The following is a 144,179-nucleotide window of genomic DNA, read 5'->3' on the forward strand; positions in this document are numbered from 1 at the left end:
TCTTAATACCTCTCTTCCCTGTCTTCCTTCCTTGTATTAGTAAATGGTACTGCTGTCCTTCATATGTCCAAGCTGGAAACCTAAGAGTCATCATAGTCTTTTCCCTTTTGTTTTTTTACTATTGCACCCATTAATCATTAAGCCTAAGAAGTAAGCTTTTAAAATGTCTCCTCCAACCCTTCTCTGCTGCCTCTGATCTGAACATGGCTCTCCTGTGTTATTATAATAGTCTCCTTGCACTCCAGCTACAGCTACACAAGTCGTTGTGTGGTCCCCTGAATATTTCATGCTCACTCAAGGCTCTGAGTCCAGGACGATGCCTATGTCTGTCTGGAATGGCTCCTTCCCATTAGTTTGAAAAACAGTGTTAAAATCTCCTCTAGCCTTCCCTGATGGCCCCAGCACGTTTAGTAGCTGCTCCAAATGCTACCCATGGGCCTTGAATGTATTTCCAGTGTGGTAATATCTAATTTTACTATAACTATTCATTTGGCCGTCCATCTGTCCATTACTATGAGCATCTTGAAAGGGAAGGCAATGCCTTTTCATTTTTGTCATCTTAGTGCCAGGCACACCAAAAACTTTCCGTCTGGATGTCCCACAAACATCTCCAATATGACATGCTTGCTGAATGACTGGATGAATGAATTTGTTGAACAAATCTTTTCTATCTTCTGTGTCTTGAGTGTGGGACACAACTGTCTTCCTCACTTTTGGTGACACATTTCATCACCTCTTTGTTGATAGAGATGTTAACTAACACTGAAACGTGTCAGTTCTCATCGGCCATTTATAACTTGTCTTTTTCTCAAGCCCCAGCTCCTATCAGAAGTGATAAATGAAACTTTATCCAAGGTAGTTCCATTGTTCCATAGAAAGAGCGTCCTTTGAATTAAAGCACAGCATTGATAGGAGTGCTTCCTGGGTGCACAGTTGGATTTGAACAGGACGTTGGTATTTCAGAGTATAGTTTTCTTTTTACTTGGTATATATTTTGAAGGATTAATCAAAACAAATTGGAGAATTATTTGCAGGTCACTTTTTTAAAGTTCTGTATACAAACACAAATACACACACACATATTTCATTTGCAAATCTAAAAACATTTACTGAGCTACTATACGATCCATCAATCCTACTTCTGGGTATACATCCAGAAGAACTAAAATCAGAATCTCAAAGAGATATCTGCACTTCTATGTTCATTGCAGCATTTTCCCCAATACCCAAGATATGGAAACAGCCTAAATATTCATTGTCTTGACAGATGAATGCGGGTAAAGAAAATATGATGTACGCAAACAATGAAATACTATCCAGTTTTAAAAAAGAAGAACATTTTGCAATAGGTGACAACATGGATGAACTTTGAGGACATTAAACCAGACACAGAAAGATAAATACAACATGATTCCACTTTTAATGAGGGATATAAAATAGTCAAATTCATAGATTCAGGGTGGGATGGTGGTTTCCAGGGACTTGGGGAAAGGAAAAATGGGGAGTTACTAATTAACAGGCACAAAGTCTCAGTAAGGCAAGATGAATAGTCTCTAGATATATGCTGTACAACCTTATACCTATCATCAGCAATAACGCATTACACACTTACAATTTGTAAGAAAATAGATTTCATGTTAAGTGTTCTTGCTACAATAAAGTAAAATAAAATACTTACTAAATATCAAAGGAAAGCATTTCACATCTTAGTGCAGTAGACGGTTTTTAGCAATTTCTACGATCTGTTGGGTCACACTTAACATAAAGAATGCTCTTTCATTGTGTCTTGTGAAATTCATTCTAGCTCTACACTTTATATAACTTTGTTATTCTCTGAGAAAAGGCAGAGTCCACTTTTTAATTCTTTTTTATGACTCAGTAATGAGATACAATTTTTATTTTAATGAAATTCTTTGGGATTTAGTAAAATGAAGTAGTTTCAAATTGGAAATCTGAACTCTCTGGTACATGGACCACCAGCTCACTTCTTAAGCCAAAGAACCAATCAGTTAATAACAATGAAACATGGAGCTATGAAGGGTAGAATATAGTTATCATTTCTCAGCTACCTGAAAAATGCCACCATGCCAACTTTCATCATCTTTCCCATTATCATCTAAATGTATATTTGTAATACAGCATCACAAATTAAATGGATGTTTTTAAGCTGTCACGTTAGATTTTCACTGGTCATAAAGCTGGCTTATATTGTTTTCTATTATCTTAGCAACCAATCAGGGCTTTTTAAATACAAGTCATATACAACGCTCCAAAATCAATGTTATGTAACTAAATGTACCTGGTATGGTTAACCGTTAACTTTTCCTATCCTTTATTACTCAATGAGTAATGAATCAATTATGATAGAGATAGTTATCAATTTCAAATATTAAGAATAAATAGAGGACAACATACTTTTTCTAAAGCCCAACTTTTTCACTTGTTGTCAGACTGCTGAATTTAGTAAATGAAATGTATTACCCTAAATAATCAGGATTAAAATAAGCCCATGATGTGGCTTTTTTTTTTTTTTTTTTTTTTTTTTTTTTTTTTAAGATGAAGTGTTATTACACAAAGAAAAAGAAGCAATTCTAAATTATGTATGGAATTAACCTGGGTTGGACTTGGGTAAGCCACAAGCTGGGAAACTAGGCTACAGTTAATCTTCTGATAAATACATCTGGATTTAGAGTACACAATTGTTTAGAAGTTATTTGGTAACTTAGAGGACAATTCCTGCAGGTAAATTATTTCCCCTAAGTTCCTAGCAATAGGGTGATTCTGAGGTTGAAACAAATAAAACCCACCAACCCCCCCCAAAATTGTCTTACCCACAACAAAAGAGAAGCACAAAGGCCCTATAATTTTAAAGAATAAAGTTAGATTTGCTTAGATGCAAATTTTAAAAAATCAGATTATATAGATACAATATGATCAAATATACAATTAGCAGAGATAAGCCTCTGAATTACAATAAGCCAACTCAAAAAAAACCAAAAACAAAAACAAAAAAACATGTTGACCCAGACAGAGACAAAAGAGTCAGCCCAGTATTTTCTCTCCATATTTTTAATAGCAGCAATTATAGTGACAGAATCTACCACAGGGTGATCTATGCTCTCCACCCTGATGACAGAAGTGAGATTCACTGCATTGCACAACAAATTGTTTTCAACTTACTTGTTTTTGGACATGCTCCTGCAGTCGGAGGGAAATTGGAATTATTGTACATACCTTATAAGGAGTAACATATGACACTGCATTTTTCAGAAAATCAGAGTTGGACCTCAGATTTGGTCAAAGTACTTCTAGTTGATTTTCCAGAGGGTATAGATCCCATCGAAGTGGTGATACTGTGATCCTGAGAATCTGCTCTGACCACTTGTTTGGTAGATATTGGGGCAGTAAACCATATGGAAGTTAGATTCTGTCACTCTAAAGATTTTCTCCACCTTTTCATCCAGAGTTATATGACTATTCTTCTTACTACAAGAATGGCAAAATTATAGTGGAAGAAACTAATCGTTAATTTTTTTTTTTTTTTTTGACCACAGAGCTCTTTGATCATCTGGTAAGAGCTAACAACCTCTTATAGAAATCTACAAATGCCCGGAAAATTTTGCACAAAACTTCAAGAGGTTACTCAGCTCCTGAAATCTATCCATGGACCACCCCCCCACCGCCCCAAACTCCTTAATTAAGATGTTTACTGTGACAACTGGAGGATCAGGTTCATACCTTACTCATCTCTGTCTGTGACATGACTTTTACCCGTGACCCAGAGCCTTCAATATTGCCCCAGAGACCCACCTTGCCTTACAGTGTGTTAATAGTGGAGCCACACCAAGTTACTCAGGCAGGATGTGTCACTGATAGCTCCTCAGTGCAGATATCAAGTTTCTGTAAGAATGTCCTGGTGGCAAAAGTTCACACGAAACACAGTACATCAAGAATACAAATACAGCAAGTCTGGGGTGACAGATTTTCTACATTGTTCTACTTTCTGCCTCTCACTGTAGTTATTGTGCATAGTGCCAGACAGACAGACCACACTCCCCACTTGGCTCAGACTCTGTCCCGTACTCTGGCTCCTTCTCTTTTGTTTCTCCATGAGCCAAATTCTTTAGGAATTGCTCTGAATGAACCTCCTGAAAATCTCTAGGATCCCAGCTCTTTGTGATGTCTTTGTTACTGATGGGTAATTAATTGTTACCTGTTGTGAGATTTAAATATTCTTAGTATTCTCTCATTGTTTCTGACCATCCTTCTTCTGTAGCTAGGTCTTTGAGAGCAAGATGTCTATGGGTACTACCCCTTGGGGCTGAGAAAATGGATCAATCGAGATACGTTTCGATACTGGATTGAACTATTAAAGCATTAGGCAGGTAGCACGACTGAATCAAAATAGTTTTAGGAACATTGGAATAGAAGGGCATGCAGTCTCCTCTGCATTTTTCTAACTTTTTGAAAGTGATGCATTGTAATAAATCTTTTCCCCATTACAATAGAGTATACAAAATATGTGTAATAGAGACAAAACTTACCTGAAACACAACTTACCCATATTACATGTGCTGCACTCTATTTTCTATTCTGTTCCATTTTATATTAAAAAAAAAAACAATAAGAAATGCTGTTCACTGCCCATTACGTGGATTTCATGAACCATGAATAGGTGGCGACTTGTTGGCAAAACACTGACTTATCCCATGGGATTGGATTTACAAGGAATTCTACCCTGCCTTGCATTCTTCTCTAAAATCCATAAAAATGTTTTTTTCCTATTTATTAATTTACATAATATTCAAAGAGAATCCTTACGACAGTTCTGAACTGGATTTTATATTAGGTTTCACAGATAACAAGTGGCAAAACTCAGCGCCATAACCAGTCTTAGCATTCCAAATAGAGGGCTATTTCTACCTTATCATGCTGCAATCTATCATCTGATTTTTCCCTGTCTAGACTCCCCACCTTGGTTGGAAGTACCACAAAAGCTAGGAATGTACCTTAGCCATGCTAGGTACCCAGGAGGCACTTAATGAATATATGATAAATGGAATGGAATAACACTCTTGTTCAAAAGCCATGTCTTGGTTTGGCATGTTCTGGGACATCTTTGTTCCAAAACCTTATATAATTCTCTTTTTTTCTTTTCTTTTTTTTTAATTATACTTTAAGTTCTAGGGTACATGTGTACAACATGCAGGTTTGTTACATAGGTATACATGTGCCGTGTTGGTTTTCTGCACCCATGAACTCGTCATTGACATTAGGTATTTCTCCCAGTGCTATCCCTCTCCCAGCCCCCAACCCGCCGACAGGCCCTGGTGTGTGATGTTCCCTGCCCTGTATCCGTGTGTTCTCATTGTTCAACTCCCACCTATGAATGAGAACATGCAGTACTTGGTTTTCTGTCCTTGTGATAGTTTGCTTAGAATGATGAAAACCTTATGTAATTCTTAATAATCATACTTTCTTCATACTCTATGTGCTATTCATTAAGGTGTTGGCACTGGAAACATTTCCCAAGCTTATAGGGAATTCATCAATGAACATAGAGGAGCTATACTGAGAGCTAAACACTCTTTGGTTCCTGCCTGTGATTGAGTTTTTCCAAGAGCTCAAAGAGGGAATTTCAGAAAGGCCAATAAAAGCCCCCAACAGGGGAGTTTTTGTTTTTGCTAGTTTTCCCAAACAGCTGGCTTCCCTAAGGCTGTAATTCGTAAGCCTGGTTTCTACCAGACTCTAAATCCATAATCAATGATAACCTATCAAGCATATGCTCTAATTTATGTTACCTTGGGCCTTTTCTAGCCAAAACCAACATCCCTGGGGAAATACCAAAATATGTCTGTCCTAAGGTAGATACCTTATGTCTGGGGAGGTAGGGGGTGGACAGCTAAGACTTGGTACTGAACAGGCACTGAGTAATCGTCTAATGAATGAAGGAGTATATGGATAAATAATCAAAGTGCGAATGCCTGCCATACATATGTAGGTATTCAGAATGGTTTATATGCATTTATATGAGGCTCTTTTCCCTGGTGACCTAGAAAGAGAAAAGATGGCAATAACATAGTCCTGTGGGTACTTGGGGAAGAAGTCAGGTGGAGAGAGAAACTGAAGGGAGCAAAGGGAAGGTAAGGAGAGAAGAAAAAAAATGAGAGGGAAACATCTGGCTGAAAAAGCAGGGAGGCCAGCAGCTCTGAATGCGGATCACAATCTTTGTTAGTCATCTTTATCTTACTGGTTACTTTGCTGGACTCAAAGTACATGTTTCCTACGGTGGAAGCTCCCTTGTTTACTTATTCTTCCTGACCTAGGTTTAAAAGGCCTGCCTAACCATCGCAGTAGGCTTTTCCTAGCTGATATCCTTGTGAGCTGTGGTGGAGAACAGGGAACAGTGCCCTCGTGGCTCCTGGATTTACAGTTCCTGAGGAAGAACTGCCAAATAGAGGAAGACTTCCCTAATGTCAAATGAAGCAGGATCTTCTGGGCAGGAGGAAAACAGGTGGTGTTGCAATGACAGGGCTCACCTTTCCACCTCGTGTTTGATGAGGCTTTGAGAAAAGAGCCACATTCTTTCCAAAAGTCAGGTCAGAAGCCTTTCCACACTTTGGTTTCCCAATTCAGCACCTGTAATGTCAAATAAAACGAAGGTCCTTGCCCCAAGTGAAGTCATCAGCAAATATCTCTTTGCTCTCCGGGGGATTGTGTTCTCTCACAACATCTTTTGGAATTATCACTTCATACTGAAACAAGGGTTTCATCTTTCCATGAGATGTACGGCGATGAAATTAAGGCCAGGGGCTCTGGGGGCAGAAGAGAAGGCTGGTGCCACTCGTATGCCCTGGATAAGCAGTGAGATGAAGAGCACAGCCTCTAGAGCCAGAGTGTCTGGATCTAAAGTTGGCTCTGCCAACAGGCATGTAAGTCACATATGTTTTATATGCTTCATATGAAAATGGAATAAAAGTCTTATCTATAGGAATAAATAAGTCAATTGAAGTGACGCACTTAAAACAGTGTCTGCATATAGTAGGCATTCATTGAGGTGCTGGCTATTACTGGGATGTGAGAACAGAAACAGTCATTTGCTCAATCCCAAGTTTATTTTGGTACTTTGTTTCTTTATTGTAATAAGGACCAGTGGTTTCAAGAATCCTAGAATGTTAGAACTGAAAGGAACATTCCTTTTCTGGCTATATGAGGCTCAGAGAGAGTGGAGCCCTCCAAGATCACGCAGCTATCTAGTGGCAGATTCAAGACCAAACACCAGGCTTCCCGTTTCTAGACCACTCTCCACTCTACCACCTTCCTTCCTTGGAGGAGGATGTCCAGGACCAAGAAAGCGCTCTTAGGGCAACGATAACAACTGGAACTGTAGTAGCCCCTCCAAGGGCTCCCTTGTCACTACAAAGTTAATCTTAAGTTGGTTCATTCATTCATTCATTCACTCAGCACTGATTTTTATGTTATTCTCAAACAGTACAGAAAAGCGAAACACAGTTCTCATTCTTAAAGAGCTTCTATTGAAATTAGAGCAATAAGATATGAAGATAAAATTATACAATAATACAATCATTTATATTATACAATATTTATAAAATTATATTTCATAAATATAAATATATTTTATATTTATAAATTACATAATAATATAATCATTTATATTAAGTGTCTAAGTATTAGAGAGCTTAGATATATTCTATCTAATCAGCTGCCAGTAAAAGAGTTTACAATAAGGTTAGTAACTTTATGAATTACTAAAATAAACGAAACCAAGCAAGCAAGGAAAAAGATGTGCAAAGCAGTTTGGAGGTTCAATAAGACAAAAAAAGACACCTGGCTAGAAGGATCTGGAAAGTCTTCATGCAGTAAGAGTAAGTGGCATTAGATATGGGCCCTGAAACATGAATAGGTAACAGAATTAGAATGTGACCTTTTCCTCTCTCTTCCATGAATAATTACTTTCTAAATATAAATACATACAAATATATACATATACATATACAAAAAAATGAAATGCAATTCTATATAAATTTTCTGTGGAATTTCAAAGACAAGTAAAACATAATGAATCGAAACGGCAAGAACTTCCAGCACTTCCACCCTTCTTCTGTGCAAGGCAGTTGAAGAATAAGAGGGTTGTTTTAAGAATTATCATCACATATGAGCTCCTAGTTCATATATAACAGTGGTTCCCAACCTTTTTGACACCAGGGACTGGTTTTGTGGAAGACAATTTTTCCACAGATGGGGATTGGGAGTGAGATGGGACTGGGGATGCAGGGGTGATATTTTCAAAATGAAACTGTTCCACCTTAGATCATCAGGTGTTAGATTCTCATAAGGAGTGCACAACCTAGACCCCTCACATGAACAGTTCACAATAGGGTTCATGTTCCTATGAGAATCTAATGCTGCTGCTGATCTGGCAGGAGGCAGAGTTCAGGCCATAATGCTGGCTCACCTGCCACTTACCTCCTGCTTTGTGGCCTGGAACCTAACAGACCGGAGAGTGGTACCCGTCTGAGGCCCTGGGCTTGGGGACCCCTGATCTATAGAATACAAGACAAGTCAGTCCTCACAAGGAAGAAGAATGGTCATGATCAGATTTGGAGAGACAAGCTAATAGACTGGATTTCTATTGCCACCATGCCTATGTATCAGGGGAGGTCTTAAATAAATTATTGGATAATACTGCAGGAGGATAGTCAGAGCCATTGCAGGACTCCAGGCTAGATAGGGAAGTGGGAATAAAAATAGAGAGGAGGAATTTGTTCTATAATACAGACTGTTTTCCAAGGCAGCTACGTCATTTTACATTCCCATCAGCAATGAAGCGGAGTTCCGGCTTCTCCACATCTACATTATCTTTCTTTTTGATTACAATCATTCCAGTGAATATGAATTCGTATCTCATTGTGGTTTCAATTTGTATTTTCCTGATGGTTAATGATGTCGAGCATCTTTCTGAGTGCTTATAGGCAACTTATAAATCTTCTTTGGAGAAATGTCTATTCATATCCTTTGTCCAGTTTTAAATTGGGTGGTCATTTCATTCTTGAGTTTTAAGAATTCTTAATTATGGCTACAAGTCCTTTGCCAGATATATGATTTGCAAATATTTTCTTTCATTCTTTGGTTTGTCCTCTTATTTTCGTGATGGTATGTTTTGAAGTATAAATGTTTTATAATTTTGATGAAGTTCAACAATTTATGTTGTTTTTTCTTTTGTCACTTATGCTTTTATTGTCATTTTTAGGAAACCACTAAGAAACAAAGGTTACACAGATTTACTTTTATATTTTTTTTTTCTAAAAGCTTTATCGTTTTAACTTTTACCTGAAGGTCTATGATCCATTTTGAGTATTTTTTTTTTTTTTTTGGCATGGTGTGAGAAAGTGGTCTAACTTTACTTTAAAAAAATAAACTTTACTTTTTAGAAATTTTAGATTTACAGAAAAATTGAGAAGATAGTACAAAGATTTCCCATATATGCTCTGTTTCCCCTATTAGTGTGGTATACTTGTTACAACTAATGAACCAACGATGATAAATTATCATTAACTGAAGTCCATAATTTATTCAGATTTTCTTAAGTTTTATATAATCTGCTTTATTGTTTTATTTTTTTTTTATTTTGGGATCTCATCAAGGATACCATATTACATTTGGTCATCATGTCTCCCTAGGCTTCCTCTGGCTGTGACAGTTTCTCTGACTTTTCTTGCTTTTAATGACCTCAACAGTTTTGAGGAGTAGTGGTAGGACATCGTAAAGTGTCCTTCTTTTGGGATTTAACTGATGTTTTTATCATGATTAGAGTAGAGATACATGCCTTTAGACTGGGCTAGGGATATGTATTTTGCAAATATTTTTTCCCAGTCTGTGAATGGTTCTTCATTCTCTTAAAAGTGCCTTTTGCAAAGAAGAACATTTTAATTTTAATAAAGTTCAACCTATCATTTTCTTCTATATTTTCTTTTGGAAGTTTCGTAGTTTTGTGTTTTACATTTATGTCCAATCCATATTGAGTTAATTTTTTAAAAGTTTAAGGTCTATGTCTTGTTTTATTTTATTTATTTATTTATTTTTAAGATGGAGTCTCTCTCTGTTGCACAGGCTGGAGTGCAGTGGCATGACCTCAGCTCACTGCAACATCCGTCTCTTGGTTTCAAGAGATTCTCCTGCCTCAGCCTTCCAAGTAACTGGGATTACAGGCACTCACCACCATGCCTAGCTAATTTTTGTATTTTTAGTAGAGACAGGGTTTCACCATGTTGGCCAGGCTGGTCTCAAACTCCTGACCTCAAGTGATCTGCCCTCCTCAGCCTCCCAAACTGCTGAGGTTACAACATGAGCCACTGCTCGCAGCTTATGTCTTGTTTTATATTTTTACATGTAGACTTCCAATTGTTCTTGCACATTTGTTGAAAGGATGATTCTTTCTCCATGGAATTGCCTTTGCTCCTTTGTCACAGAAGACTTGACTGTTTGTGTGGGTTTATTTCTAGGCTCTGTGTGCCATTCCAGCGATTTATGTGTCTATTCTTTCTCGAGTACCACACTGTTTTAATTGCTTTAGCATCATAGTAAGTCTTGAAGTTAGGAAATTTCAGTCCTTTGACTTTATTCTTCTTTAATATTGTGTTCGGTATTCACGGTCTTTTGCTTTTTCATATGAACCTTAGAGTCATTTTGTTCGTACCCATAATGTAGCTTGCTGTGATTTTTATTGGGTTAATATTGAATCTATAAATCAATTTATGAAAAACTGACTATTAAATCTGTCAATCCATAATTATGGACTATGTCTGCTTTCATTTAGATCCTTGATTTTTTTAAAATCAGAATTTTGTAGTTTTCTGCATGGCTATCCTATACATATTTTGTTAGATTTATTTCATTTTTCAATGTTATTATAAATAGTATTTTATTGGTATATAGAAAAAACATCGACTTTTGTATATCAGTCATGTAACCTGGAAACCTCGTATAATCACTTTTTAGTTCTAGGAAATTTTTTTGGTGATTATTTGGGATCTTCTACATCGATAATCATACCATCTGTGCATGCAGATAGGTTTTTTTTCTTCCCAATTGGTGCATTTTAAATTTCTGTCTAATCACACTAGCTGGGACCTCCAGTACAATGTTGAGTAAGAATAGTGAGAGAGAGACATTCTTGCTGTGTACACAATTCTTTGGGGAAAAATTTAGTTTTTTGATATGATGTTAACATATTTTTTTTCTTTCTTTTGGTAGCTGTTCTTTTTCAAGTTGAGGAAGTTCATCTTTATTTTTATTTTGTTGAGAGTTTTTATCAAGAATTGCTTTTGGATTTTTTAAAGTGCTTTTTCTGAATTACTTGATATCATCATGATTTTTCTTCCTTAGCTAGTTGAGGTGCTAGGTTATATTCAGTGTTGTGATGGGTTATATTGATTTGAATGTTGAACCAGATTTGAATACCTGGAATAAATCCCACTTGGTCATGATTTGTAATTGTTTTTTATACATTGTTGAATTTGATTTAATATTTTTAAAGGATTTTTGCTTCTATGTTCATGAGAGATATTGGTCTGTAATTTTCTGTTTTGAATGTCTGTGTATTAGAGCCCTATTGATGGGCTGGTAAAGTCAGGGAGGGGAAACATTCTACAATCTTATGGTTAAGTATCAATGTTTTAGTGTGCCTGGGTCCCTGGCATAAGAACTTCACAAGTGTTTGGTTTTCTGTTTCTGTGTTAGTTTGCTGAGAATGATTGTTTCCAGCTTCATCGATGTCCCTGCAAAGGGCATGAACTCATCCTTTTTTATGACTGCATAGTATTCCATGGTGTATATGTGCCAAATTTTCTTTATCCAGTCTATCATTGATGGGCATTTGGGTTGGTTCCAAGTCTTTGCTATTGTGAACAGTGCTGCAATAAACATACATGTCCGTGTGTCTTTATAGTAGAATGATTTATAATCCTTTGGGTATATACCCAGTAATGGAATTGCTGGGCCAAAAGGTATTTCTGGTTCTAGATCCTTGAGGAATCACCACACTGTCATTCATGGCCATACTGCCCAAAGTAATTTATAGATTCAATGCTATCCCCATCAAGCTACCATTGACTTTCTTCACAGAATTAGAAAAAACTACTTTAATTTCATATGGAATAAAAGAAGAGCCAGTATAGCCAAGACAAGCCTAAGCAAAAAGAACAAAGCTGGAGGTATCATGCTACCTGACTTTAAACTATACTATAAGGCTATAGTAACCAAAACAGCATGGTACTGGTACCAAAACAGATATATAGACCAATGGAACAGAAGAGAGACCTCAGAAATAACGCCACACATCTACAACCATCTGATCTTTGACAAACCTGACAAAAATAGGCAATGGGGAAAGGATTCACTATTTAATAAATGGTGTTGGGAAAACTGGCTAGCCATATGCAGAAAACTGAAACTGGACCCCTTCCTTACACCTTATACAAAAATTAACTCAAGATGGATTAAAGACTTAAATGTAAGACCTGAAACCATAAAATTCCTAGAAGAAAACCTAGGCAATACCATTCAGGACATAGGCATGGACAAAGACTTCTTGACTAAAATACCAAAAGCAATGGCAACCAAAGCCAAAATTGACAAATGAAGTCTAATTAAACTAAAGAGCTTCTGCACAGCAAAAGTAACTATCGTCAGAATGAACAGGCAACCTACAGAATGGGAGAAAATTTTTGCAGTCTATCCATCTGACAAAGGGCTAATATCTAGAATCTACAAAGAACTTAACCAAATTTACAAGAAAAAAAAAACACATCAAAAAGTGGGTGAAGGATATGAACAGACACTTCTCAAAAAAAGACATTTATGTGGCCAATAAACATGAAAAAAATCTAATCATCACTGGTCATTAGAGAAATGCAAATCAAAACCACAATGAGATACCATCTCACGCGGGTTAGAATGGTGATTATTAAAAAGTCAGGCAACAACACATGCTGGAGAGGATGTGGAGAAATAGGAATGCTTTTACACTGTTGGTGGGAGTGTAAATGAGGTCAGAAGAGTTTTGAGTTGCATGCTAGAAATATAAACATTAAGGATGGTTCTGGCATGGAAATAAGGAACATGTTTTTGTAAACTGGAAGAAAGGCAATTCTTGTTACAAAGTGGCAAAGTACTTGGCTGAACTATGTTCTGGTGTTTTGTGTGAGGTAAAAATTGTAAGCAGTGAAACTGGATATTTAGCTGAGGAGATTGCTAAGCAAAGTGTTTGAAGGAGCAGCTTAGTTTATTCTGACTGCTTATAATAAAATGCAAAAGTAGAAACATGAATTGAATAATGAATTTTTAAGCAAAACGTTTTGGAAAATTCTCAACCTATCATTATTGCAAAAGAAGAAGAAAGCTTGTTCTGAAGAGAACAAGGGTGTGGCTAAAGAACCATTTGAAAAAGAGATCATGGGTGCAACTCATGGACTTAATCAGCCATCTCATCAGAGGCTGGGAATAGAGATTGGATTATGCCATCAGAGATACTGCCAGTTTGAAGTAAAGGAGACAGAGAAGGTAGTAGAGAATGGAGGAAGGCTGTCAGACTTATAGGATTTTATAGGATGAAACCATAGAGTATTTTGCTTTGAACATGTGCTGCCTTTCAAGAACAGAGAAGAAACCCAAAGATGATTCAGAGATCCTTAGGGCTGCTACCACTCTCACTATGGTTGGAGCCCGGTGGGACAGGCTGCCTCCACCTCAGTTTCAAAGAGTAGTACTGTGTCCAGCAGATCATGGATGGGGACCTTTCTGAGAATTCAATGAATGGAGCTTCCCCCTACCCTCAGCTGAGATAATAAGGCTACCCCCACAGAACAGAAGGGGTTGGGCCACCCACAGAGCTGGGGGGTTACACTGCCACTCCAATGGGCCTAGAGAGGGCAGAATATCAAACCAAAGCAGATAATTCTTGAACTTTAAGACCTAATGGAATTTACCTTGCTAGATTCGGACTTGCTATCACCTCTTTCTTCTTTTGTAGTTCTCCCCTTTGAAATGGGAATGCCCATCCTATGCCTGCCCCACCATTGTATTTTGGAAGCATGTAATGTGTCTGGTTTCATAGGCTCATCACTAGAATGGAATTTTTTTGCTTCAGGATGAATTATACCTCTATAGTGTTACCCATATTTGATTTAGATACTATTTAGATGAGACTTCAGACTTAAGAACTGATGCTAAAATGAGTTAAGACTTCAGGGCTATTGGAATGGAGTGAGTATATATTTTGCATATGAGAAGAACATGAATTTTGGGAGTCCAGGGATGGAATGTTACAGGTTCAATGTTTATGCCTCAACCCCTCTGCCATTTATATATTAAGGCCCTAACTCCCAATGTGATGGAGTTTGGAAAATGGGGCTTTTGGAAGGTAATTAAGATTAGATGAGGTTGTGTGGGTGGAGCCCTGTGAGAAGAGACATGAGGGAGTTTGCTTGCTGTCTCTCTCTTCCTGCACATATGTATACAAAGAAGTCATGTGAGCACATGGTGAGATGGCAGCCACCTACAAGCCACAAGATGAGAACTCAGAATGAAACCTACCTTACCAGCACCTTAATCTTGGATTTCACCAGACTCCATAACTGTGAGAAACAAACTTCTTTCTTTTAAGCCATCCAGTCTATGGTATTTTGCTATGGCATTCTGAGCTAAGACAAGAGTTAATATTTATTAAATACCAACTATGTGCTTGGCACTGTGCCTCATTGAAATAAAACTAGGAAGTAGGTATTAGTATTTCCAATTTGCCTATGAAGAAAATAAAGCTCAGCATGACACAACTAGTAAGTGATGGCAGATATTATCACATTGCCCTCCGCTCCAAAGAAGCTAAACTGATTTATTCTCTCACCAACCATCCCCTCCCCACACACTTACCAACCTTGATAACTAACCCCCAATACACAAGTATGTCTTATCGGTAGGGTTTGATTTCATTTCTCCCTTTTTCAAGCTAATGATTAAAAATGACTGACAACTTCTGAACTTGGTACAAAGTATTGTCTTTGATATAATATGAGCAGGTATACATCTATGTTACTTTTTCAATGGCTATATTTTCTATTATTGCATATATATACCTCTTACTGTATCTATTTGTTGAACAAACCCCTATGCCCCATAAAACATTTTTAAGTTGCATCAAGTCCTTCTCTGTTAAAGAAAAGCAACAACAATTTTTAAAAGATGCTGCAATAAACAGCCAGTATACCTATCTTTGTGGTTATGTGTAAGTTGATTGGTAGGATATAGTCCCAGAAGTAGAATTGATGTTCAGAAGACATAAAAATTTTGTATCTTATGTAGTCTTCTCTACTAAAAATATTTATTCTGTGTTTTCTTCTAGTTCTTCTATGATTTCATTTTTTTTTTACCTTTATTTCTTGGATTTATTTGAAGTTTATTTTGGCATCAATAGTAGTAAAAGGTTGAACCTTAATAATTTTTACTAATGCCATTTATTGACAAATCAATTTTTCAACATTGATTTGAAATGCTGTTTTTATTGCATAAAAAATCCTCATATATACTGGTCATCTTCTGGACTATCAATTCTATTTCATTGATCTAGTTTTCTAATTTCAAATTATTTAATATCCCCATAGCAGCATGCTAAAATGCAAAGGCCTTAGAATGAAGATTCCTGAAGTCAAATCATTTATCAAATATGTGACTTTAGCCTAGCCCCTAAAGTGTATTTGTTCTTCACCTTCCTCATCTCTAAAAAGATAAAATGTCAAACTAGTATTGCCTAATGACTTCTTCCCTAAGCCAAAATCTTGAGATGGACGTAAGAGGGAAAGGAGTTGAAGGAACTCCTCTTAAGAAACCATACTCAGAAAGTCACGCATACACACACAAACCCATGAGGATTCATGGGGAAGCAGAAGAGTGCTGGGGACTTATATAGGTAGAAAGTGGTGAATTGGAAAGGGAAGGCATCAAGGGGAACTTTTAGGAAATAACTTGAGAAAAGGAGATTCTAGTTTTACCCTGTTTTATTGCCCACATTGTTCTGGGAGAGTTGAGCTCAGAGGTGAGATTAGGGAAACTGAAATTGGTTTGGAACTGAGTGATGTGTTCCTAATACACTGTAAAATTTGGCTGAAACTTGCCTTTTGGGTGAATATCAGAGGATACTCAGAGCCCCACAAAAGAGGGGTCTCAAAACTCAAAACAAATAATAATGCAACTGAAGGAATATACACTAATGATGAAGCTAGGACTCCCAGGTTTGCCCTTTCCCTACTGCTCTCCCAAGGAGGAAGGTAGTAGTACCAGCTCGAGCCTTAGGATAACATCACACATCACAGTGCTGAAGGCTATCGTGGATGATAGCCTCCACTAAGACAGGTGAAATATCGAAGTTAGCTGGAAAGTGGCTGAGTTGGTATTTGAACATGCTCTCTGATTACAAAACCTGTGTTCTTCCTACGAAGTAATTTTTCTCCATTGGTGGAATTCTTCAATAATGACAACAATGACAACTTTCCTCTTGTCATTCAGTATGTGACACTGTTGGATCCTAAATTTCTTTTAGTATAATGATTATAATAATAACAATGAAAAACTAGACAGAATTGCTTGAACCTGGGAGGTGGAGGTTGCAGTGAGCCAAGATTGCGCCATTGCACTCCAGCCTGGGCAACAAGAGCAAAACTCTGTCTCAAAATAAATAAATAAATAAATGTTTTTTCAAAGTTACAGAATGTTAATAGGGGGATATGTAGTTGCTTGACATTTTCTTGTCTTGGTTTTTATTCCTCAAATCTGACACAAGAGACTTCTAACTGGCTTCAAGGATCTCCTTAGCCTGACTGATCCTAACTCATCATAAGAGATGTCCCCAAAAACAATTACGACTGTGTCATTCTTTTAATTCAATTCAGAACCCCCAGTGGTTACCCACTGACTACAGGCCAAATTCCTCATTATGAATGCTATTTTGTGCTCATTATCCAGGAAGGGGTCATAAGATATTAGAGGGATTCTTGAGGCATTGTTCCTTTTAGTGTAAGGTTAAGGGATTAAATGAACATCAGATAATCTCTGAGGTCCGACTCAAACTAAAGTTTTCAAGTCCCTATGCCAATAGGCTTCAAATTATCTCCTAAGCCTCATCTTCTCTAACTCCTTGATACAAATCTATCTTTATTTTTTAGGTACTTATAACTTTTGCCATTAGAAATGTATTTTCATATAAGTTCAGAATGCATAAAGCTTGATATTTAAGAACTCAACATCAATGAAGCCTTTCCTTCTGCTTCAATGATTTTATTAATTCAGGTCTTCATGTTCCATAAATTGTCATTGATTTAGTAATTTGATGAAAACATTTATATACAAATATTCCACTAAAATGTAAAGCCTGTAGATACCAAGAAATTTATTCAGCCATAGATAGAGTCTTAGAATAAAACACTCTGAATACACACAAATGAATAAGATATAAGAATATAATTGAAAAGCACTTATACTGGAGGAATTTGATTATGTATGTCCCTAGAGATAAAATTTTATTAGAATCACCATCTCTCCATCCTGTTTTATTCAAAGACCTTTCATATAGTACCTTGCTTTTATGTTTAGAGTTTATGCCTAAATTTAACTCCATTATTCTCTTAGTTACTTTACTATTTATTTGTTTAAAAAAAGATTTGAAATGCTAGAATACAGTTAACCATTGCAAAGCTTCACAAAGTTCTAAATGCTCCTGGACTCTTTAATAACTGAGTTATCCTAGATAGTTGCTTTCTATGTAACTATTCTTTTTAAGAACAGCATTTTAAAATCATTTTTGTCATTCCAAAAGAAATTTTTCTACAACGAGGGCATCCTCATCAGAGGATAATGAACATAGTATTTTAATTATGATTAAGATCATCACTAATCTTTTCCCTTTCTTCAGTACCATTTATTGAGCAGATATTGGGTGAAGTTGACTACACAGAGTCTGTATAGGACAGGAGTGCTTTCATTTTCATTCATTCCAAAATAATTTGAAACTTCAATTTTGTTATTTTCTTATCCAATGAGTTATTTAGAAGTGACTTAAAATATCTAGCTGTCTGCGTTCAATTTTTTAAAAATTTCTAATTTTAACATACTGTGGTTAGATAAGTGGTTTGTATATATATATTTAAAATTTTGCTGTAATTTCCTTTGTGGCTTCTATAAGGGCATTTTTTTGGTAAATGTTATCTAAGTAAATAAACTGTGTATTCTCAGTTAGGTGTAAGTTCTATGTATATCTATTAGCATAAACTTATTAATTTTATATTTAAATACTCTATATTTTTATTCATAGTATATCATAGTAGGAGACTGTAACAGACCACTATGATGTGATGTGTATTTGTTTTCTTTTGTGATTTTACCAAATTTTTAGGTATTTCAAAATGATATTGAGGCATTTTAGGTTCATGATCATTATATCTTGCTGGTAAATTATTTGACAATGTGAAATGCCCTCTTTTGATACTTTTAATGCTTTGGCTTTCAATTCTATTTTGTCTGATACTGATGTTGCTGTTCTCATCCTACTGTTAATACCTGCCAGGTATACCATTTTTCTATTCGCATCTACTGAAATTTTATTTTAATAATTACATTTTTTTAAATTTCCAGGGTTTGGCTTTGGTTTGTTTTATCACAGATAGCTCCTCATTTGTTATTTTGATGCCATACTATATTTGAAGACACTAATTAAACTTCTTAAGAAAAGTCCTTTTCTTACCATCTATTAAATTTTTCATAGTTGTAATTCTGTTGGGCTGTTATATATATCTTTTATGGAGGCTACATGCTAAATGTTGTTGATTCTCGACTGTGGGCTCATCTTGGTGGTTTGAATTCCCTCCTAGACTCCTTACACTTACACTCCCACAGCCAGCCTTAGGGAAGGTATAGAAACAGCTTTTGAGGTTTGTGCTCCTCCCTGTTTTCAGTGAGAATGAGGGAAAGTTAGGATGGGTATTGCTGGCCCTGACCCTCATTCTTAGGCTGGCTTCTGTGCAAAGACAGACGTGAAATGGTAGAGAGGTAAAGAGTGGAATGTACATGGCATGACCAGTGTGGATGCCCCAACTCATTTTCTTATCATCTGCATTAGCTTCCACCTCCTGTCTAGTCCTACCTTCTACCACCTCTAAGCATGGGTACCCTTGGTGATGCTCCTGTCTTCTGTGGTGGGACTTTCTAGAAGTTTCCAGTACAAATTCCAGGCTACAATTACTCTCTGCAAACTCAGCCTGTGTACTTTCAGACTTTCAGGGATTTCTCATCATTTTGATTAGCCAAAACTCTCTCTTTGAATTTAGAAAACAAGCTATATATTCATACACTTAAAAAATAACTTAAGGCTTAGAGTGGAAGGACAGAAGCTGAGAAAGGAGAGGATATCATTGTGCAATTAGTGTTCCATCTTGAAAGGGAAAGCCTCCACTTTTATTTTGTGTTGTTTCCTTTTTTATTGATATTAGGGATACTAAGCAATTGTTACCTACTTTGTAAATATTTGTTACATGTGCCTTTTAATTTCATTTCAGGTATCTTCAGAGATACAAATGTTTTACATTTTAATGAGGACAAATCTGTTCATTTTTTACTTTAAGATTTCTGGTTGTTGTGTCATGCTCATGGGGCCTTTTTACTCCACAATTTAAAAAGTTTCCTGTATTACCATCTGAAATTTCATGGTTTACTCGTTCATATTTAGATATTTCATGTTCAGATATAGATCTATGAGGACTTTAGTTTTTGGTTTAAGGTGAGATTTCGTATGTTTTCCATTCTCCCTTTTCCAAATAGGAGTTTTTAATTGCAGTTGTTCTACTGCTCCACTAATTTGTTTTGGGTGGGTAGATGTAGAAGAGCATTTAACATGTTTACTTGATAGTTCATCAAATCATAATGAACCACATCCATATTTGATGTACTGGAATGTGCAGCACTGAGTTCTTGACTTTTGAGATGAGTTCAGTAACTGCCTGGGGTTTGGGGTCATCTCCCTTTGGGGGAAGATGAGTGTGAAGAAGGGTATGTGAAGGTATATAGTAGCCAGAGAAGCTGACTGTGGCGGAGAGCACAAAGTGTCCACCAAAACAATCTTCCAGTTCTCCCTTTGGGCACACAGCTAGAGTCCATCTCCCTGCCTCCTTCAGTTAGGTAGAGCCAGGAGACTAAGTTCTTTTTGGGGCAGTGTCAACAGCCATGCTTGCCATGCCCATAGAAGCCTTCATTTGTACTTCATCCTTTTTGAAGGCTGGATGTAGATGAAAAGTTTCTAAGAGATGGGGCCAGGAGATGCCAGGGTTCTGAAGGACTGGAAAGACTGCATGGGTGACTTGAAAGCTGCCTGCTGAATATTTTGCCTTGAACTGACACTCAAGTGAGAAATAAGCTTCTCAAGGTAAGACAGGAGCAAAGTATCAGTTTCCTTTAGATAATCTGGGAGATACACTTTTTTTTTTTTTTTTGAGACAGAGTCTCCTTCTGTCGCCCAGGCTGGAGTGCAGTAGTGCGATCTGGGCTCACTGCAAGCTCCACCTCTTGGGTTCACGCCATTCTCTTGCGTCAGCCTCCCAAGTAGCTGGGACTATAGGCACCCGCCACCATGCCTGGCTAATTTTTTGTATTTTTAGTAGAGAAAGGGTTTCACCGTGTTAGCCAGGATGGTCTCGATCTCCTGACCTCATGATCCGCCCGCCTCGGCCTCCCAAAGTGCTGGGATTACAGGCGTGAGCCACCGCGCCTACCGGGAGATAGGCTTTTTGAGTTAAGAAGATTCCTTTTATCTCTAACTTACCCAGTGGCTTTGTTGTTGTTTTAATCAGAAATGAGTGTTAGATTTTATTAAAGATTTTCACACCTATTAACTGTATCATATAGATGTTCCCCTTAAATCTTTATATGTAATAAATTCCAATTATTACATTAATAGAATCCTTAAAGTAGAACTATATTTAAATATGACCATAAGATGGTATTCTTTTAATGCAATGCTGGACTTCACTTTGTTTATAAATTTTGTGTATGTTCAAGTGTTTCATTGGTTTATAGTTTTCTTTTTTAATCCTATCTTTGTCCAATTTTGTCACTGAGTTTGTGATAGATGCAAACTGAGAAGTTTATCAGCTTTTTCTTTGGTCTTTAACAATTTATATATCATGAGTTATTAGGGCCTCGTGCCCTTTGAAGAACATATACATATATATGTATTTACTATCGTTCTAATTTCCTCTAGTGTTATTGATCTATTCATTCTTTTCATTACGATTGTAATATTTATGTTATGTCCTCTCTTTTGATTTAATCTTTGTTCAGTTTTATTAGATTGTCATTGGTTATATCAGTTTTTAAATTCCTGCCATGCACCTGCTCTTATTGATTACAGTTTCTAAGGGCTTATGTGTTGTCAAAGTATGTGAGTTCTAATTTCACAATTTTACCATTTTCTAACTTATTTATTTTTGCTTTTATTTTTATTAATTCCTTTCTTTTGCTTTTCTTGATTTTATTTTGTTGTTCCCTTTCTAATTCTTTGAGGGCTGTTCATTTTTTGTTTAATTAGAAGGCATTTGGGGCTATAAAGTTTTCTATATTCCACAAGTGTTGATTAATAATATCTTGTTCTAATGTTTTCTAAGTAGTCCATTAATTCATAAAATTCTTCATCAAATGGCTTCTATAATAAGAAACCAAAATAGCATGCCTTATGTCAGTCTCTTACAAGCAGAATATCTTTCCATTTCTCCATGGATTTTGGAAGTATTCAGGGCTACATTTTACTTTCAGTAACTCGTATCAGGTGAAAGAGTAAGGAACCGAGCCAACGCCACATTCCTCTGGAGTATGTTTGGTACTCTTCAGGTACAATCTTACACAGGAAAATCTTTTTTGGAATTATAGTCTTACTGTAAACAAAAAGGAACCCAAATCTTTATAGGTGATCTGTTTCTTTTTCATTACTAATTGGGAAAACGTACATACTTAACTATGTGTTTATCAATATTAAAACTTTTGAATTCTAAAATTACCAAAAATATGAGAGCTTTAAGTAATAAAAATTGGTACATTTCACCTTTAAATATTTAATGGCCATATGTATGAAATAAAGTATAATATTAATTTGACACGGCAATTTCTATTTCATTTTCTTTATTTATGGAATTAGTGCTGTATAGAAACTTATCATGACCATAAAAAGCCTTTCTATTATCTGCCATAGGGATTTAAAGATACCTTTTCTTTTGTCTTCTCTAATCATCTCATTTATTAAAACTAAAGTTTCATGTTTTTAGTAGAGTCCTTGAAGGAGAACTATATTTAAATAAGACCATGAAATGGTATCCTTTTAATGCAATGCTGGACTTTGCTTATAATTTTTGTACGTATATTAAAATGTTTTATTGGTTTATAGTTTTCTTTTTCATCTTAATTTTGTCCAATTTTTGCATTGTGTTTATGCTAGATGCAAACTGGGAAGTTTTCAGCTTTTTCTTTGGTCTTTAATAATTTATATACCATGACTTATTAGGGCCTGGTGCCTTTTTGAGGGATGTATTTTTACTATGGTCCTAATTTCCTCTAATGAATTCATTTCTTAGGAGCCTATTAAATTTTCTCTCTGCTCTACATCATTGCACCAGCAACAATAATTATTAGCTGTGTGAACTTTGGCAAATATCCTAACCTCTCTGTGCTTCAATTTCTTCAAATGTAAAGTGGGGGATAACCACAGTTTCTATCTCACAGGAATTTTCCAAAGTTAAGAGTCTATAACATAAAGTATTTACAATAGTCCTGGGGATAATGTTAGTGCTATATATGTTAGCACTATTATAATATTTTTATTATAATATAGAAGCAATCACAGCTGCCTCCATTGAAAACCTTATCGCTATTTTTTCTCATTATTAAAGTGTCCTTTATGTGTGAAGGACATTATATAAATTGTCATCATCTTGTCCCAAACCCAGTGATGTGGGTGTTATTACTCTCCATATGAGAAGCTAAGAGAAGTGAAACAATTGTCAAATTCACAAGGTAGCAAGTGATATCAGCGGCATTTGAATCCACATCTGTCTGTCACTAAAGTCCATGCTCTTCCCATTATATTAGCCAGCCTGATGTCACCCTGTCTAAAAAAAATCTACTTTCATAACCTCTTTCTGCCATCACCAAAGCAGAGCTGCATCTTTTTTGGCACACTGAAAAGATTGTGCTCCTCTGGATTGAACTGCAGGTCTTTAGTGACATTAATGATTTACTATTGCTTATCTCAGCTTACCCCAGATAATTTGTCAGTCAATACCTGGCCTTTGGATTTTCTCTATGCCATTTCTCCCAGGTCCCAATTTTAAACATGTATTTAAGATTGTCTAGCTAGAGTTTCTCTAGCTCTCTGGGCAGTGTCTTGGCATGAAGGTGTTATGCAATATAAAATGCTAATGAATTAATATTTCATAGGATCCCTGGAGTTCAAGTTGGTACTGGAGGAAAGTGGCTGTTTTCCAGGGTGAAGCCCAAAGTACTAGTTGCTAGAAAAATGCTTCTGAGGCCTGAAGATAATCAAGGATTTTGTTGTTGTTGTTGTTTTATGTTTTGTGCCCATCAAAGACCTATGTATAACCCAGGTCTGCATGTCCATGAAGCAGCCCTTCTTTTTTCACTCTAATCCAGCATGCTCACTACCTCTCCTTTCCCCTCTTACAGCAGCTTTGAATCACAAAGTAGTTGTCTATCAGTCTTGATTATGTATTTATCCAGTATCCCTAATAAAATGGTAACTCCTGTATCTTTTCTTTTGTATCTGTATCCCCCAGTCCTCTGCCAAGTAAGGACCATGTAGTGACCATTGCTTCTTTTTAAAATTGTGGCAAAATATACATAACATGAAATTTATCCTTTTAACTATTGTAAAATATCTAGTTAAATGGCATTAAGTACATTTAAATTATTGTGCAGCCACCACCCATCTCTAGAACTTTTCATCCAAACTGAAACTCTCTACTCATTAAACAAGCTCTCCCCATCCCCTGGCAAAACCACCATTCTACTTTCTGTCTCTTTGAGTTCAACTACTCTAGGTACCTTATATAGGTGGAATCACAGGATCTTTGTCTGTTTGTGTCTCATTTCACTTAGCATAATGTCCTCAAGGTTCATCCACATTTTAACATATGTCAGAACTTCATTCTTTTTATAGGCTGAAGAATATCCCATTTTGTGTGTGTGTGTGTGTTTATGTGTATATGACTTTTTGCTTATCTGTTTAGTCATTAATGGAGATTTTGATCGTTTCCACCTGTTGGCTATTGTGAATAACGTTGCTATGAGTACTGGTATGCAAATATCTGTTTGAGTCACCTCTTATTGGATGTATATCCAGGAGCGGAATCACTGGCAATGTTTACTTTTTTTGAGGAACTGCAATATTAATTTCATAGCTGCTGTCCCATTTTACATCCCCACTAGCAATGCCCAAGAGTTCCAGATTCTCCATACTTTCCCAACACTTGTTATTTCACCATGATTTTTCTGACTTAATCTTCATGACAAATTGATAATTATTACTATACCTAGTATTGGTATTGTATTTCACAGTTGACCATTTTTTGCATGCATTATGCTTTTGAATATTTATAATAATCTTTGGTTTGAGTATTACAGCTACATTACAAAAGAACACATTGAAGTTTAGAGATGCTACATCACTTGCCCAAGAGCACAGAGCTAGTAGGTGGAAAAGTCAAAACTATAACTTTACCAGATTACCTTTATTATTTGAGAATTAAACAGTTCACGTTATTTGAGATTCTCCCTTGAATGTTTCACTCACTCTGCATTATAGTAAGGGCAGTTCACGCATTGAGAAAGATTCCTGAAAAGGAGACCTGCTGCTCTCCCATGCCTCCCAAGGTATCAAAGAAAATAAATGGTTTCAATAAGTACCAGGAAGGGTTTAGGTTAGATATTAACTGGCTGGTAGGTGTTGGTCAGACATTGGAAAGGATTACCAAAGGACTTTTTAAAATAATGCAAGTCCTGAAGAATGCTATAGAGTTCATCCTAGTACATGTCTGAAGGCAAGGAAGTAATTCAGTGCACCCTTGTTAGTTATTTGAAAGTAGGGGATGAAATAACTGGATGACTTCACATCGTTTCTTCAAGTTACCTGATTCTAAAACATAGATTCTACCAAACGGCTTTGTACTAGTGAGGTAAATTGTTCTTTGGGGTTAGGGGATGAAGCTTGTTTTCTCAACTCCTTCATCCTCGATCTCTGGAGAATGCAGCCCACAACCCTCAATTCCATTTCATACCCTCAGAGTTCACGAGGTCTTCAGGGGAGGGGTCAGAGATGACCTAATTCACCTGGGGGTTCTGAGTTAACCCCACCAGTTAACTTTCTATATTATTGTTGAGTTGGTTTTCTTCTGCTCTTCTGGGAGATTTGAAGGATTTACACTTTCAACCTGAGATTAAACGGGATAATTTCTTTTCTTTTTTTCCATTTTTTTTGAGACAGAGTCTCACTTTGTTGCCCAGGCTGGAGTACCGTGGTATAATCTCGGCTCACTGCAACCTCTGCCTCCTGGGCTCAAGCGATTCTCCTGCCTCAGCCTCCTGAGTAGCTGGGATTACAGGCGCGTGCCACCACACCTGACAAATTTTTGTATTTTCAGTAGAGACGGGGTTTCATCATGTTGGTCAGGCTGGTCTCGACCTCCTGACCTCGTGATCCGCCCCTCTCAGTCTCCCAAATTCCTTGTGCTGGGGTTACAAGCGTGAGCCACTGTGCCCAGCCTAAATGGGACAATTTCAATGTCCAAATGTTACGTGTTGTCAGTGGTGGGTCATAAAGTGGGGACAAGGGAGTTGACTTAAGATAAAAAGGGTAGAAGGAAGATATCTGGTGAAGAAACAAAATTCTCTGGGTATTTATGTAGATGCTGCCACCAATGAGCTATCTGCCTTAGAGCAATCTGTAGGGAAATTAGATATCCATGTGACTGTATTCATGCTGGGCAGTCCCTCCTCTCTCCTTCAGAACTCTATTTGTACACCATTTAGTGACCTTGAATGCAAGACCAATTCCGCTGTCTTGAGCTGTTCAATATCCGTGCATTTCACTTTCCTCACTATTCAAAAGAAGGAATTAGAGCTTTCCACCTCACAATTGTTAGAGATTAAAATAACAAACCTTTTTGAAAATTAGTGTGCATTCCAAGCGCTCTAAAGACCTTGTCAGGAGAATGCTGAAATTAAGAGAAAACTATTCTAGAACTCATTTAAGAAATTGCTAGCTGATAAATGAAGGCAGTATGCTATGTAAACAAAAGTGGCAATCAGTTAATAAGTGATGTGCATCTGAAACTCAAAAAGACAAAAATAAGAAGCAAATTATTGAAAAAAAAAAAAGCAAAAGTATTGCCTCTCACCTATATCTGCTTTCTTTTGTTCTCCTTTCTTTGAAGCCCCCTTTGTCATTGGCCTTAGCCTCTTACACAGTAAATGATAAGTGAAGAACTGGATTTTGTGGGGCAATCACTGAAGCACAGAAGCGTCACTTTAGTAAATACGCTAGCTTTTTAAACAGGCCAGAAGTGGTGACCTGGAGTAGTGATCACACTGTTCCTGCCTGATGCAGGACATTTAGTCTTTAGAATGATGGAGCACAGAATGCAGAGCTGGGGAGACTACTCAGAGATAATCCCATCCAACCCATCATTGCACAGATGATGAAACTGAAGCCAGCAGAGTGCCAATTTTTTGCTTTTAAATTTCAGAATTGGAAATTGAAGAATGCCATGGAAAGCAAGGTGAAAAAGGCAGGGGTATACACATCAATCCCAGATCCAGGGGGCCAGCATCTTAAGTAGACTTCTTCAGATGGCCCATGGGGTCCCACAGAGCTTACAGGACAACTTAAGATCACTCAAAACCAGGTAACATTTCAATAAATACATGAATTTAAGGCCAACAGAACCTGGCTTAGCACCAAGCTGATCCTCATTCTTACCAGAACTCCTGTCTAACCCCAGGTAACTTCACAAGTTGTTAGAAACCATCCTTCAAAGATCTGCCTCTTTCCTTCTGCAGGGCAGCTGGAGGCTCCTAATCAGTGCAGGATCAACAACAGAAATCCACAAATGTCAATCATTTTTCTGTTTTCACTACCCAGTTGTTTTCTCTTGAGTTTAACTGTCTGAATTTTAGTGTCTTTGATAAGAACTCAGGGGTAATATCATACACCTCTGGAAGCCCTCTACTGATTGTGGGCTATGATCTGCAAGTGATGAAAGCAGGATTTGGCCAATTAGGAGGACAAGAATTTCTTGGCACTGCCAGAGCTTCACAGATGTGTGCTGTGCACATTCCCATGGAGCTGGCTTTATTTCACAATCTTTTACAGCCTATTGTAATATACCACCCATCTCAAACAAGGTCCCTGTCCAAGTGTGCTTTAATGTTTTGTGAAATCAGCTGCGAATGTCAGGATTGACAAATAAAAAGTTGAGACCCACATTTTATTCTTTTTTATTCTGTAAGATTTACCACGTCAATTATATCTTTAATCACAAAAGAGCACGACAAACAAAATGTGCTGTGACGGGAATATGCAAATTTTCTTCTAGTACTTTTATATTAGTATTTTATATTTTATATTTATATTAAATGGACTACAATGAAAGTATATTTGTGAAACAAAAATATGTATGTATATTAACCAATCTTGCCAAGTATAGTGGGAATTTTGGGGGCTTTGTGATGTTGGATCTTCGTCACTCACTCAGCTCAACAATGAAATAAAGCACCAGGGTGTTTGTTGGTTACTTTGACGTTTTATGTGTCTGTGAAAAGTCTAAACTTATCATCATTAAAAGTGGACTTTCTCTTTGAGAAGCTAAAAGGGAAGGCAGGGTGCTCTTCTAGCACAGGCGGGGCAGTCTCAACACTCCTGGGCTTTCTGCTTCTTCAGTGTTTTCCTCAGCATGACTAACAAAAATGCTCTTTGTTCTTTGTTCCAGAGTCAAAGACATCCCTGCCACGCAGCACATAGATTTATAACTTTGGCCAAAGGTTTTGACAAACACAGATTTCTTCAATCCGAAGTTCATCTGTGTGTGTTCCCAGAAAAAAGAGCAGTGCATGTCTTTTTCCCTCTCTCTAATCCCTAGAGGTAGCAAGAGCAGGAGGACTGAGTTCCCAAAAGGACTTCTTACAGCTCTGGTGATAATTACTATCTCAAACAGGCTGGTGCTACTCTGGGGACACACATGGACTTTATTTATTGCTCTCTTTTTTCAAACCGAGATAGTGTCAGCGCTGACACACAGAGAAAAGAAACTGTGTCTGCTGTAATGTTTATTTAGTCGGTGTAAGTGGAAAGATCATAACCTGAAGTTTTGATGAAAACACACTTCTTGCTCAGATAATCCATTATGTCATTGATAAGTTCTGCTCAGAGAAAGGGAACGGATTAAAGAAACAAAAAAGACAACAAGATGGGGGATTAGGTCTGGGGATGTGGAGCATGTAGGGAACATCATAAACTTTCTGATTTCATATCTGGGACCTGGGTACATGATCTGAGACATAAATTTGAATGTTCAACAGCCAAATTATCCTGCCGCCTAGACATAACCTCCCATGATGCAAAGCAACAGGGAAGGTGCATGAATTCTTTCAGGCTCTATGAGTGTCCCTGAGCAATTTGTTTCTTTAGCATCCTACATAAATGTGGCTGGAATAACAAAAGCTCAGCAGGGTGCCTATGGGGAAGGGGTGCAGTTCCAATGCCTGAAGTCTCTGTGACAATGCCAAGGGAAAAACATTGGAATGGAAGCCAATATAATGATATTGAACCCACTCAAGTGAGCAGTTTTGTAGCAGGCATCCATTTTGGAGCTCAGCTGAAATACTAATGGAACTCAGTATTGTAGAACAGCCTGATTCACCACCAGGTCTGCAGCAGAGTCCAGGTATGGCATTACCCTTTGATTTACCTAATCTGGGAAGAAGCCAGTTGGCCTGTGGAACACCTGAAAGTAAAACACTGCCCACCAGAGATGAGAAACTTTGCTTGCCTATAAACTCTGATAAGAAGCCCTTGATAACTGAAAATCACAGGAATGCCAACAATAAGTCTCAGTTATTGAGAAATTCGCTGTCCAATGGGGAAGGCAGGTAAATAACAATCCTCAAAAATAATACATTAAGTGCTATACTAAGGGTACATCCAGGGTGCTGTCAGAATACAGAAGAGGCAGTATCTAATCCAGCCTGACACTGAGGGTCAGGGAAGGCTGCCACTATATCTAGATTTAAGAAATTCAGAGCACAGTTGATATAGCTTATCTTTAGGATGACACTTGGCCTTCCAAATAAATCAAACTTTTCCCGGAACCATTCCAAAGGACTTAGCTCTGTGTATCCATCAGCACCCCCAGTGAATGGAAGAAAGGTCAGAAATGAGTTAACACTGGCCTGTGCCACTGTTTTTAAATCTATTGTCACTGCTCTGTCCACTGAATTGGTATACCTCCCTACCCAATTTTCTTTAACAAGCCAGTTCTTTGTGTCTTCCAATGTCCTTCTCTTCATATAATTTCAAAACAGATCTCCATCTAACCACTTAAATTGTTTAGCTTCATGTGACATTATGTCTTCTGGAGGCTAACAGCATAATTGCTTAGATAATTTTTTGTTTATATTATGTAAGATTTTACTTCCCTTGACATTTGCTATTTTCCCTTCCCCACCTTCTGTGTACTTCAAGGAATTCTGAACTGTCAGTGCTCACACAGCATGAGCCTGGCACTTATTTTCAGTATGATTTGTCACTTCATAACAAAAAACCTAGAAACATATTCATTTCCTGTGAAATTATCTGAGTTGAATGAGTTTAAAGTTGGAGAATGGGCTCTACCTGGGGCTACAGAGAGAGCTCAAGCCCCTAAAAGTGAATGTCATCCTTTCATGCCCTGATGAAGCTGTTTATTTTCCATGATGTAGCACTTTCCATCCAGGACAAGGTCTGACCAGCCTGGCTCACGACAAAATTAGACTGGATATTGGCATCCTCTAATCTTTTTGTCTTTTCTCATTGGTGATGTTCACGTGTCCATTATTCCTCTGGTCTGGAGAGGCTGAAAGAACTCAGGAATTACAAGGATGGGCCTTTCAGTTGCAGGCTGTGGACCTATAGTAGGACCTTTAGAGTAGGATGACTTGTTGTTGAGGAAGGGCCTTGCTCAAGGATTGTCGGCCCAAGCTTGGACACAATGCAGGGTCACTTCAATTCTCCTGGAAATGAGAAGAGTGGTAGCCAGTGGAGAGACTATTTTTGGAATAGCATTTCCAAAGGCCACTTCCACTTCAAAAATAAATATTATGCACCAATTGGTATGATCATGCAGATTTTCATGTTGGATCTGTTAATGTGATAGATTATACTGACAGATTTTTAAACTGCTTTTTTGAGATACAATCCATGTACCCTATAATTCACACAATTAAAGGATACAATTCAATGGTTCTCAGTACAATCACACAGTTGTGCGACTGTCACCACAATTTAATTTTAGAACATTTTCATCACCTTCAAAAGAAATGCCATACCCAATAGCCGTTACCACCAAATCTCCCCATTTACCCAAGCCCTAGGCAATCAATAATCCACTTTATGTCTCTGTAGATTTTTCCTCATTCTGGACATTTCACATAAATGGAATTATGTAATATGTAGTGGCTTGTTACTGGCGTCTTTCACTTAGCATACTGTTTTTAAGGTTTGTCCGTGTTGTAACACATAACAGAGGTAGTTCATTGTTTTTTATTGCCAAAAAATTTCCATTGTATAGGTATACCACATTTTGTTTATCCATTCAGTTGATGGGCATTTGGGTTATTTCCTCTTTTTGGCTATTATGGATAATGCTGCTATGAACATTCATGTAGATGTAAGTGTTTTTGTGAATATATATTTTCATGTGTCTTGAATATATACCTAGGAGTGAAATTGCGGGTCATATGGTAATTGTATATTTAACTAGTTAAGAATTGAGAGAAAACAGGCAACAGTGAGAACTTTACAGAAGAAAATGTTAAGGACAGTAAAAGTAGATCATAGTTGGGGCTGAAAGGGGCTATCCCTAGCCAGACTGCATAATCTGGTGGTAACAAACAATATTTCCTAGATAGCCCTTAGAAAACAAAACTTCTAGTAAACTTTCTTTTAGTCATAGTGTCCTAAGATATTTTTCTTATTCATATAGGGGGGTAGGTAGATTTTCTATTCTTGTAAATTATACATACATGGCAGGTCTCAGAAGCACTTAGGAGGAAATTGTATTGATTTCATTGCCTACAGTCAGATCTGAATCTTGTAAAGCTGTGCTGTTCAACATTATGGCCACAAATCATGTCCTGCTTTTAAAATTAAAATAAAATAGAATTTAAAATTCAGTTCCAAATCACACTAGTCATACTTCCTTTTTTTTCCTTACTGTTTTTCTTTTCTTTTTTCTTTTTTTTGTTTTGTTTTTTGAGAGAGGGTCTCACTCTGTCATTCAGGCTGGAATGCAGTGGTGTGATCATGGCTCACTGCAGCCTTGACCTCCAAGGTTCAAGCAATCATCTGGCCTCAGCCTCCCTAGTAGCTGGGACTAACTACAGGCACACACCACCATGCCCAGAAAATTGAAAAAAAAAATTTTTTTTTGTTACATGGGTTCTATTTTTTCCCAGGCTAAACTTGAACTCCTGGATTTAAACGATTCTTCTGTCTTGGCCTCCCAAAGTGTTGGGATTACATGTGTGAGCCACCATGCCCAGCATTAGCCACATTTCAAGGGCTCAATCACCATATTTAGTTTATGGCTTTGGTATTAGACAGTACAGACAGAGACTGCTCACCTTATTGCAGCAAATTCTGTCAGTGTTGTTCCATAGCATGAAAGCAGAGGTTCTCAACTGATGGTGATTTTTACCTCCCAAAAGAACCTGGCCGTGTCTTGAGACATTTTGATTTTTATAATCTAGGGGAGGGAGGCATCCACTGGGTGGAGGCCAGAGATGCTCCTAAACATTCTGCAAGGCACAGGGCAGCCTCCACCATGATTAGCTGTCTTAAATTGTCAATAGTGCTCAGATGGAAGAGTTCCCTTGATACCTTTGCGGGACTTGCCACAGGGGTGTGGCTCGTTTACTCCTCCACCATGCTCAAACCCCTTGCGGGAAGGGGAGCACAAACATGAGCGGGTGCAGGAGCTGGGGTGAGTGCCTTTGGGTGTCCGCAGGAATGAACTCTGTACTGGCCCGCGGCAGTGTCTAGGGGTTGTCAGCAACCTCTAAAACCCCAGAGAGCATGTACTACAAACAATGGTCTTTTAGCTTTGCCATCTACTGATGGCCTAAATGTTAAACAGCTCAGTGAAGTGTCAGTGTGACAGCCTTTTTGGGTTCCCACACTCAGTGTGTCCCAAATTCTTGTCCAGTGTCCAAGAAGAATCAGGTCACATGAGCAGATTGAAGGGTGGTGTATGTGGAGAATTTCACTGAGCGATGGGAGTGGCTCTCAGTGGCATGGGGAGCTGGAAATGGGATGGAGTGGAAAGATAATCTTCCCCTGGAGTTCAGCCTGGGACGGCCAAACTTCTCTCCAACCATAGTCTCTGATGTGCAGACGTTCAGATGATGCTTCTCTTCTCTCCTTCTCTGCTGCACTGCTCTGCTCCTCGGCCATTGGAGCTTGGGCTTTTTATGGGTACGGGGTTAGGGGTGTGGTGGGTCAGAGTGGTTTTTGAAAAGGCAGAATTCAGGCATGAAAACAGGGTTGTGAAGTTCTCGTTTGGGGCTGCAGGCCCAGGTTTGAGGGCAGAATGCTTGCCAGGGACCCCACCCTTTTCTACTTGTATTTCTATGCCTCCTGTTTGTATCAGTGCCAAGGTTGAGAAACCTTGTTCTAAAGCAATGATGTCTAAACTGAGCCTGCTTTTTATCAAAAAATTTAAAGAATCACCTGACCAGCTTTTAATAATCTATATGCTGGAGCCCCACCCCGAAGATTTTGATTAAGAAAGTAAGAAGAGGATCTCGGGGGACTTGTGTTGTTCAAAAGCTTTCCAGGTGATTCTTAGGATTGGCCAGATTCAAGAACTATTGTATTAAGGTACACTGACTCTCAACTTTCAGTTTAGAAGAAAACCACCTGGTAAGCATCAGCAGTACTCTCAGAATAGGTTAATAACTCTAAGGCCATTACCTCTTCTGTTTAATTTCTCCAATTACCTCCCTCTCAATTAATGGGGTCATTAAGCACTTAAGACTTGCATTCATTTCCCTCCTCTCTTTTGTAATTCTTTCATTCTGCATAAATCTCGTTTGCAAATGATTACAACTTGTTAAATATTGTACACTTTCTGTTTACAAACAGAACAAATGACCTAGAAAATGTTTGGCAGCTGTCTTTGTTCGTTAGGGTTTAACAGGTAATCGCTGAGTAAACAAGCAGCTAGCCCTGTAGGTGGCATGGCATGACATATTATAGTCCATTTCTTTGCTACCAAATAACTTAATGCATGCAAGTGAAATTCACTTTAAATGATTCAAAGTTGCTTACTTTAAGGTCAATATAATTCCACTGAATTTAGAAAAGTGTTTAAATGAATTAATTTTAGGTTTAAGATTTTCATCTGCTTTCCACTTTCCATCATTCTGTAATAAATTACATAAAGAAAATATTCCCTGCTGTCAAGAAACTTGAAAGGAAATACGATGTAGTTGTGGAAATGATGCATAAATATAAGTAACTACAAGAAACATGTCAAACATTCTAAGAAGAGTTATAAACTTGAGAGGAAGGATCTTTTCAGATGAAGATCTAGGAAATTTTTATGGAAGTAGCAGCATCTTATCTCCCCCTACAGCCATTCAAAAAATGTTTGCTGGTGCCTACTCCATGCGAGGTCCACCATATTAGGAGCTAGGGATAAATAGACAGAATCCCTCTACTCATGGAACTTACTTTCCTGGAGAGTAGTTAGCCAGTTAATTATTTATTGTGTGCCAAGCATACAGGCAGACAGGCAATTATGATTCAAAGTGATAAATGCTAAGATACAGGAAGGACATGATACAATTAATTCTTGGTTGGATTTTCATCACATTGACTCTTTTCTAAGCACAGGCATTTCTCTGACCTCATTTGCAAGGACGGGATCACAGGGTACTCATTCACCCTTAGCAACAATTAATCATGATATGGCCTTTAATATCTGCCATGTAGTGACATGTTGAAATTATCTCTTGGATACTAGTGTTAACTCTGGCCTTCTTCAGGAATCAGTAAATAATTGTAACTAAGGATCTACCAATATAATTCTCAATTTGTTAATACTTCCGATAAAGCTTACTGATAAAACTAAAATGTATTGGCTCTTGTCTATAAATCTAGTAGCTATGTCAATTGTGAGATTATTCACATATATGATCACTATTCAGAAGTTTATAGTAATGGCTGGCTTTAATCAACCCTCAAATTATTTCAAATTATGAAACATTTAAAATATACCAAAAGTAATATAACAGACAACTACTGACCAAAATGCCTAAAAAATAATAATGTTTTGCTTTTTTTGCCTTCAGCTCTGTCTTTTTGCCAGTTTCTTTATAACACAAATGAAATAAAACAATAAAGATATAGCCAAGGTTCCCTTTTGTATCCCTATCTCTCATTCCTTCAGGTTTTCTTCCTTCCAGAGGAAACCTATATCTTGAAGTCAGTAAACTGGCATTCTAAATCTCACATATTAAATTTTTTTCTATATATATATGCTTGCATAAACAATATATACTATTGTTTGTTTAACATCTACGCAAATCAATACAATTGTGTGTATCCTTTTGCAATTTGTATTTTATTTTAAAGGTATGTTTCCATGATTTTTAGATGCACATAGATTCGGTTCATTCATTTTAACTGCAGAACAGCAGTCCATCATATGACAAAGCCACATGACCCTACTGAGAGGGCTTTACCTCTTTTGTGTTCACAGCATTCACTCAACCTTATCTGTAGCAATATTTCCTCGTAATACTTTTAGTTTGCCTTTCCTTTTCTTGGTAAGTCCTGTAGAGGTTTGTCCACTTTATTAGTTTTATCAAAGATAAAACTTTCTTTTATTTTTCTGTTTCATGAATTCTTGTTGTACTTTTCTATGTTTATTGGTTCCATCTTTATTTTTTCAGTTTTATGGAAACATAATTTATATACAATAAAATTCACCAATTTTAAGTGTATAATTCAATGACCTTCGACAAATGTATACAGTAGTATGATCACCAACACAATAAAGATACAGAACATTCTAGCAGCTCGGAAAGTTCCCTCATGGCTTTTTGCAGTTAATTCCCTCGTTTCTCTCCCTGAGCCTTGGCGACTACGAATCTGCTTTCTATTATTACAGCTTTGCTTTTCCTGAGACTTCATATGAACATAAATGAATAGTATTTTAGCTTTTGTGTATGGTTGCTTCAGTTTGGATAATGTTTTTGAGTTATGTCCATGTTGTTACATGTATCCATAGTTTGAGTTTTTTGTTGTTGTTGTTGTTGTTTTTTAAGTGCTAACTAGTATTCCATTGTCAAAATTGACTATTCTGTTCCATGAATCTATGTGTCTCTACATAAATCACTGTGTTGATTATGTGACTTTTGAGGACGTCTTGAAATATGGTAGGGCAAATCTTAACAATTTTGTTCTTTTAAAAGGGCCGATTGTGACCGGGCGTGGTGGCTGACACCTGTAATCCCAGAACTTTGGGAAGCCGAGGGGGGTGGATCACGAGGTCAGAAGTTCTAAGACCAGCTTGGCCAAAATGGTGAAACCCTGTCTCTGCTAAAAACTGTAAAAATTAGCCGGGTGCAGTGGCAGGCACTTGTCATCTCAGCTACTCAGGAGTCTGGGGCAGGAGAATTACATGAATCTGGGCGGCCGAAGTTGCAGTGAGAGATCATGCCACTGCACTCCAGCCTAGGTGACAGGGTGAGCCTAGGTCTCAGAAAACAAAACAAAACAAAACAAAACAGGCCAATTGTGATTTTGATTGGGATTGTGTTAATTCTGTAGATCAATTTTGGGAGAACTGACATCTTAACAGTATTAAGCTATCAGATCCATAGCATTGACTATGTCATCATCTATTTAGGTCTTTAAACATTTCCCTTAGGAACGTTGTATAATTTTCAGTGTACAGGTATTGAATATGTTTTCTCTAAGTATTTCATTGTCTTTTCTCCTTCCTTCCTTCCTTCCTTCCTTCCTTCCTTCCTTCCTTCCTTCCTTCTTTCTTCGAGATGGAGTCTCTGCAAGTCTCACTGCAACCTCCTCTCCTTGTTTCAAGAGATTCTCCTGCCTCAGCCTCCTGAGTAGTTGGGCAAGCGCCACCATGCCTCACTAATTTTTGTATTTTTAGCAGAGATAGGGTTTCACCATGTTGGCCAGGCTGGTCTCAAACTCTTGACCTCAAACAATCCACCCACTTTGGCCTCCCAAAGTGCTGGGATTACAGGCATGAGACACCACGCCTGGCCCATATTTATGATGATATTATAGATAATTTTTAAAATTAGTTTTTCCTGTTGTTCAGTGCTAACACATGTTGTTTTTCCAGTTGTTCAATGCTAACATGTAGAAGGAAATTTTAATACACTGCCTTTTAATTTCCATTTGGTTCAATATATTTTCTATTTCCCTTGTGATTTCTTCTTTTACCCTTAGTTATTTAGAAGTGTATGTTTAATTTTCAAATACTTAGGGTTTCTCTATATATCTGTTTGTTACTGATTTCTAATTTAACTGTTGTGGTCATAGCACATACTTTGTATGACTTGAATTCTTTACATCTGTATGGACTGGTTTTATGGTTAAGAATATGATTTATTTTGGCACGTGTTTTGTGTGCAATTACAAAGATTGTTAGGTGACATTTTTATTTAATGTCAATTTCAAGTTAATTGAAAATATTGGTCAAGTCTTTACACCTTTACTGATTTTCTTTTTCCTTGGTCTACACTTAAAATCTTTAACTATAATTGTGAAATTTTCCATTTATCTTTTCAGTTTTAACACTTTTTTTGCTTCAGATGTTTTGAATCTGTTATTATTTGCATATACATAGAAGACTATTATATCTTCTTAATGAATGAACCTTATGTCCTTATGTATTTATGTTGTTTCTCTCTGGTAATATTCCTTGCACTGAAATCTAGTTCATTTGATATTACTATGACTATTCAAAGTTTCCTTGGATTGTATGGGCATGGAATTTATTTTTCTCTTATTTTACTTCTAACCTATCTGTGTATTTATATTTAAAGTGGGTTTCTTTTGGACAACATACAATTGATTCTTGCTTTTTAATCCAATCTGACAAACTGTGTCTTTAATTGACTATTTATACCACTTACATTTAATGTGATTAGTATGGTTAGGTTTTTATCTACCATCTGCTATTTGTTTCTTATGTTCTACATCTTTTCCCTCTTCTCCATTTTCTTGCCTTTTTTTGGTTAAGCTGATTTTTTAAAAAAATAATTTCATTTTTATCTCCAGTCTTGAATATCTATTAGATTTTTCTCTAGGGTTTACAATTACATTGTGAACTATTTATAGTTGGACACTTAATCAAAATGTACCACTTTCCGGCCGGGCGCGGTGGCTCACGCCTGTAATCCCAGCACTTTGGGAGGCCGAGTTGGGCAGACCACGAGGTCAGGAGATTGAGACCATCCTGGCTAACATGGTGAAACTCTGTCTCTACTAAAAATACAAAAAAAAATTAACCGGGTGTGGTGGCGGGCACCTGTAGTCCCAGCTATTAGGGAGGCTGAGGCAGGAGGATGGCATGAACCTGGGAGGCGGAGCTTGCAGTGAGCTGAGATGGTGCCACTGCACTCCAGGCTGGGCGACAGAGCAAGATTCCGTCTCAAAAAAAAAAAAAAAAAAAAAAAAAGTACCACTTTCCATACAGCGTAAGAATTTTAAAGCAGTATACTTTCATTTCCCTCTTCTATCCTTTGTGCTCTTGCTATTGTAAAACTTACTTCTAATACAGTATACATTCAACAAACTTTTCGTTTGGTTTTAAACAATAACTTCTTTTTTGAGAAAACTATTTAATGGTTATTTTATATATTAATAATTTTCAAAAGTCTTCTTTCTTTGTGTATATCCACATTTCCATTTGGCGTCATTTAATTTCTGCCTGAAGAACTACCCTTAGTATTTCTTGTAGTGTGAAAAAATTAAAATTCTTTCTGGATGATGATTTTCTCAGCATTTGTTTGTCAATGAAAGTCTTTACTTAGCTATCATTTTTGAAAGACAGATATTTTTGCTTTGTATATAACTCTTGGTTGCCAGTTTTTTCTTTCGATGTTTTAAAGATGTCACAGCATTGTCTTAAAGTCTGTCTGGTTTCTGATGAGAAGTTGCTTTCATTCTTTCCTTTGTTCTGCTGTACATGTAATGCCCCAACCCCGATTCTGGCTTCTTTTAAGGTTTCATCTTTATTATTGTTTTTCACCAATTTGATTGTGATGTGTATTGGTGTGATTTTCTTCATGTGTCCTGCTTAGATTTCAATGAGATTTCTGGATCTGAAGTTTTATAGTTTTCATCAAGTTTTTAAAATTTCAGCCATTATTTCTTCAAGTGCTTTTGTTTCCTTCCTCTTTGACATTGTCCCATTGTTTTCACTCTTTCATTTTGGATAGTATTTGTTGCTATGCCTTCAAAGTAAATTACTCTTTGGTTCTGCAGTGTCTAGTGTGCTAATTATTTTTAGTAAATTTTTCATTTCACATCTTGTATTTTCACTCCTAAAATTCAAGTTGAGTCTTACTTATATCTTCCTTGTGTTCATGTTTTTCTCTATCTTCTTAAAGTGTGGAGTTGATTTTGCTGTTCTAACATTCTTATTTGTTAAATTTATCATCCCTGCCATTTCTGCGATTGATTGATTGATTTTTTCCCCCTCTCGCTGTGGGTTGTATTTTCCTGCCTGCTTGCATAAACTGGTGATTTGCCATTGGATTCTGGTCACTGATGGTTGCTGGATTTTATTTCTTTAGATATTTTTGGGGTTTATTCTGAGATTCAGTTAAGTTAGTTGAAATGAATTAGTTTTTAAAGCTTGTTTTTAAGTCTTAGGTAAATCCAAAGCAGAGTTAGTCTAGGGTTAATTTGCTCCCATTACTGAGGCAATACCTTTTTGAGGATTCTGTCTGATGCTCCAAGTATTAGGAAGTCTTTCTTTCTTGTTGGTTTGAGCATGGACTACTCCTAATGAGAAGTGAGCTGTGAGCATTGTTGCACCTATTCCTTTCTGATGGCTCTTTCTTTGGCATTAGGTAACTTTCTTGCATGTATGTGTAGATCTACACTTATGCAAAGACATAGAGGGGAACCCTATTGCAGATCTCTGATGCTGTCTGTGTGTATCTCCTGACCTCCTAAAATTCTGAATTCTGTCTTCTCAAGTCAGCAAGGCTGCTGGACTCTGTTTTGTTTTCCTCATTGCACTGTAGTCTGGAAATTCTCTTCAGGCAGTGAGCTCGGGCAATCATAAGGCTTACCTTATTTGTTTCCCTTCTCTTTGGGATCACTGTCCAGCACTGCCTGTTTTCTGATGTCTAAAAACCACTGTTTCATATTTTATCTCCTTTTCAAGTTATTTAAGATGTTAGGATAAATCCCATTCCTATTTGTCTATCATGGCTGAAAGTGAAATTCTCCCTGCAATTTTTTTTCAGTTTTCCTTGTTCTTTATCTGCCTTCTTGAGTTGAAAACTTAACTCATTTAATATAAATGTATATATTTTAAAAATAAGTGTAATTAAAAAAAAGGATATTAAATGTTATGAAGGCTAGGAATTTAAGCACTGCATTCACTGTTCCACAATTCTACATGTGTTTGTATGTTGCACTTTCAATTCAGTTTGAAATCGTTTAAAGTTTCCATTGTGACTTCATTTCATGAGTTATGTTCCATGAGTTACTTAGGGATGTAGTTTTAGTTTCAAAATACTTTAAAAAAATGCCTTTTATTATTTCTAATTTGGTAAGTTCAGATAATGTGCTGTGTGAAACTATTTTTTTTTTTCAAATTGTTGAAACTTTTGTGAACAACTATTTGATTGCTTTTTATATTGTCCCATATATATGAAAAGAATGCATATTCTATGTTAGGTGCAGTGTTGCATTTATATATCTAATGGACTACATTTAGTCAAACTTACTACAACCATACCAATTATTTTACCATTTAGGTGTGTCAATTTCTTTTATTTATTTATTTATTTATTTATTTATTTATTTATTTGAGATGGAGTTTTGCTCTCTGCCCAGGCCGGAATGCAGTGGCATGATCTCAGCTCACTGCAACCTCTGCTTCCCGGGTTCAAGCGATTCTCCTGCCTCAGCCTCCTGAGCAGCTAGAATTACAGGCACCCGCCACCACACCTGGCTAATTTTTGTATTTTTAGTAGCAATGGAGTTTTGTCATGTTGGCCAGGTTGGTCTCGAACTCCTGACCTCAGGTGATCTGCCCACCTAGGCCTCCCAAAGTACTGGGATTATAGGCATGAGTCACCACGGCTGGCCTTTTAGATGTATCAATTTCTGATAAAGGTATGTTAAAATTTTTTACCATGATCTGACTTGTCAATTTCTTATGTAGTTTTCAGATTTTGCTCTCTGCTTAGAAGTTTTACTATTATGTTTTTGTGCTATATTAAGTTTCCAGTGCCATATGAAATAATAAAGAACTCCAGAATCTCAGTGGCTTCCAAAAAGCATTTATTTCTTGCTGAAAGCTCTGTAGGTCAGCTGGGGTGGCTGTGCTTTATCCTGCTGGGTAGGGTCAGGTTTATTCCATATTCTGTTAACTCCAGGACCAGTGACTGCTCAGAGCCTGTTCTTCTCAAGACGGGAATTTATTAGAGAGAAAACCACACCACAAAAGCATGTTTAAAGCTTCTGGTAGATGTTACTTCTGTTTACACCCCATTGGCTGAGATAAATCACATGATTAAGCTCAACATTATTAGGGCTGGCAAATTAACCCTGTCTCAAGGGTGGCACTGCAAAGTTATATGGTAAAGGGGATGAATATATAATTCTCTTACATGGGGAGAGTAAAGAATTGGAAGCAGTAATCTAAGATACCACCACAATTATATATTAATAATTTTGATATCTTCTTGGTGTATTAATTTATTCAACAAATACTTTCAGGATAACTACCACATATAAGGCACTGCCCTAGGTAGATGGGAAATACTAGTGAACAAAAAATACAAAGATCCTGCCCTAGTGGAGCTTATATTCTTCCAGGGGAAACACATACTAAAAAAATAAACATGATAAGTAAATTATATTATTATAGGTGCTATGGAACAAAGAAAATGCAAAACAGATGAAGGGTGCTTGGGAACTGGAGGGAGCAGAAGAGAGGTTGTGGTTTTAAATATGGTGGTCAGAGTAAAGGACTGTTCCATTATCATCTTTTTTTTTTTGGCTGATATTAACATGGCTAAACCCACTTTATCGCCATTAGAATTTGCATGGTGTAGAAGATTAACTTCAAAAACATCTCTAATTCTTTATTCTTCCCTGTATCCACACATTTTGCAGATCACCTGTAGATTTTTACCATTAAGTATAGGAGTTTGTTTCCCTGCTCCTTGAATCTGGGCTGGTCGTGTGATTTACTTTAGCCAATAGAATTTTCTGGAATGATGATGTGCCAGTTCTGAGCCTGTCCCTTAAAAGGACTGTGCACTTACTCCTACTGTCTCTTGGAACCTGGCTACTGCCATGTGTACAAGCCCACACTAGCCTGCTGTATGATGAGAGAAATGTGAGGAAGAGCTGAACCAGCTAGCCACACCCCCAAATACATAAGAGAGCAAAGCTAATGCATTGATAACCCATCAGATGACCCCATCTAACCTACAGATGTGGGCATCACATAAATGTTTACTTTTCATGTGGTTTTTGTTATACAGGATTATCGTGGCAATAGATAATGGATACATATGGTATATACTTTTTATCCTTTCGTTTTCAATCTTGCATATGGTGTTTTCTTAGTGTATATTTTGCAAGTCACATATAGCTGAATTTTAACTTTTTTTTGCCTATAGGGTTTGTAACTTTACATTTTAAATAAACCTATTTATACTTATATTTTCTTATAATGTCCAGTTAATAATACATAGCTTCATCACACCAAGTAAGATAATTCTTGTAAGAGACTTTAACTTCATGCTTATCTATGCTCCTCTTCCTCTAAAGTATGTTGACATCACCAAGAGTTTTAGTTCTAGATAATGATTCAATTTGTTTAAATAGTATTCCAGTTTTTTGAGGAATAGACACTTAATTATATGTTATTTCACAGATGTGTCACCAGCAATTATTTTAAATTATGCTAATTGCTTAATTCTAAGAGACTCTTTTCCTTCGCATTTTAACCCTTCTGATATCAGGAGGCATCTCAAAATTAGTGTGTACATTTTATATGGTGTTTCTCCTTGGTTTATATTATTCTAACATTCCTCTATGTCCTTTGTCTCTGCCTGGTCAAGTCCTCATCCTTAAAGACTTAATTGTTTCCTCCTCCAGAAAGTTATCCCTGACCTTCTGTTATCCCATCTCCATGACTTTAATATCAATCATGTTTTGTTACAAAATCTGTTTGAGTGTCTGCATTCCTCACCAGGGAAAGCTTCTTAAGGAAGGATCCAACTATTGTCCACTTTATATTCCCCTTGGATCTTACATATTTCTAGAGGCATACATAATTAATACATGTGTGCTAAAGCATAAATTAAACAACACATTGAAAGGTAGCTTACAAGAACTGTGAGGGGTCTGAGATTTTACTCTGTTGCAAGCTAACAAGTCAGCTTGCCACAATGTCATGGATGCTGACAGAAGATAGAAGACCTCCTGAGTTAGAGTCAAAAACGATTACCCACAGTGAAAGCAGTAGCTGGAGCGCAAACTTGGTTGCATTGGTTTCTGGAGCACCAGTTCCGCAGGGCAGCTTAGGTGGTCCTAGACCTATGCTTGCACAAACATGGGTTGTGTCGTGGGAGACAAATGTGGACCCTAGAAAATGTACCACTGACAGCAGCCGTGGCTGAAAGGAGAGCTTACAGCATTTCTCAACGCTGCTCACTGGAAATGGCCATGAGAAATATTCTAGATAAAGACTGGTCAGGGCCTTGCATCCTTGGCATAACCCACTAAGACATCTAGGCATTGAAGAGAACCACGGAGTAGTGTTTCTCAATAGTAGAGAAAGCAGTTAGATGCAGATGGTGTTTTTTACTGTTATGATAACAAAACAATAAAAAGCAGACATAAGAACATTTGTTACTTCCTCAGGCCGCTGAGCATGGGGTTAGCAGTTCCTTCCTTGGCCTCCATTGTACCATAATAGAAAATCACAATGAAGACCTTGAACTATCCAGTAAAAGTGAAACTGTTTTTTTTGTTTTGTTTTGTTTTTGAGACGGAGACTTGCTCTGTCGCCCAGGCTGGAGTACGGTGGAGCGATCTCAGCTTACTGCAACCTCCGCCTCCCGGGTTCAAGTGATTCTCCTGCCTCAGACTCCTGAGTAGCTGGGACTATAGGCACGCACCACCACGCCAAGCTAATTTTTGTATTTTTAGTAGAGACAGGGTTTCACCATGTTGGCCAGGATGGTCTTGATCTCTTGACCTCGTGATCCGCCTGTCTCAGCCTCCCAAAGTGCTAGGATTACAGGTGTGAGCATTTAAGAAGACAGGATGTGTATAAAATATAATCAATTTTACAGAAATTCTAGCTGAAATGCTTAAAATAAAGGTTTGTGTTTTAAAGAAATAAGGTTCAGAAATCTAGAAAGTTAAGGTATATAGAACTAGTCAATCTTTGACAATGGTAGATAAAAATGTTCAAAATTCTTCTTGCGAGACTTAAGGTAATGATATGTGGCCAAAGTTGATGTGTATCCATATTACTAAAAACTTTTTTTTTCACATATTTGCCAGACGCTTATGTATATCTTTTTGGCTACTCATTGCTATATTTCAAATACATAAAATGTAGATTTTATTCAATTTACCTTAACACTTTTAGAAGACTTTGAGAATAGCATGTAAGGGACTTGCTTTTCTGTTTCATCAGTAATAATGTGACCCATGACTGGATGACATTAATAAATGATGTTCCACACTACAGGCAATTCTTGATAAGAGTCATTATATTGCTCTAATACACATGAACCATGAACCAACAACATATATTATTTTTTACAGTTTAATTTCCAATTTCTAAAAGAATTCTTCTCCACAAAGATCACAATGAATTTCAAGTGAGATTTAGGATCGAATTTAAATGAACTTAGAAAAACATTTACTTGTATTTTATCTTATTTCTCATTTTCCAACTATTCTCTAAATCATAGAACTCATAGGAAATATTAACTGCTTTTTAATTTCTCCTTGGGAAATTCACCAATTTTATACATTCTGAACTAGGAATTTAACTAGCTCCTATACATTTACAGAAAGAAATTGACTGCCACATATTTGTGACTATTGTTATGAAAAGATAAACACTTTATCCTCACTACTGAGTTGGGAATATATCTAGATGATGTTTATGATTATTTCTTAAACAAGATATTTGGGGAAGCTCTACTTGCAAAACATATTAAATGGCAAAGAAGCTTTGGTTAGAAGTAAGGAGGGCTATAAGGAAGAAATAGGAGTAGAAAATAAAAGGGCCAGAATAGATAAAAGAAGTCTATTTTGTAGGCTTGGGGAAGGGAGTGCTGAAGCTAAGGGTGGAGCAATGGCATACAGAAGAAACTGGGGACTTCCAGGGACAAAAGGGAGGCAGGAGGAGAGGAGTGAGGAGGGGCCGGCGAGGTGGCTCACGCCTGTAATCCCAGCACTTTGGGAGGCCAAGGCAGGCGGATCACCTGAGGTCAGGAGTTTGAGACTAGCCTGACCAACATGGTGAAACCCTGTCTCTACTAAAAATACAAAAATTAGCTGGGTGTGGTAGCGGGCGCCTGTGATCCCAGCTATTGGGGAGGCTGAAGCACAAGTGTCTCTTGAACCCGGTAGGCAGAGGTTGCAGTGAGCCGAGATCGCTACACTGCACTCCAGCCTGGGCTACAAAGAGCAAAACTCTGTCTCCAAAAAAAAAAAAAAAGCAATTAGGACAGGTTTTCTCTAAGGGATATGGCAATCACATAACAGGACAAGAAGGTAGACAGGAGCTTAGGGGAAGGGGCAGAGCTGGGGGTTTCAGGAAATACTAAGAAAAGGAGCTTGAGGGCAATGAGGGTGGAGCTGACTGGCTGCCAAACCACCTGGAGGGCTGTGCTGGGGAACCAGAAAAGGCTGTGTGGGAAGGAAAGGGATTGGAGGCTAGGCACGGTGGCTCATCCCTGTAATCCCTGCACTTTGGGAGGTGGAGGCAGAAGGATCTCTTGAGCCCAGGAGTTTGAGACCAGCCTGGGCAACATAGCTAGACCCCATCTCTAAAAAAAAATATTAAAAATTAACCAGGTGTGGTGGCACGTGACTGTAGTCCTTGCTGCTTGGGAGGCTGAGGTGGGAGGATCACTTGAACCCAGGAGGTCAAGGTTACAGTGAGCCATGATCACACCACTGCACTCCAGGTGACAGAGTGAGGCCCTGTCTCAGAAAAGAAAAAGAAAAAGCTTGTCAAAATGTGCAAAACCTTTATAATAAAAGCTCCAAAATATTGCTGAGAAATCTAACAAATAAATAAATGATTATTTGGATTTGTTGTTGTCTTCAGATGGAGATGACATTGTTTTACAGCTTTCTTTATTTAAAAAAAAATAATAAAGGGAGTGGGATGAAGCCTGGGCCTTGGAGAGGGAATAGGACAAGGAAGTCCTAGAGGAGGCTGGGGAAGAGAAGATCCTGGGTGTGTATGGGAAGCCATAGCCTCCTGCCTGTCTAGGAGGGAGGCCACACAGCCGGGACACTCTTTCTGGGACCAGATAAGAGATACAGTGAAAGGGAAACATGCTTTCTTTTCATGTTCCACTTATAATGGTTTTGTGGACCATATTTGGTAATATGTATACCATATTTTCAGAAAAATTTCAATAATATCATTTTTATCAGCCTCAGAGCTATCTATTGTATGACCAGAATGTGTTCTTGTTGGACATTTATATTGTTTCTAGTTGATGTTTGTATGAGCATGCTGTACTGAATGTCCCTGTAGCTAAGTCTTTGCTCACGATCTTAATAATTTCATAAAGAGAAATTGCTGGGAATGGGAGAGTGAGTGTGGGGAAGGGGAATGCCAGAGCAAAGGACATAAACAATTTTAAGGTTTCAGATAAGTAATTTTCAAATTGCCCTAATTAACATTCTAACACAAGCCTATGATGATCTCTGCTTCCCCACGTCCCATTATCACTGAGTATTATTTTTAAAAAAGGTGAGATTTAATTACATCTTAAATAAAAAAGACATCTTTCTTTAAAAAGTAACAGGATGACTGCAGATGTACAGGCATCAAGAGAGATTATCAGTAGGCAAGTTCATGCTGCCTCCCGGTGGCACATAAAAAACTGACAAGATAGAAAACCAAGTCCAACCAGATAGGGACTATCTAAGCAAGTCATCAATGTGAATTTATTTAGAGCTAAAGTTTTATAAAGTGAGTGGAAGAAACACAGAAAAAATGGACTTGATCTTAGCATATTAGAGGAAATGGGAACTAGAAGGAAAACATTCTTACCGATGACTAGAACATGTGACATGATTGTGTATGATGCACTCAGAGATGATTTATTAAACTGAGTGATAGCAAAAAAATTAACTTTTTGATGTCAGGCTAGGAGGAAAGATCACTCGTAACTTCTTTGAAGGGGCTATGGGACTACCTATATCTTGTGTATTTCACATCTGTTTCTTCTACAAGACAGTGAAGACAACAAGGTGCAGTCTTCTAAGGTAACTATCTCCCTGAAAAGAACACTCATAACAGTAATTACGTATTCTGTGTCTTAGACCACCTTTGGGGAAGAAAGTTTATTTTAACACTGAAATTGTTTCTGTGTGTAAAACACTATGCTGTCTAGGGACAAAGCAGGAAAGGAAAAGGGAAAAAGGGAAAAAGTTGCGCAAATGATGGTTTTTGTACTAAAAGGAGTTGTTTATCTTTTGCTGTTTTCCAGAGTTCCATCCTCTTCTCTGTTTATCTGTTTCTGCATGATCTCAACTACTCCTAGGACTGCAAATACCACTTGCACAGTAATCCACTTGCTTATTCAATCTTTGACTTAGATTCACTGTGGATAAACAATATGCTTAGTATTATTTCCATGAGACTTGATGTTGGAGAAACACACATCAAATAATCATATCAATAGGCATGTATTTATAGATTATGATAAATAAGGGGAAAAGTTCAGGTTACCAAGAGAATGTATAACTTAGTGGTTCTTAAACATTTTGCTCTCATACCCCTAATGCTCTCCTATCTGTAATGACTGATGATTAATTTACTGATAATTGGGTACTTGCCTAGATTCTTCAATCTTTTTTTAAAAAAATAAAGCACTACAATTAGAGACTACCTGACTTGAAAAATGATTTTCTACTTAGCCATTAGAATGGTCTACAATCTTAGTTGCTGGGAAGCTTAACAAAAAGACTCTAAAAAAATTATATGTGTTATTATTTCACTTAGATATGCCTTATTTAACACATATACTCAGAAAACATACCGTTAATTTTAAGACACTTTTTCAGAACTCTTTTTTCAATGAGGTATAACATAAATATATACAAAGTGCACACATCTTCAGTGTACAGGTCAATGAAGTTTTTTTTTTTTTTTTTTTTGACAGAATCTTCCTCTGTCACCCAGGCTGGAGTGCAGTGGCGTGATCTCGGCTCACTGCAACCTCTGCATCCTGGGTTCAAGCAATTCTTGTGCCTCAAACTCCCAAGTAGCTGAGATTACAGGCGTGCACCACCATGCCCTGCTAATTTTTGTATTTTTGTGTTTTAGTAGACATGGGGTTTTGCCATGTTGGCCAGGCTGGTCTCAAACTCCTGACTTCAAGTGATCTGCCCACCTTGGCCTCCGAAAGTGCTGGGATTGCAGGCGTGAGCCACTGTGCCCGGCCAGATCAATGAAGTTTCAGTTTTATAGTGAGTTCATTTCTACAAAACCTTGGAGTTTGAGTGTGCAGCCTCAATGAAATAAAGTACCTCTTTATTTCGAGTTTTAAGTACCTTAAGACTTCTTACTTACATTTTTGGATTTGCTCTAACAGAACTCTCCCTTGGGTACATTGTATTGTTTAAAAATGTTGAAGAGATGGAAGAAAAAAATGTCCTTATGTTTTCTAGAGTTTCCAGATAAAATATACAATGACCCATTAAATTTGAATTTCAGAAGCTAATAATTTTTCAGTGTTTTAGTATATCTGGAACATACTCATACTAAAAAATTGTTATTTATCTGCAATTCAAATTTAACTGGGTTTCTGTATTTTTACTTGCTAAATCTGGCAACTCTACTCATGGTCAACTCCACGTTGTGTCTAATTATCAACAGCCCTACATGCACCAAAATACTCCATTTCTACTGCTGTGCTTTGTGTCTCACAGAAATTTGAATAATATAGAAAAAGACACAATGGCCCTACAAAGGAAGGCTTCACGATGCTACTATTTTAAACAGCTGCTTATTTGTTCAGTGTTTCAGGGGAATTTACACTTCAGGGTAACAAACAATAATAAATATAGGCAATGAAGACTTTTTTGTTTGTTTGTTTTGAGACGGAGTCTCGCTCTGTCACTCAGGCTGGAGTGCAGTGGCGTGATATCGGCTCACTGCACCCTCCACCTCCTGGGTTCAAGCGATTCTCCTGCCTCACCCTCCTAAGTAGCTAGGATTACAAGTGTGTGCCACCACACCTGGGTAATTCTTGTATTTTACAGGGTTTCACCACTTTACAAAGTTTCATCAACAGGGTTTCACCACTTTAGCCAGGCTGGTCTTGAACTCCTGACCTCAGGTGATCCACCCACCTTGGCCTCCCAAAGTGCTGGGATTTTGCCTCCCCCAAAATACCTACCCAGATGACTTAATATAGTTGAGTTTCTAATTTTTCAAGGGACAGTTACTTTCTGTTCTTCCTATATATAATGTCATATAAATTGCTGCCGAACACAAAAAAATAGAGTTGTGCGGCTCATTTTATGAGACTAGTGTAATTTTTCAAATAAAGTTTTTATTTTAAAATTACAAATTTACAGAACAGTTGCAAGAAGAGTAGAAAGAACATGTCACCTCCCCATTTGAAAGTAAACTACAGGCATTATGCCCAATAACCCCCACTACTTTGTCTATTTCCTATAAACAAGGACTTTTCCCTACATAACCCTAACATACCCACGGGGGTCAGGAAATTAACATTGTATACTTTAATACCATCGAATCCACGGACCCAATTCAAGAGTCTCCAAAATAGACAAATAGAATTAAATGCAAGAACTTAAATAAATATCTGATTTACTGGTGCTCAGTAAATAGACATTCCTTTCACTAATTCACTGGGGACTCCTGAGTTTCTATCCTGGTAGTTGCAAGATAGATCTGTCTGCATGATCTCCAAGCCTTGGACAGCCAGGAAGTGGGGTGATACCACCCCAATGTGTCACACCCATATGACAAGGCTATATCCTGTCCACCACATTAGCCCGTCCAGAGTCTCTCCATGGCCTGTCCCTGAGAGACAAAGCTGTGAGGCTGCCCACCTGGAGCCTAATGCCAGCTTCAAGAACTCCCAGTGGGCACTACCCTTACCGGGCCGCATACAACCTCGGCCCTCAGGAAGGCAGGGACAGCGTCAGGTGGGACGCTTTGCGCAGCTGCAGGCCTCCCCCGCCGCATTCGGCCTTCAAGCCCGCACATGCTCCCTGGGGCCCCTGCGGGATTACGAGGGGGTGGGTACAGGGCCCGAGTTTCCCGCCATCTTGGGCCCTAGTGGTATTTTTCCAGCTCCGGGAAGATAGGCCTGACCCGCCACAGAGATTTTTGGTAAACCCCAGCTCGGCTTCTGTATGGTTAGCCTGCTCCAGGTACTATTGATTTCCATGGTACTTCCCCACTTTTCTCCTCTGACCCACAGGGGCTTTGGCCTCCCAGGGGCGGGCTGGGAGCTGAAGTCTGTGGTGGGATCCTTGGCTGCTTCTGTTCTCCTTACCTCTAATGGCGGCGGCGGCTCAGACTCAGCTCTCCCACCCGGGAGCAGAGCCCTTCCTCGAAAAATGCAGTTATCAGAGAGGGGAGCACCCAGCATATGGGGTCAATGATGGCTGACCCTAATGTCAAGCTGTGTGTGAGTGTGAGAGAGAACCTAATGCCAGGGTGTGTGTGACACAGTGATCCTAATGCCAGGGTGTGTGAATGTGAGAGAAACCCTAATATCAGGGTGTGTTAGTGTGACAGAGAGATCCTAATTTCAGGGTGTGTGTGTGTGTGAGTGAGAGACCCTAATGCTAGGGTGTTTGAGTGTGACAGAGTGATCCTAATGCCAGGGAGTGTGTGTGTGAGAAACCCTAATGTCAGGGTGTGTGAGTGTGAGAGATCCTGTCAGGGTGTGTGTGTGTGTGTTAGACCCTAATGCCAGGGTATATGAGTGTGATCGAGTGATCCCTGAAAGTAAAGAGTGGAGTGTGTGTGTGTGTGAGAAACCCTAGTGCCAGGGTGTGTGAGTGTGAGAGATCCTCGTGCCTGGAAGTGTGTGAGTGTGAGAGAAATCCTAGCGTCAGGGTGTGTGTGTGAGAGACCCTAATGCCAGGGTGTGTGAGTGTGAGGAGATCCTAATGCCGGGGAGTGTGTGACTGTGAGAGAGGAAGAAATCCTGATGTCAGGGTGTGTGTGTGAGAGAGACCTTAGTGCCAGGGTGTGTGAGTGTGAGAAATCCTAATGTCAGGATGTGTGAGTGTAACTGAGAGATCCTAATGTGGGGAGTGTGTGTGTGTGAGAAAAAGACCCTAATGTCAAGGTGTGTGAGTGTGACTGAGAGATCCTAATATCAGAGTGTGTGAGTGTGAGAAATCCTAATGTCAGGGTGTGTGTGTGAGAGACCCTAATGCCAGGGTGTGTGTGAGAGAAAGACCTAATGTCAGTGTGTGTGTGTGAGGGAGACCTCAATGCCAGGGTGCGCGTGTGTGTGTGAGGGAGACCTTAGTGTCAGAGTGTGTGAGTGTGAGAGATCCTAATATCAGGGTGTGTGAGTGTGACTGGGAATCTAATGTCAAGCGTGTGTGGCAGGAGAGACCCCTAGTATCCAGGGTGTGTGTGTGTGTGTGTGAGAAATCCTAACGTTAGGGTGTGTGTGACTGTGAGAGAAATCCTAATTTTAGGATGTGTGTGTGAGGGAGAGATCCCAATGCCAGGTTGTGTGTGAGTGTGTGAGAGAAATCCTAATTCTAGGGTGTGTGTGTGTGAGAGAGAACAATCCTAATGCCAGTGTATGTGTGAGAAAGAGATCGTAATGCCATGGTGTGTGTGTGAATTAGATTCTAAGCCAGGGTGTGTGTGAGTGTGTGAGATATGCTAGGATTGTGTTAGGAAGAGATCCTAATGCTAGGGTGTGTGTGTGAGTGTGAGAGATCCTAATGCCGAGTTGTGTGTGAGTTGTTGCGTGCATGTGTGTGTGTGTGTGTGAGAGAGAGTGTGTTAGTGTAGACCAAAAGACATAAAGAGAGTTAAGGTATGGAGGTGCTTTTCTAACGAAATTTATCTTTGATGAATCACTTAATTGTTGTACCACTTTGGTATACATTCAGTTTTTCTAACCTTTTGAAATTAACAAGAAATATAAGCTCTTCACAGCATGTCAGCTAAAACAGAGGGTCAAGTGAATACCCTTTTACCCCCTGGAACTCTTTTTCCAGTTCCATCTCCTGATTTAGTTGTTTGATATGTACCCGTCACACTTTCCTCTATTTGTATACGAACACATAATCATGTATACATGTAAGATATCATTTTAATATCTTTTTTATATTACTCTGACCTCCTTCCAAATTGAACAGGATTCTTAAGACCTATTGATCAGAGTGAATAGAAATTTTTTATTAATAATTACAAATATTAAAATAAGTCCTCTATGAATTATTCTTTTCCTCCATTAATGAACATTTAGCTTGTGCATGTGTGCCTGTGCATGTGTGTGTACGTGTGTGTGTCTTATAGCTTTAGTGAAGTATATCTGAGATAAAACAAACCACATATTTGAATTGTACAATTTGACATTTGACACATGTATCCTCTATGAAACCACTATAAATGACATCATAAGCACATCCATCACCTTCAAAAGTTTCCTTTGGTCCCACTCCAACCTGCACTCCCCTTACCCAAGCCAATCATTGATTTTTCTGTTACTGTAGATTAATTGGCATTTTCTAGGATTTTATACAAATGGATTCATAAATTGTATATTCTGCCTCTGTGTTTCAGCATAATTGTTTTGAGAACCATCCATGTTTTTATGAGTATCAGTGCTTCATTCCTTTTTTTTTTCTTTCTTTCTTTGAGACGCAGTTTCCCTCTTGTTGCCCAGGCTGGAGTGCAATGGCGAGACCTCGTCTCACCGCAGCCTCCATCTCCTGGGTTCAAGGGATTCTCCTGCTTCAGCCTCCAAGTAACTGGGATTACAGGCATGCATCACCACATCTGGCTACTTTTGTATTTTTAGTAGAGACGGGGTTTCTCCATGTTGGTCGGGCTGATCTCGAACTCCCGACCTCTGGTGATCCGCCTGCCTTGGCCTCCCAAAGTGCTGGGATTACAGCATTCCTTTTTATTGTTGGATAGTTTCCATTTTGTGCGGTACGACTATTCTATGGTTCCATTGTTTATTGTGTTGACAAACATTTGGGTTGTTTTGTTTTTGGCTGTTACAAGTAGACTTGCTGTGAACAGTCTCCTCCAAGTTTTTGCATGGACATATATTTTCATTTATCTTGAGTAAATACTTGGAAGTGGATTGCCTGGGTCATGTGGAAGGTATATGTATATATTTAACTTTTAAAGAAACTTCCAAACTGTTCTCCAAGTGTTTGTACCATTTTACAATTCCTTCTGCAGTCTGTGACCTTTCCAGTTACACTATACCCTCACCAATGTTTGGTATGGTTGCCCTTTAATTTCAGCCATTCCAGCAGATGTGAAGTGTTATCTTAGTGTGATTTAATTTGCATTTTCTTAGTGACAATGATATTAAGCATCTTTTTCAAATGCTAATTTTCCATCCATAAATCCTCTTTGGTAAAGTGGCTGCTAAATCTTTTACCTATTTTTAAAGTGGATTTTTTTTTTTTTTTTTTTTTACTATTGAGTTGTAAAAGTTCTTTATATATTTTAGACATAGGTTCTAGGTTATATGTTTTGTATTTTCTCACTCTCTGGCTTGCCTTTAGTTTTTTTATTGTTTCTTTAGAAGAGCAAAATATTTTAATTTTGATAAACTGATGTATTGATTTTTTTCCCTCTTTAGTAGTTTGAATTTTCTTGTGTCCTATTTAAGACATCTTTGCCAAGTCAAGTTACCTACGATTTTCTATTTTTTTCTGAGAAGTTTTATACATTTAGTTCTTATATGTGGGTTTATATTCCATTTAGAATAAATTTTTGCATATGGTCAGTTTTTTTTCCCTCTTTTAAGCTTTTGGCTATCTAACTGTTAAAGCATCATTTGTCGAATTGCTGGCACCTTGGTTGAAATCGTTTTATCTTTTATTGACTTTATCTAGGTCTTAATTCTGGATTCTATGATCTGTTCCAGTGAATTATATTTCCACACCAGTACTACACCAGTACCACAGTGTCCTGAGTGCTGTAACTTTATAATTAGTCTTAAACTCAGGTAAGCATAAGTTCTCAAACTTTAATCTTTTTCAGTTTATTTATTTATAACCGATTTAGACCATTCTGTTCCTTTGCATTTCCGTAAAAGTTTGAATTTCTACCAAAATGCATTCCAGGATTTTGATTGGGATTATGTCAGTTCTGTAGGTGACTTTGGGAAGAATTGATACCTTAAAATTAATTTACATCATCTTTAATTTCTCTTAGCAGTGTTTTATAGTTTTAATTTTATAAGTGTTTCAATAAACATCTTTCAGTATATATTCTTATATTCATAAGGATAGATTACCAAGAGTAATCTTGGTATCAAAAGATGTGAGGATTTTAAGATTAATGGTGCTATAAGTTTACATGACAAAAATATTATAAGAATTTATTCTCGGGCCGAGCGCGGTGGCTCAAGCCTGTAATCCCAGCACTTTGGGAGGCTGAGACGAGCGGATCACGAAGTCAGGAGAGAAACCCCGTCTCTACTAAAAAAATACAAAAAACTAGCCGGGCGAGGTGGCAGGCACCTGTCGTCCCAGCTACCCGGAAGGCTGAGGCGGGAGAATGGCGTGAATCCAGGAGGCGGAGCTTGCATTGAGCTGAGATCCGGCCACTGCACTCCAGCCTGGGCGACAGAGCGAGACTCGTCTCAAGAATTTATTCTCTTACCTGGAATCTATGAACTTTCATTCTCCACATCTTCTTCATTTGTTCTGGATATAATCATTCAGTTGTTTTTCCTAACACAGTACATGGAAGAGGAATTTTCATTTTTCTTTTCCCCTTTACAGTGATATGGTTTTATATTTCTATATTAAGGATCACTTTATGTTTATATTCATATTGCAGTTTTTTTTTTTTTTTTTTTTTAAATCTGTCATGTGTCCATTCATATGCTATTCTTTTTTTTTTTGAGACGGTCCTGGCACAGGCTGGAGTACAGTGAAATTTCAATCTCGGCTCACTGCAAACTCTGCCTCCTGGAGTTTATGCCATTCTCCCTGCCACCTCAGCCATCGAGTAGCTGATGCTGAAGCCCTCCACCCACATGGCCTAATTTTTTGTATTTTTTTTAGTAGAGGCCAGGTTTCACGTGTTAGCCAGGTTGGTCTCAATCTCCTGATCTCGCCCGCTTCGGCCTCCCAAAGTACTAGGATAACAGGCAAGAGCCACCGCGCCCGGCCGATAGTCTTTTCTGTATAGCAGTTTTAGCATGTATGTACCTAACTGTGTTCTTCATTCCTTTTATGGTTTTTGGGTTTCTATCTTTTTTAAGATTGTCCACCTTATCCTAAAATATTTCAAATGTTTTTCTAAATTTTCTTCTAACTTTATGGCTTTTTGAAAAGAATTTTGTTCCAGTGTTTTTTTTCTTGACTGTCAGAGAAGAAATGTATGGCCATTTATAGAAAAATTCGAAATGGAAAAATCAGAAAGAAGGAAAAATCACTGTCACTTAATATAATCCATGGGAAAATAAGTGTTTTCTTAAAAAAATGTTATTATTATTTATTTATTTTTTTGACAAGAGTCTTGCTCTGTTAACCAGACTGGAGTGCAGTGGCAGGATCTCGGCTCACTGCAACCTCTGTCCCCCAGGGTCAAGCCATCCTCCCACCTTAGCCTCCTAAGTAGCTGGGACCAGAGGTGCACGTTACCATGCCCCGCTAATTTTTGTATTTATCGCATTGTGTTTCTCCTTCAACAGTTGATGAAATTTGGGTAGTTTTCACTTTTAGTTGTTAGGAATAATGCTACTGAGAATGGTCCTGTCCAAATATTTGTGTGGATGTGTGTTTTCAGTTTTCTTTGATCTATATCTAGTAATGGAATTGCTGTTTAAGTTTCTGAGGAATCACCAAACTTTTTGAAAATGGCTGCACCATTTTACAGATGCAGATTGCAGGAGGGTTCTCATTTCTCTACATTCTTGCTAACACTTGTAATTGTTCATTTTTTAAAACACAAGTCATCCTAGTGTGTCTGAAGTGGCATTTCATTGTAGTTTGCATTTTCCTAGTGACTGATGATGTTGACTATCTTTTTATATGCTTATTGGCCTTTTGTGTGTCTTTTCTGAAGAAATACGTAGTCAAATCCTTTGCCTGTGTTTAGATTGGATTGTCTTTCCATTGCTAAGTTTGAGGTCTTTGCATATATTGTGCATCAAGCCCCTTATCAGATAGATGATTTGCAGATATTTTCTGCCATTTGGGGGGTTGACTTTTCACTTTTCTGATGGGTCCTTTGGAGCACAGGTTTTTTTAAACTTTGATGGTTCAATTGATCTTTGTTTTAATCTTTTGTCACTTGTGCTTTTGGAACCATATTTAAGAAGCCATTGCCTAATTAGGTTATTGTCTTGATATGTTTTCTGTTCCTTATAGCAATACCTGAAACTGGGTAATATATACAGAAAAGGAATTTATTTCTTACAATTATGGAGGCTGAGAAGTCCAAGGTCAAGGGGCCCTATCTGGTGAGAGCCTTCTTGCTAGTGGAGGTTCTGCAGGTCCTGAGGTGGTACAGGGCATCACATGGACAGGGGGTGAGCATGCTAGTTCAAGTCTTTCTTCCTCCTCTTATAAAGCCACCAATCCCACTCCCTGATAACCCATTAACCCATGAATGGATTAATTCATTCATAAGGATAGTACACTCCTGACCTATTCACCCCTATCAAATGTCCCACATCTCAGTGATTAAGTTGCAATGTGAGTTTTGGAGGGGGCAAACATTTAAATCATAATAGTCATGAAGATTTATTTCAATTTTTTTAAGGGATGGATAGCTTTAGTTCTTATCCGTAGGTTTTTTATCCATTTTCAGTAGCTTTTTGTGCAGATGCTCCTCAACTTACAATGAGATTACGTCTTTTTTTTTTTTTTTTTTGAGACGGAGTCTTGCTCGCTCTTTCGCCCAGGTTGGAGTGCAATGGTGTGATCTCAACTCACTGCAAGCTCCGCCTCCTGGGTTCACGCCATTCTCCTGCCTCCTGCCTCTCAGCCTCCCAAGTAGCTGGGACTACAGGCACCCTCCACTGCGCCCAGCTAATTTTTTGTATTTTTTGTAGAGATGGGGTTTCACCTTGTTAGCCAGGATGGTCTCGATCTCCTGACCTCGTGATCCGCCCGTCTCGGCCTCCCAAAGTGCTGGGATTACAGGCGTGAGCCACCGCGCCCAGCCAAGATTACATCTTGAAAACTCATTTTAAATTGAAAATACTGTAAGTTGAAGATGCATTTAATGCTGGCAACAAAAGAGATGGTCCCTGACTTACCATGGTTCAATTTAGGATTTTCAATTTCACGATAGTGTGGAAGCAATACACATTCAGTAGAAACTGTACCTCCTTTTTAAGTTGCAAGGAGCTCTTAGATTTCTATGGGGTTATGTCCCCAAAAATTCCCTGTAAAGCTGAAAAATCTTAAGTCAAACCATCGTAAGTCTGAGAACATCTCGTGTATATTGTGTGAGGTCAGGGTCTGACTTCATTCTTTTGCATGTGGGTATCCATTTTTTTTCAGGACCATTTTTTGAAAATATTATTATTTCCCCATGAATAAACTTGGCATCTTGTCAATGTTTACCTTTTTCAGTGTGTTAATGTTGACACTCATGGTGCAAAAGCAATGGTGGGTAAAACTGCTGGCACCTTGCTGTGAATCAAGGCAATGGCACCAAACTATTGGTAGTCATTTTATTATTTACTACCAAACACTTGCAATAAAAAAGGTGGCAGTTTCACTTTAAAATGTCCTTGATCTAGCAGTAAAAATGAATGATATTGAAGCATGATCCTTGAAAATATGTCTTTTTAATATTCCATGTGATGAAATGGGAGGTACTCATAAAAGCACATCTGTTGATACTGAACTGTGCAGATTGACTCTAGGAAAAGCATTTGATGTAACGATTTGAGCTGCAAACCAGTGTGGCAAACTGAGTCAGATTTGGGTACTTGGCACATTGAAGCAAGCTCCTCACTTGGAGGAAAACAACTGACAGTATTTGTCAATGATAAAATCCAAGTTTTAAAGCAAAAATTAGAAAAGTCAGGAAAGTTATGTCTGCCATTCTGAGTTTGATGGTATCCCCAAATTTGATGACTTTTCTGATGAGATTGCTGGTGATACCAGTCAGTTTTATTTGGGAATGTTGGGTAGTGTAGTATGTCCACATATGGAAGATCTGTACATCTAACCAATATTTTCAAATTAATCCATGTGATATCTTATAAAATCATGCATATTTAAATATTTCAAAGTACAAGATAGGTAGGCCAGTAGATTTTTAAGTTAACAATACAAAAAGTTCCCTTATGATTTTATATTCCACACTGTAAACTAACTTCGAAGAAACTACTACTCATTGAGTTGTTGTGCATATCAAAGAAGAATGTCTTCAGTTATATGAAAAAGCTTTTAATGTTCTCCTCCCTTCTCCAACTATGTGTCTGTATAGCTAGATTTTCTTCACATCCTTCACCCAGAATAGCCTATTGCAACACATTAAATGTAGAAGCAGATATGAGAATCCAGCTTAGTTTCTATTAAGCAGACATTAAAGAGATTTGTAAAAATTATAGTACCATGTCACTTTTCACTATTTTTTTCGGTTTTAGGAAATATAACCATCTCTCATGAAAATATCTATGTTTTTAGTGGGTTTAGTATTTTTAAATGAATTAAATATATTTAAAATTTCTATTTTTATTTCTAAAATGATAAATGTTCATAGATATAAGTCACATAAATGAAAACTCTCTGAGATCTTCAGTGATTTGTAGGACTATAAATGTGTCCTGAGAACAAAGGTTTGAGAACCACTAGTTTAATAGAACTTTTTTGTTGCTTTTGATAGAGAGGGTAGGGAGGGGCTAGGGACTGTTAAGTTTGTGGGAGGTTACAGTTTTAATTAGAATAGTCAGGGAATGCTTCACCTAGAGGGGATCTTCTGACCAAAACTTGAAGGAAGTGAGGAAGCAAGCTATGCTCTGACAGCAGTTAAGCCCAAAGCCCAAAGGTGAAAAGATTCGTGGAATGGCAAGGGAGGCATTGTAGCTTCAGTGTAATAAGTGAGGGGAATGTAATAGGAAATAAGGTAAGAGAAAACATGGGAGGTTTTGGTGTTGGTGGTGGTGGTGGTGATGGTTAGCCCTTTTGGACTTCATGAAGCCATTTTGATGGCTTTAATTTTCACTCAGTGAAATTAGAAGCCACTGATTTTTTTTTTTTTTTCTCTCTCAGCATATTGTATCTTATATTTTAAAAAGATCACTCTGGTTACAATGCTAAGAATATTCACAGGTTGAGATAGGCTGGAGTTAAGGCTAAAAGACTAGTAAGGAAGGTAGTATCACAGATGACAGAGGAAGGTAGTTTAGACCAGGGTTGTGGCAGCAGAATTGCAAGTGTCAGACTTTTATATGCTCTGGAAATGAACCCAGTAGAATTTCCTGGTGGATTGTGAGTGGAATGATAGTGGAGTCATAGATGATGAAGATATTTGTCTTGAGAAAATCCTTCATGCAGTAAATTAAATTGATTTCAATGTTGTTTACAGCTTCATTTTTTGGCTATAATTAACAAAATTAATATATTTAAAAAATTGTATGGCCTCTGGGTTTTGTCTCCTAAAAGATGTCTCTCTTAGTAAGATTAGAAAAATATTCTTGTATTTTCTTCTACCTCTTTTAGATAGTTTCAATAAATTAGTTCTTTTATCTACCTGGTGTTTGTTTTTGCTCTCATTAAAGCAGTTTCTCAAATTCAGAACTGTTGACATATTGGGCTGAATAATTCTTTGTTTGTGGAAGAATGTGCTCTGCTGTGCATTATAGGATATTCAGCGGCCTTCCTGGCTTCTACCCACTAGAGATTGGTAGCACTCACTTTCTACCTCAGTTAAGACAACTAAATGTATTTCCAGATGCCCCCAAATGTTCCCTTGGGGAAAAAAATCACTCCTCGTTGTGAACTTCAGTAAAGAACGTTAAAAAAAATTAAGCCCTGATTTTGAAATATGCATACTCAAATAGTATACCCAGTTTTATTTTCATCACATCAGTGTCATTAACAAGATGAATCTAGAAACCATTCTGAATATATGGAAAAGACGGGAGGAGGAAAACCAAAGCACAGATGCTTCAACTTGAATCAGTCTTTTGGAACATAGTAACCTTGCCAGAATACTGCCAAAGTTTGAGCAGAATGATCTTAAATTTTGAAAAAGGAAGAATTAATAAGCAGATTGTGTCCCAGAATGGTGCTTTGCTTGTTTGTTTGTGTGGGTTTTTTTTTTTTTTTTGTATTTGCATCTTTCATTTTTATTTTGGTTCTTGTCCATGATTATGTAGTTTAGTTGAAACAACAGTGTAAAGCAGTGGAAATAATGTACATAGTGCACTGGACTGATAATCAGAAAACCTAATCAGAAACTTGAATCTCTTTTTACATTTCCATTTTGATCAATTTTGGTTTCAATTGATCTTCAGTTCTGTGGTCTGAAAAATGAAGAATCTTATTGTGAAGATCAGTTAAACTAGTGTACTAAAAACCTTAAAAAAATTTAAAGCATTATAAGGAGTTATTAATACAAGGAACTATTATTTTACCTGCTTTAAGATTTTTGACAAAATTTATATTTAAAACGTAAAATTGTATCATAGTTCTAGACCTGTACTTTGAAATACTGTAGTCACTAACCACATATAGCTATTGAGCATTTGATATGTGGTTAGTCCAAATTGAGATGTACGCTAAATGTAAAATGTACACCATAGTTTGAAGACTTAGTATTAAAAAGAAATCAAATATCATAATTTATGTTGATTACATGTTGAAATGATAGTGGTTTGGGTATATTGAGTTAAAATAGATTTCTCTTTTTAATTACTTTTTAATGGTGTTACTGGATTACTTTATATATATGGCTTAATTGTGTTTCTAGCGGACTCTACTGGTCTAGACTTATTTGATGTTAATTTATAGAAGATAAACTTCAGTGAGTGCCATTATCTATAATATATGTTCTATAGAATCAGGAAATTTTAGTATAGAAAGAGTTTTCCCTATCAATTTTAATAGTGTTTGCAGATTATATTTTCCTCAAACCTCAGGGGAACTGTGATGCTGTATATTTTTTATTTAGATTTAATTCAGGTGTTTGGGAACTTTGGATTTCAATTTGATTTTTTTAAATATAATTTTTATACAAAACATTCAAATATTATATACTAAATTTAAAAGCAGAGAAGAGCACTAGTTAGTGCCATTAGATGAACTCATTGATTGTTTAAGTTGTGGCTCTCCCATATTTTTGTTTGCTCTATCTGTGTTGGATCATGTATAATTTTGGAAGCAGGTAGACTGTTCCATATTTGTGAGCCTGATTTTCCCGATACTGTGCTATCAAACATCGTAAGTCAAATTATATGATGAGGCTGCTATTGGCTTGTGTTTAATAGAATAACTTCATTAGTTTCATTTACTGACTTCACAATTAAATTTTATAAACGTATGAAATTGTTAGAACACTAATGAATCCACTTTATAGGTATTTTGATTTTTGCAAAAAATACCTTTTGCGTTTTACATTTGTTTAAGATTTTGGCTGCAGAAAAATGGTTTGAAATACCCTAATTTAATTAAACTTTTCATTTTACAGATTTAGAGTCTGATTCTAAGGAAAAATAGTTTGCCAAATTTCACACAATTAATTGAGTACTGATATCTGAATCCTGTGTATACAGTGTAAGTACTTTCTGTGATGTAGTAGTCTTCTAAGGATTGTTATATTTGAGTAGGGGTTGGATCTAGAACATCTTGATTTAAATTATGTCTTTAAAATAATATATTTGTTCATTGTGTAAAATAGTTTTAAATTTTATATATATTATATTTATATATAAATGTAATATATAGTTTATATAAATATATGAACATATTTATTATATTTATATAAATATTTAAATATAATTTATTATATATTATACAAACATAATATAATATATACTATATAAAAATATATAATATAAATATATAAAATATAAAATATATAAATATAATATATATTTTTATTATATATTATATAAAAATATATTCTATAAATATGTTTATAGAATTTATATATTATATAAATTCTATATATAAATATATATTTTATAAATATATTTGTATAATATATAATCTATATTAGGTATAGAATATATTTTGTATATAAATATATTTTATATATTATATATTTTAAAAGAGACATATACATTATATAATATATTTAATATATTTTAAAAGATATATATACATTTTATATATAAATATATATAATTAAAAAGATGTATATATACATACTTGAATTTTCTTTGAATTATTTTCATTTGGTCTTTAGGCACCCAAGGATAGGAGCTTTATCCATAACACTTGGAACTTTCTTCATGATCCTGTTGAGTAAGCACTGTAGAGGCAGGTGAAAGAGGTTGACTGACATCCTGACTGACAGGAGAGGTTGTGCTGTCTACCTGATTAAGATATTTTTTTCATTGTGGGGCCCTCTGGTGAGCATCACATGGGACCTAAAATTTTCCTATGTACCAATTCATAGAGGCTCATTCACATACCTCTTCTTCAGACTTTTTTGTAATAAGTCTTCCAGTCTTATTCCTTCAGCATTCCTAATCATCCTGCAGAAACTATTAGCCATTATATATTAATATGCATAGGTTATTAACTCAAGCAATTTCTTCTTTAGGCAAAGTAGATGTAATGGTAGGTCTTTCTACTGTGAAGATTTTCTTTCATTTCTTAGTCTGACACCCTGCCCCCATTACCGCCCCCCACCCGGGTTGGGGTGTAATGCCTCAGGAATGTATTTCTGGATGTTACTGGCATTAAGTGAGAGCCATGTATAAACCAGATGTTTACCCCCTCTGATGTGAAATTCCCCAGGAGGCCATCTGTATTGTTTGATGGAGAGACAGTGATGTGGAGGAGTAGATTTTTGATAGTTTGAATAACCTATTTAAAAACTTCCTTGTGCCTTTGGGCTTGCTTTGTCTTACATGTTCTGTATATACCACCTCTGTTTAATGAAGGAGATCTCCTGGGTACATCTACTTTTTATACATTAAAAAGGGTGGCATGGTTCCTGAAAGATGTATGTAAATGTTTTCTTTCCCATATACCCATGTGAATGGTCACAGGGCCTTTTAGGTGAATGCCAGGAAGACAGTTTTGGTATAATGCAGTATAGGATTATTTGAGAGTACCTGATTGTCTCTTGATGTAAGGAATTAATGGGGCTATAAACTGAGTAAAGTATAGGAATTGGGTGAAGGCCTGTGACTAAATAATGACAACATTTAGACTTTGGTGAGAGTTTATATTCTGGCCCTATATACTCCTCTTTCATCTTTTTATCTTTTTCCTCTGAGCTTTGGGGTATTCTGTCAAAATTTTCTTCTAATTTATCTTTATTTTAGGTTTCATTTTCCCATTATAGTTTTAAATCTATCATGTGTGTATAGTTCATCCTAATATTAGTTGTTATATTTTCACCTTTTGACCTTTTTGAGAACAGGACTTTGCTATTTCTTTCAGTACATCTATTTCTATGGAGTAGCATTTCCTTGTTTTTTTTTTTTTTTAAGAGGATCCCTCATTTTTGAGGGGAGGGCATGCAATGTTTTTCTCTTACTTGTCCTCATAGTAATAAATTGATGCCTGTCGACTGTTAACTCAGAGTCAAGGAAGAGTTGAGCTGTATTCTGTCACAGTAGACGATGGTTCTTGCCTGAAATTGGGGATTATTTATATTTCTTGCATATTTGCCTTATTTTTAGAATCCTAAAAATCCACAGATTAGCTATGGTAGAAAATTTTGCCTTGATGCTATAGATTCCTTCCCTTTTCCACTTATTGTGGCCAGTCATGCCAGTGATAAGGTGTGGATGTACCTAACCTACTTCAGTGTCTTTCTATGCTTGGCTTCCCTTATTGGTGTCCAGGTCTCAGCTGATTTCCCTCAATCAAAGATGAATCCCGGGGTTGCATAATGATACTGATAAGAGTCCAAATATTTCGAATTCAGCATAAAGTGGGGAGTGCAAACAATGTGCCCCTTTTTGGTTCACCATCTGCCCTTTCTTCTAGCACTCACCTCTTTGAGTTATAGATTGTTGGAAAGAGTCTGCATGAAGGAAAGTGGTTGTCTCACAGGAGAAGGAGGTCCCCAATGAGGCTAATTTGGCTCCTTTCATTACACCACATCTGTCCAATATCCAGCTGGAATTTGTTAAAGTTTCTGGAAAATAAAGGTTGCTCCTCTCTGTTTTCCAGTGATGATATTCTTCCTATTAAAAAAAGGTTTTGTAATATTTCAATGAAAAATTTTAAAAGTATAGAAAAGAGTGAATGTTAGACTTTGTTTATTTCACCAGCATCTTATTCAGTGTGTATAATTTTTATCAACATGTTTAAATTTGATAAAATACAGGCATATAATTATTTTTAGTTTTATGTTTATATGCCAAACATAAGGCTAATTGCAGTTAACTTTGATAGCTAATGAGTAATTATTATTTGCTTTTTAGAAAATGGATTCTACATCTCTCTTACCAACATTTTTAGATGTGGATCTGACAATATCACATATTAAATGTCTTCCCAAGGATATTCTGGTGAAATTTCAAGGCATAAATAATAATGAATGCGAGTTTGACTACCACATATTGCAGAGAGAAATACAACATACTCCAAAAGTGAAAAATAATGTGGAAATTGATGAATTTTGTTTGGTGGAAGAAAGAGTATCTGGAGAATGGCAGAGAGGAAGAGTCGTGGGAAAGAAAAATGAACTCTATACAGTGCTCCTCATAGATCGTGGAGAAGAACTAAGAGTTGCTGGTCCACAGATTGCTTCAGCCTGTGGCAATTTGTTTGAGCTACCGCCACGGGTAGTATTTGGCATTTTTGCGAATATACTACCAGTTGGGGAAAAATGGTCCCCTAAAGCTTTGAATTATTTCAAGTCATTAGTAGGAATACAAGTGAAAGGTTATGTGCAAGCTATTTTACCTCTGCAAATGTTTCTTTTTGAAGTGCCAAAAATTATATCTCAGGCTCTCGAGTTACAATTAGGAAGACTTGTTGATGGAGATTCATTTCGTCTTATTGTGGAAATGTTAGAAGAATTCCCTCAACAAATGCCAGATTTATCGCAACATAAAAGACCTGAATTGTCATTAGGTGATAAAGACACTTCACTTGATATTCAACATGTTCTGGATAAGTTGCAGCCATCTTTGTCAGTAGGAAGTACTGAAAGTGTAAAGGTATCATCTGCATTGAGCCCAAGTAAATTTTATTGTCAGTTAATTAAATGGACTCCAGAACTAGAAAACTTGACAGCACATATGACTTTACATTATGATACGATCTGTCAAGAAACTAGTCCCACATGTGATAATTTTGGACTACTTTGTGTTGCCAGAAGGCGAAATGGACAGTGGCATAGAGGAATTCTTCAGCAGCTCTTGCCCCCAAATCAAGTAAAAATTTGGTTTATGGATTATGGCAGTAGCGAGGCTATACCCTCAATTTATGTAAAGAAACTTAAACAAGATTTTATTTTAGTACCATTATTTTCATTTCCATGTTCTCTGACATGTTTGCACAGTGAAGGTAGAGATGCAAGAACATTTCAACTGAGTATATTTAAACAGGCCTTATTAGGACAAGTGGTATATGCACACATTGATTGGTTCAATAAGGATGAGCATTTGTATTATGTGACATTACAAACTCAAGAGTCTACAGTTAATTCTAAGTGTCTACTGAAGACTGTAGGCACACAAGTACTTTGTCCGATGTCTGATTCAAAAATATCCAATATCTTGAGTGAGACAAATGTGTCTGATGTAAACAGCTTTGCAGTTGAGAGTTTTATGGGAAATATTGAATGGTCAATAGACTCTCTAAATAAAAAAGGCATTTTAAAAGTAGGTTTTCCCATTGAAACAGTAGAAATGGAGATAGAGGCTGCCTACATAGCTTTTATAGCATATGTATTAAACCCATCAAATTTCTGGGTACGCACTAATGACCATCAGAATGAATTTCAAGAAATAATGAAAAATATAAACAAATTTTATGATTTGTGTGAAAACGATGAAATGATTCTAAGAAAACCTGAACCTGGATTATTTTGTTGTGCTAGATATAGCAAGGACAGACGTTTTTACAGAGCTGTCATCACTGAAATTAATGGTTATAAGATTAATGTTTATTTTTTGGATTATGGTAATACTGATTCCATACCATTTTTTGATGTAAAAATTTTGCTTCCAGAATTTTGTGAGTTACCTGCCTTAGCAATGTGCTGTTCACTTGCACATATATTTCCTGTTGAAGATTTATGGACTAAGGCTGCAATTGATTATTTTAAAAAATTAGTTTTGAACAAAGCAATTTTGCTTCAGGTTATAGCAAAAAAAGATGACAAATACACCGTAAATATTCAAAGTGTTGAAGCCTCAGAAAATATTGATGTTATCTCTCTTATGTTACAAGCTGGATATGCAGAATATTATCAAGTAGAACTAAAATATTTTCCAAAATCTGCAAGTGAATATTCAATGTTAAATTCAAAATCTAAAAACAAAGTTAATATTAAAAAAGTCATATCTGCCCTTCTTGAAGGACCTAAATCTAAAAAGTACCTTTCAAATAACCTAGTAGAAAATAACTTGTCTTTGCCAAAGTCCCCAGCTGTTAATGTCTCAGATTTAAAAAATCCTTTCACCTTGTCTGTGGGACCTGAGTCATCCTGGTCTTATAAAGAATATAGTTTTAAACCAGGAACAGTTCTTGAAGTTAAATGTTCCTATTATTATGGCCCAGGTGACTTTTCATGCCAACTCCAATGTAAGTTAGAAGACCTAAAATTACTAATGGAGCAAATTCAGAATTACTATAGTATTCATTCTGATCCTTACGAGATTGGGCAGACTGCTTGTGTTGCTAAGTTTTCTGGGAAGTGGTATAGAGCTGCTGTTTTGACACAAGTATCAAAAGAAGTTGACATAGTATTTGTTGACTATGGTTACCAAAAAAGGGTTTTAATTAAAGATCTTTGTGCAATTAACCCACGTTTTCTCTTGCTAGAAAGCCAAGCCTTCAGATGTTGTCTTAACCATTTTATTGATCCTGTTAGTTGTAAATTATTCAGTTGGACAAGAAAAGCATTCAGAGACTTGCGGAATTTTATCTCTTCATCTAGAGGGTTATTGACTTGTATCATCTATGCCTTAGTTATTATACATCCCAACCATTTATATAACTTAGTGGATTTACAGTCCTCATTGACTAGTGCAAAAGAATTTCTTATGAATCGTGGCTCTGCTCAGTATATCACATTATCAGAGACATTCCCATCTTTAGTTAGTCTTTACAGTTACTGTTATTCTTCCTTTAATATAAAAATTGGAAGTGAAGAAGAAGTATATATATCTCACATATATAGTCCCAAAAAGTTTTATTGCCAGCTTGGCAGAAATAATAAAGATCTAGAGATGATAGAAACAAAAATCACAGAGAGCAGTAACCTCAAAAATTGTCCAAAATATGATTCTAATAAAATGAGAGTGTGCATATCTAAGTATGTAGAAGATGGTCTCTCATATAGAGCTTTAGCAGTACCAACAGATTCATCATCTGAATTTCAAGTCTATTTTGTAGACTTTGGAAATAAGCAATTAGTAGGAGAAAATATGTTGAGGGCCATTTCAGCTCAGTTTCCAGAGTTGTTGTTTACACCTATGCAAGCTGTTAAGTGTTTTTTGTCAGATCTTAGAGATGTAGATATTCCAGCAGAAATCAGTAGTTGGTTTAAAGACAATTTCTTGGGAAAACCATTAAAGGCGATAATATTGTCACAGGAGTCAGATGGACAGCTTGGTATAGAATTGTATGATGGATCTCAATATATAAATGAGAAAATTAAAGTGTTGCTTCATGCTTATGGAAAAAGACATTGTGACCAAGCATGCTGCATGGAAAAGAGTAATAAAATAAATGAGAATAAGAGACTTACTACTTCTTTGAAAGGCAGAACAGGAAACAACTATCGCCATAATGTGATTAATAAAACGAGTCCAGTAACATATTCCGAAAGAAAAATGGATCAATTGATGCATCCCAAAAGTATATATGCTAGGTTTTTGAAGCCATCAGTTTGTTATAAAATGGAACCGGTGTCAAAAAACAAAATGAAGAATTCTTTGAATGATGGGCTTAAAGGTATAAAAATTGCCCCTGGAGCTGCACATATTCTTGAGAACAGGGGTGTGCGTCAAAAACCACTAAAGGTTGTATCACAGTCTTTTATCAGAGCATTAAATCAAACATCCTCACAAAACCCATATGACCTTATTAGGCCACGGATTAAAGACCTTCCTCAACCCCAAATTTATTTGAATGCCAAAGTTAAAGGGTATGTATCTAATATCAGTAATCCAGCAAGTTTCCATATTCAGCTTGCTGAGAATGAAAGTATAATTATCAGACTTGCTGATGCTCTAAATACAACAGCAAGGAGATTGAAAGAGAAAAAATCAGTTACACTTCTAGTGGGAGATCTTGTAGTTGCGGAATATTCTGGTGACAATGCCATTTACAGGGCAGTAATTAAGAAAATTTTGCCAGGAAATTCTTTTGAAGTAGAATTTATTGACTATGGTAACTCTGCAATAGTAAACACATGTAAAATTTATGAACTTCAGAGGGAATTTCTAACTGTTCCTCAGCTAGGAATCCATTCTTTTCTTAGTGGAGTAAAATGGAATGAGCCTGATGAAATATGGGATGACAAAACTGTGGATTATTTTACTTCGAAAGTACATAACAAAACAGTTTATTGTGAATTTTTGAAAAAGCATGATCAGAAGTGGGAAGTAAATTTGATTTGTGATGAAAGATGTGTCATTAATGAACTACTGAAATGGAAAGCGTGTTCAAAACTACAGAAGTCAGCATTGCAAATGCCTCAGGTTCTCGCTCAAAAGGTGAGCCCAGGTGATAATAATGAAATGAAGAAAGGAAAATCAAATGAGTCTGAAGGTTCTATGAATTCGAACCAACAGCTGTTTAAAATTCCTTTCGAAGAATTCAAACCTGGACAACTTGAAAAAGCTGAAATGCTTAATGTTTCCAAAAGTGGAAGATTTTATGTGAAGTTATCCAAAAATGAAAAGATTTTATCAGATTTAATAGTATTAATTACTAAAGAAGAAAAAAATTCCCCCTTTTTATCAATGGAAAGTATTGAAAAAGGTTTAGAATGCTTGGCAAAATCTAAAAATACCTTGAAATGGCATCGATCAAAAGTGGAAGAAAAATATGTTGATGATAAAGTACTTGTTTTTTTAGTAGATTGTGGTATCTATGAAATAGTGCCTGTATGTAATACCAAGCTGCTTAGTAACGAAATAAGAAATATTCCTAGACAAGCTGTACCTTGTAAATGGATTTGGTTTGAAAATTCTAAGAACATGTCATTTGAGGGCTTATTTGCTCATTTGGAAATAAATATTCTTTTCCTGAAATATTTAGATGCTGTTTGGGAAGTAGAAATTTTGGTAGATGACCTGTTACTTTTGGAATACTTAAATTTGAATACAGTTCATGTTGAAGAAAACAAACTTAGACCTGCAGAAATTGTTTACAACTTTGAATCTAAGACTCCTGTATCATCATGCACAATAAAATCGTTTACTTGGGTTCAATTTCAAAATGATAGGCAGTATTCTGGTATTGCAACTGCTGTTTCTGATCCATCAGACTTCAGTATTCAGTTAGAAGATTTCTTTGACATAATGAAATATCTTTTTATGTTGCTTTCTGATCTCCCGGAGACCTTACAAACATTGCCTCAGGAGTTCATAATTCCCGGTTCTAGTTGTTTGTTCAAATATAAATCGGAAGATCAGTGGAATAGAGTAGAAATTTCTGAAGTCTTACCTCATTCTTTATGTCTTGTGTTGATTGACTATGGATTTTCTTTTTATATACATTATTCAGAAATTATAAATCTTAAAGTTGTTCCTGAGGAACTTTTGAATTTGCCAAGGCTGAGTTATCCATGTATTTTATATGGTATCTTACCTGCTAAAGGAAAACATTGGAGTGAAGAAGCCAAAAGCTTTTTTCGAGATTTCCTAAGTAAACCAGACCTAGTTTTTCAGTTTAGGGAATATAATTCTGAAACAAAACTGAAAGTAGATGTCATTCATGAGAAAAAGAATTTGGCAGATATATTAGTTGCATCTGGTCTCGCAACTTATTCTAAAGATTCAGCTCATCTTGATGCAATTACTGCTACTGACTCTACTAAAAATCCAGTATAAATTACAGAGTAAGCCTATTTTCCCATTGTTAGATCAAAATTGTTACAAAAAACAAAATATAAATTTTACATGCACTGAGAAACAAAAGTGTAAACAGAAATCTACAAAGAGGAAAGATGTCTGTAAGAACCTCTTAAGGAAAATTCGTATTAGTAAAAGATCACATTCTAGAAATTTAACAGTGAGAAAGAAAGTTGGTAGTGGAAAACATTTCCAGAGTGCCATTTTGTTTGATACATGTACAACAACTTCATTTTGGGAACTGCCCGATGGTTTGAAGAACAGCAGTTATGTTGAAGACATTTTTGAAAAACTACCAACCGAAGGAATACAGGAAAATAAGACAATGAACTTGAGAACAGCAGTAAAAACATCACATGATAATGAAAAAAAAAATCAGAAGAACACTTAAAAGGTAAATAGACATTTTTATAAAGTAGATTATTTTCTGTAGATTCTTTTTTTTATTCCTTAAAAGTTTTTCATGTACTAACATCCAAATTGAAAATAAATGGCAGGAAAACTTACTAGAAAATCTGGATAAATGGATGAACTGGAAGTGGCCACTATGATTATAAAACGTTGCTTCACTCTCTTTACATTTTTTGAATGGTGAAGTTTTTAGAATGTAGTCAAAGATTTTAACCACACATGCATGCACACATGCATGACATTTCACAAATAATTTCAGGGGTTTCATAAAACTCCTAAATGTCTGTAGATCTCATGTTAATAAATCTTGCTATTATTAGTGAGCTTCCTGGGCTCATTTTGAAGAATCATTTTTCTGTTATATATAGTTTTATATCATATGAAATGTCTTTAGGTGTTTTGAGTGTGCTTCTAGCATATTTCTGAACCAGATAAATTTATAAATAAACTGATTCTAGCATATTTTCTCTTAAATCTTTTAGATGTCAAACTGACCCTAAAATATTGTTAAAATTTTAATATTTTATGCACTACAATATTGTCTGATTTTGTTTATCCACATTACATTCATTTTCTGTATGGATTAGTTACTGAGGATTTTGTAGGCTGTAAAGAATGTTCCCTGGCAAATATTTGTTTTGACTTTATAAATAAAACGTATGTTATTCCACATTCTGTATTATTACTAACGTCATAACAGGCTATACTCTTTCAGTGAGTGGAAATATCTTGTTTTTACTGATGTAATGTTAGAACGTATTTTATTTGAATTTTACCTAGATGTTTTATAGTGAATTGATAAATGCTTTACAATTGGCGCCCTTTTCTATCTAATTTTTGAATCTTTCCTGATAGCAGTAGTGGTTATTGTAGCAATAGAAACAGCTACCATATTTTGAGTGCTTATTATGCTTCAGGCACTGTCTCAAGAGTCTTATATGTATTACCTCATTTAATGCTTATTACAACTCTACAAAGTATGTTGATATAAAGGTCTAGGAACCTAATAACTAGTACTCCACTTCGAGTTCTAAACCACTTTCAAATAAACCTCTTCAGAAGGAGAAAGATAATTGTTAAGCAAAATGTCACACTTAAACAAACAAAATAAATAAAACCAAAAACAATATTGAAGACTGGCTTATATTAATGGAAAAATTGGCTTACCAATAATGAAATAAGGAATTATTTAGACTTACACAGACGGTTATAGGCATAGACAAGAGAATCTTCTTGGGAGGGTACCCATGTAAAACAGCCTGAGGCAGTTCTCCCCAGAAAGAAAAGGAGGAGGAAGAGGCTAATCAAACATAGGTCTTTTTCCTTCCAAATGGACCAATGAGATTGACCTTACTTCTGGAAGGCATAAGTAAGAAGAACAAAGAGGCTAGGAGTATTATGCTAAGAGAGTGCCTCACCCATGAACCTCCACATGGAAGGAAACATCAGGAGTGGGAAAGAAGCATTTTCCTCCAAGCTATTATCACCACTTTATGGATGAGTCTCAGGGAAATTAAATATCTTGCCCATGAATTTAAAGCTGGTAAGTAAGGAACTGAGATGTTCAACTCAGATTTCTCTGTCTGCTTTTGTTTGTTATTTATACTGCCTTTTGAAAAGTAGTTAGCTTACTTGGGGAAGAGTTTCCTATAAACTCTTGGCACCAAACCATACATTTTGGCTCTTACATCCTTTACTGTTCCCTTACCTGTGCATGTGTCTAACTTCTTTTATGTTTTTTTCCCCATCAGATTCTTTAAGGACCCACTTTGGATCCCAGCTTCTATCTCATAGCACTCCTAACACACAGTGAATCACTGAGTGAGTTAAAGTAGCTGTTGTAAAAGCAGTTAGAAAACCAAACATTAAATTATACTTCAAAACACAGATTTGAAGTCCTATGTAAGGAAAAAAATCATGACTTTGTATGACAAATGTAAGAAATATAGTTTCATGGACTAATAATAAATTTCCATACTTGCTGTAATCATAGCCTTAAAACAAAGCAAGAAAACAACATTAAAAAAGAAAAACTGGTTTTATTGCCTTTACTATTTCAGCTCCTACCACCTCTATTACTCTTCCACTATTATTGCCTGCAGGTACTCTGGGTCCAGGGCAAAGTGATTTTAGTAGTTCCTCTTGGTTTAAGACATCAATATTTGAAAGAGTCTTACCTACTAAAAAAGCATAAAAGGGGCTCTGTTACAGTGGTTCTCAACCTTGACTTTGCATTGGAATTAACAAAGGAAGCTTTCAAAAAACTCCGACGCCTGGGTCCCTGTTAAAAATTAAACATTCTGTTTTAATTGGTCAAGAACTGTGGCTTTACTAATGGGTGTTTAAAGCTCTCCTGGTGATTCTAATGCACAGCTAAAGTTGATAATCACTGCTCTAGAGAGGACTGTAGATAACTTGCTGAATTATTTTGTGAGAAAAAAATAATTTTAGGCTTTATGTGTAAAAACTCTTAGAATCTATTCTTCCTGTATTTGAAGTCCAGACTATACATAATGAGTCACAGTACTTTTGAGCTAAACAATTCAGAGTAAATAGTAAAAATATCATCATGTTAGAAATGGCCTAGATGTATAATATGTTTACTTTATCTTGCCCAGGTATTGTTCTAAATGCAGAAGTTGCCACCCTTTACACTTGGAAAATTGGCTTAACTTTCCCATAGTTTCAGCCTATGTTAACATCAGTGTTTAAATATTCAGGGTAATTGTTTTTATCTGTAGACTATTTTCTCCAGAACAAACTTGTTAGTCTTTTTCCAGGATGTTTTCTCATTTGTTTTTGTTTTTCAAAATCATGCTTTCTTGCCCACATGCTTGTTTTTGCTTCAAAGTCCTTGTGTAGATTATGAGAACTAGAGAATGTAATAACCCGTTCAAAAAAAGCACAAGAAATATCTGTTCATTCTTTGCTAATGAGGCAGTGCTTAATGGTAATGTGTGCCTATCCTTCTACAGTTGCTTATTTAACTGGAAGTCATCTTTGAAAGAAATCTAGAATGATAACCCATTTTTAAAGAAGAGTTTTTGATATTTTAAATATGAAGTAACATCTAGACATCCAGAGGAGAATGGCTGATAGACATGTGAAATGTCAGACTAAGTCTTGAGAACACAACACTATTGAGTCATAGAGATTTATGAATTGCTTGCATTGAATGGTTATTAAAAGTATGGGCACTGAGGCTGACTCCCTAAGTGTGAATATTTGCTTTATCCCTTATTAGTAATAAAACCATGGGTAAGCTTTCAAACTCTTTTGTGCCTCAGTTTCTTCTTGTGTAAAATGGAGATCATAATAGTAACTACCCCTTTGGGTGGTTGTGAAGATTAAATAAATTAAAACATGTAAAGCATTGCAGTGTTGCCTGGTACATAATAAATGCTCACTAACTGTTAGAAATATAATCATCCTGATAAAACTATATTTGTTTTGAAAGTATTTTTGTGAAATCATAAGTTAAAATAATTTTTGATGCTGCTAAGCAAGAAACGGAACTATATTTAGGGTGAATACACACAGATGTGTTTAGTATTGGTATAATGGTTACATTCATCATTAAATTTCTATTTGGAAGATAGGATTTATGAGTAAGAGATGATTTATGAGTAAGAGGTGATTATAGTTCCAGATAAAGAATAGAATAGGTTATATATATTTTTTCCATTGTAGACATATATTGCTAAATGAACAAGTTTTTAGTTGTTACATAGAATTATATATATAGCATGTGTTATATAATTGTATATATAGTGTATGTTTTACATACTATATATTATACGATATGTTATACCTATAATTGTTAAGTAAAAGTTTATAGTTTATAGGAATTTTTAAATGAATAAATCTTGAGTAACTCTTAATGAGACCCATAATGATTTGAAGATTATATTACAATATACTGATGATTTTTTGTTTTTCAGTAGAATAAAATGGAAGCTCAGATCACTTATTCATTAGTTTGGTAACAAATGATATATAGGATACCCAGTAATTACTATCTTGGTTGAGACACTGTAGAGCTAGAGTAAAGGTGTTAAGCATAGTACAGCAACTTCCAATATTAAATCATGTTAAATGAATCTAGATTTTTCAGGTTTTTTTCCCCAGGAGACCTTGTTAGATTGTCAGATTGCTGTAGAAATTTTCTGTGACCTAGGACATGATAAAAAGATTTTAAAAAGATTTTTACTTAGTAATAATTTTTAAAAGATTATTACCTAGTAAATGTGGTTCACCAGTGTGAGATATCTTGAAAATATTTTATTTGATGAACTATTCTTCTTTGTATGTGGTTTCAAAGGCAATAAATACCATTTTACCTTCTGATACTTTACACGTCTTCCCTGACCTTTGTTTCAGTTCCTACTTTGTCGAGTTATAATTGCAACTGTGGTTAATATAAAGAGAGTTAGTGCTACCATTTCCCTGGAAAATATAAGTGCTTATAGGAGTGACATTTATTAAAAGGGAATAGAGAAGTCAGACATAATCTCTTCTTTCCTTGTATTTAGCTCATAGTATGATAATTTTCTATCATTTTATTTTTAGTAATATTTAATTTTAGTTGGGTTTTATATTTTTGGTTATTAGCTACTTGGAGATATTTGTGATATTCAAGAACAGTATATCCAGTGGGGAAGGGGAATCAATATTTTGTCATTTCATTTACTATTGAATTGGAATTTATTTTGCAAGTAAATATTAATTGAGCAAGTTCAGAGTATTATTTTGATGCAAAGATAGAGCCATAAAATTATACAAGTGCACTTAAGAGTTAGCATAAGCCAAACATTTCTGAAGAACTGGATATGGGGTGATTTAAAGAATATTTGCAAAAATTTAGAAAATTCCTAAGCAAGCTGGGGACGATCAAGTGTGTTAATATCTGTGTGTCTGTATTGAGCATGTTGATATTGTCATCTCTTTGATGTTGGGAAATAATTTCCAGAAATACTGTAAGTTTGAATTTGGTATCCTGAAAGTTAAAGTTTACTTAAGAGTTGGAAACTTCATGTATGTATTTTTTCAAACAAGTTCATTTCTAGTTTGTGATTATTTTAGAACAGACAATGTAACATTTACTTTTTGTAACCTAAACTCTCTGAACACTTTTGTGTCATCCACTCTCCCCTAAGCCCTGCCAGATCTTGAAGATTATTTACACTATTATGAAGAATATCTCCCTTGGAAAATAATTCATTTTGCACAACTACTTCTTCTTCTTCTTCTTTTTTTTTTTTTTTTTGTGACAAAGTCTTGCTCTGTCACTCAGACTGGAGTGCAATGATGCTTGGCTAATTTTGTATTTTTAGGAGAGACAGGGTTTCACCATGTTGGTCAGACTGATCTTGAACTCCTAACCTCAGGTGATCCACCCGCCTCAGCCTCCCAAAGTGCTGGAATTACAGGCATGAGGCACTGCACCCGGTCCCCACATTTTACACAACTTGTATAGCTGTTGTATCACTGGGGTGCTTTTGTTGTTTAGTCACCATAAAATATGGCAAAGTTAATGATTTTGGTTTATTAAAAATAAAATGAGTTTGAATGTCAAAGAAAAGGCATTATGATGTCTTTTTTTTTTGGAGGGGGCACCAATTTAATCAGGAAGGACCAATCATTTGCCTTTAGTTTTCAGAGTTCCTTTAACTTCAGTTATGTCTTAATGTATAATATTTTATATTTGGAAATGATAAGAATATACAAACTAGAAAATTTATTTGCAGCATTTAAATTATTAAATCCTGCAGAAAATGATGTTTTGACAAGTCTATATTTCAGTTAAATTTTTTTGTTTTTTGAGATGGTGTCTCACTCTGTCGCCCAGGCTGGAGTGCAGTGGCGTGATCTCAGCTCACTGCAACCTCCTCCTCCCGGTTTCAAGCTATTCTCCTGCCTCAGCCTCCCGAGTAGCTAGGAATACAGGCACCCGCCACCTTGCCCGGCTAATTTTTGTATTTTTAGTAGAGGCGAGGTTTCACCATATTGGCCAGGCTGATCTCGAACTCCTGACCTTGTAATCTGCCCGCCTCGGCCTCCCAAAGTGCTGGGATTGCAGGTGTGAGCCACTGTGCCTGGCCAGTTTTAATTGATATTTTTCCTGTTTGGACGGAAATCCAATAAAGAAAATAGCTGAAGATATATGTGAAATTAGGTTGCCTTCTTTTAAGATAGTTTATAATTTAAAACTAGCTTTTTTGTTTTATTTTGAAAGTATTATTTTTCAGCCTGTTATTATACTGTATAATTATAGAAGATGTGTAGTAATAGTGCAGTTTTATTCAGAGTGCTTTCAAATAAAAACAAAAAGTAGTGTTTGTATCTTAGTATTTTTATTTTCTTAGGATAAAGTTTTATTTTATAGGTATAGGCAAATTGGAATAATGCTTTTTTCCATTCTAAAACATTTCTGTTAATTTAAGTTAGTAAGATCTGTTATTTTATAAATGTTGCCAACAGATTTTTATTTAAGAATTTGGAGAACAGTAGAACATTTAAGTTACTGTGTAAAATATTATATTTCAAAGCTTAGGATTGTTAAAACTTTTTAATTTTTTCCTTCCTAATGCTAATCTATATAAAGAATGAGTTTTCAATCTCATGTAAAATGGCTTTCAATATAGAAAAAAGTGATTCATTAGTAAACCAGTCAAGATTGTTGATATTTTTAAAAATAATATTCACATATACATTTTTCAAGGCTCTATATTGATGTGAAATAAAACACTCAGGTCCAAAACTGTTAAATAAAGACAAATTATTCAGATATTTGTATTTTCCTAGCATAGTTGTGATTTTAAATCTTCTCTATGAGAGTCTGAGTAGGTTAAATTTCAGAGGGTCTGAACTTTTTTTGTTTTTACTTTTTAAATCTGTTTATGTTAATATCAGCATAACTTTTTTTGATTTTTAGAGGAATATTGAACTCTAATATCACTTTTTAAGCAGTTTTGATATTGTCGCTGACTATTATTTGTGTATATCCAAGGGAACTTTTTTTTGGTTTTGTATATTGATTATTTTGAGCTAAAAAGTTTTTCACAATAAGTGTGTATTCCTAAAGTCTGAAATTATGTGTTTTTGATATTGTAATATGAACTTATTGTGATGAAATACTGAATTGACTTTAAAATTTCTCTTGACCAAAGATAATCATTACACGTTTTTTCTATTTCCAAAACATATGAGTTCTTTTTTATTCTTTCTTTATCCTTTCACTTTTATTTATTTTTAATTTTTAATTTTATGTTCCAGGGTACATGTGCAGGATGTGCAGGTTTGTTAACATAGGTAAACATGTGCCATGGTGGTTTGCTGCACCTGTCAACCCATCACCTAGGTATTAAGCCCCGGAATGCATTAGCTATTTTTCCCAATATCCTCCCTTCCCCACCCCACTCCCCAACAGAACGCTGTGTATGTTATTCCCCTCCCTGTGTCCATGTGTTCTCATTGGTCAGCTCCCATGTATAAGTGAGGACATGTAGTGTTTGTTTTTCTGTTCCTGCCTTAGTTTGCTGAAGATAATGGCTTCCAGCTCCATCCATGTCCTTACAAAGGACATCATCTCATTCCTTCTTTATGGGTGCATAGTATTCCATGGTGTATATGTACCACATTTTCTTTATCCAGTCTATCATTGATGGGCGTTTGGGTTGATTCCATGTCTTTGCTAATGTGAATAGTGCTGCAGTGAATATATGCATGCATGTATCTTTGTAATAGAATGATTTATATTCCTTTGGCTATATGCCCAGTAATGGGATTGCTGGGTCAGGTAGTATTTCTTGTTCTAGATCTTTGAGATATTGCCACACTGTCATCCACAATGGTTGAACTAATTTACATTTCCAGGAACAGTGTAAAAGTGTTTCTGTTTATCTGCAAACTCACCAGCATTTGTTGTTTCTTGACTTTTTAATAATCGCCTTTCTGACTGGTGTGAGATGGTGTCTCATTGTGGTTTTGATTTACATTTCTAATCATCAGTCATGTTGAACTTCTTTTCATATGTTTGTTGGCCTCATTAATGTCTTTTTTTGGTAAGTGTCTGTTCATGTCCTTTGTCCACTTTTTAATGGGGTTGTTTGGTTTTTTTTCTTGAATATTTAAGTTCCTTATAGATTCTGGCTGTTAGACCTTTGTCAGCTGGATAAATTGCAAAAATTTTCTCCAATTCTGTAGATTGCCTGTTCACTCTGATGATGGTTTCTTTAGGTCAATATCCCTCGTGAACGCTGATGCAAAAATTCTCAATAAAATACTGGCAAACTGAATACAGCAGCACATCAGAAAGCTTATCCACCATGATCAAATTGTCTTCAATCCTGGGGATCAAGGCTAGTTCAACATACACAAATCAATAAACATAATTCGTCACATAACCAGATCTAAAGACAAAAACCACATGATTATCCCAAGAGATGCAGAAAAGGCCTTCAATAAAATTCAGCATCCCTTCATGTTATTAAAAACTCTCAACAAACTAGGTATTGAAGGAACATACCTCAAATTGATAAGAGCTATTTATGACAAGCCCATAGCCAACATACTGAATGGGCAAGAACTGGAAGCATTCCCCTTGAAAATTGGCATAAGACAGTCTCACGACTCCTATTCAACATAGTATTGGAAGTTCTAGCCAGGGCAATCAGAACAGAGAAAGAAATAAAAGGTATTCAAATAGGAAGAGAGGAAGTCAAATTGTCTTTTTTTTTTTGCAGATTACATGATCCTATAGCTAGAAAAACCCATTGGCTCAGCCCAAAAGCTTCTTAAGCTGATAAGCAACTTCAGTAAAGTCTGAGGATACAAAATCAATGTGCAGAAGTCACAAGCATTCCTATAAGGTAAGCAGAGAGCCAAATCATGAATGAACTCCCATTCACAATTGCTACAAAGAGAATAAAATACCTAGGAATACAGCTAGCAAGGGAGGTGAAGGACCTCTTCAAGGAGAACTACAAGCCACTGCTCAAGGAAATCAGAGAGGACACAAACAAATGGAAAAATATTCCATGCTCATGGATAGGAAGAATCAATATCATGAAAATGGCCATACTTCCCAAAGTATGTAGCATTATAGATTAAACGCTATTTCCATTAAACTACCATTGACATTCTTCACAGATTTAGAATAAACTATTTTAAAATTCACATGGAACGAAAAAAGAGTTTGTATAACCAAGACAATCCTAAGCAAAAAGAACAAAGCTAGAGGCATCACACTACCAGACTTCAAACTATATAAAAAGGCTACAGTAATCAAAACAACATGGTACTGGTACAAAAATAGACACATAGACCAATGGGAAAAGAATAGAGAACTCAAAAATAAGACTGCACATCTACAGCCATCTGATCTTCGACAAACCTGACAAAAGCCATGAGGAAAAGATTATTTAGTAAGTGGTACTGGGAGAACTGGCTAACCACATGCAGAAAATTGAAACTGGACCCCTACCTTATACCTTATACAAAAATTAACTCAAGATGGATTAAATACTTAAATGTAAAACCCCGAACTATAAAAACCCTAGAAGAAAATCTAGGCAATAGCATTCAGGACATAGGCATGGATAAAGATTTCATGATGAAATCACCAAAAGCAATTGCAACAGAAGCAAACATTGACAAATGGGTTCTAATTAAACTAAAGAGTTTCTGCACAGCAAAAGAAAGTATCCTTTCACTTTTAAAAGAACATTGGATTATTTTTACGTATCCCTTTTAAAAATTTATTTGGTTTGTAGTTTGTATAATAATTATCTCAATGTTTTTCAGAAATCTCCAGCATTAAATTTAATTTTTTTCCTATATATAACTTTTAGAATACTTTTTTTCAGTGTGGATTTTATAATATAACTTAAGAATATGTCAGATTATAATAGTTGTTCCCCTTTGGCTATGTAATACATTAACAGTTCAGTGTGAAATCTAAGTAGTATCTTCAACTTATTTTCTTTTCTCGATACTATTCATATTGTTTTTCCTTAGCACGATGTTTTTTATTTCTGTTTTTATGTCTTTAAACATACTGATACCTCTGAATATCTTCTCCTTCCTACCAAATTATCCTCTTTTATAATCTTGTCACATTCTCCTCTAAGGTGCATTCATTCATCAAACATTTTGAAAGTGACTATATTAAATATTGGAGATACAAAAATGAGTAAGTGAAATTCCAGTTCCTAAGATATTCCCAGTACAGTGGTGGAAACAAATAATCAGTTATAGTAAGATATACTTTGACATGTAGCAAAGGTATATAATAGGTGTTCTGGACAAAGGACAGTGTGCCTAACTTCCTAGGATTGAGGAAACGGTTGAAAAGGAGTCTCAAAATATGACCTGTGAGCCTGACTCTTGAAAGATAAGTGGTACAATTTTCTAGGGAACTTAGGCAAACACCTAAGAAAGTAAATTATAGAAGGTGTAGTACAGCCAAACAAAGTTGACACATTACAAACACACTACTTTTGTTTGAAAATATTATTTCTTCTGTATACGTGAATAATGGTTGCAATAGTTACACAATTAGAAATGGAGAGTTATTTTCCCTCTGCATTAGAAAATGTTGTTCCATGCTCTTTTGTCTTCCACTTTTGATCCTGAGAAATCTCCTGTCTGCTTAGCAATAATTCATTTTCCTTATGAGTAGTCTTTTCCTTCCTGGTCCTGTACATCTTCACATTGTATTTGGTGTTTCACACCTAACACATTATTTATTAATGTTGTTAATTATGTTTATCCTGCTTGAGACTCTGACATTCCTGAATCTAAAGATTGGTCTTTTTGTCCACTCTGGGATATTCTTAGCTATTATATCTTTGTGGGTTCTTGCCCATTATATTTTTCTTTGTACAACTGTTTTGATACATGTGAATTATTATTATTATTATACTATGACTCAACATATTTTCCATATATTAATCTCTTTGCATTGCATTCTGGGTAATCTCTTTACACCTGTCTCCCAAATAAACTCTTCAGTGGTATTTAATTTGCAGTTTATTTTGAGTTACTAATTTTAATTATAGTTTTCCACTCTAGAAGTACTATTTCTTTTATTTTCATATTTGCTTGCTCATTTTTATTCTCTTCTTTTCTATCCCAATTTCAGTGTCTTATTTTATTTAACATATTAAGAATACTTAGTTTATACATGTATTTTATAATACCAGTGTATACACTCATTGTAGATACAAATTTGTAGTTAAATAATTCTGTGAACTGTTTTTTACTTATTGTACCTTATTTACCCACATATTTTATGATTTTATTGTTGACTCATGTTTCTTGGTACTTTTAACTGTGGAAATTCTTTAAGACCTGTGTTTAAAGTACATCCTACAGTTGGAATTTGCATATTCTTTTGCCAAGTGCCTGAGGGAATTTTCAGACCCAACCCCTGGCTTAGTGGTTTTTCTTGTGTTCAGGTAGTATAAATTCGAGCTGCCAAAGCTCAGGGTTAGGAAAGCTTTAGAAAGGTTTTTTGTTTGTTTGTTTTTTAGTTAAAGTAAAAATGCTGAAACATGTAAATAAGCCATTTTGTCTCACAGTTTTTTATTTCAGTCCCTGGGATATCACTTTTGGAATCCGATTATGCAGGAGTGTCTGATCAAACTTTTTACCCTGCTTGATTACCATACAGTTTACTACTTGCTTGTACTTACATTTGTACTTTTGAAACACAGGTTTAAGTGCTTTGGATATCAGGAACTACATTCTAGCACTTGTTTACCTCTGTGGATTAGGCATTGATTTCTTAGATATGACTAAAATCACGAGTGACAAAACTGGACTTCTCAAAGTTCAAAATTTTTGTTTCAAAGGACATCATCAAGAAAGTGAAAAGATTACCTACAGAATGGGGAAAATATTTGCAAACTGTATAGTAATTAACTTGTATGCACAATATATAGAGAACCCTTAGAACTCAACAGTTAAAAGGACACCCCATTTTATAAATAGGGAAAGGTTTTATATAGCAGCTTCTCTCAAGAAAATACACAGTAAACCCATGAAAAGGTGCTCACTATCACTAGCAACCACAGAAATACAAAAGCACAACTAAATAGCACTTGATATCCAGTGGGTTGGCAAAAAAAAAAAAAATGTTAAAGATAACAAGTATTGATATGGATGTAGAGAAAAATTGGAACTCTCATACATTGCTAGTGAGATTGTAAAATCATGCATCTACTTTGGAACACAGTTTGATAGTTCCTCAAAATGTTAATTAACATTGAGTTGTTACATGACCCAGCAATTGTATTCCTGGGTATACACTTAATTTAAGAAATATATCTACACAAAAAATTGTGCACAAAATTTTATGGTAGCATAGTCAGAATAGCCAAAAATAGAATCAAATCAAATGTCCCTTAATGGAAGAGTTTATAAACCAAGTTGGTATATTCATGCAATAGAATATTATTCAGCAAAAGAAAAATAATTGGTATAGGAGGGTCTTTGAAAATTCATAGAAAATTCATATTATGAAAAATCTATGCATGGATTTCAAAAATTTGTTTACACCAAAATAAACTGGTGTTATTTTGATATTATGTATCTGAACAGGATCTAGTCTGAGATACTAAAAAGGATAAGACATCAGTTTGAAAAGAAACCCTATCAGAACAAGGTGCATTCTGCTAAAATTGAAGCAAGAGTAAACATCAAATTTATGATGATGCTTGGGTGGAAGAATGGCAAAATCACTGATGCTTTATGAAAAGTTTGTGGGGACAATGCTTCATAGAAATCAGCAGTTTATAAATGGATAACTCTTTTTAAGAAGGAATGAGATCATGTTGAACATGAAAACTGCAGCAGCAAATCTCCACATCAATTTGCAAGGAAAAAGTTACTCTTGTTCATGCTTTAATTGAAGAGGACCCATGATTAATGGCACAAACAGTAGCCACAGCTATAGACATTTTGACTGGTTCAATGTACACAATTCTGACTGAAAAATTCAAGTTGGGGCAACTTTCCATTTGATAGGCCCCAAATGCATTGCACACAAATCAGCTGAAGACAAAAGCAGAGCTTTCAATGGAAATTTTAAACAACTGGGCTCAAAATCCTGAAACAGTTATTTGAAGAACTGAAACATGGCTTTACAAGTATAATCTGCGACAAAACACAATTAAAGCAGTGGCTACCAAGAAGTGGAAGTGGTCCAGTCAAGGCAAATTGGACCAATCCAGGGCAAAGGTCATGATAACAGATTTTTGGGATCTAAAGGCATTTTTATTTTATTTTCTGGCAAGCCAAAGGATGATGACATCTGCTTACTTACTATGAGAGTGTTTTGAGAATGGTAGCCAAAGCTTTAGCAGGAAAATGCCCAGGAGAGCTTTACCAGAGAGTCCTTCTCCACCCTAACAATGCTTCTGCTCATTCTTCTTGTCAAGCAAAAGCAATTCTGAAAGACTTTCATTGTGCAATCATTCATCCACCTTACTGTCCTGGTTTGTCTCTTTCTGACTTCTTGTTTTGTAATCTAAAAAAAAAAAAAAAAAAATCTCTAATGGGCACCCATTTTTCTTCAGTTAATAATTGGATAACTGCATTTGATGCAGTCAAAATGCCTGCATTGATATGGTTAAATTCCCAGCACCCCCAGTTCTTCAGGGATGTACTAAATGTCTGGTATCGTTGCTTACAAAAGTACCTTGAACTGGATGAAGCTTACATCGAGAAGTAAAGTTACATATTTTTATTTATCATTTTAATCCAATTTTCCCATAAACCTTTTGAAGTCCCTTTGTACATGCTATGCCATGAATGAGTCTCTAAAATATGATGCTAAGTAAAAGAAGCTAGTTACAAAAGATCACATATTGAATGATTAGATTTATATGAGATGTTCAAATTAGGCAAATTCTTAGAAAGCAGATTGATTAGTGGTTGCCAATGCTTGCAGAGAGATGAGGATGGGAAGTGACTATTAATGAGAGTGAGGTTTCTCTTTGGGGCAGTGACAATATTCTCAAGTTAAATAATTGTGATACTTTCTCAACTTTGTGAATCTACTGAAAATCAATGAATTGTATACTCATAAAAGGTGAATTTAATGGTATGTGAATGACAGTAAAGGAGTTATTAAAAATTACATGTATTATACTGTGAATTCACTTGAGACTAAAGATGAGAAGAAGAATGTAATGAAAAATTATCTAGTACAGGGATTTTGAAATTAACTAAATAGAATAAGATCTAAAACCTCAAAGAAAAAAAAATGAACAAAAGAATAGGCCTGGGAAGGGGAAAATAGCCATTCCTTTGGCAGTATCCTCAGCTCAGAGCCTTCTATGCATAATATTATTATTAGGTGTGTAATAATGTTGATGTGTAACATATTTTTTTACATTAACTATTTGAAAATGTAGCAAAGTGAAAAGCACAAAAATACACATTTTGAGGGTTTATTTTAGATTGTACACCTGTGTAACCACCAACATAGTTCAATAATAGAACAGTGCTAAGACTACAGGAGCTCTTTTTCCTCACCTCAAATATTTATGCCCTCCTCTCCAAATGAACTACTGTTTTGACTTTTGTAGTAATTCCTTTTAAATTTTTTTTTATCACTGAATCTTACCAACAACAAAAAGATAATGTTGCCCTTTTTTTGGGTAATACCTATATATGGAATTTGTGATAGGCATATATGTGTGGCCTTTTTTTCACAATTTTTTATATATATGAAATACATCTATGTTTTTGTGTGTAGCTGTGATTCATTAATTTTCATTTCTGAATAATGCTTCATTATAAAGTATTATAATTCTACTTTTGATGACATTTATTTCCAATTTTCATCTCTTGCAAATACATATAGAAACTACTGTGTACCATTTGATGACCATATATATATGATTTCTGTTGGGTGTTGCTGGGTCCCATTGCTAGAATCGCTGGGTCACTGACTGTATAAATTTTGTACCTTGTGGTGTGGATTTCCCAGAAAAAAATTGTGGCAAGATCTTTTTTTTTTTTTTTTTTTTTTTTTTTCCGAGACGGAGTCTCGCTCTGCTCCCAGGCTGGAGTGCAGTGGCCTGATCTCGGCTCACTGCAAGCTCCGCCTCCCGGGTTCACGCCATTCTCCCGCCTCAGCCTCCCAAGTAGCTGAGACTACAGGCGCCCGCCACCACGCCCGGCTAGTTTTTTTGTATTTTCAGTAGAGATGGGGTTTCACCATGTTAGCCAGGATGGTCTCGATCTCCTGACCTTGTGATCCACCCGCCTCGGCCTCCCAAAGTGCTGGGATTACAGGCTTGAGCCACCGCGCCCGGCCGTGGCAAGATCTTGTATACAATTACTTTATTTGGGAGCAGGAAGAAGGGAGCAGGGGAGCACAACACAGGGGAGGAGGAAAAACTAACATGGGGTGCATTATTGAGGTCGTTGTTAGGTGCAGTGGGAGCTCAATTTCTAAGAAGGTGTCAGAATGAATACTAGAATTGTCCGTCTGAAGGATGGGAGTTGGAGCAGGTTCTGTAGTGTTAGAGAAGGTCCTCAGACAGAAGATGGAAAGACACACTGCTCATGCTTGAGGTGAGTTGCCATTACAGCACTAGAAACTGTCTGGGCTTGTGGGATACCACTGTTTATGACAGAACTTAGAGTTACACTGAAGTCATTTGTCAGGGAACTAGTGGCATCTACTTTAGCCCATTCTTTAAGCTGCTCACATCTGCCTTGCCAACACATTAAGTCCAATCTCTCCTTTAAGTGTTCAAGTAGATGACTAATTACAGTCTCCAGAAGGGTTGGTGGAACATAATAGACTCCCCATGGTTGACAGTGTTTTCAAGTTTTTGATTTATAATCATCATCTCCTATTTTCTCTACTATTTTAGGTTTCCTGTACCTTTGGCAAGCGTTTTGGCTGGTCTGGACCCATTAGGTTGCTACACTTGCCCATTCACTATTGTTATCAGGCGTGGAAGTACCAAAAGACATCAATGAATCCTCTTAGTTCCAGGCGTAGTTGTCTCTGGCTTCATATTTAGTAGCAAGTGTAGTTCCCCATAATACTTGAAATAATTCTCCTGTGCCAATATTATGACTAGTTTAGTTGTCTTCTGATTTATCAGCATGAGGTATAAAAGAGATTAGGCAGCAATCATAGTTTCAGGCTTGGAAAAGTCATATTATGTCCCTTGGTGGAATTATCACACCCTTTCCACCCAAGAAACAAGTTCCTATATACTTGTAGACCCTGAGGTTGTAGGGATGGAAATAATATTTTGAGAAGGAGTCACTAAAGAGAGGGTTAGAGGAGCTATTCCTACTTAATACCACTTGGTTTAGGCCCTGTGTGTTCCAGCTATTGGGTACAATACACCATACATTGGCCATTCTTTTAGTGCTGCAAACCTAGAGTGTTTTTTCTTATCTGGAGGATGCACTGAGCCATTAATAGGTCATTGTATCATTGTGTTAGACTATGACAGTTAATTTGGTGTGTGGTAAGATGAGTAGTTGTCAGAGCTGTGTAGTTATTGTTGTATCTCTTTTTGTTTTTGAGACAAAGTTTCACTCTTGTTGCCCAGGCTGGAGTGCAATGGCATGACCTTGGCTCACCGCAACCTCCACCTCCTGGGTTCAAGTGATTCTTCTGCCTCAGCCTCCCAAGTAGCTGGTATTACAGGCACGTGCCACCACGCCCGACTAATTTTTGTATTTTTTGTAGAGTTGGGGTTTCTCCATGTCGGTCAGGCTGGTCTCGAACTCCAGACCTCAGGTGGTCTGCCCGCCTCAGCCTCCCAAAGTGTTGGGATTACAGGCGTGAGCCACCGTGCCCAGCCTGTTGTATCTCTTTAACATAAAATGGGTCTTCTTATCTGAGGTGATGATGCTATATGAGATCTTATGTTAGTAACTAAGTTGTAAGTTCTTATATTGTGGGGCTGACAGACTTACTATAGCCAAAAGTACATTCAAAAGTAGGTACCGATTCTGTTAAGGGTAGTCATTACTGTCTCCAGCATGGAATGAGTTCAGGGTGACATATTTGTCACCAAGTTTCTGGTTATTCTTTTGAGAGATGATACCATAGTGAGGGTTCATCATGGCTTTCTTCTGCTGACAAAAGTATCTGCAGTAGGGGTTGCTACATATAACTTGGTGAGAAGCAGCAACATACTGCAGTCATTGATAATGTCCATCTCTTCCACCATGTTGTCATTCATGGGCCATTTGCACATAGACTAATATTATGAGATCTTTGGGGTGTTGCTTTTCTGGCTAGAAACCTGTGACCAGTGGCACCTTTGCCTGAGGTTTGCTCGGATCCACTGGGCTTGTTCCCATCAGGTTTCGCTCAGCTCACGCTACCGGCCTGGATCCCATGCCTCCAAGGGAGACTGGAGTCAGACGTGGAGTGGTCAGGGGTGTGTGAGCAAACATGGGGTCTGGCCACTGCACAGTCAGACACACTGGCCACTGCTGCAGGGCAGGCAACTCCAGGTGCCGGCATGGGTGCCAGCTTTCTGCGAGGCTGCAGCTGGACCAGGCATACTGCAGCAGCTTCCCCAGCTGGCACTGGGGAACGCAGTGGTCCCCAGAAACATGAAGACACCTGGAACTACAGGGCCACAAAGAGGGAGTCAGAGCTCTGGCATGGGAAGCTTTCAGGTCTGGGCTCCCCAAAGGGCCCGCAGCTCTTCTCTCCTTCTTTTTGCCTGCAATATGGCAAGCAAGGGCATGTTTCAGCCCTGTTTGTATTACAGCAGCTCTTTCAGTCTTGCAACTCAGCAGGTCCCGAGTTCTTGTCCTGTGACCAGGAAGAATGAGGTATGCAGACCAGTGGAGGGTAAGCAAGATGAAGAGGAACTTTCTTGATCAATAGAACAGCTCAGGAAAGACCTGCAGTGGGCAGCTCCTCTCTGTCACCAGGGTGTCCCGATGAGCGTCCAGCTCCTAACAGAGAGGGTAGCTCCTGTCTGTAGGCAGGTCATCCCAACAAGTGTTCAGTTCTCAGAAGAGAGAGGGTAGCTCCTTTCTGCAGCTGGTTGTCCCAAGTGTTTAGCTATCAGCAGAGAGGATAGCTTTCTCTGTAGCTGGTTGTCCTATCATCTGCAGCTGTTGGCAGAGAGTAGGCCCCAGAGTGGGTGGCTCCTCTCTGCAGGCAGGTTGTTTTGTCGTTTGCAGCTCTCAGCAAGGAGGATAGCTACTCTATGCCGCTGGTTGTCTCATTGGCTCTCCATCCTCTGCTCTGCTCTGGCTGAGCCTGGAGCTTTTATAGGACTCAGAGGGGAGGAAGTGCATGCTTATTGGTTCATGGGCAACCACAGGTGGGCCCAGAAAAGGCACCACAAGTCCTTACTCCAGTCCATGGGACTGGCAGCTTGGCCCCCAGCCTTCAGGCCCTCCCTGTCCTGAAAGTGGGGCCTCATCAGGGACCTGCTTCCTTCTGCCTGGGAGTGTGTCTGCCTGCTGCCACCATCCATGGCACTGAGGCTCCTTGTGCCAAGGGGCAACTGGAGGCCAGCGTTGAGCCACCCTCAGCTCCTCCCTCAGCTTTCCCCCATGCTTGTTGGTGCCCAAGGTCCAGAGTGGGCCGAGGTGGCAGGAGCATGTCAGTGCTTCCCTGAGCATGCACACACCTGGCCAGGGTGTGATAGCATGGGGGCTCAGCCCCAACTTTGCTCTGACATTGCAGTGGGCAGCTGCAGCTGCACCTGGGAGAGTGGGGCTGCTACCTGCTCCTGGCTCCTGCTGGCTCTGTGGAGTACATAGCCCCAGTTGCACCCCCTCACAGCCTGGGGTAGAGGTTCCAGGTCCTTGCTGGGCCAGGCCGGTGTCCAGGGCAGGGGCAGCATTTCCACAAGGCCGCCCCTTGGTCTCAGTGCTCAAGGGTGCGCAGAGCTTCTCCTCTAAAGGCTCATGGCCCTGCCCGGGGAGCACCTCTGTATCAGTCTGTTCTCATGCTGCCAATAATAAAGCATACATACCCAAGACTGGATAATTTATAAAGGAAAGAGGTTTAGTTGACTCAGGGTTTCACATGGCTGGGGAGGCCTCACAATCATGGCAGAAGGCGAATGAGGAGCAGAGTCAGGTCTTACATGGTGTCAGGCAAGAGAGTGTGCAGGGCAACTCCCCTTTATAAAACCATCAGATCTCATGAGACTTAATTCACTATCATGAGAACAGCATGGGAAATACCTGACCAATGATTCGATTACCTCCCATCGGGTCCCCCCAGTGAAACTCTGGGAATTATGGGAGCTATAATTCAAGATGAGATTTGGGTGGGGATGCAGCTGAACCATATTAGCCTCCTGTAGTGGATTGCAGTCTGCTTTGCTGTTGGGCGTGTCAGGCCCAGCAATCACCCGGATGTGGGGTGGATCCCCAACACATGGCCCCGGGTGGTTCTGGGCAGAGCCTCTCCTGAGGCACAGGAACCTGGCAGGGTGGCCACAATGACTGCACCGCTGACTGGGTCCCTGAGGTAGGCGCTGCTCCCACTTCCCGCCCTGGGCTGGCGAAACAAGGCCCCAGGTCCACCCTCCTCTCTGCACCCCCGGCCCCAGAGCGTGGGGGCTCCGGACCTGGGGGTGGGTCCTGCCTGGCTGCACTAGGGTGGGGGCAGTGCATTTGGCTGCCTCAGGGACGTGGGGCACAGTGGACCCACCACTGCCATTGCTGCTTCCACAGGCACTCCTGCCGCCACCACCACCTTCCTGCACCTCCCTGCTGTGGCAGCCCGCCACTGCCATCACTAACATGGCTGAGAACAGAGGCTCTATAACACCCACCCAATGGGTGATTCTCATCACCTGGTTTTTGAGTATCTTTTCTGTGGTGGATGTCTTATGATGAGCGTTAGTATGAATCAAAAAAAGATTTACATATTCTGTGGCCATTACCACTGGTCCATTCAAATGCCTCTTCACCACATTTTCTTGTCTCTAATCTTCCAGACTTGTTCCTTCTGAGCCCTGACCAACCACTTTAGCCAGTTGCCACTGTCTGGCAGTGTGAAACCTACCTCAGGTTTCTTTTATTTCCATTCAGAAAGGATGTAGGTTCTGCCCATAGGAAAAGTTTCTTATTGTTTTTCATGAATGCTTCTGAATTGAGCTATAGTTTGGCAATAGTTCATACTGGCTGGAGATGACATTGATTTGACCAATTTATGGAACAGGCTTTCCCCCCGGCCCCCTTAAATTATCTGTCAGGTGATCCTAGGACATCCTTCCATGAAGACAAAGAGAAGTGTGTGATTTTTGAGTGTCTGAATGTCATATCAATTTTAGATTCCTGGGTTAAATCCCACTTAGATGTGCCATATAAAATATCTTGCTGGATTTGGCGCTAATATTTTGTTAAGGAATTTTGCATCTATATTTATAAGTAATACTGGTATGTGGATTTCTGGTTTTTAAATCATGTCTTTGTCTGGATTTCGTATCAGGAGGATACCAGTGGGTTGGGAAATGACTGAAAACATTTTTGTGGGGTTGGTATTATTTCTTTTTTCAAAATTTAATCGTATTTACCAGTAAAGTAATCTGGGCATGGACTTTTCTTTGTGGGAGAATTGCTAATGGTTAATTTAAATTTTGCTAAGTTACGTAACTATCACTATAAGTAAGTTTCAATACATTTTTATCACTGCACTATCATTCCTGTGTCACATTACTGTTAATCCCTATCTACTGCCTTGCCTCTACCTCTGCTCCAAGAAAATGCTAATATCTGTCTTTAAAGCTTGCTGTTTTCTGAATATTTTAATTAAGTGGAATCGTACAATATATGGTCTCTTCTGTCTAACTCCTTTCACTAAACAAATTTTTTTTGAGATTCATCCATCTCATAGCATCTGTCAATAGTTCATTCATTTTTATTGATGAATAGTATTCCATTCAGTGAACATCTCCCATTTCAGTCATTTCTAAGTTTTGGTTTATGATTATGATTATGATTATTGCTGCTAGGAACATATGTATGCAAGCCATTATGTAGATACTGTTGATACAGTAAGAATGAAGAGACTTGGTAGTGAGTAAAGTAAGAGTTTCAGTGAAAAAGTTTATGATGCAGTTTTTTTTCTGCCTAGTAGCTTGCTTGTTTATTTATTTACTTGGTTTTGGGATACTAAGTCATGTGACTATATCTGAGTTTCTAGATAGTTGATGTGTCACTGTATATTACTTTGCACTGGTTTATTTATAACATTCTATTTAATTTGCATTTTGTTCTCCTATTTGGTTAAAAACTCAATAAATGTAATGATTCAGTTTGCCTCCATATTTTATACATAATAGATGAGATAAATGTATATTGATTAATTGAATTTAAAATTTTGTCATCTTTTCAAAGGGCATATTTCATGAGCTTTTAAAAATAATGTGAAAACACTGTGGATATCTTAGTTAACAGGGACTATTGATTCCCTGTTTGCTAAGGGATTAATTAACCAATATTCCCTTTATTGATAAGGCTTATAGTCTGACTTTTAAGGAACTTTATTTCTCTTTTGGTAATCTGTACTTCTGATTTGAATATTGTACAAGTCAAATATACTAAGAGGTAAAGATTATAGATAAAAGAACGAATTTTTCCAGCAGTTAAGAAAAATGTTTCTGTATTTTTTTTGGGGTGGTTTTACTGACATCTAGTGGCATTCAGTCCTATATGTTTAAGCTTGCTTTATTTCTACTTGTCTTTCCATGACTATCTCATGTTTTAAAACTTAAGGAAAAAGCAGGTTCAGGTGTCTAACGTGAGGATAGCATTTTTTGTTGAGGATTCATGATATTATGCATATACCTTGTATATTATTTGACATAAATGGATCAATATGACTATGTCATTCATTCCTAAGTTTAGTTTTTTCCTGTACCTTTTCATTTCCTTTATTTGCTTGGATTTCCTTTCCTCCTCCTCTCCTCATTAATATAATTCCTCCACCCTTGCCCTGAGGTAGGTCATTATAACACTGGAGATTTTCTCCATGTGCATGTAAATTAATGAATGAGTGATTATACATCTATAAATACATATATACAGAGTACACGTTTGTGTTATTTGTTCTAGAAAAGTAAAATCATACATAATTTTTTGCATTTTGCTTTTCTTAGCATACCTCTTGAAAATCTTTCTAAGATAGGTAATGTAGTTCTATTTGTTCTTTTAAATGTATGCATACTATTTAAAATTGTGGATGTATTTTAATTTTGTTTTCAGTAACTTTTCTTTTGGTGGCTACTCATCATTATTATTTATTATTTATTTTTTATTTTTTTGCCACATTGGGGATAGTTACATTAGACATCTATGCCTATATATCCTTACAGAGGGTAACTTTGACTCTTTGACATAGCTTTTTATCAGTGAGATTGAGATAGCTTTTTATCAGTGAGATTGCTGGGTGAAAGAATGTGTTTAATTTTAATAGATGTTACCATATTGCTTTCAAAAACAGCTCAAATGTCCATGAGCAATGCATGAGAATACCTTCCCCACATCACCATTACTAGAATAGAATTTTGGATATCTTAGTTATAAAATAATGTCACAAATAAAAGAAATGTATTCTTTAGATTTGTTTCATTTTTTCTTATAGCATGTATTAAAATTACAAGAAAATGATTAATAATATCGATTGTGAATACTACTCTAGTAACTGATTTAAATAGAAGTGGATTTAGTTTTAAAATATAGGATATTTCCTCTTGGTTTTTAATACATGGTTTTAAAGTATATATTGAACTAGTTTCCTTCTAATCTTATTCTACTTAGAGTTTTTATTATGAAGAGCTGTTGAATAGTATTAAATACCTTTTAAGTACTTATTAATATGATCATGCTATTTCTACCTTTCATTTGTTGATATAATCAATTATGTTGATAGATTTCCTAAATCTGAATTGTTCTTACATTTCTGGAGTAAATTCTGCTCAGTTAGATTAGATAAAACTCAGCTGTGATCTCATATGGTCCAGTCTTTTAGTAAATTGTTAAATAAAACATACATAAAATAATGTTTTTCAACATTTATACCCTTTACGTGACTAATATATATTTGATTTTACTGCTCACATTCGTATGTCTGAACAATACATTTTAAAATTTTATCTTGTTAAAATCATAAAATGGAATCCTACTTAATTCTTCTGGCTTATTTGGTCATTAGTAAGTTTTTGAGGTTCATCCACTTTGATGCATGTAGTTATAGCTCATTAATTTTCATTGCTGTATAATACCTTACTATGTGAATATACCACAATTTACCCATTGAGTTTGATGGACATTTGTGTTGTTTCTGATTTTGGCGTTCTACAAATAATGGCATCATAAGATATTTTAAAAATATGCCTTTAGTACAAATGTACAAGAATGTGTCTAAAATGTATTCTAGAACTCGAGCTAAGGTTTGTCTCGAGTTCAAATGGATAGGGTTTGTCCATATTCAATTTTGTGAGTTACTGCAAGACTACTTTACACGTTTTTGAAATTATAATCACACCAGCAGTTTATGAAAATTGCCATTTCTCCATATTATCACCATCATTTAATATTTTTTGAAATTTAAATGTTTACTAATTTGGGTGTGAAATGAATCACATAGTTTAAAAAACTTTATTTTGAAATAATTTTAAAATTATAGAAGTATTGCAAGAATAAAATGATTCCTCTTAACTATTTACCCAGATTCATTGGTTCACCATATTTGCCTTATTTTTTGAATTTGTACATGTATGTATGCATGTGTGTGTATTAATGTATGTATATATATGTAGAATGCAGATATATATACACACACACATTTATATACACACATACATATATATGCACACACATTATTTTTCCTTATCTGTTTGAGAGTAAGTACATACACTATCTCACAACACTTCAGCATGTATGTCCTGTAAATAATGCTTTCCGCATAACGAAGCTATATCCATTGAAATCAGGAAATCAACATTGATAACACTCCTACCATCCAATATCTAGAGTTCATTCACAATTGCATTTGACATGGTGGCTGTAGGTTCAAGTCTCCTGTACTCACTGTGGTGACTGTGTTTCCACTGCAGTTTTTATAAGCATTTCTTAGATTACAAATTAGAAGAAACTTTGACTTTCTGGGAATTTAGATGCTGCTTTCCAAAATTTTCTATTCCTTTCTTTTGTCCTCTCCCTTCCCATTTGGATTCTTGTCTTTTTTTTTTTTTTCTATTGATCCTGGATATTTGCAAATATCTTCTGGATTCATTGGTTTTCTTGAATCTGTGTATTGGTGTCATTCATAAGTCTGGAACATTCTTACCATAATATCTTTCCATATTCCTCTGCCCCAATCTCTTTTGAAAACTTCATTTAGATGTAAATTAGATGTTCTCATTCTCACTTCTTTAAAACTGTATTCTGTATGTATTTTTTTAATTCTTTGTCTCCTGTGTTCTGTTCTGAATGATTTCTATCAGTCTGTCTTCCTGCTCAGCAATTATTTCTTCAGACTTTAAAACCAAGCCATTTCGTTTTTGCCTACAGTTTAAAAAATATTTGACTATTTTATGACTGCAAAGGTAATCTAGAGTTTTTTTTTTTTCAAAAAAGCTTTATTATATTACCTTTCACGTTTAGATTTAAAATAGATTTTTTAGTATGCTGTGAGGTAGGGGTAAAGATTCATATTTATGTATATGGATAGTCAGTTACTCAGTACAACTTATCGAAAAGTTTTTCCCTATTGCATGATAGTAAAATGCAATCGACTGCATATGTGTTGGTGTGTTACCAAATTCTTTTCCATTGATTAGTTTATCTTTTTTTTTTTTGCAAATACTAAATTGAATTAACATTCTAGCTTTATAATAGATCTTGAAATAACACTTCAATATACATGTAAGAACATGTTCCAGGATGGATCTTTATGATAATTTAAAAATATATAGCAATAATGAAATTGCTCAGAAAGAGAATGCATATATTTAATTTGACTCAGAAGTGTTATATTGCTTTCCAGAATGACTTTACTAATCTATACTCCTCCCAGCGGTGATCATTCCTGTATACGTTTACATTTCCATGAACATTTGACATTGCTCAGCATTCATTTTATTAGTATTAAATATAACAGTGATATAATGTTTTAATATTTATTTCTCTTATTAGTATATTTGAGCATACTTTTTATGCTTGTTAGCCTCTACTTATTCTTTTCCTATTTTCCTGTTGGTTTTTTAAATCCTTGTTGTGAATATATAAGGAATATATATTGGAACTCTGTAATAGACATTTCTGTGATGATGAAAGCATTTTATTCTGATATGTCTAGTAAGGAACTACTGGCCTCACTTAGCTATTGAGCATAATAGCTACTGAAATGGAGAAATTACTTTTTATTATTTTTCAGCATTTTTAGAATTTATTTTTTCTGAGATTTTGATGCACCCATCACCGGAGCAGTGTACACTGTACCCAGTGTGTAGTCTTTTATTCCTTATCCCCCTCCCACCCTTTCCCCTGAGTCCCTAAAGTCCAATGTATCATTCTTATGACTTTGTGTCCTCATAGCTTAGCTCCCACTTATAAGTGAAAACATAGGATGTTTTGTTTTTCATTCCTGAGTTACTTCACTTAGAATAATAGTCTCCAGTTCCATCTAGGTTGCTGCAAATGCCGTTATTTCATTCCTTTTTGTTGCTGAGTAGTATTCCATGCTGTACATATGTACTGCATTTTCTTTATCCACTAGTTGATTGATGGGCATTTGGGCTGGTTCCATATTTTTGCAATTGCAAATTGTGTTGCTGTAAACATGCGTGTGCAAGTATCTTTTTTTGTATAATTACTTCTTTTTCTCTGGGAAGATACCTAGTAATGTGATTGCTGGATCAAATGGTAGATCTTCTTTTAGTTCTTTAAGGAATCTCCTCACTGTTTTACATAGTGGTTGCACTAGTTTACATTGCCACCAGTGTAAAAAGTGTTCCCTTTTCACCATATCCACATCAACATTTTTGCAGGAGTAAGGTGGCCTTCTTGCAGGAGTAAGGTGGTATCACATTGTGGTTTTGATTTGCATTTATCTGATAATTAGTGATGTTTAGCATCTTTCCATATGCTTGTTGATCATCTGTATATCTTCTTTTGAGAATTGTCTATTCATGTCCTTAGCACACTTTTTGATGGGATTGTTTGTTCTTTTCTTTCTGATTTGAGTTCTTTGTAGATGTGGATATTATTCCTTTGTCAGATGTATAGATTGTGAACATTTTCTCCTACTCTGTGGATTGTCTGTTAGCTCTGCTGATTATTTCTTTTGTTGTGCAAAAGCTTTTTAGGTTAATTAAGTCCCATCTATTTATCTTTGTTTTTGTTGCATTTGCTTTTGGGTTCTTGATCATGAAGTCTTTACCTAAGCCAGTGTCTAGAAGGGCTTTTCTGAAGTTATCTTCTAGAATTTTTATGGTTTCAGTTCTTAGATTATAGTCTTTGATTCATCTTGAGTTGATTTTATATAAGGTGAGAGATGAGGATCCAGTTTCATTCTTCCAAACGTAGCTTGCCACATATCCCAGCACCATTTGTTGAATAGTGTGTCATCTCTTTATTTTATGTTTTTGTTTGCTTTGTTGAAGATCAGTTGGCTGTTAAGTATTTGGCTTTATTTCTAAGTTCTCTATTTTGTTCCATTGGTCTATATGCCTATTTTTATACCGGTACCATGCTGTTTTGGTGAATATGGCCTTGTAGTATAGTTTGAAGTTGGGTAATGTGATCCTCCAGATTTGTTCTTTTTGCTTAGTCTTGCTTTGGCTATGTGGGTTCTCTTTTGTTTCTATATGAATTTTAGGATTTTGTTTTTTTAGTTCTGTGAAGAATGATGGTGGTATTTTGATGGGAATTGCATTGAATTTGTAGATTGCTTTTGGCAGTATGGTCATTTTCACAATATTTATTCTACCACTCCATGAGCATGGGATGTGTTTCCATTTGTTTGTGTTATCTATGAATAAATTACTTTTTAATTTTACTTAATTTAAATTTAAATAGCCACATGTGGATATTGACTCGTAAGTTATAGAGTCAGCTCTAGATATTATTCCTTTATAATTCTGGGGCACTGCAAATATCTTCTTTTTATCAGTGGTGTTCAGCATAGTACAGAAATGGGGAAAGGACCTGAATAGACATTTCTTGAAAGAAGACATACAAATAGTTGACAGGCTTATAAAAAGGTGAGTAGCATCACTTATCATCAGGGAAATGTAAATCAAACCACAATAAAATATCATCTCATATCTGTTAGAATGTCTATGATCAAAAAGAAAAAAGGTAACAAGTATTGACAAGAATGTGGAGAAAGGGAGACCCTTGTACACTATTGTATAAATTGGTACAGCCGTTATAGAAAACTATGTAGAGATTCCTCAAAAAATTAAAAATGGAACTAGCTACATTCGTCAATTTCACTACTTGGTATATAAGCAAAATAAATGAAAATAGTATATTGAAAGGAGACTTGCACTCCCATGTTTATTGCACCATTATTAACAGTAGCCAAGATATGCAGACAACCTAAATGTCCATTGATAAATGAATAGATAAAGAAAATGTGATATATATATATATATATGTATACACACACACACACACACACGTACATATATACACATATGCAATGGAATTCTAGCCAAGCTTTTATAAAGAAGAAAATCTTACCATGGTGAACCTGGAGGACAATATGCTATGTAAAACAAGCCAGACACAGGCAGAAAAATACTGCATGATCTCCCTTTTATGTATGTCTTATTTCATCTTCTGTTGTTATAACAATATTACAAATTGGCTAATTTATAAACAAAGTAAGTTTATTTAGCTCGTGATTTTGGAGACTGGGAAGTCCACGAGCATGACACAGGCATCTTGTGAGGCTCTCCTTGCTGTGTCATTACATGCCAGAGGGCATTGCATGGAGAGAGGGCAAGAGAATGTGTGTCAGCTCAGGTCTCCTTTTGTCTTCTGATAAAGCCACCAGTTTCATCATCAGGGCCCCAGCCTGATAATCTTACCAAATTCTGATTACCTCCGAAAGTCCCCACCATCAATCAGTATATGAATTTGGGTATTAAGTTTCAAATGCATGAAATATGGGGTCACTCAAAAGCCCATAGTCTCATTCGAGACTTCAGGCTCAATTTATTCTGAGTCAAATTTTCCTCCAGTTGTGAGTCTGTGAAATCAGAGCAAATTGTCTACATCCAAAATACAATGGTCAGACGGTCATAGGATAGACATTCACATTCTAAAAGGGAGCAACAAGAAAGAAGAAGGGGTAAATAGGTCCCAAGTAAGTCTTGTTGATCTAAAGGAAGAAACTGAGACACCAAATATAATTTTAAAGAGTTTATTTGAGCCAAGGTGAGGACAGCTGCCTGGGAAACACTTCCAGTTTGCCTTGGGATGTACTTCATTCGGCCTTTGTTACAAACAGATTTTTAAAGGAAAAGCGAGGTACAAATAATGGCTTAATACAAGGTTGTTAGGAATTATCATTAGTTTACAAAATGATATTGGTTAGTGATTAGCTATACATTGTTGAACTATATGGTATGAGTTATGGTGTCCAGCATGTCTCTTGTCATCCAAAAGACCACAAGGATGGCTAAATAGTAGAAATGAGAGCTCTATTGGTGATACCACTTTGCAGACTGGGAAGAGATGGTCCCTGGCATGTGCCGAAGGCGCTCTCTGAAGAGAAGGATGGGATGGGTTTTATACCTCATAGGGCCTGTATCACACAATAGTGTCATAATGTTCATCAAGTTTTGGGGAAAAGCTATACATATTTAGGAGGAGAGCTGAGCACATGTGCAATGAGTAAACATATATGTAACATACATGCCATGTTCACTTTGAGATGGGATTTTAGCATTAAAATGAGATGGAATTTGACTTTATGTTAAAGGTGAACTATAGGACCCAAAGAAAGTTTGGTTGAAACTGGCTTAAGGTCTGCAGTTATCAGAAAAGAGTGTGTGTAGTGCTGGTCCTCTGTCCAATCAGAGTTGTAACAGTCTGGGCTCTAAATCCCAGTTAGGAGTAATCTGATAGCTCCTATAGTCATGGAGTTTCGAGCTGTAGAAATTTAGAAATTTGCCATGCCAGCCGGGTCCTGAACCTTCCATCCATAGGTAGCTTTGTCCTTAACCTTAGGGTCCATCTTAGATGATAAAGGGGTTATTTTTATCTCACATTCTCTGAAGCAACCCTTACTCCACATTTCCATTTGGCATTGGCCTGGTAGCGCTCTGCCCTTGCAGCAAGTCTCTATCTGGGCATCCAGGCTGTCTGTGACATCCTTTGAAATCTAGGTGGAGAAAGCCATGCCCCCACAGCTCTTGCATTCTGTGCATCTGCAGAATTACCACCATGTGGACAATGCCAAGGTTTAGGGCTTGTTCTTTCTGGAGTGGCGGGTCAAGCTGCACCTGGGGCCACTTGAGCCATAGCTCAATGACTTAAAAACTGAGTTTATAATGAAAAGAGAAGCAGAGTGGAAAGATTTGGAAAACTCTCAGCCTAGCCTTGTAAAGAGTGAAAAATCATGTTTGGGAGAAGAAACTAAGGACATGGTCCAGCTACGATTTGCTAAGGAAGTTAGCACTGATAGTAGGAATCATCAAGACAATGGGATAAAGGTCCTGAAGGCATATCAGAGATCTTCTAGGCTCCCTCTCTCATATCAGGCCCAGAGCTCCAGAACACGGAATGGTTTTAGGGATGGGATCATGACCGCCTTCAGGGTCTCTACCAGTTTCTGCTTCCTGTACTTGATGTAACACTCCTTGGTCACCCCAGCTGTGGTTTAGGTTTATTCAGCAAACATGCAATGATTTAGGTACTACCCCCACCCCACCCTAGATAGTTCTTAGAATGCAATATTATTTATTTGTTGATATATCTGATTATATATTTATTTCTTGAGGATAGAGATGATCTCATTCGCCTTAATCATTAATACTGAACAAGGGATCAGCATATAACAAGGGCTCAGCAAATATTTCTTGGTTTAAACGTACATCATGCAGCAGGAACCATATTAGCCACAGTATCTATATAATTCTTCTGTCAGCAAACTTGACCCAAGATAAGATCAACTTGACTTGATCTTATGGCCAGAAATAAATTATTACACAGTATGCTTATATTCTTATCATATAGAGCCTAACCTTTATCATGTATTAACTGGCAATCTTATTTTATCAGTACCTAAAGGTTTACATTATGAGAGTGATGGCAGCCAGCTAGGGCAACAAGTGTTCAAGTCTAGAAATGTCAATCTCTAGATGTTTAAAAATTCACGTATCTGGAGTATCTCTTTGCCTGACTGTTTCACATAATTGAGATGTTAATCATGTGATTTAATATTTAGAATAGTTTTCCTACATATGGAATTAAATTATTAAATCTATTTTATTTTTGAAAAAATGACATTAAGCTTTGTTCTGTAACACATCTGTCTGATCATGTCACCACCATTATCCTTCCGGCCTTCATCTCTTTACATACCTCCTGGGTATCTTCACCTATTCTCTTCTACTGTCCTGCTTATTCTCACATACTGAGCAAATGTTTGTTTCCTGCTAAATTTTTAAAAGTTCAATTATTTTATCACTCTACTAGGACTGAAAGCTTCTGGACAGTGACTGAACCTTTCTTTCTCTTTTCTCTTCCATTTTTTTTTTTAAGACAGGGTCTTTGTGTGTCATCCAGGCTGGAGTGCAGTGGCATGGGCACAGCTCACTGTAACTTCAAACTTCTTGGCTCAAGTGATCCTCCCACCTTAGTCTCCTCAGTAGCTAGGACTACAGGCATGTGCCACTACACCCAACTAATTACTTTTTGGAGAGACAAGGTATCCTTATGTTGGCCAGACTCATTTTCTTTGTATATTATGGTGCTTAGGATATATGGTCAGCATGTAGGAGGAGCTCTGATTACTCAATTAAAAAAATTACCCACATGTTCTGAATTATACTGCCTTCAATTTAAGATGCATTTTACTCTTTCTGTTGGATTATATTGAAGAACACATCCACATTTTTCCATTTACTGATACGATGTGCAAACCAATTGTTTCAGGTGTGTAGCTTCATTTCTTACATTGCCCCTGAAGTGTAAACCCGTGTATTCTGTTGTGTCCTTGACATTTTCACAAGGATGCCTAATAGGCAATTTAAATGTATGTTCTAAATTTAATTCTTGTTTTCCTCCCCCAAACCTGCTCTTTCCCTAGTGTTCTCCACTTTAGTAATTGGCTTCTGGTTCACCTGGTTGTCATGACAGAAACTTTAGCATTATTGTTCATTGCTGTTTTTCTCTCATATCCCACCAGTGTTCCTATTGGCATTCCCTTAAAACACAGCCCTCTTAACCTTTACCCCCTCCACTCCACCATCAGTTTCTTACCTGGATTACTGCAACAGAGTACTCATTGGCCTCTCTGCTACTCCCTTTGCCTGTCCCCCAGCACACACCAAGTCTGTTCTTCACATAGTCAGAGTCAATGAAAACCCAAATGTGATCATGCCCAAAACTTCCAAGGGCTCTCCTCCACATTTAAATAAAATTCATAGTCCCTATACAGCTTGCAAGTCCTTGCATATCTGGCCCTTCACTGTCTTTCTGACCTCATCTCCCACTATTCCCGTTACTCACATTCTCTAGCCACACTGTTCCTATACAGACCTTTAACCATGCTTCTGCCTCAGGTCCTTTGTACACACCATTGCTGCCCCAACATACTTTTTCTCAGGAATATATACATCTCTCACTTAAGTCTATTGTTTAAACATGGTCTTCTTATAGAGGTGAATCCTGACCATTCTCCACAAAGTAACATATTCACATCCCCATAACTATTTCCTTACTCTATTTTACTTCATAACCTTAATGCCAAACTCACATTATAATACAGATATATTTGTATCTTCCTCCACAAGAATGTAAGCTTTTTAAAGGGAAGAAATGTGCTTGTCTTGTTCACTGTAATCCCTGTACTTAGGGAAATTGCTGACATATAGTATGTCCTTTTAAAATGCAATTTTTGAGTGTGACCGAATTTCTCTCTGTGCTCAATTTAGAATACATCTGCTTTCTTATTTGTTGTTCTGTATGAGATTGGGCTCCGTTTTTACGATTGCTGGACTTTATTTTGTAAGGATGTCTTTAATTTGTGTGTTATTAAACTTATAACCTTCTGAATTATTAATTAGATTGTGCATTCCTTTTAGGATAATTCATCATATATTTCATCTTTGATAAGTCATTCTCAGGAAGATGCAGTGAAAAATAGAGATTTTTTAGAATTTAAAAGTAGAAATTTTGGCCACCAGGTGGAGACCCAGTACTGACTTTTTATGATAGGTTGACTATCGGAGAGAAGTAATCTTAAGATTACATGCTTAAACCAAAATGCCTTTTTTTTGCTCCTAATTTATATATTTCTAGCAACTTTACTCATTAGAGATATTATTACCTATATCAAAGAAGGTGTGGAGTGGTTAGCAAGTTGTGCTGGAGAAGAATCATAGAATATAAAGTGACCAGAGGCAAATGCATTCAAAGATCAGGGTTCTTAGCTGATTCTCTGGTAAAGTAAGGTCAGAAGAGAACAGGCTGTTGAAGAAAGTGAAAATGTGCGGGTACTGTGGAGTGATGGAATTTTAGAGTCAAGGGAAATGTATTAGAGGGGAAAAGGGCCAGACAGGAAAGAGTTCAGAAGGGAAAAATAACTTGTGATAAAATAGGTGTAACTACAGTGTACTTTCCTGACACAGCACAGTAGAGAGACAATAAGAGTCATAAAGTAGATTTCAGAACGTCTTTAGTGGCAAGGATCTTCTAAGTGACCAGGCAGATTGGATCTGCTTGTTCATTCCTAAATTAATGTGGACATTGGCTGATTTTATCACTCTATCTCTCTTATTTTTGGAATCATTTTTCCCCAGTGCCATGTAATGTGGAGACTACATGTGCCACATGAGGTGCCTAAATACAACAATAAATACGTTTCCTCTGGAGTTCTTGTTAAATAGGATTTCTTCATACCTGAAAGAAAAAACACCCCAGAAGGGAAAATTAAATAATTTTTCAATTTTTACTCACTGAGTTTTATTTACCTTACTCTCAGCAGTGGCCACACACACACACACACAAATCTCTTTATGTCAATGCTACGAGGAGAGAAATAGTTCATAGCTTACACGCTATTTGACCTAAACATTAGAAGAGAAATTTGCCTTTTGTTTCACCATCATCTTAGAAGAGGTTGATGATCTCTGCTCTGTTTTTCTTTCGCCCCACAAACAGCAAAAACCTTTTAATTGATCTCTTTGCCTCTGCTCTCTTTTCTGTCCAATTGGCCTTCTGCAATCCTATGAAGCTAATTTACCTAAAACAAAAATGATGACCCGGCTATATATGTAGAGCCAACTAAAATCTGTCAGAGACTGCATTGAGTGCAGGGTAAAATCCAAACTCGTCAGCATAGCGAATTCTCCTGACCCTGACCCTGCCTAGATTCTATACTAGATGCTCAGTTCAGGTGTAACCTTTGAAGCCTTCCTTAACTCTTCTAGCAAAGGTGATAGAGCCCCCTCTTTCATGTTGTCATGGTTTTGTTTGCACTGTTACAGTAGTCCTTTCTTATGTGTAGTTTTGCTTTCCGTTGTCTTAGTTACCTGCAGTCAGCTGCAGCCCAAAAATGGGGGAGTCTAGTACAATAAGGTATTCTGAGAGAGTGAGAGAGACCACATTCACATAACTTTTGTTACAGTGTACTGTTAAAACTGTTCTTTGTTATAATTATTGTTGTTAATCTCTTACTGTGCCTAATTTACAAGTTAAACTTTATCATCGGTATGTATGTATAGGAAAAAAAACATAGTACAAGGTCCCACATCCACAGCCCAAATCAACAGGTTCAGTCAACTGCAGATAGAAAATGTGACAACAACAACAAAAAAATATTTTATTGAAATATTTTTTATTTCAATAAAAATAACGAGACAATAAAAAATGATACACATAAAACAATATAGCCTCTTGGGCAATGTAAATGCAATTTACATAGCATTTACATTGTATCGGGTATTATAAGTAATTCAGAGACAATTTCAGGTATGTGGGAGGATATGCGTAGGCTATATGCAAATACTACACCATTTTATATCCAGGACTTGAGCATTTGCAGATTTTGGTATTCATGGAGGTACTAGAACCAATCCCCTAGATATACTGAGGGATGACTGTATATATCTGTTCTGGTATGACCCATGGTTTTATGGAATCCACCGAAGGTCTTGGAACTATCCCCTGAAGATAAGGGGGACTACTCTATTAAATCACTTTTCACCTTACGTTGTATTTAATTTTATTAATTTTGATCTTGCATAGGTTTTGAGTTCCTTGAGATCGGGGATCCTATCTTATTTCCCAAGGTCTTCAGTGAAAGAATTATTTACTGAGAATTATTGTTACCGAGAGAGCAATTAGCAAATTTTTTGATGAACCTTTTAATTTTGTTTTTGTAACCTTCCAGTTTTGGTTTTGTAAAAACCTATAGTATCATTTATTTCCGTCATTCTATTCTACAGACTTTAGATAACCAATTTGATTTAAAAATTGTTTGCATTTTAATGTTCAAAACCAAAATAGTGTCTTGGGCAAAATAGAAAAACAAAGAGGGTATTGTTATTTTAGCTTCTTATGATGTAACTAATTCATTGCCTTTATGGTACATCATGAATACAATTTAATAGAATCATTTTCTCTTTTAATCATTATATACAAATTGAACACCAATAAGGTTAATCAGTAACCATGTAATATTAATCAACATGAAGAATCAGTTTCAATCTACATCCTCCCTCTCAAAACTGCCTACATCAAATGCACTGAAACAACAGTATACAAACTGAAGTACAGGCTAGTGAGTACTGGTAATCCCAATATTGAGGAATACTTTAGGATTCGTTTATTTATTTATTTGGCAAACATTTATTCAGCATCTACTATTTGTCAGGTACTGTCCCTGACCTGGAGAGTATCTGTAAATAAAACAGCTCTCAACTCTCATGGAACTTAACATCTTATTTGGGAGGCAGACAGTGAGAAGTAAACAATAAATTAGCAATATGATTTTGGACAATGGTAATTGCTATTAGGAAAATCAAGTAGAGGAATAATGTATAGAATTGATTAAATGTGAAGAAGCAGTTTTACTTTATTTTTCTCATCTAAAAGACTATGTGAGCCATGATGATAGTTTAGATTACAGTAGTAGTGGTAAATATGGGAAAAAGTATATGTATGTGGGATATATTTTGGAGATGGAGACATCAAGACTCTCTGATAGATTAGATGTGAAAAATAAAGATTTTTAAAAGGATGATTTAAAGTTTTTTTTTCTTTTGCTTGAAAAAATCTTTCAGATTTTAGTAAAACAAATTTGATTTTGAAATTCTTGCACTTTTATGCTTAAAAGTAAAATGGTATGGGGATTGTTTACTGGAGTGGGAGGACATTCAATAGACATACAGGGTAAAAAGGAGTGGGAGACCCAAAGTATTCATCAGTCCTAAACACTCTTGCTTACTCTTTCTGACCCCTTTCTGCCTCTTACCTGAGAAATTCTGTATCTTTGTGGCATTATCAAATAATTTGATAAATCTTAATATCTTCACCCCAATAACCATTGCCATATAAACTTGGAAATAAACTAAAATGTCTAGTGAGAGGGTGTATTTGTCAGAGTGTGCTAGATATTTTCTGGTTTTCCCTCCAAATTTACTGTCCACTCTTTCTCCGCCTTTTCTGTTTCCCAGAGACTGACTTTATGGATTACATCAATGGGGTGTCTTATCCTCTGGATTTTGTTTAGGTTTGGCCAATGGGATACATAGACAGGAGATCAGAGGTTGGGAAAATAGTGAGATTGGCATGTTTATGTACCTTCCTTCCTCACTACCAGCTTATTGTGGGCTTGCTGTGTTCCTTTTCTGAAGACCGCAGCTCCGATCTGGTGATCTTCTCCTACAGCTATTCTCACTGGGTTTTAGTATCCACTCTGTCCCCTTGCTCCCTAAGGCTTAGGGAATTCTTGTTGCTAGTCCCTAGGGTGCTGCACCATCCCTTGTTGATTCCCTTTAACCCCTCATATAGACCTTTATTAAAGTCTCTTCAAAGACCGCTAACTATACCATTTGTTTCCTTCTAGGACTTTTTTGTTTTTTTCATTTGACAGTCACAGAAGCTGACTTTGGCTGAATTAAGCAATAAAGAAATTAACTGCACAGGTTATTAGGTATCTGATAGAATTATCTGAAATCATGTTGCGTAACTTGCCCAGTGAGAAAACTGTCACTGTTGCTACTATCCTTGTGTAACCCTAGATGCAATTGTTGCTAATCATTATTTCCTACCAATGCCATTTCTGATTCAGAAGCAGAACCTTAAAATCAATAAGAAATGGCTGTTCCTGCCACTAGTGCCAAAAAAAAAAAAAAAGAAAGAGAAAAAAGGAAGCTTCAGGCAGAACTGGTTTTCTTACATTGCTCTTTTCTGGTTGGCCAAAAATACAGTACGTCCCTTCTGGTTCTTTGGCTACCCCATATCAATAAACACTCATATTCCATACTCAAACCTTTCGAAGACATAAAATGCTCTTTTTTAATGCAATACAACTATTATTTAAAATGAAAATGAATACATGATCATGATATCCTCAAAAGGGACAACCCAAAGTCTCCTACCTTAATTCATTTGACTGTAAGTCTGGCCTCTCTGAGTGATATCCATTTCTTTTCTGGTTTTATTGTAATCCTGTTTTGACATTCTATAACTTGTGGACAAAAATGTGAAATTAGCCACTATCAAAACATCCCAGACAAAAATAGTAGTGGAATTGGAGGAGGCAAAGAAATTAGGTAGAATTTATAAATATATTTACAACAAAGCAAGGAAGAAAATATGGGGAGATGCTACAGCTCTTGCTTCTTCAACTAATTACGAGTCCATAGTTACTATGTTTTCATTCCCTTTCTTATCATGCATTTGTTTCATGGCTTCTTTCCTTTCATCTAGCACCTCAGCTGGTCTTATTTCTTTATATGGTAGGGGATGCGAACCTTTGTTTCTGAGGGATCTGAGCCTTTGTAGTCTTGCCTGGATGTCGTCATCCTACTCTTCTCTAACCCCAGGTAGGGTAGTGCCAGGAGGCCCTCCAGGGAATTTTGAGTTCTATTCATGCTCTTCCCTGTCCCAGTTGTGAAAAAGCATCCATATTTTTCATTGAAAATTAGGAGCAATCATTCCAGCCAACAACATTACAACCCTTCCCTGCATTTTCTAAGAATTTATTCATCCAGTGGTATTAGGAGGCATGAATAGCCAGGTAGCAGGCTAGTTTTTTTTAAAGTTTTTAATTGGACTGACTATTGCACCCCTGAATGAAAGCATTCTCTTGGGTAATGAGAACATCTAAAATAGAAGAGCCCAGAATAGTAATGAGACACAAACATTTTGCAATTAAGTCGTTAGTTGTAAAAGTTAGGTGTGATTTCCACCATTTGGTTCCTGGAACTGTTTATTCTGGCTATAGAAAATATGGGACACACATAGATGACTGATTCAGAGCATATTCTTCATCTATTAGGACTGCATCACAAGGTATTTACGTTATTGTCTTTTGGATAGAATGAGAAGTGCATCTTCAATCAACTAATTCACCATTTTTAACGGTCAGTTGCATTTGAGTAATGAGGTACCTGTTAAGACCAATGAATTCCATAAACAATAACAATTATTCTTCCTTATTTTACTTTAAAATTAGTTGTTTGTTAAAAGCAACGTGTGTGATATTGTGACACTCGATGACACATTCAGTAAGTACTCGGATGATAGTTTATGGCAGAAGAGTGGCAAACAGGGAAAGCAAATCCAAATCCAGAGAAAACGTCTCTTTTGTAAGGACAAATTACTGGCCTTCCATGATGGGAAAATTCAATGAAATTAACTGCTACTGGGTAGCTGGTTGGTCCTTTAGGATTGGTATCCTCTTGGAAGTTCACTGTCAGTTTCTATTGCTTGCAAGTTTGTTTCTCTGCAATGAGATCATCCCAGGTGAGGTGAAATATGTATTGACGAAACATTGCAAACCTCCACCCTTGCCACAGTGGCCATTATGTTAATAAATTTATTAAGCAAGTACTGGGTAATCTGGGAAAGGAAATTGACTGACATTCACAGGCCACATTATCTTTTCTTTCATTTTTGTTGGGAGCCTCTTGTGTAGAGGTGGCATGCTGGTGATCATCATATGAGACACAAATATGTTCATGTTTTGGGCCCTTTCTGAGAGCTCTATCCCCATGCCTCTTTCTCCAGACTCTCCATGTCTAATCCTCTAGTCATCTTACTTCAAAGATTCTGTTAATCCATGTAGCATTTTAAACTTCTCACTGGTCGGATTTTACATCCCCATTTTTCTATGCAAGGCCACTTGAATTGCGTAATAATGCTTCAGCAATCTGTCCTTCCTCAGTCAGCTGGCCACAAGGAGCGCTCCCTAGGACCGGAAGTGTGGGTTGAGAGGGAGGTGGCAGTGCAGCATACAATGAATGTAGAGTCCAGAATGCAAAGAAGTCCCCCAAATGTTAGACTTGTTTCTCGGCAGTGGAGATGACAGGCATGGCAATTTTCCTTTTGCTTTGTAGGGAATATTCTAACATACCCTAGGTCACTGGAGCCCCAGAATCTTCAATAAAGTTTCAGGTCCCTGTATTTTCATAGATTATTTCAAGTGCTTGACTACACACGTGACTTATCAAAGTATCACATTTACTTTACATTTCCTAGTTCTCAGATTCCATTAGTATGACAATTCTGCAAAATGAGAAATGGTAAAAGTCCAAGTAGACTAAATTGTTCTACCAACCCTTAGAGGCGGTTTACCCTGAGGCAAAATAGTGAAAGTTACTTCTGCTACTGCTGAATGAGAGCAAGCTCCACTGAGTATTGTTTCTTTAGTGGTCAGCAGAAAAAGAATTTCCAGATCACAGGCTGCATATCAGGTGCTAGGAGTTAGGTTGCTTTACTTTAGTGAAGAGGCCACCAGAACTGGACCAGTGGCTTCAATTGACATAATCACTTGATAAAGTTTTCCTTCTTTAAGACCTGTCTTGGAGTTAAATAGGAAAGTGTGAGGAATTCGTACCTCAGTGACCTCCAAGAATTTGATGGTGGCACTAATTTTTATAATTCTCCAGAGATATCTGGTGTTCCTTTAAATGTACTATTTAGATGAAAAGATGGCATTCCAGAAGCTTCCACTTGGCCATTCCTACCATAAAAGACGTTACATTAAAGAGTTAGTGTCAGCTGGGTGTGGTGGCGCATGCCTGTAATCCCAGCTACTCGGGAGGCTGAGGCAGGAGAATCACTTGAACCTGGGAGGTGGAGGTTGCAGTGAGCTGAGATTGTGCCATTGCACTCCAGCCTGGGCAACAAGAGGGAGACTCCACCTCAAGAAAAAAAGAAAAAAAAAAAGTTAATGTCAGCATTCAGCATTCTTCTGTTTTGTAGTTTGTCTAGTCCAACTATATGCTAAGGACCTGGGAAAAGGACCATAGGATGCGTCCATTATCATACTGAGCTGTCTGCAAGACTGATTTGTATCTGAACTCCATTTATCTGTGACTAGTTTACAAGAGTAACTTTCTGGATTCCTAGGGTTTAACATCTACTCAAAGTTAATGTGCAACAGTCTTCTAAAGATCTAGGCATTTCCCTACCCCTAACGGCCTCAGGTGCCCTTGGGGAAAATTAGGAAGAGGAGTTATGGAATGTACTACAGGTAGCTAACCTCGCTTTCATTTAAGCAGCTCTGGGTCTGTGAATTAACTCAGATCTAAGTATTATGTGAAGGGCTGTGTCTCTGTTTTGGTGGCTCATGTCAGGCCTGTTCAACAGACCCAGAGGTTTTTGAGTTATACAAATCATATAGAACCTTAGAAGGCTATCTGTTTCTCTCAGGCCTCTAATCAATTATTTAATACCCAAAGTCACTACTACCCAGAACATCCTGGCTACCACTCAACAACAATTATGCCCTCTTTTCTTTTTGGTGGTGAAGTTCAACCTCTAGGCTGACGGCATCCTGAGATCTAATCATTCCAATGGAATCATCATCCTTATGTCTCTTGTGGCACCACCACCAGCATCCTGCTCTACAGAGGACACTATGACACTTTTCACAGATGCTGGTACTTCCCTCAACCAATGTATTTCTAAATTACTTAATTAGAGAATGTCTTTTAGATTTTCTTGGGAGACAAAGGAAGATGAGTGAGTGAGCCATTCATGATAAATGAACTTCAGCCTTACCATCTCCCCAAATTTCTGGATACCTTTCAATGCATTATACCAAGGATTTCCTGACAGACACTTCAACTTCATTTAACATACTGATGTTGAGAAGAATATCGTCAACCAAGTAAACAAAAAATTAAAACCATTTGCAGCTGCTCAAGCCAATACATCAAATTCAGAATCCTTGGTAAGTAAACTCATATTGATAAATGATTCTCAAAATTGTTAGTCTGCTCTTGGCCTTGTACCCTTAGAGTCAATTCCCAGACATCATCTCCGATTTTTTTAATGTTAAAATAATCACCCTTGCAGTTCTTTTCATGACTAGGTTTTTTCTGTTGGGTTGAATTTTGTAACTGGGTCTCTGTGGAATGCTACACTTTGATTCTGGTTATAGGTCCAGTGGCAGTCTGAAGGGGTTTGAGGGGAATTGTCTTTTCCTTAAAAAATAGCTGCTTTAGAAAAAGTCTTGAAAGACCTTGCTCTTCAAGCAAATTAAAAACAGCCCCATAAATCAAGAGGGAATGGGCTGCTTTTGGCAAGGGCTCCTCAGCAGACTTAGATACTGGAGTAATTTAGGTTATTTCAAACCTCCTATACATTTCCATTCTAATGTTTGGGGGCATAATATTTCCCAATTATTGTTCTACCTTTCACATAAAAACCTTGATGAAGCTATAAAGTCAATACTTCCTGATTAAGATAAGGAATCAGCAGGAAAAAAAAATTATTTTTAGCTACTTTGGCCTTGTTATAGCTGTGAATAACTTTTTATCCCACTGTTAAATAAATTCTGTGTTTTTAAATCTTTGCCTTGAGGTGAGAGTTTAGGACTTTGAACTTGTCTTCATTTAAGCTGTGCAGTAGAGTAAGGAGCAGGCAGATTTTTACAGAACTGCAATTCCTTGGGCTCTTCATGTTCTTCATGCTCTTCCATGGCCGTGGTCACCAGATCCCTCAAGGCACTGCCTCCAGTGGTTCCTTCATCCCCGTGATGAAGGAAAAAAAAAAAAAAATATATATATATATATATTTTATAGAGTCTCGCTCCGTCACTCAGGCTGGAGTGCAGTGGCACAATCTCGGCTCACTGCAACCTCTGCCTCCAGGGTTCAAGCGATTCTCCTGCCTCGGCCTCCTGAGTAGCTGGGACTACAGGCGCGTGCCATGACACTGGGCTAATGTTTTGTCTTTTTAGTAGAGACAGGGTTTCACTATGTTAACCAGGATGGTCTCGATCTCCTGACCTCATGATCCGCCTGCCTCAGCCTCCCAAAGTGCTGGGATTACAGGTATGAGCCACTGCAGCCGGCCCATGGGGTAATTTCATTAGCAGTTTCATCACTGAGTGCCTTCAGGTACTAGGTACTAGATTTCTGTTTTTGGCAGACGCATCAGCACCAGTCAGTAGTGAATTCTGATTGATTAATGAAATTCTGAAAAAATGACGTTAGCACAGACATATTAGGATGCATAGAGAATCAGAAAAAAAAAAATTAAACCATGTTCCACCTGTAACCTGATGAGGAAACCATCATTTGCTACTGTTGTTCTGTGGTGCTTCAGAAGAAACAAATGCCACCCGTGCTACGTCCCCAAAATCATTTGTACTGAGAACTTCAGTGATCAAATAGGGTAAAGTCATCCCCCCACTGCTATTGCAGTTGAAGCCCAGACACCTCTGCCACCACCCACACATGGACTGCAGGTGAGGAGGGACTTCCACACAGAGCCCATTACCTCAAGTTGCTGATACCTGATTCCAGGTTTTGTACAGGCACATTTTAGACTAAGCCACCTGCCTGAATGCTAAGGAGACTGCATTTTGTGTTCTGACTTTTATGCTGGGAAAGTGAATTCTTAAGATGAGAATTTTCCAAATATAGAAAGGCTGTTTGTTCAAAAGATCAGGGGTAGTCATGCCCGTCAGGAGTATTTACAGAGGACATTGGATGATTTATTTTTCTTTTTTACTTATTTTACTTTTGGTTCATATTTAATAAATATTAAATGAATGTTTTATATAACTATATTTTGTTTTCAGTGAAAGGAAAATTATCCTAAAATATTACAAAGTAATTTTATTAATGTTGAATATCTTAAAGGATAATGTATATTTTTAATATGTAACTGAACATTAACATAGAGATAAGATGATTATAGCCTAATTAATTGAATTAGTGTATTCTAAAAATATTAACATCCAAGATTAAAATGTGTATTTTAAGAGAATATTTTTTACTTTTTAGTTTGATGATTAAACTACAACAAATTATTTAAAATAATTTTTCTCACACATTTATATAGTTTTAGTTTTTACAACTGTTTTGTTTTCTTGTTTCCTATTGGATTCTTTCATATTGAAATATACAGATGTTCCTCTTACATTACACTTCTGCTTTTTTCTTTACTCTGCTTTTTCTTCATCTTTTTTTTCTTCACTTAATCTCCCAGTTAGCGGAAATGAATTTTCCCAGTGTTCTGTCACTCCAGCTCTACTCTTCTCTCTCTACACTCAGGCCATTGGTAACATCATCCATTCTCACTTCTCCGAGCTTGGCTGCTGTGGATCCTGATCTGAACATCTAGCTTGAATCTTACCAGCATCAAAGTGCCGTATTTCTAATGGATATAGGTATTTTCCTTGATGTCTCTCAAACTGCAGATTTTATTCTGCTTTGCCATGTTTTCAAATTTAATTAATCCTATTCCTGTCCTCTCAGGTACCCAGTTCAGAAAAGAGTATCGTGTTTTCCTGCTCTCTTGCAATGTGCATCCTAGCCAGTCATTGAGTCCTCTTGGGTCTACTTGTTCAAATTGCTGTCAAGTCATCTGGAACTTTTGGCTTTTCCCCCATGCCACCTCCTTCGTATGGCTAAGTCCTATTCATTCTCCTTCAAGTCTCACCTTGGAAGTTACTTCTTTCTGAAAACCTCCCCCAACACCTGCAAACATTAAAGATGAGCCAGACACTTTTGGCTGGGGGGAGTTGGGGTAGAGTAGAGGGTACAAATAGATGAAAACCACTTTTAAACAGAGGGTACCGAGAATACAAATAAATGAAAAACACTTGTAAATAGAGGGTACCCAGAGTGCTGGGAAAATGGGTGGGAAGGGTTTATTAGTTCGTTCTTGCATTGCTATAAAGAATTACTTGAGACTGGGCAATTTATAAAGAAAAGAGGTTTAATTGACTCACAGTTCTGCAGGCTGTACAGGAAGCCTGGCTGTGGAGGCTTCGGGAAATTTACAATCATGGTGGATGGTGAAGGGGAAGCAGGCAAGTCTTACATGGCAGGGAAAGGAGGAAGAGAGTGAAGGGGAAGGTGCTACACACTTTTAAATAACCAGATCTTGTGAGAACTCACTCACTATCATGAGAACAGCAAGTTGATGACCATCAACTCCCATGATCTAGTCACCTCTTACCAGGTCCCTCCTCCAACACTGGAGATTACAATTCAACATGAGCTTTGGGTGGGGACACAAATCCAAACCATATCAGAGGGTGTGGAGGATTCCACACTGGATGGCCAAAATGGACAGCCTCACTTTCTGACTGCCACTCCTTTAGACTTTGTGAGATTGTAAAGGAATAAACATTTAAACAAGCCAAGTGGGAGTGCTTTGATGACAACCATTTAAGAATTATTAGATTAGATAAAATCCGAGGTTTCTTCTAGGTTATTTTTTGTTATTAGAATGATCATAAAAATAAGTAAAATTATTTACTTGAGTTGAAAGGCAGTTCACTGTTGATTTAATGTATTGTGGACATCTTTCCAATCAATACATGAGATGCTTCAAGAGCATAGATAAACGACTTGCTCTGAGACTGAAGAAAGGCCAGCTCCTCCAAACCCTGAATCTAACACAATCTTTGTACACTTCTGAACTTTGTTTCCCTGACTGTATTTTCTTCTGCCATCCATACTATTTTATGTTAATTATTGTAAACTTTTGTTTTTGTTAATGACTGGAAATGTAACTCTTGTCTCCCCTTTTAGTAGATTTTAATGCTCATTCTTAACTATTTATGCTTCTAAATTAAATTTTAAATCTGATTCAGCTTCAAAAATTGGACTCCTAAGTGGCATTGCACTAATTTCAGAAATTTATATGGGATAGTTTTCATCTTGCCTCTCTTTTGTGGCCCTCAGGTAGAGAAACCTGAATTTATAATACTTCTCAGTTCATAGCATATTATTATTTTCAATTCACGCTCTACCTTCTTTGTTTTTTTCTCCTCTGTTTTATTTCATGTTTTCTTTTCCTTCCTGTATTCCTTAGTGCTGCCACTTCCATTGCCTACTCTTGATAGACATTCATCCTGATATCATGTTTGACATATGTCCTCAAATACACATGTATCCTTGTATATTTCTAGTTACATTGTAGGTGGTATGTTTTTAATTTACATGGATAATATTGTCCAATATGTCTTTCTGTCTCTCTGTCTCTCTTCCTTCTTTCGACGGAATCTTATTCTGTCACCAGACTGGAGTGCAGTGGCGCGATCTTGGCTCACTGCAACCTTGCCTCCCGGGTTCAAGCAATTCTCCTGCCTCAGCCCCCTGAGTAGCTGGGATTACAGGCACCCACCACAATGCCCAGCTAATTTTTATATTTTTAATAGAGACGGAGTTTCACCGTGTTGGCCAGGATGGTCTCGATCTCTTGACCTCGTGATCTGCCTGCCTTGGCCTCCCAAAGTGGTGGGATTACAGGTGTGAGTCACGGTGCCCAGCCTTATTTCTTAATTTTTTTCACTCATAACAATGCCTCTGGCATTGTTGTATGTATGTATATCTAGTTTGTCGTAGTCAACTCTAGACCACCTAGCTCTAGCTGCTGGATAATATTTTATTTTATATCTCCACCACATTTTACTTCTTCATTTCCCTGTTAGTGGACACTCAGGCTCCAGTTACCTGCTATTTAAAGTACTCTGCAGTGAACCACCATGATGTTTGTCCCTTCATGGAACTCTATGAGCAAGAATTCATCTGCAATGTATGGGCAAACATGAATTGTTGGGGCATAGGGCAAACAGTTAAACCTAAATGCTACCAGATTATTTTTGGGTGACACTTCTCTGCAGTGTGTGAGGGCTCTGCTTCTAACAGCTTTGCTAACACGTGGTATTTACCTCTTTGGAAACTTTTCTAAGTCCAATCATATGAATTAATATCTTTCTGGTTATTAGCATTAGCATTTCTTTGGTTATCTGTGAGTTTCAGCATCTTTTCATTTATTAATTAGCCATTCATACTTTCTTTTCAGGGAATTGTTTATTATTCTTTACCCATCTGTAGGCTTTCTTTTATTTTTCTTCTTTTTTTTGTTTTTATTTTTAAATAAGCTTAAGCTTCAACAGAACATTTTTCTTCTTGATGTGTAAATATTCCCCATATATCCTAGAGAGTAATCTATTATTGGTTTTAGATGTTGCAATTATTTTCTCCTAGTCAGTGTTGTCTGTGGTGTTCTTCACTGAACAGAATCAAATCCATCTTTTTTAAAAATGTATGATTTGTGTTTTTGGACTCTCGTTTAAGAAATATTTGTCTACCATTAGGTCATGTAGATGTTTCTTAAAATGTTCTTCTATTATAATCTATGTTTTTTTTTACTTTTGTGTTCACCCTTCATATTTAGATTGTTGATCCATCTTATAGTCATCTTTGATCGTGATATAATGTAGGGAACTTTTTCCTCCATGGACATTCTCTTTCCATTTCCCTACTCTTTTGTGGTTGTACAAACGTATACTCCCTTTAACCCTTTATTCATTACCCTGGCCAGCATTTGGTATTATTTTAAAAATATTTTGTCAGTTTACTAGATGATCAATGATGCTTTGTTGGAGTTGAGCAAATTTCACGTTTATTGTTTATTTCTAATTCTTTTGAGTATGTATAATTTCCCAGTCATTTCTTGTGCCCGTCTTTGATCAAGTGTCTTTTACTTGATGAGGCCTATCCTCACTATCCTATTTTAAAATTGCAATCTTCACCATGCATTTCTGATCCTTCTTAAACTACGTTGTTTTTAGTTTTATTCTATAGTGCTTATCACCTTCTAACATATAATTTATTGTGTTTGTTGTTTATTGTTTATCTCTCATGGACATCTCTGCTAGAACGTCAGCTGTGTAAGGCAAAGATTTGTTATCTGCTTTGTATGTTGATGTGCCTAGAAAAATGGCAAATGGTAGGTGCTTTGTGGGGCTATTATATCCTCCCCTAGCCAATTTTTACATTGAAGTCCTAACCTGCTAGCCCCCAGTACCTCAGAATGTGACTTTACTGGAAGAGGGGCTCTTGAAGCAGGCAATTAAGTTAAAATTAGGCCATTAAAGTGTGGGTCCTAATTCAATATGACTGGCGTCCTTAGAAGAAGAGCAGATTTCAGAAGAAGAGGAGATTTGGATACAGAGGAAGAACCATGGGAAGATACAGGAAGCCATCATTAAATCAAAGAGAGAGAGGCCTCAGAAGAAACCAACTCTGCCAACACTTTGATCTTGGAGTTTTAGCTTCCAGAATTGTGAGAAAATAAAGTTCTGTTGTTTAAGCCACCTTGCCTGTGGTATTTTGTTATGGCACCCCTAGCAAACTAAGGCAGTGAGCACTCTCTCTCGCTCTCTCTCTCTCTCTCTCTCTCTCTCTGTCTCTCTCTCTCTCTCTCTCTATATATATATATTTTTAGTTGAATTATCTTTTGGAATTTTGCTCTATTGCTCTTTCTAAAGTAGCTCTTTATGTAGTAAGAATATTTACTTTCTCTGTCTCATGTTGAAAGTTGTTTTCCTAGTTTTGCTTTTTCTATTTAACTTTGTTTACATTTGATTACCTTTTAACTTTGTTTACGATGAGGTTTTAAAGTTACACACAAATTTTTAAATATCAGTGCAGTCAAACCAATCATTTCTTAACATACATGGAGTTGTTTCTGAGATTTTTATTGTGTTCGTTTCCAATATATGTTTATGTTGGTGGTAGTATCATACTTTTTTTTTTTATGCTACTACTCAATTAGCTTATTTTAATTCTTTTTTTTTAAAATTTATTTATTATTATTATACTGTAAGTTGTAGGGTACATGTGCATAACGTGCAGGTTTGTTACATATGTATACTTGTGCCTTGTTGGTGTGCTGCACCCATCAACTCGTCATTTACATCAGGTATAACTCCCAATGCAATCCCTCCCCCCTCCCCCCTCCCCATGATAGGCCCCGGTGTGTGATGTTCCCCTTCCTGAGTCCAAGTGATCTCATTGTTCAGTTCCCACCTATGAGTGAGAACATGCGGTGTTTGGTTTTCTGTTCTTGTGATAGTTTGCTAAGAATGATGGATTCCAGCTGCATCCATGTCCCTACAAAGGACACATTTAATATTATGAATTTATAGTATGTTTTGACATCTGTTTCTATTATTCTTTTCTTTATAAATGCAGTGTTTTCAAATTTGCATAAGAATACTAAATTGAGATTTAATAATGTCTTGTTTTTGCTGCAAATGTGCTTCATAAAAGTGTGTTTGCTTTAATTCTTTTAGATTGGTCAGTTTCTTTCAAACTAAATAATTCTCTCATATGGCTGCTTTTTTCCTTTAATTCCCTATTGTTCGTTTTGTTATCAATGGTTGTGTTTGGGGTGGAGGAACTGTATATCGTTCCAATATTGGAATTTATATAATTTCTCTTAAGAGAGAAAGAAAAGTAAAATTACTTTAAATTTTATTTTGCTAGATTAGGGGACTAACTGCTTTTAAAGTTGCAGAGCAAGAGTAGGCAGCAGCCTCTTGGCAATAATCTCACCCATATGATGATGGGCATCTTTTTAGAGGTTTGCTTTTATTTTATTTTTTAATGTTACCAGATAGGTAGATACTCTCAGACTAGCATGAGGCAAGCCTAGCAGGCCTGCAGGAACCTGAGAATGGGCGCCTCCTTAAATGTTGCACCCCAGGAGCTTCTCTTGCTCACTTTGGGCTTTTCTAAGGGTGGGCATGGAATGAGTATCACGGCCCATTCTTCTGTGTGTGGAACAGGTGTCTCTCCCTGGAGCTGCGGGCAGGATTCGCAATGACAGTTGTTTCCTAGTGCACTCTCGTCTGTAGTCTCCGGCACCCTAAGTTTTGAGAATTGTTATTGGGGGTTCTGCTTAGGGTGTCAGTACCACTCACTTACTTCCAAGTTAGGAATTTGAAAGGGGAGTTAAATATATTTGATCGTTTTAAGATCTTCAAGGCTATTTACTTTGGTATTTTCTTCCCATCTTTTCCCAAGCTATATATTTCATAAATAGTTGAAATCAAAATTCTATACAATTTAATTTTCTGCCTTTTTCACCTAAGGGCATATCAGAAAAATTCCCTAGCTTTTGATAAACACATTTTTAATGGCCATTCAACATTTCATTGAAAAGTTATATATCTCCAGGTAATCACAGGGATGAGAAAAAAAGTTTTGCTTTGCCATTTGACATCTGATTGTTTCTGTGTAAGAGATCTTATAAGCTTATTGGCAATTCAGTTTGCTATAAATGTGTATCTACTCTATGTAATACTGGGTATTTCTTAACCCTGGTGGTTGTGGAGGGGAGATAGGTAAGGAGTTTGGATTATAAATTGTAATGTGAAATATAAAATACGTTTTTGGAACACTGAGGAAGAAATAGTTTGGCCTTGGTATTTTGGGGTATGGCTTCACTGATGAATGCATTTGAAATGGCCCTGAAGGCTTAGTAGAATTTTCAGAGTGAGGAACAAAGGGCATTCAAAGTAGGAAATAAAACAGCACGAATGAAAGCATGGCATAGAAAAAGCATGGAATTCAACGTTGAATTGTTTATCTGTGCTTATGACAATCCACTGTTAAGTCTAGACTATCTCCTAGCAAATACTTTAACCGTATCCTTTTATGGACCTTTATAGCTGCTGATAAAAAATCTAGTCAATTATGTTTTATGTCCATGTATTTCCTCTTCTCTCCTTTCTTTGTTGGCAGCTGTGAAAAATAAAATGAGAGGCAATGAGTTTGATATGTGTCTTTTGTTCTTCTTTTGTATTCTGAGTTTAATTAGTTTTATAAGAAAATGTTTTGGGAAAGGGCAGTAGCCGTAGAAAGATAGGAACCAGAGAAAATGTCTGCATGGTTTTGTGTGGAGATGAGTGGATAGTTTTTCACAAAATAATTGTGGTATTCAAAGCCAGTGTGAAAACTGAAATATAAAATAGAAAACCACTTTTTGTCTTTTTACTGTTCCTTGTACACATTCTCTTAACATCAAGAAAATTCAAGAATTGCTGAGAGTGTAGAATTTTGAGAACAAAGGATTTCTATCATATATATTGTGAGCTATAAGTGGGCATTTTATATGTATTTTAATGTTATCGGAATATATTTTAGGGGTAAAAACCACCAGCTCTGGAAACAAGAAAGCCTTTTTTTTTTTTTTTTAATCAAATTAGTAAAAGGGCAGTGAGATTTGTTAAGGCCAGAGATGTAATGATTAGATAATATGTCAAGTCTGTGGAGAGCACTAATTGCAGCAAGAGATTAAAGTCTCTGTTGAAATCACTTAAAGCGCTGAAGATTTGTTCAAGTAAATCAGAACAATGCCCCGTGTCACAAGCACTATCAGCACCCGATGAATGAACATCATGTGCTACTGCTTTCTGCCTCTTTTCACAATTGTCCTCAGGACAGTGTGGCTGTAGTTATCATACTGAGGAAGATTAAGAGCTTTGCACCTCTAATAGCAAACCTACAATTGCCCAATGGGGGAAGACATAGTAGATTAAGTGTAACAAAAGGGAGATCTGCATCAACTTAATTTATCCAAGCCACCAACCTATTGAAGCCACTTAGTAAAATAATTCTGAACTTTACTCAAGATAAAACTTCATGGCAGTCATCTTTTAATTTGAAAATTAGTAAATTAGCATTTCTAGGATAACTGTGCTGTGATTCAAATATAAAAGTAGTTAAACGTAATCTCCCCCTTCCTTCTTCCTTTTCTTCAAATTTAAGAAGAGAGATTCCTTCTAGGGTTAGATGTAAGTGTATTGGCTCTTAGATGAATCCAGTCACTTCCTGGTAGGCAGAATGACTAAGAATACTTTCCCTATGCTCAGAACGATATGAAGCTGTTGAAAATCACACTCTGAGATTAAGGTGCCAGTAATACAAATGAGAGGTGTCTTCTGATTTTGAGCTTTGTAAGTTCAGAGGATATTGTGACAGGATTTAGGATGAGGTGTGGAACAGCAGTCAACTTGAGAAATATAGGGAGAAACGTATATTTTTAAAATTTGGATACACGTTATATAAAACTTTTATTCTAAGGACTTATTTAGTTTTAAAAACTTTTTTGAATTTGTAAATGCAACTATATGCTATGTTAAAACATGGCTTACAAAATCATCATTTTTACTGTGTATGGAGATATTAAATCCTATAAGAAAAAAACAGATTTTTGTTCCTAATTCAGGGAAATATTTTATAAACTTCTTTTACAAATAATTAAAACCCAATTTTTTTCATAGTTTTTACCTATTAGAGTTTTCTTAAGGTAATGATATCATTTTTTATAAAATAAGCCCTAGAACTTAAAAAATATTTGAAATAAAAATCTTGAGTATGGAGATGGGGTGGGGATTATTTTTATTGCTGCCAGTTTTGCTCCTAAAAGTTTGTTTTCTCCTTGGAATTTTCTCACTTTGGTACTGTCACCATGCTGTTTAAAGGATCTGTCCCCAGGGCCACATCAAGATTTTAGAGGATCTTAGTGACAGAAGATCACTGATAAATAAAAATATATATATATAAAAAAAGATTTCACAGGCTCCAAACACTAAAAAAAATTTTTTGCCGGAGTGATTGTGCATGGAGGGTTTTATGTCATTACTAAAAATATGAAAGAGTGAGAGAGTAAAGGTGACTATTTTTATTCTTCTAATAATGACTAGTTCAATGCATTACATACATATGTATTTTATATGTAACACATAAAATTCATTTAAACATATTTTAATGCCCTTACTTGCATGTGCTTAATCCAACACTGGCTGCCTCTTTAGAATTTAGACGCATGATTTTTTTTTTTTTCCCCACACAACTCCTTCAGCCTAAAACTTTCGCAGAGACATTACAGCCAACATCATACTGATAGCTTTCAGGCTCACAGATTAACATGTATAATGTGTATATATATATATATAAAAAATATAATATCAGTTCAATATCATGTGTTCATGAGGATAACTAATGTTTTAAAATTATATATAACTAGTATAAGAGCAATCCAGTAGGAATATACACATGGGATGATGTTGGACAGACAGAGAGAAAAAACCTTCATTCTGTTACGTCTCTGCTTTGGAAACGAGAATTTTCCTTGAATTGTCCACCTTGTTTCCTTGCACTAAATTACTACCAGTAAGCAAAATTTGTTACCTGTGTGAATAGACTACACTTGTCTCAAATATCATAATTCCAAAAAAGATCTTGTTCTCATAGCATTTCCCTGAGGGACTCAGAACTGATTCATTCTACAGATATTTTGGTGTGTTGGCTGGATGCAAATCATTTCATAAATATTTATGCAAGATCTGCGTTTGGAAGACAACTGAATAATATCATTCCTGACCTCAAGGAGTTTATTTCTGATAGGGGAGATGAGGAAATTACAGTTATCTATAATAAAAGGTGGGCTGGAGTAAGTTCTGTATTAATGTTTATTTAATATTTAAGGAGTGGGCAGAGTAGGATTTAGTGTCATAAATGTATTTTAATTTTAGATCAGACCAACAAAGACTTTTTTTTTTCATTCTTGTACTCCATAGCCATGATGGTAAATTTATTTCCAGAAAGAACACTGTTAATTTGCCATTAAGAAACAAAGACATTAGATGAAAAGTTTGAATTCTTCTGTGTACTTTGCCATATAGGAAGTTATCTTGCTCTTCCCACTCAAATAATGAGAGCAAACAAACAAAGGAAAACATCTGCTTATTTCACCTCTAATTGTGTTTTCTTTCATCCTGGCCCCCAAAGGCCAGATTTAGGCAACAGCTGTGCACCATGTGTGCCCAGAATCTGGAGAAATATGGGCCATGGATCTGCAGAACACACTCATTCTTATTTTTTTTTTTTTCATGGAATAGTCATGATTGAGTTTAGTGTATTTTTCCACTTTAATGTTTAAGAGCGTGCACAATGAGGAGTAATACACACACATAATTAAAATTATCCTCCAAAGCATAATGGATATACTATCACATCTCATCTCTTAATATTTGGCAGCTACAAAGATATGTGAAGAGTTGCTCTCCCTGTGGCCTACTTTTTCAGGGGAGGGGAAGAGGTCTAGCTGTTTTCCCAGTGATTAATCTGCAGATTTTAACTAGGGAATCACATGCAATGGAGTCCTTCGAGATCGTATTGGGAAATATGGAAACTTCATCTTTGCAATCAGGACATTGCTGAGCTACACAGAGCAATGTAGGGGACATGGGAGGGGGTCAGGATGAATAGTCATTTGTTCTGGAGTACTTTAGATTGTGTGTGCTAGAGCTGGCATTTAGGTTTTCCTCAGAAAGGATTTCAAAATGTTATCAGCTTTGCCACTATGAATCTGCTTGTTTCATGTGGAGAAACGGAGTCAACTAGTCAATTTAATGTGCAATAAAAGAGAAACATAACCTTTCAGAAGATTCTGTGGTGACTTCATCCTTATTTGCGATTCTGCCTGGTTGCTGGAGGCTCCCAGTAGTATTCAGGTGCTTGGGTAGAGTGCTGGGCCACAATACTTTTGCTGCATTCTAAATATGACTGTATTTATTTTATGTTAAATGTGCTTTATTTTAAGACAGCCTAATTATTTTTTAAACAATGCCTCCACACCAAATAAATCAAGGTATACATAAATGAGAGCTCAAGATAACGTCAGTCCAATTCCTTGAAGTCCTGGTTTTGTGTGGATGTAAAAAAGCAGCAGCCAGTTACAATTACAAGTGATACAATGAAAGTAAATGGTTAAATTGATTAACATTGTCCCTATTAAAGTCACCTTTAAATAAATTCATATATGGGATCATATCCTCATGGTACTCTAGCAGACCCAATATGCCATATGGACTCATGTTTTCACCAAGAAAGAACTGACAGTTTTTAAAATTAGTAAAAATATGCTTGATTTGTTTTTTACAGTAGCATCGTAAAAGGGATTTTTTTTTTCTCTTTGGTTTCTGTTATTCTTGCCTTTGATTGATATTATGTAGTCTTTGAGGTACTCTTTGTAAAGTTTGTTTTTGAGCTTTTTTCTTTAAATGATTGCTTGTGACTGTATCACGCTGGCGATTACCGCAACATCTGTTACTTTTCCTTCTGTACTTTCAGCAGAAACAGCTTGACCAATGAGCGAGATATCAGTGTTGCCCCCTGTCCTGCTCTTCCCAGCCCAGCAGGGACAGCCTATTAATGATCTCCTGGATCTGGTGATGAATTTTGGAGAATATCTCCATAAATGATCATAGGCTGGTGAAGGGAGACAATCGGGCACAAACTCTGTGGATATTTTCCTTGACATAAATTATGTAAAAATAAAAGATGTAATAGATGTGAAACCTACTGGCTCTATTAATCAGACATCTTTAAGTGTCAAAATAGAGTAAATGGGTTTGAATTTTGATGAAACTATGGCCTACTAAATTAAATGTGGTAATGAAGATTTACAACAAAAGTGGAAGTATTTCGGTAGAGGTTTCTAGTTGACTTACACATAAATCACTGATACAACCCCTTCCATTTCTTCCCTGCCCATAAAATTCCCCAAGACATGCATTGTTCAGGAAAGTTTATAAACTGCTAATGGCCGAAACTGCTGAAAAACTGGAATATCCTGAGTTGCTACATTGCCTCTGTTTGTGGTTTGGAAGATTTCTTGTCCTTGATGGGATAGAATTAGTAACGATGTGATTTAGGGAATCCTGTGCCCATGATGTTATTACCTATACCTTTCCCCATTTACAAACAAAATTGGGCTCCAACAAAATGTCATTGATTTTGACCACATTTACTATTGCTATTTCTATACTATCATGTTGATGCTTTCAAATATCAACATATTTACTCACAAAATAGAAATTTTGATATCTTACCATTTTTTTCCTTTTGCACAGCCCTTTCTAGTTGCTGACGTGTCTCTATTCTCAGAAGGCTAAAGGCAGCTCTGAACAACATCTCTGTGTTTTTTGCTGAAAGAATGTCTTTTGATAAACAGGTTTATCTAGAATCTTTCCTTTGTTAAATTTAGCAATCACCCTCTTTAGTAGGATATGCTTTTATAGTTGTGGGGAAATGAACAAGCTGAGTATCCTCAGATTCTCTTGAAAAGCAAATAGTTATAAAAAGTAAACCATATTGAACATTTCAACATTTCCTTTTGGATTCATGGAGTTTTATGACTAATATGAAAATTAAGGTTTAATCTTTACCATTCGACTGTTTGACTTTATTTATCTTGGTTTATTTTTCCTTATTGGAAGAGTGGGCTGGGTTGGGGGAAAATAAAAATGTCCACTTATAAGAAGAGATCCTAATAAAGAATATTGCTGGCACTGATATTCAGCTTAGAGGTTTCAACAATACAGCTTATTTGAGCTGTACATTTAGTTACTGTGTGGTAGCTCTCTCCCCGAGAAAAGAAAGCATCTTGTAAAATGTGTGTTATTTTGTCAGACTACAGAGAGCAAAAGTTTATGGTGTGGCTAGAGATGGAAAAAAAGTTCTGTTAGGCTTATCAGTGCTAATTGTGGATATTTTTGGCAGTTTTTCTGAAAGCTGCTAGCTTCTGTTAAGGAATTTTAGAGTTAAAAATAATTCAGGTTTATTGTTTAAATAATTGGAAAATAGATTGATTTTTTCCTATGGCTTAACTAATAACAATAAAAATATTAGAGGCCCCTGTTATACAACTCGCGAAACAAAGCATTACCAATACCTTTGAAAGCCTTTGTGCGCCCCACCCTAATTACATCTGCTGGCTTTATCTAAGGAAGCCAAAGTCCTGATTTCAGTCATCATCATTTCAATGGTTTTCTATATAGTTTTACCACATTTGTGTTCAATGCTAACAAAATGATGCTTAAATTTTCCATTTTTCAGTTTTCATATAAATGACATTTTTCATTGAGTAGCAGTTCAGCCATTGTGATGGATGTAGCAGTACTTAATGCATTTCCTAATATTGATCATTTGTGTTTTCTCTGTTTTTCTTTATCAGCTTGCCTAAAGGGTTATCAATTTCATTGATCTTTTTGAACAATTAGCTTTTGGGTTCTTTCATTTTCTTCATTGTTTTCACTTGGAACACTTTTTTTTAATATGAACATATAATGCTATATATTTCCTTCTAAATCCTGCCTATCTGTATAAGCATATTTTGGTACCCTGAGTTTTTATTATGCTTAAACATTTTCTACTTTTCGTTGTGATTTCCTATTTTATCCCTTGGTTATGTAGAAATATATTTTCAATTTCCACATATTTTGATTTTTTTCAGATATCTTTCTGTTACTAATTTATGGCTTGATTCTTCTGTGACCATAAAACACAGATTTGACAATTCCAATCTTTTACATTTGTTAAGATTTGTTTTATACCTGAGAAAATGTTCTGTTTTGGTCAGGGTTCCATGTGCACCTAAAGAGAACATGTATTCTGCTATTATTGGGGGGAGTGCTGCATAAGTGTCAACTAAGTTAAGTTCGTTTTAGAGTCTTTCAGGTCTCCTGTGTCCTTACTGATGTTTAATTTCCTGTCTTTATTGATTATTAGAGAGAACTATTGAAGTGTTCAATTATAGTTGTGGATTTCTCTATTTTTTTCATTCTGTCATTTTTTTTCTTTCTTTCTTTCTTTTTTTTTTTTTTTTTTGCTTTATGTGTTTCAAAGCTCTACTCTTAAGTAAAAACACATTAAGGATTGTTATATCCTCTTCGTGCATCATCTCCTTTAATGTAATGTAATATCTACCTTAAACCTGTTAATATTCCTTGGTATGAGCTTTACTTTGTCTTTCAGATGTGATTCTTGCTTTCTTTTGATTAACATTTATGGGTATATTTTTTAAATCATAGCTTTAAACATTCTATGTTTTTATAAAGTTGATTTCTGGTAGATAAAATATAGTGTGTTTTTTCAATTCAATCTTACAATCTCTGTTACCTCCATTATTTATCTCCATTATTGGCTTATTAATTGTATCTCTGTGTTTACTTTTCTCATAGCTGTGCTAGAATTTTCAATATATATTTGTCACACTGCATTTGTTTTTTCATAATCCTACTTCACAAAGTATTTTTATTAGAAAGAACTGCTTGGATTCTATCAAATATCTTTTAGTTATAAATTAAGATGATTACATTATGTGCTTTTTGTAGAGAAAATAAATTAATTGCATAGATGTCGTAAAGCTGAGCTCTATCAGTAAATAATAATTTAAACATTCATCCATACTATATGGATCCTTTTGTAACTTGCTTCTTACATTCAACATTTTGTTTTTGAGATTTAATCAAATTGACACATGAAGATTTATTCATTTTAGTTACTTCATAGTATTCATCATATGAGTAAACCATGGTTTATGTATTTATTTCTCTACTTCTGGTAGTTCTCACTTCTTTTGGCTATGATAATCAGTGCTGCAATGAATATTTTTTGTATTTCTCTCCTAATACATTGTTGATTAGAAGTGCAAATAGTGGGCAACTTCATTCTATAAATGCCAACTATATCATGTTGGTTAATTGTGTTGTTCAAGTCTTTTATATCCTATTGATAAGCTTTGTATAATCCTAAACATTTATGCACCTTAATAAGATAACTTCATAATGAATGGGTTAGATAACCTCAGTAACCTATAAAGGAGAAAGACAAAAATCCACAATTATAATAGGAGATTTCAGGATCCCAATATTAATAATTGATAAAACATGTAGATAGAAAACTAGTAAGGATATAGAAGACTCAAAGAATACAATCAACCAACTTAAGCTAGTTGACATTTATAGAAAACTCCACCCAACAGCTGCAGGATATATATTCTTCTCAAGTGCACATGGGACATTAACCAAAACAGACTATGTTTTGGGCCATAGATCAAGCCTCCTCATATTTACTAGAATTCAAATCATACTGTTTGTTTTCTGACTATAATGAAATTAAAACTAGCAGTCAATAATGTAACTTATACTTAAAAAAGGAAACAATATACTGCTAAGCTATCCATGGATCAAAAGTAAAGTTACATGGAAAATACAAAAATATTTTTACTTAAATAAAAACAAAAGTACAACAAATCAAAATTTATGAGATACAGCTAATGTAGTTCTTAAAGCGAAATCTATACCATTAAATATTTATATCAGAAAGAGTATGGGTCTCAAATCAATGATTTAAGCTTCTACTGTAAAAAAACAAAAAGCAAATATAACCTAGGGCAAGTAAGAGCAAGGAAATAATACAAAAACAGAAATAAATGAAGATGGAATCAGGAAAACAATGAATAAAATCAACAAAAATAAAAGCTGATTTTTGGAAAGAGCAATATAAATGACTGACTGAGGCTGACTTATTAAGAAAAAAAGTATAAGTTTTTTACTTATATCAGGAGTAAAATAAAAAGGAATACCAGTATATAGCTTTCAGATATTAAAAGGACAATAAGGGAATATTACTACAAATTTCATGCCTATAAGTTTTACAACTTTGATGAAATTGAAAATTTCCTTGATAGATGCAAACTACAAAACCACCTTTGAGAAGAAATAAATAATATGAATATATTATTTGTTATATTAAATAAACTTATAATTGAAAACATTCTAGTGGTATGGAAACTCTATGCCCGGATAATTTTATTGGCAAATTGTACTAAACACTTGAGGCAGAAATATCGGTTCAAGGCTGGGCACGGTGGCTCATGCCTGTCATCCCAGCACTTTGGGAAGCTGAGGAGGGTGCATCACTTGTGTTCAGGAGTTTGACATCAACCTGGACAATGTGTTGAAAACCCATCTCTACTAAAAATACAAGAATTACAAAAATTAGCCAGGCGTGGTGGCTCATGCCTATAGTCTGAGCTACTCTGGAGTCTTAGGTGGAAGGGTTCCTTGAGCCCAGAGGCAGAGGTTGCAGTGTGCCAAGGTGATGCCACTGCACTCCAGCCTGGGCACAGAGCATGCCCCTGTCTTAAAAGACAAAAAAAGAAAAAAAGAAATACCAGTTCTACAGAAACTCCTTCACAAATAAAAGAAGAGGAGGGAACACTTCCCAACTTATTTTTTAGAGGCTAGCATTACCCCGATACTAAAACCAGAAAAAGGACTTATAATTAAACTATAGACCAATATTCCTCATGTATATGATCTGAAATTGTCATCAAAATGTGTACTGTCATTTTAGCAAGTGTCTACTGTCATTCTAACAAACTATGTACTGTCATCCTAGGAAGGACTTGGGGATGCAAATTTAAACAAGAGAATTTTTAGCATCCAACATGTTAAATTTGTTTTGCTCTATTTAAAGCCTGTCTCAGATTTTGACATTTGGACTTTCAATTAAAGTCTGACCTTTTGTTGAGTTTGAGTTGATTAACCTTTTGCAGTAGATAACTTTCCTTTAAATAGTGCCAAGAGATCCTCTGAGGAAAGAATCCAATGAATACTTATTTATAGTCATAATATTATAACTCATCAATTTTTATACTTTAAATCAGATTAAAGTATTAACTATCAAGGAAAATTAAACTTGCTTTAAAGATTTTTTTTTTCTTTAACAAAAAAAGTAAGGGTTAAACTTTGCATTGCATGTAGAGAAGTTGGAATTCTGAGATATTTGTCTGAGAAAATGTAAGGCATCAACTCCTTTTGTTGGGGCTTAGGTATAATTAAATGTCTAAACACTCTCAGTTTATAGTAAGAGTTATGCCGGATCATGCAAACGTATTCTGGTTTTAGACCTGACACTAAAGTCTGAAGTGTCAATGACTTCAGTTTTGACCATAGTTAGAATGATCTTAGTTATCTCTCTAACCAATAAAGTGCCTCTGTGACCAACTATTTCAGTTGTCCAGGACTTAGGGAGCTCCCAGGATGTGATACTTTCAACACTTAATCTGGAAAAGACCTGGGTAAACTATGATAACTTGGTCACCCATGTCATTCTAGGTTTTTCTTTTTTTAATCTTTTTTTTATGTTCCTTGTAATGATTAACACGTTCTCTTCTATGTGATTGATTAAAAAAGACAATTCTTATTTGAATCATTGAGCACATAGCTCTACCCTCAAAATTGTTCAAATGCAGTGGAGATTATTTTCATATTGCTGGTGTTATGCCTTTTAATTGCTAAAAAATCTCCAGGGACCACTTGCACATGCTTTGTAGACACCACTATAATCATGTAGTTGCCCTGGTATAAATATACCATGTTTCATAGTTTCTGGGTAGGAGATACATGAAGATATTCATTATTGGAATATTGCTAGCCCTTATTTTTCATTTCTGGCAGAAAATGATACCAACAGAATTTTTAGCAATCAAAAAATAAACATAGGAGTCTTTATTCATTGAATATATCAACAATAACTTCATTCACCATGTGCTGGAACACTGGATGATATATAGGGACTAAATTACCTTTAAAAAATGACTCTGGCCCAGAATCTTACTAAAGATGTAGAAGATGTGTCTTTTGCTTTGCCTTCTATAGAATATGTCTTTTTGATAGATTTCTTAGGGTTTTTGTTTCTTCTTGTCCTTTAATCCAGTTATAGGTGGAGCAATAGAAGCGTGGCTGACGAGGGAGAGATGGAATGAGTAAGCGTGAGTAAACACCTAAGACGTGACACTAAAAGGAAAATAGTGATTCAATTCAAAGGTTGAACTGAGCCTCAAGCTGTTGACTGCTGCCCTGCTTCCATTTCTAGGCAAGCCCAAACTTCCTGAGTGTTACGGGATGAATAAGGCAAACAGTCTTAACAGCTCAAGAGCTGGCCTACTCCTACAGGCACCATGAGAGTGAGCTTCTATAATATCTTTCCCTAGCTCATGGCTCCTTTCCTATATATAGGAATATAACAAGTTTTATTATAAGTAAGAAAACATGGATATAAAACATAATTGCTTATTATCTCCATCAACCTGACCAGACTCAACAGGAGAATCAAGAGACCATTAATACCTCAAATCCTCTCAAGGGCCAAGTTAACCCTTTTACGTGTAATTTAAAATGTTCTGTTTTATAGTCTTGCTTTTTTGCTATACCACCCCTTCCAATCATACCTGAACTTTCTAAGTTGGAGTTAACTAGGCCAAATGTAACTCCACCCGCTAATCATTTATGTTACATGCATATGGTTTTTCTCACTATAATGCCATTTAAAAATTTATTTTATTTCATTTTCAACTGACACATAATAATTATACACATTCATGGGGTACAGTGTGATGTTTTGATACATATATGCATTGTATAGTGATGAAATCAGGGTATTTGGCTTATCCATCACCTCAAACATTATCATTTCTTTGTGGTGTGAACATTTAAACTCTTCTCTTCTAGTTATTCTAAAATAGTTCATACAATATCATTAACTATAGTTACTTTATAATGTCACTTTTCTTTCATAAGGCAAAAAGTTCTGTTGCTAGGATAAATTGAAGTAGAATATGCACATTTCACCTTTGACAGATTTTTCTTTGACAGGTTCCTATGTTGGTATTGCCTTCCTTTCCTTCTGTGGTCTAATGAGGGCAAACCAGACCCTCTTTATTGGCAGTATCCACTGCTTCTAAGGTACTTCAGAGACAATAGTAAAATTATGAAGCATGATCTCTACCTTCAATAAACTTAAACATCTCTGTGCATGGCTTCAAGAATAACATTCACAGAAGAGTAAGATCCAATTACGTAGCAAAAAGTATAATCTTATTTTTATGTGTCATTTAACATTAATAGAGGCTCAGTGAATATTTTAAAATAAATATGGGTTTGGGGTGGATGGATAGATTTAGATGATGTGGAGGTAAGGAAAAGAAATGTTCAGCATGCAAATAATTCTGGAAGCAAAAGCAAATACGATCTGTGTTGTTGGAAGCGGGGACTTACTGAATTATTTCCATGAACAACAGCAGATGGAAAGAAGTATGGGGATAAGAATGTTCATTGGCAATGGTGGGGCAGGGTGGTGAGATAAGCACTACTTATGAAAGGCCCTGAACATCAAGGGCAGAATTTTGTATTCCATGTGATAGATAACAAGGAGTAGCTATAGAATTTTTGAGTAAGGCAGCATCAAATGGAAAATAATCCTTTGTTGTTAATTGGTGAGTATTTTGCAAATAATTTTTTTAAATTTAATATGTTTGGTGTTTTATTACAAAAGTAAAATATTTTAATTATGAAATTTAGGCAGTTGAAACATGTAAGTCTTCTTTTCTGCTTTTCTACTCACATATCTGAGTGAGATGCAATTAATTTGTGTATTTTCCCCAATTTTTCTGTGCTTCTATACAAACATATAGGTTCATAACATATATGCTGTATTAGTCCATTCTCCTGCTGTAAGGACATAGCTGAGCCTGAGTAATTTACAAAAGAAAGAGGTTTAATTGACTCACAGTTCTACAGGTCTGGGGAGATCTCAAAAAACTTACAGTCATGGCAGAAGGGAAAGCAAACACGTCCTTCTTCACATGGTGGCAGGAAGAAAAAGAATGAGTGCCCAGCTAAGGGGAAAGTGCCTTATACAACCATCAGATCTCGTGAGAACTAATTCACTATCACGAGAACAGGATGGGGGAAACCACAGCCATGATTCAATTATCTCCATGTGGTCCCTCCCGTGACACATGGGGATTATGGGAACTACAACTCAAGATAAGATTTAGGTGGGAACACAGCCAAACCATATCATCTGCATACAGAGTTTAAGCAAGATCGGGATCGTAATATTTTTGAGAGAATTTAAGGTAATATTTCAATTTAATCTTTTGCTAGAAACTCTGATACTAGGATCAGCAGTGAAAGAGAAGTTACATTGTAGTACATTGTAGTACATTTGGAAAGATTGATTCTTGTGAATAGCATCTCTTTAAGATGTTTGAATAGGTAATAAAGCCACGTGACAGGGAAACATTTCACTGGCTGCACTATTAAGCAGTCATATTTTATTATGGAGGAAAGGAAAAGTTATCAGGACTGTATGGTAGAAATAAAATGAATTAATTAAGTAAATTAAGGCAAAATATTTAAATTAATCAGACCTCATGGAAAAACAACAAATTAAAGAGAGTGTTAACATTTTCATTATCTAAAGAGTATAATGAAGTAAAGATACTAGTGTGGCATGACCAAATGAGATAGAAGAAAAAATCATCAACATCAAATTGTGCAACAAAGAATGAGATCACGAGGGGAAGAATTTGCATTAAGTGTAAAGGAGTTAAACTGGGCTTTTCTGCTTAGAAATGCTGTGGTTACAGTAGCTCTTTTATGTCTTCTGTTTACCTTTGTGGTTGGTGTCAAAACTCTCAGAATCTAAAATTTCACCCTAGTTGCAAGCTAATAAGTTAGCCTGTTACTGTTTCATAGATGTTAGCAAAAGATACATGATTCCTGGGTCAGAGACAAATGACTTTATTTCTCGTGGTACACCAGTCAGCATGAACATAAGCATGTTTGTCATGTTTCTCCTAGTCCCCAGGTTATTCAGAGGCAACATGGAGAGTCCAAGATGGATGCTATGCATACAGTGGATTTTTATTTCAGCCAGGAATGGCCACATAATTAGTGAGAGTCAGTGCAAAATAAAATGCAGTGCTCATTATTCAAAAACCAGTGCCGTTAAAGGCATTAGAATATAACACTTTCCAGAACAGTGGAAATAGTGCACAAAACCAATTTAACAGTTTTATTTTATTTCTTGATATCCATGTATTCTATTAAGTTCTCTAGCATTGCCTTATTGATGAGTAATGAAGGACTAAAATGAAAAGAAACTGTGATGCCAGGTGCGGTGACTCATGCCTGTAATCCCAACACTTTGGGAGGCCAAGGTGGGTGGATCACCTGAAGTCAGGAGTTCAAGACCAGCCTGTCCAACATGGTGAACCCTTGTCTCTACTAAAAATACAAAAGTTAGTTGGGCGTGGTGGTGGGCGCCTTTAATCCCAGCTACTCAGCAGGCTGACACAGAAGAATCGCTTGAACCTGGGAGGCGGAGATTTCAGTGAGCCAAGATTGCGCCACTGCACTCTAGCCTAGACAACAAAGAGTGAAACTCCGTCTCAAAAAAAAAAAAAAAAAAAAGAAAGAAAGAAAGAAAGAAACTGTGGTTTGCTATATCTTCCCCTCTCCTTCTATGCCAACATTTTGAATGTTAAGTGGCAGGAAGGAAGGAAATACAAAGGAAGTAACATGAGTATGAAAGGATATGATTAGGTTCCTTGGTTGCTTCTGTTTTTTAGAATGCCATTGCCTTTTTGTATATTCTAAGCAAGTTCTGGTACAATGGAAAGGGTGGGGTCATGGGCTGTCAGAGCCCTTACTTACTCATAGATGTGACATACTTACCTTGTACTTGCTTTGAATCTCACTGAAATCCCAGAATTCTGTGCTGGTGAGCTATTGCAAATACGCCATGTGAATGGGGCCCCACAGAATGGTGGGCATGCGTATTGTACACCTCTCCTCTGCTCATTTGTGTGGTCCATTGTCTCTTTGTACTTCACTTACAAGATACAAGTTCAAAAATAAAATCATTAAGAATGTTAAGATGACGTAAGAAGAGTATTAAGCTAAGTGCAGGGCTGCCTTCAACGTGAGTCCCTGTGAGACCACACAGATTGCATGCCCTTGAGGCTGGCCTTGGTTAGAGGTGAGGAACACTGATCTTGGAGAATTCACCACCTGTATAACAAACAATAAGCAAGCTTTCTCTTTATTTTAAAAGGAGACATTACCTCATTCTTAAAGATTGTTTCTTACAAATGTAACCCAGAAAAATGGCCTGGGTAGAGAGCTGTCAGTATATTGCATGCTTGGCATAACCAGTAAGAATGTGCAGAGATCCCAAGGCCCATTTCAGATTGCCTTTCTCAACAAAATTCATGAGGGCAAAATATTTTTCTATGTGTCAAAAGCTTTGAATTGAAATTTTTCTGCTTGGAAATTCTGTGGTTACTGTAGACCTTTTGTGTCTCCTGCTCATCTTATGTGTGGTTGGTATAAACAATAACTAAATTTTATGCATACATACTGACTTGTCTGTCCCATTTGTCTGCTGTTTGGATGGAAAGTTTAGGGAGTCTAGAGGATAAGGTGTCTTGCCTTGGTGAAAGGAAAGATTCCGGCACATATGTGTGTCCCCTTATGGATAATGTGAATGGATGTAGGCAACGACTACTCATCTTATTTCACAGCTTGATTTATAAACTGAATTCTGGGTTCTGAAGGGGCAGATATGTATTGATCAGTTGTTTATTGAATACATTTTTAGTCAGCTTTAAAAAATTTTGCCAGGCACTGTGCTAAGGTCTGGGGATATAATGGTCATCTAGATAGACATAGTTTCTGCCTACAAAAAGTTTACATTCTAGTGGGTGAGGCAGTAAAGTAGTAGAGAAATAAATAAACAAAAGCATGTTGTCAGTTCTATGAAGGAAATTTAAAAGGTGCTATACTAGAAAATAACTGGATAGGAGGAACTCACTTTGGAGAGACTGCCAGGGTAGTTCTCTCTGAAGAGACTGTGTATCTAACATAAAAAGCCAAGGGAAGGGCATTCCAGACAAAGGGAACTGCAGGTACAATGATCGTGATTAAGAAGGAACTTACTCTGTTCTAAGAATTGTTAAATAGTCAATCTAGCTAAAACATGGTGAATGAAGGAGAGAGAAGAGGAAAGATTGAAGAAAGAGATAGAGTCTTCACAAAAACCTCCCTGAGAAAGGAGAATGCTCATACACTGTTGGCAGGGTAAATTAGTACAGCCACTATGGAAAACATTATGGAGCTTCCCCAAAAAAGCTGAAAAGAGAACTACCATGTGACCCAGAAATTCCACTGAGGGTATATATCCAAAAGAAAGGACGTCAGTATATCAAGCAGATATCTGCGGTCTCATGTTTATTGCAGCCCTTTGCCAAGATACAGAATCAACCCAAGTGTCTGTCAACAGATGAATGAATAAAGAAAATGTGGTATACATAAACAATGGAATATTATGCAATCCCCAAAATAATGAAATCCTATCATTTGCAGCAACATGGATTGAACTGAAAATCATTATGTTAAGTGAAATAAGCCAGGCACAGAAAGACAGAATATTACATATTCTTACTTATATGTGGAAACTAGAAAAAAATGGATTTCATGGAGACAGAGTAGCTTGGTATTTACCAGAGTCTGGGAGGTGTAAGAGGAAAGAGGGATAAACAGACGGTGACTAAACACAGTTAGAAGTAATAAGATCTAGTGTTTGATAGTATAGTAGAGTGACAGTAGTTAACAATAATGTATTACATATTTCAAAATAGCTAGAAGAGAAGAACTAAAATGTCCCCAACATAAAGAAAAGATAAATGTTTGAGGCAATGGAAAGACCAGTAACCCTGATTTGATAATTAAACATTATATGTATGTATCAAAAATATCACATGTACCACAAAGTATGTATAACTATTATTCATTAACTAAAAAATCTACTCTGAGTTGTAACTCCCCCCTTCAAAAACAAACAAACAACTTTTTATGGGTCTTATTACCGGGTTACCCTTCGTGGTGGCTTTATGGTATCCTCTGTCTCTTTCTCCCTTCTTCTCTCCCTCCCTGTCTCTCCTAGGTTTCACTGGGTGTGACAGTGGCTTAGGGGCAGCTCTATCTTTGACTTTAAGAATCATCCCAGTGTAGTAGAGGATATGAAATCACTGAGGCTCTCACCACAGAGTATATGCTGTATCTGTAGACTAAATAGAGCCATTAACTCGGAACCGGAGGGGCTGGCATTCAGGAGGCTTCCTGGAGGTTTTTGTTCATTGGAAACATGCACCAGAACACCGCTATGAAGCTTGGCATGTGTGTCAGCCTAACTTAAAACTTTCTGTAGGTTTAAAGTGATAAGAAGAGAGTTTATTGCAGATTGTCAAAATGGATAGGAATATAGAAAAGCAGATGCCAAGAAAATGGTTCCTTGGTCAGGATAGCCAAGTATTATCAGATAAATGGGAGGACAGTTATATGACCATACTAGAAAGGATATTATTTTGTATGATATAAAAGATCACATTTCTTTTAAGAACCTTAATCTAGATAATTTTTCTAATCATTTTATAATATGTTTCTGTCATGTCTTCCTCTGATCCCACTTTCCATGTTATAATGCTCCCTTTCTTTGGGATCACTTATCCTGTCTTGTGTTGACCTAATTTTGTGGCTAATTGCCATATGGAACCTAAAATGCTGCTGCCGTCTGGGTCTGAAGTGCTGTCAGTTACACGTCATATTTTATGTAAAAATCTACAATGAAGACTAGCAATTATTTCAAGTAAAATCATTGGCTGTTCACTACAATGTGGGGTATAGATAAAATCTAGGATAACCTCAATGGATAAAAGAGGTGAGGAAGGGATTTTGAGAAAAAAGGAACAACTTCCTCAACATTGCCTTAATATTGCTGGAGGTATTTATGGTCTTTTGTGTATGTGAGAGACTCAGGTTCTTTGGATCAATAGTTGTGTGTGTGAGAGACTCAGGTTCTTTGGATCAGTAGTTGGTGGAGGTCCCTTCTCCTGAAAATGCATCCCAGCTTAGAGGAACGTGCTCATTTTTGATGTCCTTACACTGTAGGCTCTGATACAACCTTTTAAGGGAGGGACTGAGTGTGAGAATGCTTTTCCTCACCCATGAGTTTATGAATCTTATCCACCAGTAATATAGAATGAAAAAAATCTGAAAACTTTAAAAATCCCTGATGGAAGAGCATACTTATGACTTGAACGTTTCATAATTGTTAAGACTTACATTATGGCCCAAAATGTGGTAGATGTTCTGGGTACACTTAAAAAATACATGTATTCATTCTGCTATTGTGAGTTGGAGTGTTCCATAAATGTTAATCAGGTCAAGTTGGTTCATTTTGTTGTTCAAGTCTTCTATATCCTTTGTGATTTTGTATCCACTTGGTCTATCAGTTTTTCAAAGAGCATATAGAAATCTCCAGTTGTAATTGTGAATGTGTCTATTTCTCTTTGCAGTGCTATCAGTTTTTGTATCATGTATTTTGAGGCTGTATTATTGGGTGCAGAAAGATGTAGGATTATTATGTCCTTTTGATAAATTGATCCATTTATAGTTATGAATTTATTTTCTAATGGCTGTTAATTGTCTTTTCTTTGAATAATACTTTGTCTGATATTAAGATAGCCATTCTAGCTTTCTTTTGATTAGTATTATCATGGTGTATAGTTTTTTAGTCTTTTTCTCTTAACCTATCTGTGTCTTTATATTTAAGATGTAGTTTTGTAGGCGGCATGTAGTTGGGTATTGGTATTGTATCCAATCTGACAGTCTCTGGATTTTAAATTGAGTTATCAGATTATTTATATTTACATTTAATGTGCTTGTTGATATAGATAGGTTCATACCTAACATTTTGTTATTTTCTATCTGTTTATTCTTCATTCCTCATTTTCTTTTTATTTTTCCTGCCTTTTTTTTTGGATTAATTGATCCTATTCTATCTCCTTTGGTGGCTTATTAGCTGTAACTCTTAGCTTTGTTAATTTAGTGGTTACTTTAAGACTTATAGTTACATATTTAACTTTGACTTTCAAGTGATATTACACCACCCCACATATATTATATGTGGAGTTGTATGCTTCTGTTTCTGTAACACATTTGTTTTCAGATATTTTACTTATAAATATGTTATAAACTCGGTCTTGTATATTTATCCAAGTAGTTACCATTTCCAGTGTTCTTTCTTCCTTTGTTTAAACCCATATTTACACCTTTTATCCTTTTTCTTCTGCCTAAAGAAAGTGCCTGCTTTTCCTGCCTTCTTTCTTTAACATTTCTTGTGGTGTGGGTTTACTGGTGATGATTTTTCAGCTTTTATATGCTTGAAAAATCCCTTATTTCACCTTCTTATTTAAAGTGTACTTTGGTTAGATATAGAAAAATAGATTGACAGATTTTTTTTCCAGCATCTAAACATTTCACTCCACTCTCTATTCACTGCAATGTTTCCGACAAGAAGTCTGCTGTCACCGTGATTTTTGCTCCCCTCTGCTTGGCACACTTCCCTCTGTTCCTCCTCCCACTTCCCTCCCTCCAGCTGTTTTTATGATTTCCTTTTTATCACTGCTTTTGGGCAATTTGATAATAGTGTATCATGGTGTAGTTTTCTTCATATTTTGCATGTGTTTGTGGTTAGCTGGAATTATTGGATCTGTGGGTTTATAGTTTTCATTAAATTTGGAAACTTTCCATTATTTCTTCACGTACATTTTTTCTGTTCCTATCACCCAGTCACTGACTTTGAGGTTGAGGTAAGCAGTGATTTGGGTGGAAATCTACCATTGCTTTGTCTGGCCGTTTAGTTCTGACCTAGGACCCCATCCATACTTTTGTAAATTAAAAAGTATTTTCTTTTTCACTGAAGAATCATTTGTCAGTATTACCAATTTCCAGTGCTCTTGCCATGGCCTTTCTCATTCTGAGATTTCTTGTGCATTTTGGTAAGCAAATCAAGGGTAAAGGAATTCAGTGCTACCATCTGCCTTACATTTTAACTCTTTGGTCTTAACTTAGAAGAACATTTTTATGATTTTTCCTGTGCTCTGATGTTGTTTCATTTAAACCTAGAACGATGCAGTTGTTACTTTTGAATCTTAATGACCTGTGTGATGTGAAACTAAATTTGGAAGGCTGGAGTAGGGAAAGTTGGAGTAGATTTGCTATCCATTGGATTCTAATACTGTAAAATATGGTTTTCTTTCCTCAAATTTAAAATGCCCGATTTAAATCTCATAAATATCTATGCCCTCCAAGTTATGTGATAAAATTAAACTAAACTTTAGTAAACATCATTCTCTATGCTGCAATATGAATAAGATATCAATTATTTGGGGGTGGGAGTCACTAATATGTATATGGCAATTTCTCATTAACATTGACAATATCAGAGCTGTTTTTACATTTGATTAAAATACTAATTTAGCTGCTTAGTAAATGATTGAATGCCAAGAGTGTTATATAATCTGTTCACTAGGAATTAGTAATTGTTGCCAAGTATGAATGATTCATTTCCTTGATAACACAGGAAGTACCAGGCTATAAGTTTCCATTAAGGAGGTTTGGTCAGGACTGGACTCAGCACTGGCACAGAGGCAGCACAGCTATGTGGGAAGAACAGAGGCTAGTCTGAAGGTCTAGATTTGGATCCTAGCTCTGTTACTTAGTACTTTGTGACTTTGAGCAAATTCACGTCTCTGAAAGCTCAGCTTTCCTTCTGTAAAATATCCCAATGTCTGTTGTAGAATTATTATAAATAAATAATTATATATGTGTGTGTGTGTGTGTGTGTGTGTGTGTGTGTGTGTATAGTGTCTGCCTGTATTGTTGCTCGGATCTGCCCTGGACTATGTTTGAGTATTACTTTCTGTTGTACCTAAGATGGCATTTTTTTTTCCTCAAAAAAAGAAAAAAGAAACAGTACTCTTTAGGGAGAGACTGGAAAAAAATGATGAGTACTGTCTTTGTTACAGGATTTTTCAGGGAAAGATGAGGTAGCTTTATATTATATTGTAGTCAGTTTAAAATTTTTCTATTATTTGTTTCAATGATGAAAAAATCCAAAGGAAGAACTTAGAAACAAAATGCCTCATCAATAGCTTTGTATAAATAGAGTATGAAAATTGAGAACAACTTGTTTTGCTGTGAAATGTATCTTAAACTAGGATACTCAGGGTTTTGTCAAATGGTATCAGAATTAGAAACAGGCTTAATTTTCTTTTTAGGTTCAATGGCTACATCTGTTCTTCAACAGTTGGAAAGCCACTGTATCCAGGTGAAGTAATTTTGCTCAGGAATTAATTGAAAATCATGGAGATACTCTGAAACCAAGATATAGAAGAATCAGTTTCAAATAGTCTTTTTTAGCAGAACAACAACAGCAGAATCTGATAACCACCAGAAAAAAATTGAGATGGCTATAGCCTGTGGTAGGGAGAGCAAACAAGATGAATGAGAAAAACATAGTAGTTCGAGTTTTTTTGTGAAGGTGATGATAAATAAGGAATGTTAATCTCTATTTTCAGAGAAGCCCCCTCATCTCATGTTGGTTCATGGGTACATTGTTGTTCTGAAAGACTGTCCATTATTACTTTATTATTACAGTCATGTAGTGTATACAGTGGTAATACAGTGGCAATACTACTATGCACACTATTTTTTGTGCATAATAGGCTTTTGATTTGTTCTTTCAATAATACTCATTAGATACCTATTATGAGTTAGGGGCTGAGGGTACAATGGCAAACAGGCAGACAAAAATCCCTGCCCTGATGGAGCTTAGATTATAGTGGAAGAAAGCAGACAATAAACAGATTAAGAAAATATTTAGTACACTGGAAGATAATGAATGGCATGGAGGAAAATACAGCAGAAAAAGGGATAATGTGTGTGTGTGTGTTTGGGGGGATGGCTCATTCATTGAGGAGGCCATATTAGAGCAAACATCTGAAGGAGGGCTGTGAGTTAGTTATAGTGAGTGTCTGGAAAATGTGGAGGCTTCGATATGGAGAGACCAGCAAGTGTACAGGCTTTGCATGGGCTTTTGAGTGGTCTCTCGTGTTTGAATAATAGCAAGGAGGCTAGTGTTCCTGGAGCAGAGTGAGTGAGGGGAGAGGAAGAGATGTCAGAGATCACAGGGGGTCAGATCATAAAGACCTTCTAAGCCCCTTCTAAGTTTGTTACTTAGAGCAAAATGGGAAGCCAACACAGGGCTTTGAGAGAAGACTGATAGGATTTGACCTATTTTTAAAGGTTCAGTGTAGCTTCTGTATCGAGAGTTAAATATAAGGGGGCTAGAGAGGAAACACAAAGACTAACAATCCATTAAACAGAGCTATGTTAGTGGGTCGCTCACTTGCTTCCTTATAAATGTTGTGCCAGAGAGAAGATTAGTGGCGAATACCCATTAAACCTCTGTGAGATTGGAAGGGTTGGCTTCCTCGAGGGGAACGTAAGTTTCTTTTGGCAGATAAGGAAATACTCCTCGGTGAAACAGAGGCGTCCTTTCTCTTATTAGTGGTGACTTGGTGACAGGAAAGTGAAGTTGCAGGCTCCGGCCCACCTGGATGTTTCAGATCTATTTCTGGAAAACAGGTATTAGGAGGTATGCAAGGAACCTCTTTCTTTTATTTCAACTTAAAAGTTCCCTAATTGGATTGAGTTCAAGTTCTGTGTCATGGTTCTGTTTTGCTGGGAGAAGCTAATAAAGAAGGAAGCTGTGGATTCTTCGGTGTAGGACAAATGGAGTGCAGCAATTAGGCAGTATTGTCCCTCCACTGGACAAAAGCCTTAAGCAGCTTGGGCAAACACCAAACAAAAACCTGTCACATGCACACAGTTGTAGATGCCTGGTGAAATCTTAGAAAATGTATTCACATTTATCTCTGCCAGTAATAGTCTTTTCACAAAGCATTCCACACTGTGATAGCTGTATCATTAGTCTGATAATCTCAAGTTAATTCTCTATTGCTTTTTATATGGTTTGCTCAGTATATTGGTTTAGAGAAAAAGCTTGAACAGCTTAAAGAGATTGGCCTAAGAAATTGCAGGCTAGGTGGGAAAGGAGAATAGAAATAGACTACCTTTAGAAAAACGTATAGTTAAATCCAAAGGCAGCGATTGTCTTTGGATAAATGAATTTCGACATCTGTTCAGTAGATGGTGAGTAATTCCCACGTGTTCCACCCTGTGCTAGGTACATGGGAATTCAACAGGGTGTCTGCCCCAGAGATGCTAATATCTCTTAGGAGAGATGATTACATTGACACATGACACCATATGAACAATTTTCTGTCCAACCTACGGGTGGTATGGGTGGGGGGATTCTGAGTCTTTCCCCTAACAATTAGCCATATATCTTTACAGTGGAGACCGGATATAAAGAAACAGTAAACACAGCAATTCAAAATTCAATATTAGCCATTCCTTTATGTTTAATATCAGATGACCCCTTCAGAGCATTTTGTCTTATAATATTCCGCACATAGAGTTTTGTTTTCTACTTCTCAATCAAGTAGTTAATAAATATCAGGGTTCCATCTAGCTGTCTTAAAATGCTATAGCTTCTTTCTTAATCTTTCTGTGCTATTGAATATTGGTTGCTATATTACGTAGCATAGAACTGGTTGTTTTGTTAAGCACAAAATTTCAGTGGCTTAAAGAATGCAATGAAAGTCTATTTTTTGCCCATTTAAAGGCCTGGTGCAAATGTCTGTGGTTTCCAGGTGGCTTTCTTTCACGTGGTGATTCAGGAAACTAGGATGTTTCCATTTGAGGCTCTACTGCCCCCCGAGGTCTTGGAGTCTTCTGTGTTCAGTCAGCAGAAGAGAGTAGAGGATAGAGAGTTCCTACCTGAGCAGTCACTTCCTCTTCTGTGGGAAGAAAGCACTTACTTTTGGTGAACGGGTAGCTGATCTTTCTATGTATGATTTCTATTTTTTGCAAGTTGCCAATGGCAGTACTT

The 144,179-nt window shown here is 36.5% G+C and overlaps 1 protein-coding gene and 1 long non-coding RNA gene across 4 annotated transcripts; both read left to right on the forward strand.

The window, feature by feature from the left end:
* The first annotated feature begins 6,434 nt into the window (after positions 1-6,434).
* On the forward strand, positions 6,435-71,581 carry TDRD15 (tudor domain containing 15). Of its 3 annotated transcripts, none has more exons than XM_021924619.2 (4): positions 6,435-6,932; positions 53,978-54,090; positions 61,749-61,834; positions 64,669-71,581. In XM_021924619.2, the coding sequence occupies exon 4, from the start codon at positions 64,672-64,674 to the stop codon at positions 70,477-70,479; it is 5,808 nt and encodes a 1,935-aa protein (XP_021780311.2). In that variant the 5' UTR covers positions 6,435-6,932; positions 53,978-54,090; positions 61,749-61,834; positions 64,669-64,671; the 3' UTR covers positions 70,480-71,581. The 3 variants fall into 3 exon arrangements, with proteins under 3 accessions (XP_021780311.2, XP_021780310.2, XP_021780313.2); XM_021924618.2 differs by lacking the exon at positions 6,435-6,932 and adding an exon at positions 49,181-50,290; XM_021924621.2 differs by lacking the exons at positions 6,435-6,932; positions 53,978-54,090 and having other exon boundaries at positions 57,233-61,834.
* A 7,841-nt stretch (positions 71,582-79,422) lies between these two features.
* On the forward strand, positions 79,423-85,054 carry LOC116270250. The gene is made up of 2 exons (XR_004178202.1): positions 79,423-79,781; positions 83,515-85,054. It is a non-coding gene; the product is annotated as an uncharacterized LOC116270250 (long non-coding RNA).
* Positions 85,055-144,179: the final 59,125 nt, after the last annotated feature.

This window comes from Papio anubis, chromosome 14 (genome assembly GCF_008728515.1).
Source record: "Papio anubis isolate 15944 chromosome 14, Panubis1.0, whole genome shotgun sequence".
NCBI classification, from domain to species: domain Eukaryota; kingdom Metazoa; phylum Chordata; class Mammalia; order Primates; family Cercopithecidae; genus Papio; species Papio anubis.

Coding starts and splice junctions, on each gene's coding strand:
- TDRD15 (XM_021924619.2), top strand. CDS start 64,672: ATGGATTCTACATCTCTCTTACCAACATTTTTAGATGTGGATCTGACA.